This window comes from Salvelinus alpinus, chromosome 9 (genome assembly GCF_045679555.1).
Source record: "Salvelinus alpinus chromosome 9, SLU_Salpinus.1, whole genome shotgun sequence".
NCBI lineage: Eukaryota > Metazoa > Chordata > Actinopteri > Salmoniformes > Salmonidae > Salvelinus > Salvelinus alpinus.
In genome coordinates, this window is record NC_092094.1 from 12493098 (window position 1) to 12637276 (window position 144179).

Here is a 144179-nt window from a genome sequence, read left to right on the forward strand (position 1 = left end):
GGAGTTAGAAAAGCTGACTATCAGAAGTTTGCCATGTAAACGTACTTTTAATTCGTCTATCTGCATATTTCAAGACATGGCGTGTGAGGATGCGGTGAGATACCCAATGGGTTGGACCATTATTTTCTTGGACCATTATTTTACTTAAGAACTGGAATTCAAATGATGCTCTATCGTCAAGACAGTGAATGCATCAAATGCATAATCATTTTAATGTTGAAAAAATCCCGGCTACAGAACAATTTCAAGCCATATGGCATAAAGTATTACAAGCCCTAGAAATGTCCAAAGGATGTAACATTTGAAAAAATGTGAGAACAAACAGGATGGGTATGGATACTGTGGGAACATGTAGCTTTGAACAAGTATGATTTCACTAATTTGTGTTGAAATTCATGTACGTCTGAGTTGGTGTTTTTGTCTTTACTCGTCTTTTTCCTTTATGTTGAAGGTTGGGCATTAAGTCCCAGCCAACATCGTGTCAAGTTTAGTATATCCATGTCTGTGAAATGTTAAATTGTCTGTTGTCTTTGTATATGTCTATTGTCTAATGTCTAAAACACTAAATAAAATCTTACAAAAAAAGAACGAAACAATCAAGTCCATTAAACAATTGTTGGACAATAATTGTAAAAATGAAATGCCTTTTATGGTGTCTGACAGAGTTGACATACTGTCTATCTATGTAACGATGTTCTTCTTCTTCAGATGAGGAATATGAAGGATCGGACCAAAATGCAGCGTGGTACGTGTCCATGTTACTTTAATATAACAGAACACGGAAAAATACAAAAGTAACAAAGTGAATGACAAAGAAAACCGAAACAGTCCTGAATGGTGAAAACAAACACAAAACAGGAAACAACTACCCACAAACACAGGTGGGAACAGGATACCTAAGTATGATTCTCAATCAGAGACAACGATTGACAGCTGCCTCTGATTGGGAACCATACTAGGCCAAACACAGAATTACAACACATAGAACAAAACATAGAATATAGAACATAGAATGCCCACCCCAACTCACGCCCTGACCAAACCAAAATAAAGACATAAAAAGGAACTAAGGTCAGAACGTGACAATCTAGTTTATTGCATTTTATGAAAACAATTAAATAAATGAGGAGTTTGTTCCTTTACATGGTGGGATAGCTGGTAATTTGGTCTATCAAAATATATATTTCAAATTCTGTTAATATTAAGACAAATATTTGTGGGGAAAAAGTTTAGATTGTCCCTGAGCTATGAAACAGCAACATTTTCTCTCAGCCTCATGGTAAAAGGTGTAAAATAGCATGAGATTAGCTATAAAAATGAAAATGTTTCTCTCTGTCCCATGGCAAAAAATGTTTTGCAGAAAACAAATGACCTTGCGAAGGCGAAACTGTGCTATGCCACTGACTATGAGTAGTACAGTTGTTGACCGACGAAGGAGAGTAGACTTCGGTACCGAACTTTGACTTGCCTCAAGAAAAAATATTGTGTGCAGCAGGTTTTTTCAGCAGGTTTTGAAAAACAAAACCTGCTGAAGACCAAAACGAACAAAAACTTCAATTTTTTTTCATGATATATGCACAAACTGTTTAGACTGGGAAGCATACAGTAAGCTTTACCCACCCCAGATACACATGTACTTCCCACATATAAGACACACACACCATGCAGCCTTTTCTATATCGTTGCCCTAGTTTAGAGCTCTGGATGACACAGACAACTACCGGTACCCTTAATTCAAACAGGCACTGCTTTAAAATTTGATATTGATGGTGCTTCAAACGAAATGTAACAATAATACTTTGTCAAACCCTCCATTCTGTCCAACAGGGACGTTTTTCAAATAGAAAACCCTGTATATAGGCTAGACTTTATACTGGTTATATGTGACTGATACCAGTTGTGTGCATAGTCCTGTAACTGAGACCCAACCCATTATACGTTTACAATGGTTCTACTGTCCTTCCTTTCATTAATTTCCTGCCCATTTTTCTCATAGTGTGATGTCTGGTTCTCATTGTTCTACGCTTCCCTTTTATAGATCTGTGCTGAGAGTTTCTCAATCACTGCTCACCAATGTAATTTTAGACTGACCTGTGAAGTGAAGGAAGCAGACCAGAGGCTCACCTTTTCTACGTGTTGTTTTTCAGACAGTCAAGAAACTGACGGAGCACATGAAATCAACTGCCATGGATAGTGTCAGTTAGAGAATCCCTCCAGACGACCTTGACAGTACCAAGTGGAGTGATCCATCCTGTAACCAGAGAATAGCAGTGTGAGAATCTTAAACCACAAAATTCACCACGTATAAAATCATATTTTACCACTGCTACCACCGCCACAGAAATCTGAACCTGTATGGCTGATTTTATTTTTTAACAAAATGTAAACACCCCGAGAGGTCCCTAATCTCAGGGTCCCTCCTTCCCCTAATAACCGTCCAGAAAAACAACAATATGATAGAGAGACTGGGAACACAAGCATTTGACTTAAATCCAGTAAACACGCTACATTGTGTCTCTCCCTCGGTCCAATCTCAGATGAGGCCACAGACACAGTCATAAAGTGCTCCAGCAGCACATAACCTCCCCAGAGCCTCTTCTCCAGACAACCACATCCTTCATCATGGCTGTCTGTCACCTCCACTTCCTCCTTCCTCCAGCCAGACCCCTCCAATCACCACTGAGACACACTAGGCCCAAAAGGCAGTTAGTATTATATCAGCTTGTTTAACACTTGTTTAGCCTATAGGGTTCAGGAGGCAATTAAAAAAATGCTTGGCTGGCATAGGTCTGATATCCATCTGATATTACATGGGTGTTACAGCATACAGTAAAAGCATGCTGGGCCCGGAAATAATCTCTGCAGTCAGGCAGACAGAACCATTGTCAAAATGTAAAACCCAAGGTAGCTTAATGTATGACAAACCCAAGGTAGCTTAATGTATGACAAAGCCAAGGTAACTTAATGTATGACAAAGCCAAGGTAGCTTGATGTATGACAAACCCAAGGTAACTAAATGTATGACAAACACAAGATAGATTAATGTATGACAAACCCAAGATAGATTAATGTATGACAAACCCAAAGTAGCTAAATGTATGACAAACCCAAGGTAGATAAATGTATCACAAACCCAAGGTAGCTTAATGTATGACAAACCCAAGGTAGCTTGATGTATGACAAACCCAAGGTAGCTTAATGTATGACAAACCCAAGGTAGATTGATGTATGACAAACCCAAGGTAGATTAATGTATGACAAACCCAAGGTAGCTTGATGTATGACAAACCCAAGATAGATTAATGTATGACAAACCCAAGATAGATTAATGTATGACAAATCCAAGGTAGCTAAATGTATGACAAACCCAAGGTAGCTAAATGTATCACAAACCCAAGGTAGCTTAATGTATGACAAACCCAAGGTAGCTTGATGTATGACAAACCCAAGGTAGCTTAATGTATGACAAACCCAAGGTAGCTTGATGTATGACAAACCCAAGGTAGATTAATGTATGACAAACCCAAGGTAGCTTGATGTATGACAAACCCAAGGTAGATTAATGTATGACAAACCCAAGATAGATTAATGTATGACAAACCCAAGGTAGCTAATGTATGACAAACCCAAGGTAGCTAAATGTATGACAAACCCAAGGTAGCTAAATGTATGACAAACCCAAGGTAGATTAATGTATGACGAACCCAAGATAGATTAATGTATGACAAACCCAAGGTAGCTAAATGTATGACAAACCCAAGGTAGCTAAATGTATGACAAACCCAAGGTAGCTAAATGTATGACAAACCCAAGGTAGCTAAATGTATGACAAACCCAAGGTAGATAAATGTATGACAAACCCAAGATAGATTAATGTATGACAAACCCAAGATAGATTAATGTATGACAAACCCAAGGTAGCTAAATGTATGACAAACCCAAGGTAGCTAAATGTATCACAAACCCAAGGTAGCTTAATGTATGACAAACCCAAGGTAGCTTGATGTATGACAAACCCAAGGTAGCTTAATGTATGACAAACCCAAGATAGATTAATGTATGACAAACCCAAGGTAGAAAAATGTATGACAAACCCAAGGTAGCTAAATGTATGACAAACCCAAGGTAGCTAAATGTATGACAAACCCAAGGTAGATAAATGTATGACGAACCCAAGATAGATTAATGTATGACAAACCCAAGGTAGCTAAATGTATGACAAACCCAAGGTAGCTAAATGTATGACAAACCCAAGGTAGCTAAATGTATGACAAACCCAAGGTAGCTAAATGTATGACAAACCCAAGGTAGCTTGATGTATGACAAATCCAAGGTAACTTAATGTATGACAAACCCAAGGTAGCTAAATGTATGACAAACCCAATATAGAATAATGTATGACAAAGCCAAGGTAACTTAATGTATGACAAACCCAAGGTAGCTAAATGTATGACAAACCCAAGGTAACTAAATGTATGACAAACCCAAGGTAGCTTAATGTATGACAAACCCAGGGTAGCTTGATGTATGACAAACCCAAGGTAGCTTAATGTATGACAAACCCAAGGTAGCTAAATGTATGACAAACCCAAGGTGACTAAATGTATGACAAACCCAAGGTAGCTTAATGTATGACAAACCCAGGGTAGCTTAATGTATGACAAACCCAGGGTAGATTAATGTATGACAAACCCAAGGTAGCTAAATGTATGACAAACCCAAGGTAGCTTAATGTATGACAAAGCCAAGGTAACTTAATGTATGACAAACCCAAGGTAACTTAATGTATGACAAACCCAAGGTAGCTTAATGTATGACAAACCCAAGGTAGCTAAATATATGACAAGTCTGAGGTAAGAGGATTTCAGCTTTGAAGTGGATTTGGACAGCACCGTAGGCAGACCCTTTATTCTAAATCTCTAACATTCTATTCATGCAGTATGATACGATCACAATGTACTGTACTGTAAGTCATGTGGGCACTATAACCAAACCCTGTACTGTACTGTAAGGCATGTGAGCCCTATAGCCAAACCCTGTACTGTACTGTAAGTCATGTGAGCACTATAACCAAACCCTGTACTGTACTGTAAGTCATGTGAGCACTATAACCAAACCCTGTACTGTACTGTAAGTCATGTGAGCCCTATAACCAAACCATGTACTGTACTGTAAGTCATGTGAGCACTATAACCAAACCATGTACTGTACTGTAAGTCATGTGGACACTATAACCAAACTCTGTACTGTACTGTAAGTCATGTGGACACTATAACCAAACCCTGTACTGTACTGTAAGTCATGTGGGCACTATAACCAAACCCTGTACTGTACTGTAAGTCATGTGGGCACTATAACCAAACCCTGTACTGTACTGTAAGTCATGTGAGCCCTATAACCAAACCCTGTACTGTACTGTAAGTCATGTGGACACTATAACCAAACCCTGTTCTGTACTGTAAGTCACGTGGGCACTATAACCAATCCCTGTTGTCGTGTCTTTGGCATCATTAAAATTGAAAACTGTTATTTTATCAAATCAATTATCTGTAATTATTATTACGTGATTAAACTAATCATGTAAATGTAATTAACTAGGAAGTCGGGGCACCAAGGAAAATCTTCAGATTACAAAGTTATAATTTTCCTAATATAACTCTTCAGATATTTTAATATCTGACCAATTCGTCTTCTTATTAATGAATTATTATTTACCTGACGTCAGTCTCATTCCAAACATCTATCTAACTAAACAATCACAGAAATGCATAAACAAACATACAGTAGATATGGTTACAAGGAAATGATAGGGGAGGTTCCCTAGTGGGCTAAGCCGATATGACGGCTTGGTGGACAAAGGGAAGTGGGTGTGGACTGAGAGAGCAGGAAAGACAAAAGGGATCACTACACACAGTTGATAATTATATTAATTGAAATGCTAATCCTTTGCACATGAACTCTCACTCATTTGGGAATAATCGCAATCGATATATATTTACGCCCAGTGTGTCATCGTGATCTCTGTTGGAATCGTCAGTCCGTCTGTTGGAGAGTTCATCCGAGTCCCTTTCTCTCTCTCTCTGCTTCCCTGAAGATCAAAATATTTCGTGGTTAGAATGGATACTTCAGAGTACCATTCAGAAATGTTCTCATAGAATAGATGTTTTGTCGGTTGTCGGTAATAGCATCCCAGGTTTACATCATTTCTAGCTGCAGACTAGTAATTAGTATCTAAGATTTGCTCTTATTCTGTCGGGATCGATAGTCTCAGAGTTTAACTATTTCCAGCCGTGTAGCCAACGCTCCACGTGGTATGGTTAGGAATTCAACAACCATTGCAACCTTAGCGGACACTGAGGTTTTTGTGGTCTGAAGAGGATTTCCTCAGGAGGGGATTTTATTCGTAACAATATAAAAGGCTGTTCTATGACGCCAGATCATATCTGTGCTCACGGGGGCGGGCCAATGCTTAGTTAAACTTTAAAAGGAATACAATTCTCTCGCATTAAAGGTTTAACATCACATTACATCATCTCACAAATAGTTTTATCTTTACTCATTCATTTTATACAAGAATCAGATGCAAACCCTATAACTGAGAAATGTACACATTCAGAGATATAGTTATGTGTGTTTCCTGTCCTCTCTGAGGTCACCAAATGAAACACACTCGTCACACCCATCCCTTAAGTGTCCACAGACCATTCCCACCTTCTCACAAGTGGACATTTTGTTTCAGTTACAGGTGAAATCCTTTGTTCTTTCTGCATGGCCAGGGGGAGAGAGTCTCCGCCAGGAATTTATGACATGAGATAACAGAACCTGGGTGTAGGAGAGAGTGAGAGAGAGGGGGAAGCCACTATCTATACCCAGAAATGGCCACGTCATGACACTGTACTGTACTGTAAGTCACGTGGACACTATAATCAAACCCTGTACTGTACTGTAAGATACGTGGGCACTAAAACCAAACCCTGTTCTGTACTGTAAGTCATGTGGACACTATAATCAAACCCTGTACTGTACTGTAAGTCATGTGGACACTATAACGAAACCCTGTACTGTACTGTAAGTCATGTGGACACTATAACGAAACCCTGTTCTGTACTGTAAGTCATGTGGGCACTATAACGAAACCCTGTACTGTACTGTAAGTCATGTGGGCACTATAACCAAACCCTGTACTGTAAGTCATGTGGGCACTATAACGAAACCCTGTACTGTACTGTAAGTCTATCCCATTTCCTATGTTCTGAGTTCTAATGAGAACCCTAGTGGATGGGACAGGGATCAGCTGGCAGTCAGTAATTAACTTTGAACCAAAAAGTGTTCTTCAAAGGGTTCTGCTATTGCCGAAGAACCCCTTTAGGTTCAAGACAGCACCTTTTTTTCTAAGAGTGTACCACACACCATGCCTGTTGAATAGCACTGTAACTGCTCTACAACAGTGGACTGTTGTTTCTGCTGTGTCCCTGTTGGTGTCATTAACCTGTGCTCTGGTCGACATTGAGGGACCTCACTGACACACGGGGGTCACATTGTGGCCATGAATGCTCTCTAGGGGCAGGGGCAGGGCCAGGGGCAGGGCCAGAGGGAGAAAATAAATCAAATTAGGGTGAACCAACCTCCAGCAGAAGAACACAATCCAGGGTGGAATTGGGAAGAAACCCATGGGAGTTCCCAATGTGAAATGATTTTGGCATGTCAAAATGTGTAGTTGCTTTTTTTAAGGAGAATTCTACCATTTTGCATTCCCAGATTGACATGTTGTTCAATCAACACCTGAACACAACACCTTGACTCCAGATGATGTGCCATATTGCCTTAGCGTCCAGCGTCCGTCTGCCTGCCTGAATCAGAGCAGAGATGACAAGGACCTCTAACATACTGTAAACGATTCAGTAATTCACATAGGTGGGCGGTATAAAATACATTTTATATCACGGTATATTCCAGATTTATTCACTATTTCACTGAAGAATTTTTTTTAGAAAATTGCAGACATGTGTGGTGCTATCGAGATGCAAATCACCCACCCTTAGGGGATATATGGCCATATAGTAGCACCACGACTAGGACAGCAATGGGTCCAGCCACTGAAACAGTCAAATCAGACAGGAGAATGCTTTCTCACCATGGACCGTTAGCAATAGAGACTGCTGTGATACCAGCACCACTGATTGGACAGTGACATTTGGAGATCCGTCTCTCTTTAACAGCAATAATGCGCCACAGTGTCAGGCCAGGGTTTTGGGGGATTTTATTCTAGAAATCTGTTCCCAAGTATTCCCACACATAAATAGAGAGGCATATGGTGATCGTATCCCAAAGGAAATCGAGGTTAGAAATGATTCCGTTTTTCAGAAATATGTCTGGGATTCTTCGGTCAATTTGAAGTGTACAAATTATTTATAACTATGTTCCGGCCTCCCGACCATCCGCTCAAGGAAAATGTAATTGGGGACCCCCGCGCGGAATGTACTTGGGGACCCCTGGTGAAGACTTATAGCCTGGGCTAATTTTCTAACACGCATCCCTAAAAACTACTGTACAAATATATGTTTTCTTAAACTCAATATTAGCATGGAACAGACATAAATAACAAAGAGGAAATGGGCCTTCAAGGAGTACAACCCCAAATACTGCACCACTTCCCCATGCTCCGTGGTGGCAGGTACAGTAGCCTAGTTGTTAGAGCGTTGGGCCAGTAATTGAAAGATTGCTGGATCGAATCCCTGAGCTGACAAGGTAAAAATCTGTGGATCTGCCCCTGAGCAAGGCAGTTAACCCACTCTTCCCCGGGCGCTGTGGATGTTGATTATGGCAGCCCCCCGAACCTCTCTGATTCAGAGGGGTTGGGTTAAATGCAGAAGACACATGTCAGTTGAACGCTTTCAGTTGTACAACTGACTAGGTATCCCCCTTTCCATAGCAATATTGAGTGGATTTGATCTAGGCCAATTCTGGATGAAGTAGACAGACATATAACATAAGTAACATATGAGGTAATATCAATATGAGGTATTATCAAGAGTAAACAAAACTCTGAAATGTGTAACATGCTGTAAGTTATGGTGTACTGTGGGAAAATTGCTGTATTTCGAATGGTACTCACCCCACAGAATACAATAGCATACCGTATCTTTGGTGCGCCAAAAACCTTTTGACCACTAGTGTGTGCACGGTATTGGCTTGTTATATTTTGAGACGTACCTTGTAAGAGGCCGTATTTGTTGAACCCGTGAGTGAGAATTCTGTACCAATTGAACTCATATGTGGTTATAGTGCCCCATGAAATGCTTCACTTTAGCTAACCAGTCACCACCAGCCTTCTAGTTAGCTATCATTTGCCTGGTTAAGAAACACAAGCTGCTTTACCAAATTAAAAACAATAGCAGAATTGAGTTTAATAGTAAAACAACAGTCTAGCTATATTTTTTTCTCACTTAAAAGCAGGCTCCAGAAAAATAGGCTGTCTTTGAATTTCTAGTCTTGCTCAACCCTACCACTTTTCCCACTGCATTTCATATAAAGGTGCTGTAGCCAACGTAGTCAAGTTTCCCTCTTTTCCTCTGAGAAAACAGCTTTTGTCTTTCTATCGTACATAGGCTGGCCGCCTTTTAAGTTCATTAAGCATATCGATGGCCGTTCTAAAACTAGGCTAGTTGAGCACTTGGACCAGGACTCGAGCACTGGGACTCGGACTTCAGCAATAGGGACTGGTGACTCGAGCACTGGGACTCGGACTTCAGCAATAGGGACTGGTGACTCGATCATTGGTGACTCGGACTTGGACTCGAACTCGAGCACAGGGGACTTGGGACTCGAATCGGACTCGAGGTTTAGTGACTCGACTACATCACTGGGTGAAACCGTCATTAGCTCCCGTTCAACTTGTGGACATTAATGTGTCTGTGGCGTCTGTGGAACTTCGATAACAATAGCAATGACGCGACCGCGTGACAGTGCAACCCATACTACTTTGTCAGTACTTTGAAGCACCATCTGGTGATTGTGCTTCTCTTTCTTTCTTTCTTTCTTTCTTTCTTTCTTTCTTTCTTTCTTTCTTTCTTTCTTTCTTTCGTTCTTACTTTCTTTCTCTCTCTCTCTCTCTCTCTCTCTCTCTCTCTCTCTCTCTCTGTCTTGCTCTCTGCGTGTGCCTGTTCGTTCTGTATGTAATGTGCAGTATCTATGTAGGCTGAATTAGGAATTTACATGGCCAGATAATTCTTATGCAATATAATATTTTTCTCATATGTTTGTCATATTTCTGCTGTTGGGAAGAGAATAGGATGTTATGCAAAAAAACATGTTGGAAGGACAAGACTACGTACAGTGGGGAGAACAAGTATTTGATACACTGCCGATTTTGCAGGTTTTCCTACTTACAAAGCATGTAGAGGTCTGTAATTTTTATCATAGGTACACTTCAACTGTGAGAGACGGAATCTAAAACAAAAATCCAGAAAATCACATTGTATGATTTTTAACTAATTCCTTTGCATTTTATTGCATGACATAAGTATTTGATACATCAGAAAAGCAGAACTTAATATTTGGTACAGAAACCTTTGTTTGCAATTACAGAGATCATACGTTTCCTGTAGTTCTTGACCAGGTTTGCACACACTGCAGCAGGGATTTTGGCCCACTCCTCCATACAGACCTTCTCCAGATCCTTCAGGTTTCGGGGCTGTCGCTGGGCAATACGGAATTTCAGCTCCCTCCAAAGATTTTCTATTGGATTCAGGTCTGGAGACTGGCTAGACCACTCCAGGAACTTGAGATGCTTCTTACGGAGCCACTCCTTAGTTGCCCTGGCTGTGTGTTTCGGGTCGTTGTCATGCTGGAAGACCCAGCCACGACCCATCTTCAATGCTCTTACTGAGGGAAGGAGGTTGTTGGCCAAGATCTCGCGATACATGGCCCCATCCATCCTCCCCTCAATACGGTGCAGTCGTCCTGTCCCCTTTGCAGAAAAGCAGCCCCAAAGAATGATGTTTCCACCTCCATGCTTCACATTTGGGATGGGTTCTTGGGGTTGTACTCATCCTTCTTCTTCCTCCAAACACAGCGAGTGGAGTTTAGACCAAAAAGTTATATTTTTGTCTCATCAGACCACATGACCTTCTCCCATTCCTCCTCTGGATCATCCAGATGGTCATTGGCAAACTTCAGACGGGCCTGGACATGCGCTGGCTTGAGCAGGGGGACCTTGCGTGCGCTGCAGGATTTTAATCCATGACGGCGTAGTGTGTTACTAATGGTTTTCTTTGAGACTGTGGTCCCAGCTCTCTTCAGGTCATTGACCAGGTCCTGCCGTGTAGTTCTGGGCTGATCCCTCACCTTCCTCATGATCATTGATGCCCCACGAGGTGATATCTTGCATGGAGCCCCAGACCGAGGGTGATTGACCGTCATCTGAACTTCTTCCATTTTCTAATAATTGCGCCAACAGTTGTTGCCTTCTCACCAAGCTGCTTGCCTATTGTCCTGTAGCCCATCCCAGCCTTGTGCAGGTCTACAATTTTATCCCTGATGTCCTTACACAGCTCTCTGGTCTTGGCCATTGTGGAGAGGTTGGAGTCTGTTTGATTGAGCGTGTGGACAGGTGTCTTTTATACAGGTAACGAGTTCAAACAGGTGCAGTTAATACAGGTAATGAGTGGAGAACAGGAGGGCTTCTTAAAGAAAAACTAACAGGTCTGTGAGAGCCGGAATTCTTACTGGTTGGTAGGTGATCAAATACTTATGTCATGCAATAAAATGCAAATTAATTACTTAAAAATCATACAATGTGATTTTCTGGATTTTTGTTTTAGATTCCGTCTCTCACAGTTGAAGTGTACCTATGATAAAAACTACAGACCTCTACATGCTTTGTAAGTAGGAAAACCTGCAAAATCGGCAGTGTATCAAATACTTGTTCTCCCCACTGTATGTTTGCAATACATTAATGAGGCAATACAAACCTTATTTGAGTAAAATGAAAGTGCATTTAGTTGACTAAAATGGTCCACTGTTTTTGTCATTTTGAGAATAACGAGACTAAATCATTACTCAAATTACAAACATTAGAGATATTTTTGTCAAAATGACAAAGACTAGACTAAATCAAAAAATGAGAACCAAAATGAACACTGCATTTGGGTTCTCGGTGGATGGATGCCCACTGATCTAGCTTAGTCCAGTTCATCTCCTCTGGGTGAGTTGAAAGCATCGTTAGCTACAACACAGTAAATAGGGCAACAGACATATGACTGGCAGTTAAGCAGGCCAAAAGGTCTTGGTCTCAGATGTGTGTGTAAAATGGAAATACTGTAGGTTTAACAGTTTAACGCATCACTGGCGGAACAAATCAATTATCTTGTGGGCTAGAAAAGGATGTCCATCCCTCAAGTGTAACACCTAGGGCTTATACTGCACAGTGGGCTGCGACACTCAGTAGAGCTGAAACAACACCTTCCACCACATAGGGCGATGGCCAGTCTACACAGAACAACATCTACATCTGAACACTCTTGAGACCTTCTAGCATGGTCCCAAATCTGCTTGTGCTGTCTTGCCATGGCAATGACCATTGGAGTTGGCAAGACAGCACAAACAGATAATGGTACCAGGCTATAGATGTTCCACTCTCCTGAGTAAATCCCTGGTGTCCAGAGAAACACGTTCTCATCTCCATTCCTGTCAATCTCAGGTATCAGATCCAACAGCCTCTTATCTTACTAAACTTAACTGAAATGCGACCCATGTCCATGAGTCAATATTTAGACACAAGTGTCAGAGACAGTCAATATTTAGACAGACGGGTCAGAGACAGTCAATATTTAGACAGACGGGTCAGAGTCAGTCAATATTTAGACACACGGGTCAGAGACAGTCAATATTTAGACACACGGGTCAGAGACAGTCAATATTTAGACACACGGGTCAGAGACAGTCAATATTTAGACAGACGGGTCAGAGTCAGTCAATATTTAGACACACGGGTCAGAGACAGTCAATATTTAGACACACGTGTCAGAGACAGTCAATATTTAGACAGACGGGTCAGAGACAGTCAATATTTAGACAGACGGGTCAGAGTCAGTCAATATTTAGACACACGGGTCAGAGACAGTCAATATTTAGACACACGGGTCAGAGACAGTCAATATTTAGACAGACGGGTCAGAGTCAGTCAATATTTAGACACACTGGTCAGAGACAGTCAATGTTTAGACACACGGGTCAGAGACAGTCAATATTTAGACACACGGGTCAGAGACACCGAGGCACTAAAATTACAAATGAACTTTCCTATGGATACAAAAGGGTAATGAATTCTTTATAAACCTCTCTCAGTGTAAGGGAATTGCCAGAGCCAGGAAGCCAGTGTCTCTTGTGGAGATGAGAGAAATTTCAAACACAGAGTTTCTTGTGCCTCACTGGTTATGCTTCATATTATATACCCTCTATTTATCTGCCTTTAGATTACACTCTCTTCACTATCTTTCAAACTCTGTTATATGCTCTTATCTGAAGCCCAGAACAGACAACAGACTGCTCCCTGTGAACATGGCTTTTATATTGACCACTTTGGAGAAAGTCTGGGTCCAAACACTGTTTGAAACCTTTCAGCGTTTGCATTAGCCTGCCTGGAGTGCCGGATGGGTTGACAGTTACTGCGACTCTTCTATTTGCCCAGATTCCGTTTTTGAAATGATTTCCAATCATATTTGAACTCAGGTCTGCTATGGCGCATGATGAGCAACCTACCCTGCCAGGCCTAGAATCCAGCTGAAAGAGCCAGACCAAGCCTGTACCGCTATGGCCTGGTTCCACATTCTCTGTAGTTGCTGGAACTGTGCTAGAAAGGGCAACATGGAAATAAAACTTCACAGCCAGCACTGCCCATGGGAGGCACAGTTCTATCCAGATGATATATGTATCTGTGAATCTGCCCTGCTATCTTGCATTATTGATAAGGAGTGTGGTGAATGTGATCATTAATATATTTAAATATTGATTTAGCTCTTTCCTTCATTAGTAACATTACAGTACCCTTCTGTGGCAAAGGAAGCCTTGTAGGATGGAAATGATAGTTTAACTGACAGCTCCATTGCATGACTATATTGTTTATATTAAAAGCCTGTTGTCACGATCGTCTTTAGGTGAAAGAGAGGACCAAGGCGCAGCGTGATATAGATACATCTTCTTTTATTTGAGAAGATGAAACGAACACGAAACTAATACAAACTAAACAAAACAACCGTGAAGCTAACAAACGAAAGTGCAGACACAAGCTACTAACGTCAAACATAGACAATTACCCACAACCTACCTAATGCCTATGGCTGCCTTAAATATGGCTCCCAATCAGAGACAACGATAGACAGCTGTCTCTGATTGAGAACCAATCCAGGCAACCATAGACTTACATAAACACCTACACTGAACACAACCCCATGAACTCTACAAACCCCCCTATACAATACAAACACCCTAGACTAGACAAAAAACACACAAACATCCCCCATGTCACACCCTGACCTAACTAAAATAATAAAGAAAAAAAAGATAAATAAGGCCAGGGCGTGACACCTGTCGTGTGTGTGGTGGGTCTGGGAGGGTACTGAACTGTGACAGCAAAAATAACAACATTTCCATTGTCTCTGTATAACGAAGCAACAAAGATGTATTGTATTTGTATGACAGAAAGGAGATATCCAGTTGAGTGCAGGTAAAAACGTATGCTCTCTGAGAACATCTAGGTAAGCTGTGGGGGACCTAGGTCCATGCAGAAGATTAGCGACTGTATAGTAGAAAGCATCCAGTGAGTGAAAAACTGTTAGATGCTCTGTTGTTGTGTAATATTTTTTATTTATTTATTTATTTTTATCTTTATTTATGAAGTTCAAAAAGTTTTTTAAAAAAAGACGTTATCGAACACTATGTGAACCTCGACGTCATGCTCTGTTTTTAGAGGACAAAGGAAAGAGCGCCATAAAAACAAACAAAATAAACATGAAATTAAACATGAAAAAATTAAACATCCCTAAAAGGACCAAAATAAGAAATAACTCTAAGAATTACAGGATTCATTAAATGAAGGGATATATTCCACACACCCCCGCGTACGTCCCTCTTTTTGTTTATACAATTATTGGGCAAGGTACAATCTGATGGGAGTCCATTTGGACAAAAAAGTAGCCATCTTTAATTGCAACCTGGTTGTCATATTTTCCATTGCATACACATTTTTCAGTCGTTGAGTCCATTGACTTACGGCTGTGGTTTGAGCCAATTGATCGCAATAATTTTCTGTGCAATCATTAACAGTACCCGTAACATTTGGTTTTTATCTTCCAGGTTGCAAGTTATGTGTAATACATTCTAAGTGAGCTGTGAGGAGTATAGGAGTGGACTAACTGGCCAACTGACCTGCAGAGGTCACTGGGTGGTGTGACATCCAGCCGTTTGTCACAGTGATGCAGAGCCACCAGGATCTCTTCCAGATTAAAGGTGCCACCGCAAAAACCCTCTCATCTCTGTCTCCGTTGCTATGGAGGCCCTGCTTGGAAACCCCATGGGACCCTCAGCCACCGGTATAACAATGAAGAGGGTAGAGAACAAACTGCTTGCCTGCATAATATTGCATGCTTGAACAATGCTGCTGTCCTAAAAGCTCACTGAAGAAACAAATCAATTAGAGCCGTACTGTAAACTCCTGGTAGGCTGCATAGTCTGCTGGGGATATTGGACTTGGTAAAAAATAATAATAATAAAGAAAATGAAACCAGATCTCAAAGGAGAAACACACCTTCTTGAGGGAGCGTGTCTAACAGAGGAGGAACGTTCATAGAACATCTGCTGCCTGCCAGGGCTTTTACTGCACTGATCCCTACCTGCAGGTCATGATCAAATGTGACAACATTAATGATGTACAGGATATGTACAGTACAAAATAAGTAACCACAATTTTCTTTAAATCCCTCAGGGTTAAGTTGCTGAAGTTAAGGGTGGTGTTGGTAAACAGTTGTCCCTTCTGTACTTAGATAATGAAATGTGGTATTGAATTTCTCAATGATGGTCCTCAGATCCCTTCAGTAGATCTGTACCTGACTGGTGTCTGATAATTCAAACAGATGTCACCATCTACTACTGTAGGTCTACAATGGCACTATTATTATTGGGAAATATACCATTGGGAAATGAACTTCACATCTGCTAATCATTGTAGTCTTGTGAAAATGGGCATAAAATAAATGAAAGTGAATACACAGGGAATTGGCTGATCAGCTTGGAGCCACTGCCCTGGCTATAGCGATACAGTGTTCTATTTAACTCCATGGCTCTGGTGTACAAACAGCTTACAGCCTTGAATCTAGCCCAGTGACTTTGAAAGGACACAGATAAATGTGTCAGAAAGCTTTAAGTCGTGAGTTCCTCATCACCCTGCCTGCTTGCCAGCCAGCCAGCTAGCCACCTCTCTCTCTCTCTCTCTCTCTCTCTCTCTCTCTCTCTCTCTCTCCCTCTCTCCACACACTCTCCCCCACCCCAACTCCCCCCTCTCTTGTAGCCAAGATCGATTATTCATCATCCAGATGGAGTAACAAAACACCTCTCTGTCCTCCTCACCTTCATGTAAGAGTAGCAACGAGTGAGTGAATGAATCGCCAAAATAAAGTTGTGAAAGGGAGTAAAAATGGCCAGCTGTTTTGACCAAAGGTCAAAAAAACAATGTACACAGCGCCTGAGTCCCAAATGGCACCCCATCCCCTATATAGAGCACTTCTTCTGACAATGGCACATAGTGTCCAGGTCAAATATGGGGTGCCAGGTAGCCTAGCGGTTAAGAGTGTTGGTCCAATAACTGAAAGATCGCTGTTTCAAATCCTTGAACTGACAAGGTCAAAAATTCTCTTGATGTGGCCTTCAGTGAGGAACTACTGTAACTCTAGTTTCTCTGGATAAGAGCATCTGCTAAATGACAAAAATGTAAATGGTGCCATTTGGAATGCAAAACAGTATCTCAGGGTGAGCAAGTTTTCTGTCAAGAGAGATTATGTCACAGATGTTTCAGCAGCATTGACTGGATGGTAGGTGGTATTTTTTTACTTTTTTCTTCATTGTAAAAGAATAGTGAGGACATCAAAACTAGTAAACAACACATATGGAATCATTTAGTAACCAAAAAAGTGTTAAACAAATCAAAATATATTTTAGATTCTTCAAAGTAGCCACCCTTTGCCTTGATAACAGCTTTGCACATTCTTATCATTCTCTCTGTTATGCAGATGAATGAGGACCCAAAAGCGACGTAATAGTAACAGAGTCTTTATTCCAGTATAAAACAAATAATGAAACTCCTGGAAATAAATCAATGGAAATCCAAAACAGGAAACTGAAATCCTCTCGTCAATAGAGAGGAACGACTGGAGACGCGACCACAGACTGCAGGTCGCTTCAGGAAGGCACAGGCCGTAGCTGACATAGACACCTGCTCACACGCAGCATCTGAAGAAGGCAAAAGAACACGACAGGGCGGAACAAGACACAGGAACTGCAAACATCAAACAAGAATCCGACAAGGACAGGAGCGGAAAACAGAGGGAGAAATAGGGACTCTAATCAGAGGGCAAAATAGGGGACAGGTGTGAAAGAGTAAATGAGGTCGTAGGGAGAATGAGAAACAGCTGGGAGCATGAACGGAACGATAGAGAGAGAGAAAGAGAAAGAACCTAATAAGACCAGCAGAGGGAAGCACAGGGACAAGACATGATCAAAGACAAAACATGACAGTACCCCCCCACTCACCGAGCGCCTCCTGGCGCACTCGAGGAGGAACCCTGGCGGCAACGAAGGAAATCATCGATCAACGAACGGTCCAGCACGTCCCGAGATGGAACCCAACTCCTCTCCTCAGGACCGTAACCCTCCCAATCCACTAAGTACTGGTGACCACGTCCCCGAGAACGCATGTCCATGATCTTCCGTACCTTGTAAATAGGAGCGCCCTCGACAAGGACGGGGGGGGGGGAGGGAAGACGAACGGGGGCGCGAAGAAAAGGCTTGACACAGGAGACATGGAAGACAGGGTGGACGCGACGAAGATGTTGCGGAAGAAGCAGTCGCACAGCGACAGGATTGACGACCTGAGAGACACGGAACGGACCAATGAACCGCGGAGTCAACTTGCGAGAAGCTGTCGTAAGGGGAAGGTTACGAGTGGAAAGCCACACTCTCTGACCGCGACAATACCTAGGACTCTTAATCCTACGCTTATTGGCGGCTCTCACAGTCTGCGCCCTGTAACGGCAAAGTGCAGACCTGACCCTCCTCCAGGTGCGCTCACAACGTTGGACAAAAGCCTGAGCGGAGGGAACGCTGGACTCGGCGAGCTGGGACGAAAACAGAGGAGGCTGGTAGCCAAGACTACTCTGAAACGGGGACAGCCCGGTAGCAGACGAAGGAAGCGAGTTGTGAGCGTACTCAGCCCAGGGGAGCTGTTCTGCCCAAGACGCAGGGTTTCGAAACGAAAGGCTGCGTAAAATGCGACCAATCGACTGATTGGCCCTTTCTGCTTGACCGTTAGACTGGGGATGAAACCCGGAAGAGAGACTGACGGAAGCACCAATCAAACGACAGAACTCCCTCCAAAACTGTGACGTGAATTGCGGACCTCTGTCTGAAACGGCGTCTAACGGGAGGCCATGAATTCTGAACACATTCTCAATGATGATTTGTGCCGTCTCCTTAGCGGAAGGAAGCTTAGCGAGGGGAATGAAATGTGCCGCCTTAGAGAACCTATCGATAACCGTAAGAATCACAGTCTTCCCCGCAGACGAAGGCAGACCGGTAATAAAGTCTAAGGCGATGTGAGACCATGGTCGAGAAGGAATGGGAAGCGGTCTGAGACGACCGGCAGGAGGAGAGTTACCTGACTTAGTCTGCGCGCAGTCCGAACAAGCAGCCACGAAACGACGCGTGTCCCGCTCCTGAGTAGGCCACCAAAACCGCTGGCGAATAGAAGCAAGCGTACCCCGAACGCCGGGGTGGCCAGCTAACTTGGCAGAGTGAGCCCACTGAAGAACAGCCAGACGAGTAGAGACAGGAACGAACAGAAGGTTACTAGGACAAGCGCGCGGCGACGCAGTGTGAGTGAGTGCTTGCTTTACCTGTCTCTCAATTCCCCAGACAGTCAACCCGACAACACGCCCTTCAGGGAGAATCCCCTCGGGGTCGGTAGAAGCCACAGAAGAACTAAAGAGACGGGATAAGGCATCAGGCTTGGTGTTCTTATTTCCCGGACGATAGGAAATCACGAACTCGAAACGAGCGAAAAACAACGCCCAACGAGCTTGACGTGCATTAAGTCGTTTGGCCGAACGGATGTACTCAAGGTTCTTATGGTCAGTCCAAACGACAAAAGGGACGGTCGCCCCCTCCAACCACTGTCGCCATTCGCCTATGGCTAAGCGGATGGCGAGCAGTTCGCGGTTACCCACATCATAGTTGCGTTCCGATGGCGACAGGCGATGAGAAAAGTAAGCGCAAGGATGGACCTTATCGTCAGACTGGAAGCGCTGAGACAGAATGGCTCCCACGCCCACCTCTGAAGCGTCAACCTCGACAATGAATTGTTTAGTGACGTCAGGAGTAACAAGGATAGGAGCGGATGTAAAACGCTTCTTGAGGAGATCAAAAGCTCCCTGGGCGGAACCGGACCACTTAAAGCAAGTCTTGACAGAAGTCAGAGCGGTGAGAGGGGCAGCCACTTGACCGAAACTACGAATGAAACGCCGATAGAAATTAGCGAAACCGAGAAAACGCTGCAACTCGACACGTGACTTAGGGACGGGCCAATCGCTGACAGCCTGGACCTTAGCGGGATCCATCTGAATGCCTTCAGCGGAAATAACAGAACCGAGAAAAGTGACAGAGGAGACATGAAAGGCGCACTTCTCAGCCTTCACGTAGAGACAATTCTCTAAAAGGCGCTGGAGTACACGTCGAACGTGCTGAACATGAATCTCGAGTGACGGTGAAAAAATCAGGATATCGTCAAGGTAAACGAAAACAAAAATGTTCAGCATGTCTCTCAGTACATCATTAACTAATGCCTGAAAGACAGCTGGAGCATTAGCGAGACCGAACGGCAGAACCCGGTATTCAAAATGCCCTAACGGAGTGTTAAACGCCGTTTTCCACTCGTCCCCCTCTCTGATGCGTACGAGATGGTAAGCGTTACGAAGGTCCAACTTAGTAAAGCACCTGGCTCCCTGCAAAATCTCGAAGGCTGACGACATAAGGGGAAGCGGATAACGATTCTTAACCGTTATGTCATTCAGCCCTCGATAATCCACGCAGGGGCGCAGAGTACCGTCCTTCTTCTTAACAAAGAAAAATCCCGCTCCGGCGGGAGAGGAAGAAGGCACCACGGTACCGGCGTCGAGAGAAACAGACAGATAATCCTCGAGAGCCTTACGTTCGGGAGCCGACAGAGAGTATAGTCTACCCCGAGGGGGAGTGGTCCCCGGAAGGAGATCAATACAACAATCATACGACCGGTGAGGAGGAAGGGAGCTGGCTCTGGACCGACTGAAGACCGAGCGCAGATCATGATATTCCTCCGGCACTCCTGTCAAATCACCAGGTTCCTCCTGAGTAGAGGGGACAGAAGACACAGGAGGGATAGCAGACATTAAACACTTCACATGACAAGAAACGTTCCAGGATAGAATAGAATTACTAGACCAATTAATAGAAGGATTATGACATACTAGCCAGGGATGACCCAAAACAACAGGTGTAAAAGGTGAACGAAAAATCAAAAAGGAAATGGTCTCACTGTGGTTACCAGATACTGTGAGGGTTAAAGGTAGTGTCTCACATCTGATACTGGGGAGAAGACTACCATCTAAGGCGAACATGGGCGTGGGCTTCCCTAACTGTCTGAGAGGAATGTCATGTTTCCGAGCCCATGCTTCGTCCATAAAACAACCCTCAGCCCCTGAGTCTATCAAGGCACTGCAGGAAGCAGCCGAACCGGTCCAGCGTAGATGGACCGACAAGGTAGTACAGGATCTTGATGGAGAGACCTGAGTAGTAGCGCTCACCAGTAGCCCTCCGCTTACTGATGAGCTCTGGCTTTTACTGGACATGACATGACAAAATGTCCAGCAGAACCGCAATAGAGGCAAAGGCGGTTGGTGATTCTCCGTTCCCTCTCCTTAGTCGAGATGCGAATACCTCCCAGCTGCATGGGCTCAGTCTCTGAGCCGGTGGGAGGAGATGGTTGAGATGCGGAGAGGGGAAGCACCGTTAACGCGAGCTCTCTTCCACGAGCTCGATGACGAAGATCTATCCGTCGTTCTATGCGGATGGCGAGTGCAATCAAAGAGTCCACGCTGGAAGGAACCTCCCGGGAGAGAATCTCATCCTTAACCTCAGCGTGAAGTCCCTCCAGAAAACGAGCGAGCAACGCCGGCTCGTTCCAGTCACTGGAGGCAGCAAGAGTGCGAAACTCTATAGAGTAATCCGTTATGGATCGATCACCTTGACATAGGGAAGCCAGGGCCCTGGAAGCCTCCTTCCCAAAAACTGAACGATCAAAAACCCGTATCATCTCCTCTTTAAAGTTCTGATAATCGTTAGAACACTCAGCCCTTGCCTCCCAGATAGCTGTGCCCCACTCCCGAGCCCGACCAGTAAGGAGTGATATGACGTAAGCGATCCGAGCTCTCTCTCTTGAGTACGTGTTGGGCTGGAGAGAGAACACAATATCACACTGGGTGAGAAAGGAGCGACACTCAGTGGGCTGCCCAGAGTAACATGGTGGGTTATTAACCCTAGGTTCCGGAGACTCGGAAGACCAGGAAGTAGCTGGTGGCACGAGACGAAGACTCTGAAACTGTCCAGAGAGATCGGAGACCTGAGCGGCCAGGGTCTCAACGGCATGACGAGCAGCAAACAATTCCTGCTCGTGTCTGCCGAGCATAGCTCCCTGGAACTCGACGGCAGTGTTGAGAGAATCCGTAGTCGCTGGGTCCATTCTTGGTCGGATTCGTCTGTTATGCAGATGAATGAGGACCCAAAAGCGACGTAATAGTAACAGAGTCTTTATTCCAGTATAAAACAAATAATGAAACTCCTGGAAATAAATCAATGGAAATCCAAAACAGGAAACTGAAATCCTCTCGTCAATAGAGAGGAACGACTGGAGACGCGACCACAGACTGCAGGTCGCTTCAGGAAGGCACAGGCCGTAGCTGACATAGACACCTGCTCACACGCAGCATCTGAAGAAGGCAAAAGAACACGACAGGGCGGAACAAGACACAGGAACTGCAAACATCAAACAAGAATCCGACAAGGACAGGAGCGGAAAACAGAGGGAGAAATAGGGACTCTAATCAGAGGGCAAAATAGGGGACAGGTGTGAAAGAGTAAATGAGGTCGTAGGGAGAATGAGAAACAGCTGGGAGCATGAACGGAACGATAGAGAGAGAGAAAGAGAAAGAACCTAATAAGACCAGCAGAGGGAAGCACAGGGACAAGACATGATCAAAGACAAAACATGACACTCTCAACCAGCTTCACCTAGAATGCTTTTCCAACAATCTTGAAGGAGTTTCCACATATGCTGAGCACTTGTTGGATGCTTTCCCTTCACTCTGCATTCCAACTTCTCCCAAACAATATGAGGTCAGGTGACTGTGGAGGCCAGGTCATCTGATGCAGCACTCCATCACTCTCCTTCTTGGTCAAATAGCCCTTACACAGACTGGAGGTGTGTTGGGTCATTATCCTGACGAAAAACAAATGATAGTCCCACTAAGCGCAAACCAGATGGGATGGAGTATCGCTGCAGAACGCTGTGGTAGCCATGCTGGTTAAGTGTGCTTTGAATACTAAATAAATCACAGACAGTGTCACCAGCAAAGCACCCCCACACCATCACACCTCCTCCTCCATGCTTCACGGTGGGAACCACACATGCAGAAATCATCCGTTCACCTACTCTGCGTGTCACAAAAACACGGCAGTTGGAACCAAAATCTCAAATTTGGACTCATCAGACAAAAGGACAGATTTACACTGGTCTAATGTCCATTGCTCGTGTTTCTTGGCCCAAGCAAGTATCCACGAAGTCCTGATTCATGCAGTCTCCGCTGAACAGTTGATGTTGAGATGTGTCTGTTACTTGAACTCTATGAAGCATTTATTTGGGCTGCAATCTGAGGTGCAGTTAACTCTAATGAACTTATCCTCTGCTGCAGAGGTAACTCTGGGTCTTCCTTTCTTGTGGCGGTCCTCATGAGAGCCAGTTTCATCATAGTGCTTGATGGTTTTTGCAACTGCACAGTTCTTCAAATTTTCCGGATTGACTGACCTTCATGTCTTAAAGTAATGATGGACTGTCGTTTCACTTTGCTTATTTGAGCTGTTCTTGCCATAATATGGACTTGGTCTTTTACCAAATAGGGCTGACTTCTGTATACCACCCCTACCTTGTCACAACACAACTGATTGGTTCAAACGCATTAAGAAGGAAAGAAATTCCACAAATTAACTTTTAAAAAGGCACACCTGTTAATTGAAATGCATGGGAGGTGACTACTTCATGAAGCTGGTTAAGATAAGGACAAGAGTGTGCAGAGCTGTCATCAAGGCAAAGGGTGGCTACTTTGAATAATCTCAAAAATCAAATATATTTTGATTTGTTTAACACTTTTTTGGTTACTACATGATTCCATATGTGTTATTTCATATTGTTGATGTCTTCACTATTATTCTATAATGTAGATAATAGTAAAAAAAAATTAAGAAAAATCCTTGAATGAGTAGGTGTGTCCAAACTTTTGACTGGCACTGTATATATAGTATATATATACATATAGATTTCCAAATAGTATATATATATATATATGTGTATATATGTATACAGTGCCAGTATGTATATATATACTGTATATATATATATATATATATACTATATGGAAATCTGTTTCAAAGTATTTCTACACATAATAGGGAGATACTGTATATGTGATCGTATTCAAATGTAAACAAGGTTTGAAATTATTATGTTTTAGTCAAATGCTATACCCATCCTTTTGGGTTCTTGCAGTCAATTTGCATTCTTCAAATTATTTAAATTATGTTCTGGCCCCCTGACCATCCACTTAAGAAAACATCGTCCCGAGGCTGAATCTAGTTTATGATCCCTGTCTTATTGCCTACCCAAATGAAACCACACATTTTAAAAATATCACTGTAGTTTTTCAAGTGACCATGATTTTGAAGTGAGACAGGGAAAACTCAATAGGCTATTCAAATCAGTAATAGGCTAGTCTATAGGCTATACAAAATGTTAATTAATATAAATGTACTTATTCTGTACTTGAACTTCGATTCCATATACCAGACCCGTATTCTTTTTAGTTGTTGTTGTTTTTACATATAGCGATGAGAGAATAAAACAATAGCCTACAGCTTACCTTGAGAGATTGGAGCCGAGGGTTCGCGACTTCTCTCCTCCTCTAGCCTACGTCTTCACCTTCGTTTGGAGTGAAACCAAAAACTGCCAAAACTTCGAAGACTTCGTGGACTGGGTAAACCGATTCTAATGTTATTTTTCTCTCTGTTTTAAGTATCGTTTTCTGAAATGGAACGTGGTGTGCGCGCTACAGCTGCTGAGCTCGCGCGCCCGGGGTATCGCAGGGAATGATGGTGTTTGGAAACAGGCGGCTGATAAACCGAGCAGAATAGAGTGGAGGAGAGGGGGAGCAGAGAGAGAGAGAAAGAGAGAGGGCTTCACGATGGAGGAGGGGTCGTTATTGCACCTGTCTTAACACCACAGCTAAGCTACAGTATGGACCCAGGTGGAAATATTTCCTCCCTAATAATTCTGTTTTGTAATAGTTATATTCCCACATATTTTGTTTTACACACAGACGAATAAAACAACATCATTAGATATTTACCAGGAACCTGCTGGGAATAGTATTAATTAAGTGTAATAAATGGTCATGAATATTACTTGTAACTTTATCTTTTCAACTCAAATCAATACAAATACAGCTTAATTTCTTATTCTAAGCCTATAACATAGTTGTAAACAATGGTCAACATTTAAGAGTGATGCTTGAATTATAGAACCAAAGATATGAAGAGAATTTCCTGTAACCATATTTTTTTTAAACTACAGTATAACATATTTGTAAACAATTCTAAAAATTCAAAACAACATTTTAATCATATACAGCATAGAACGACATACAGTATAATTTTATTTTAATGGGGATCGACCATAGATATGTAGACTACTGTACACCCAACCCGATTGGAACGGTGACATCTTCTGTAGCCTACATCCACCTCTGTGGTCCCTTTCTCTTCCTGTTTGATTCCTTCCTTCCTGTGAGAGAGATGTGGTCGAGGGAAAATAAATCATCCCCCCCATCCCTGATACCTCCACCTTAATTTATCTTTAACTCCTCTACCCAGCCTGGAGAGGAGAGGCGAGACAGAAGTGGGTCAGAGGCTGCTGGGCTGGCTGGCTGCAGAACTAAGTTTGGCATCATAACCTTATGTTACAGTAGCTCGCTCCGTGAGAAATCACAACCACTCACAGAGCAAAAAACTGAGAAGTAAGCCTGGGTTGTATTATAACCAAGCATACAGGTGAAGGAAGTTCATGTCTGTCTAGCTGCTCAAAGAAAGACACACAGCTAAATGTGTTGTTTCCCCATTCTTCTATTGTTCTATTCAGTTGTGCCTATAATCACGACATTGTGGCCCTTGTCAACCACACAAATATATAGAAGTCAATGGATTTGTCTAGAGATATTAGGGTACAGAAGCCCATTCTATACACAACTTAACTGTTATTTATTCAAAAAGTACATGGTACCTCCACAGTAATAACAAATTCATTGCATTTTTGTACTCTGAAATGTGAAATGAGGTGCAGCAATTTACAGCGTGGGATTAGTCTTATTTGTTATTTTCTTTTTCAGACAGCTTGCTAGACCAATCAAACAATTTACATAACAGTCAAATAAAATGTTATTGGTCGCATACACATATTTAGCAGATGTTATTGCGGGTGTAGTAAAATGCTGCTTTCAACACAGAATTGCAAATGTATTCATGTCTATAAATTAAAAATCTCTGTGGAAGATAGTTTTTTCCAAGTGAAGTGCAAATTCACTGTAGTGCACTACTTTTGACTAGGGCGCTGCTCAAAAGTAGTGCACTAAGCTACTGTCGAAAGTGGTGCACTATACAGGAAACAGGATTTCAGAAGTAACCCAAGTCAGATAATCAAGATGCTCTCGTGTTCCCTGGACAGTAGTACTGCAATCTCCCTCTGATTGGTACCACGTGAAGAAGCAGACGTGACACTCCCATTCCCTTTTCAGCAGGAAATATAGCATGTAGCAGTGTCATTAGAAAGAAACGTCCATGGTACATACCGCCTCTGTCCTAGATTGCAATTGCATGTCTTCTTCTCGTGTTGGGAGGATGGAGACGACAGTGCATGTCTACACTGCTACTACATTTGGCTGTGGCTCCAAATATTATCTAACCTGTAGTACAGATGAAATAATATTATCTGTATGTTGATGTATCTGTTGCCTGCAACATATTTGACTGTGTTTGTCATCATATAGCTAGTGTGCAAACAACAACCAAGAGCTTATTGAACGGGTCGTAGCGAGTGACTTCACCGCCCTGAAAAGACTAACTTCTGCCACCCAGTGGGCGTTGCGTCACATTACAGTATATTTCAACTGGGACCTCATCAACATCAAACTAAACATCAAACCCAAACCACTTCATTTGATGTGTAGTTGTAATGTAAATGTATGGAGTCCACTCAGATAATAATGGAAGTATATTAGCATTTTCTTTTTCTACGTTTGAAAAAGCTTTCAACAGAAAATGTCAAATGTCATACGTGTAAATAATATATAAGCATATCCCAGAATGTCTAATTAGTGGAATGGAAATGCAGTTACTCTCCATGCTCTGTGACATCTATTAACACTGTAGACTTGTGCTTGTGCAAAATTGTCCTGGAAGAAGCCATTTTTGTCAAACTACTTTTTATGAACCTGATTATACTACGTTTCATAAGGTCACATAGGCAACTGCACAGGGAAGTCAAAAGGCAGAATTCATTTATTTAGCAATATCAAATCAAATTTTATTGGTCACATACACGTGTTTAGCAGATGTTATTGCGGGTGTAGGGAAATGCTTGTAAATATCCTGATAGTCCGATGACCCATAATACAGATTGCACAAATAGTAAACAAATACAATGGGTCGTTTGTGGGGATTAGAGACACATGAGAAAAACAGAGAGCAATGATTTTAGGGCAGGAAGAGAGTCGAGATAGGAGGAAAGGGTAATTTAGAAGCACTTCCTGTGGACGATTGAGGGCCCGGCCTCCTCATACTCGTCTTTGCTGATCCACATGGCCTGGAAGGTGGACAGGGAGGCCAGGATGGAGCCGCCGATCCAGACAGAGTATTTACGCTCAGGGGGGGCAATCATCTACAGGGAGCGATAGTCAGCGGTTAGGACCGAGTCAAGATGGGTTTTTATGCAAAGTCAAGTGTCGATACTAATCAAACTTTGCTTCACCAAGGGTACTTTGAAACTTTTTCGTCAAAGTACTTTCAGGTTCATCACTGTTAAATAATTGACTCACAGTAATTGGATGGTTACAAGGCATATATTATACATACCTTGATTTTCATAGTGCTGGGGGCCAGGGCTGTGATTTCCTTCTGCATGCGGTCACCAATACCAGGGTACATGGTGGTACCGCCAGACAAGACGTTGTTGGCGTACAGGTCCTTACGGATGTCAATGTCACACTTCATGATGCCGTTGTATGTGGTCTCATGGATACCAGCAGACTCCATACCTATGGGGATAACAAATAACAGTCTTTACACCCATATTCTGAACTGCATACCTATGGGGATAACAGTCTTGGGCAAGAGAATAGAGAAACAGAGCAATGGATTCTGAGCCTTGTCATGTGTAGTGAAGCCTCCGTTGGAAAAGAGAGGATAAAACCAAACCACAAACTTCATAAGTAAGATATAATAGACAATGAAATAATGACACATAGAGTACTCTCGTGAAAATTATATCAATAAATATCCTTCATGAATGATCCATATGGTGACTTGTCCTTCCTCTTATCCTGCATGATCTTAAATACATTACTGTGCTACAGCACAGAATATCTAGCCTGGTCCCAGATCTATTTGTGTTGTCTTGACAACAGCCATATAGGAGTTGACAAGACAAACTGATCTGGGACCAGGCTATAGAACATTGTGTACTGACCGATGAAGGAGGGCTGGAAGAGGGTCTCTGGGCAACGGAACCTCTCGTTACCGATGGTGATGACCTGTCCGTCGGGCAGCTCGTATGACTTCTCCAGGGAGGAGGAGGAGGCAGCGGTGGCCATCTCATTCTCAAAGTCCAGAGCCACGTAGCACAGCTTCTCCTTGATGTCACGCACGATCTCTCTCTCAGCTGTGGGATTCAAATATAGCATTGAGTTTGTGAGATCATGTTGCCAACCGTGGACAGGCATAAAGGAAGAAACGGTAACTGTAGGGGGGGACCTTAACCTATGTGTCAATTCTAACTACACTGATCAGGCAGTTAATGAAGGATTGCAGTTACTCTATTTTGCCAATAGGATACACTGTAAGATAATGAGAGATCAACAAAGGTGACAAGATGCAATTAAACAAAAAAATCAGGTGTTGACACATCCTATAAACTGGGTGAAAGGTGACATTTTTTATGATACTATTAGAAGGTACAAAATAACAATTTCTGTCAATATCGATATAGTTGTAGATGAGTTTGGTTGTATCTAAAAGGTCTCCATGGTTACCGGTGGTAACGAAAGAGTATCCTCTCTCAGTGAGGATCTTCATCAGATAATCAGTCAGGTCTCTGCCAGCCAAGTCCAGTCTCATGATGGCGTGGGGCAAGGCGTAACCCTCATACACTGGCACGTTGTGGGTCACACCATCACCAGCGTCCAGCACAATACCTGCACAGGTGAGACACATTAGTACAAACACACTGACGAGCATCGTAGTGGTCAACGCCAGGGTTGTGGGTTTTTCATTCCTGCTGATATTCTAGAATGTATACATTCGCTGTACCGGAAGTCACTTTTTTACAGTAATCGGTTTTGGGTTAGGAGGCGCACTCACCTGTTGTACGACCAGAGGCATACAGAGACAGCACAGCCTGGATGGCCACATACATAGCTGGCACATTGAAGGTCTCAAACATGATCTGCCAGGAAGAAAACCCCACGGTTTTAGAAAACAGGCTCATAAATCAATTATTTGGCAATGCACCTAATAATAATATAACGCAAATATAATAATATCATCAATCAACATTAGTTATGTTGTAATGCTCAACAGCATAAGATTGCCAGCCAGGTAATTGGATTAATTAAGGCAGGTGACCCACCTGGGTCATCTTCTCCCTGTTGGCCTTGGGGTTGAGGGGGGCCTCAGTGAGCAGGACGGGGTGCTCTTCAGGGGCCACACGCAGCTCATTGTAGAAGGTGTGATGCCAGATCTTCTCCATGTCGTCCCAGTTAGTGATGATGCCATGCTCAATGGGGTACTTGAGGGTCAGGATACCTCTCTTGCTCTGGGCCTCGTCTCCTACATAGGAGTCCTTCTGACCCATACCCACCATCACACCCTGCAGGGGAAGAGAGAAACAGGCAAGGCTCATTCATATGTACAGTAGGTACAGGTCACAGCAGGGAGGACGGGTTTGTGGTAATGACTGGAGTGGAATTAGTGGAATGGTATCAAATACATCAAACACATGGTCTCCAGGTGTTTGACCATTCCATTTACTCCGTTCTAGCCATTATTATGAGCAGTTCTCCCCTCAGCAGCCTCCTGTGGTCCAGATGTGAACGTGAACAGCAACAGACACATATTGATCTGCAAATGAAACACACGGTCTGGTTTCCCAGACCCAGGTTAAACCTACTAAACTAAAAAGCATGCTCAATAGAGAATCTACATTGAAAGTGTTTTTTTTTGTCCAGGTCTAGGCTTCATCTGGGTTCAGGAAACTTGCCCGTACTGTAGTCTGAGTTCCAGTCTGTTTGTGCCATCATGCCAACTCCTTTTCACTCGTCGTCATGCCATGTTTGGCTTGGTAATGACAGCAATGTAGTTGTCAAGAGCACAAACAGATCTGAGCCCAGGTTAGCCATACTGTAGGAGCAATGACCGACTAACAATAGTGTTGCGGCTCTATTTCAGGAATGACCCTCTGATTGACATGGAAGGGTAGTAGAGGAGAGTAAGATGGGGTCTGACCTGATGACGGGGGCGCCCCACAATAGAGGGGAACACTGCCCTGGGGGCATCGTCACCGGCAAAGCCAGCCTTCACCAGTCCTGAGCCGTTGTCGCATACCAAGGCTGTTGTCTCTTCCTCGTCACACATGGTTGAGTCCGGTTACTGTAGGCCTACACACACACGCACACACACACACGCACACACACACACACACAGACACACACACACCAAATAGACCAGTTGTCAGGTGTGTCAGAGTGCAATGTGTTTCACACATGGCATATGGTAGTAACAAAACAAGGTATTACCGCATTAAAGAGTATACTTTTTAGCCAGTAGTTCTAAAAGTAGCGCTCACGAGTGGTCCCTGAAAATTGCATACTACGTCACATATGTGCAGATATGTGCACCATGTCATTGCTCTCTCTCTCTCTGTCTGCTGTGCGTGCATGATGTGACTCTTGCTAGCTGTCACTCAAGTGGCGAGGGACTGAAGCTCATTGGTTTAAATTTAATTACTAGGTTGCTGGCTCACATGGGGGAAAATGTAGGGAAAATGGAGAAGCACAGCTTCCAGAAAAACAGTCGCTTTCAAACTAGGGATTTTGTGGCTAATTGATGTAAAACAGTAATTCTGCTCATAGATTATGCATGTATGAACTATACATTGACACATCCAGCCCAAAGCGGGAGGTTTAAAAAAGGCTTAATAGTTGCCAAAGTTCCGGAACATGTCTTTAACAGTAGCTGCCCTTCCCATTGTGGTCTCATTCTGTAGCAGTGTCTGTCTGTCTGTCTGTCTGTCTGTCTGTCTGTCTGTCTGTCTGTCTGTCTGTCTGTCTGTCTGTCTGTCTGTCTGTCTGTCTGTCTGTCTGTCTGTCTGTCTGTCTGTCTGTCTGTCTGTCTGTCTGTCTGTCTGTCTGTCTGTCTGTCTGTCTGTCTGTCTGTCTGTCTGTCTGTCTGTCTGTCTGTCTGTCTGTTCTTATTGCTGTTCTCATATGCCATGCTGGACACAACTCACTTTTAGTTGACTGACCAAGGATTTGACTGACTAACTGTTATGTTATTGTAATGTACAAAACAGAGGACAGTGTTACATTTTCATCGCTTTAAGTGCTTAAAAGGTATTTCTGTGTTGGTCCTAACCAACAGCCTAAAACACAGTCAAAAGAAGTTCTTAAAAATATATTAAAGCAAGGACTTGTATTGTGTTTCCTATCCACATTAGCAGTGTGGTTGTGAGATCACTTATATATTAACATCATCTGTCAGAAAATGCTTGAATGGCTCTTTTTCTCTTATATTTGGTATTTGGTATTTGATTAATAAGATCCCCAGTAGCTGTTGCAAAATGTGTTTAAGTATAAATGATACGTACAGATTACATAGTCATGTGTGGTAATTATGATAAAGCCACTGATCGTAAGTCGCTATGGATGAGAGAATAGCGTCTCCCAAATGACTAGCGTAAATGTAATACTATGAGATAAATTACTATTACGGTAATCCGATAATCCCATTGAAACAGAGAATTGCATGTGTGCAGGACTTACCCTGGAGAGCTGGACAGGAGGTGAGGTGTTACAGTCCCTTGAAAGAGAGAGAGACGAGAGGAGAGTGCGCCTGACTCACCTGCTCTCTGAATTTAAATAGGAATACGCAGGACCCATGCCATCACATACCTTCAAAACCTCAGGCCTTTTTAGGAGACATTGTCACCCTTACAAACCAATGCGGAACTGAAAAGCACAAACACACGCACACATACATGCACATACACATACACACACACGTGCACACACACTCACTCAAGAGTCTCATTTGGCCTCTGATAATTTATAGCTGGTTGGCGGAGCCCTGGTCTATAGTTGGACAACTGGAAGACAGGTTGATGATGCGTCTGCAGAGAAAGGCATGTTGGAGGCCACTATAAATAAGGTCTGGTGCATCAGTCATAATGGAGATATGGCCTTTGTCTGTCTGTCTGTATGTCTGTCTGTAATTCAGACACAGTGTTACAGCCAACCAACCAGAGACAAGTGACAACGCAAAGCCTTTATGGAACCCCCGCCAGGCCTTCAAAGGACGTTTCAGAGACTCAGTAGCAATGGGAGTGGACAATAGTCATATAAAGACATACAATGACAAGATTGTTTTAACCAATATAAATGTAGGACATACTTTAACAAACCAAAATAAAGATCTATGGTGACTGTGTAACCGATGTGAAATGGCTAGCTAGTTAGTGGTGCGCGTTAGTAGCGTTGAATCGGAGACCTCACTCACTCTGAGACCTTGAAGCGGTTGTATCCCTTGCTTTTATGGAGCGATGGTTGTTGATGTGTTCAGAGGGTTCCTGGTTCGATCCCAGGTTGGGCCAAGAAGAGGGGACGGGATCAACACTGTAATATTAATGTTATTGATCCGGAACACTCAGTTAGGATCTGTCCAGCTGCTAGGATTGCTGCTGTGGAGGAGAAAGTCAAAGGGGGGTGAGTGTAACCTATGTGAAATGCATAGCTAGTTGGCGGTGCACGCTAGTAGTGGTCAAAAGGTGACGTCCCTCACTCTGAGACATTGAAGTGGTTGTTTCCCTTGCTTTTATGGAGCGATGGTTGTTGATGTGTTCAGAGGGTCCCTGTTTCGAGTCCAGGTTGGAACAAGGAGAGGGAAGGAAGCAACACAGTTACAACTGCTCAGTGTTCAATGACCAGAGAATGTGTCCCTCATGCTTGGGCTTGATTCCTTCCAATGAAGTTAATTGAATTATGTCATGTCAATGAGGGAAATTGGAATTTCAATTTACTGTCTGAATTAATCCCAACCCTGATGTTCCTACAGTAAAATGATTGTCCTCATAGCCTGTCAATGAAGTAAGTCTTTACACAGTGGTGAACCACAGTGACAACAGACTCTATTCCATACTGACCCTCGTTGACCACAGCTACTGTAACCTGGTTACCAGGTCTCATATTAACCACAGACCAGAGGAAGTTGTTCAGAAGGAGATTACCAAAAAAGGAAGTGATGGTTTGAATGGTGTTGAAGGAGAGGCGTCCACAGCACTTCTACTGAAGAGGGTGGTTGAAACATCCCTAGATGCCCTCCAGTGGCTATTCAATTACTGACAAGAAGACAAGATTCAGAATCAGATGATAGTCTGTCTTTCCAGCCATACACATGGAACAGTAGCCTATTTCACCCACAGTCGACATGGTTGCTGTTGGAAGAAGAGACTATTCAAATTATAACAAGTAAAGGGAGGAATTCTGATCTTTATCCACTAATTGGTCTTTTGATAGATCAGATCACCTCTTTGCCAATAATTGGGTAAAATATCAGAATTGGGCTGCTTGTGTAAACGCAGCTATTAAGTCACACTAACACACCAACTAATAGGTTGGCATAGGATAAGACTGTTAGCGTAGCAAGGTCATTAAATGATGCTGCAGTTAAGTAGTAAGGTTCATGTTATTTTAGAATTAAATCAAATCAAATGTTATTAGTCAAATGCTTCGTAGACTAACAGTGAAATGCTTATGGGTTGTTTTCAAAAGATGCAGATTTAAAGATACAGATGTTTATTTTATATAATAGAAATAGGGATACGAGGAAAAAATACACAGTGAATAATAAATAACAATAAGGAGTAAACAATAACATGGCTATATACAGGGAGTACCAGTACTGAGTCGTTGTTCAGGGGTACGAGGTAATAACATGGCTATATACAGGGAGTACCAGTACTGAGTCGTTGTTCAGGGGTATGAGGTAATAACATGGCTATATACAGGGAGTACCAGTACTGAGTCGTTGTTCAGGGGTATGAGGTAATAACATGGCTATATACAGGGAGTACCAGTACTGAGTCAATATGCAGAGGTATGAGATAATAACATGGCTATATACAGGGAGTACCAGTACTGAGTCGTTGTTCAGGGGTATGAGGTAATAACATGGCTATATACAGGGAGTACCAGTACTGAGTCGTTGTTCAGGGGTACGAGGTAATAACATGGCTATATACAGGGAGTACCAGTACTGAGTCGTTGTTCAGGGGTATGAGGTAATAACATGGCTATATACAGGGAGTACCAGTACTGAGTCGTTGTTCAGGTGTACGAGGTAATAACATGGCTATATACAGGGAGTACCAGTACTGAGTCGTTGTTCAGGGGTATGAGGTAATAACATGGCTATATACAGGGAGTACCAGTACTGAGTCGTTGTTCAGGGGTATGAGGTAATAACATGGCTATATACAGGGAGTACCAGTACTGAGTCGTTGTTCAGGGGTATGAGGTAATAACATGGCTATATACAGGGAGTACCAGTACTGAGTCAATATGCAGAGGTATGAGGTAATAACATGGCTATATACAGGGAGTACCAGTACTGAGTCGTTGTTCAGGGGTATGAGATAATAACATGGCTATATACAGGGAGTACCAGTACTGAGTCAATGTGCAGAGGTACGAGGTAATAACATGGCTATATACAGGGAGTACCAGTACTGAGTCAATGTGCAGGGGTATGAGGTAATAACATGGCTATATACAGGGAGTACCAGTACTGAGTCAATGTGCAGGGGTATGAGGTAATAACATGGCTATATACAGGGAGTACCAGTACTGAGTCAATGTGCAGAGGTACGAGGTAATAACATGGCTATATACAGGGAGTACCAGTACTGAGTCAATGTGCAGGGGTATGAGGTAATAACATGGCTATATACAGGGAGTACCAGTACTGAGTCAATGTGCAGGGGTATGAGGTAATAACATGGCTATATACAGGGAGTACCAGTACTGAGTCAATGTGCAGAGGTATGAGGTAATAACATGGCTATATACAGGGAGTACCAGTACTGAGTCAATGTGCAGGGGTATGAGGTAATAACATGGCTGTATACAGGGAGTACCAGTACTGAGTCAATATGCAGAGGTATGAGATATTAACATGGCTATATACAGGGACTACCAGTACTGAGTCGTTGTTCAGGGGTACGAGGTAATAACATGGCTATATACAGGGAGTACCAGTACTGAGTTAATGTGCAGGGGTACGAGGTAATAACATGGCTAATTACAGGGAGTACCAGTACTGAGTCAATATGCAGGGGTACGAGGTAATAACATGGCTATATGCAGGGAGTACCAGTATTGAGTCTTGTTTACCAGTCTTGTTTAGCAGTCTTATGGCTTGGGGGTAGAAGCTGTTCAGGTTCCTGTTGGTTACAGACTTGATGCACTGGTACCGCTTGCCTTGCGGTAGCAGAGAGAACAGTCTATGGCTTGAGTGGCTGGAGTCTTTGACAATATTAGGGGGCTTCCTCAGACACCGTCTGCTATAAAGCTCTCATGCTCTCAATGGTGCAGCTGTAAAACATTTTGAGGATCTGAGGGCCCACGCCAAATCTTTTCAGCGTCTTGAGGAGGAAGAGGTGATGTCGTGCCCTCTTCACAACTGTGTAGGTGTATGTGGACCATGTTAATTCCTTAGTGATGTGTACACCGAGGAACCTAAAGCTCTCGACCCACTCCACTACAGACCCATCGATGGGGTTGGGGGCGTGCTCGGCACTCCATTTCTTCTTGTCGTCAGCAAACTTGAAGGCCAGAAAATGTGATCAAGCCAAAGTAATAACACTTTAGGATTATTTGTGTCAGTGTCTTTGGCAGCCAGGGGTGGTGGAGGAGAGGAGGAGGAGAGGAAGAGGAGAGGAGGAGGAGGTTATGTGAGCTTATGGAATGTCTTTTAACTCTGTCCTTCGCTAATCTTACAGCCTCATTGACCCCCTTACTTTAGTTTATATTACATGACTGAACTGCTTTACTGCACAGCTGGTCACAAATCAACTGAACTGCTTTACTGCACAGCTGGTCACAAATCAACTGAACTGCTTTACTGCACAGCTGGTCACAAATCAACTGAACTGCTTTACTGCACAGCTGGTCACAAATCAACTGGATGAACATGAGCTCGAACACTGCTAAACCTGCAGCCCAACAGCAGTTTGCTATGTTAACTGGATAAACCTGCAGCCCAACAGCAGTTTGCTATGTTAACTGGATATACCTGCAGCCCAACAGCAGTTTGCTATGTTAACTGGATAAACCTGCAGCCCAACAGCAGTTTGCTACGTTAACTGGATAAACCTGCAGCCCAACAGCAGTTTGCTATGTTAACTGGATAAACCTGCAGCCCAACAGCAGTTTGCTATGTTAACTGGATAAACCTGCATCAGAGAGGTGCAGAGGGTTGCCTTAATCAACATCCACGTCTTCGGCACCCGGGGAACAGTGGGTTAACTGCCTTGCTCAGGGGCAGAACGACAGTTTTTTACCTTGTCAGCACGGGGATTCGATCCAGCAACCTTACTGTTACTGGCCCAACGCTCTAACCACTAGGCTACCTGCCGCCCCAGAAGTTGGATCAGATAGACAAACGGACAAACTCAGTCTGAGAACCACTTTAAACCCAGAAACCCAGATACAGACACAACGTTTTAACGCCACAAAAGTAGAAGCATAAATGTTTTGCATTGTCTTCCTTACAGAAGCTCTAATATTAGATTATTTTGACCTGGAGGTTGTTAGCCTCATAAACCAGACTAACCTCTAACCTCACCATTGTTTTATATCAGGCTAGGAGATCATTACCTCGTTCATGACTTTCTTACTCAGTGCCCATTGGACATAAAGCATATAAAGAAGTACATAAAGCCTTGACCTCTTGTATTAGAGTGTGACAACTGGCCACATGCGATGCATGGTATTTGTTTATGGTTAGGGGTCTGGGGTGTGTTTTGACCTTGTAAACTGGGCCTTCATGTTGGTGCCCTGCAAAACACACACACACACACACACACACACACACACACACACACACACACACACACACACACACACACACACACACACACACACACACACACACACACACACACACACACACACACACACACACACACACACACACACACACACACACAGTAGCCTATTGTTTTATGAGAAGTCCTGCTGCCATGAGATCATGTGACTAAGGTCCTACTTGTGACCCCCCCAGCATTCTCCCATCACTAGAAATAGCACCACCTCCCCCACATCGATGACCAGGTGGGGGTAGATCTAGTCATTATTTCCTAAAATGCTTTCCCTGGATAGGAGCAGCTCAGTGGTGTGAGCACTGGCCACCATAGTAGGCATATGTAGACGGCCTTTGTTATTGGATTTAATATCTACTTGGTAAAGGCACTATTTTATCCCATAGAAAATAAAGGGAGCATTCATTTCTGGCATCAGGCCAGTATGGGGTGGGCTATTGGGTCTGATTCAAAAGTAGTCCATGTACCAAAAAAATGAACGCAATGCCACAGACAACCTGTCAATCATCATATATCTGTCACTCTGAAATGTTGATTAACTGTGACGACAGCCACAGACACAGTCAAAATACAGTGTGCGTTAAAAACCAGTAAAACCAGACAAAACCAGTCAAAACCAGTAAAACCAGTCAAAACCAGAAATATACATATACTGTACCAGTCAAAAGTTTGGACACACCTACTCATTCAAGGGTTTTTCTTTATTTTTACTATTTTATATTGTAGAATAATAGTGAAGACATCAAAACTATGAAATAACATATATGGAATCATGTAGTAAACAAAAAAAAAATTAACAAATCAAAATGTCTTTTATATTTGTAACGATTGTCGTCTGGAGAAGGAGAAGAGGACCAAGGTGCAGCGTGGTAAGTATTCATAAATACGTTACTTTAATAAATATGAACACTAACAAAACAACAACACGACTGTCACGTTCTGACCTTAGTTCCTTTGTTTTGTCTTTTGTTTTAGTATGGTCAGGGCGTGAGTTGGGTGGGTTGTCTATGTTAGTTTTTCTATGATTTTCTATTTCTGTGTTTGGCCTGATATGGTTCTCAATCAGAGGCAGCTGTCAATCGTTGTCCCTGATTGGGAACCATATTTAGGTAGCCTGTTTTCTGTTGGGTTTTGTGGGTGGTTGTTTTCAGTCTTTGTGTGTCTGCACCAGATAGAACTGTTTCGGTTTTCACTTTGTTGTTTTGTATTTTGAAGTGTTCACTTTCATTAAATAAGATGAACACTTACCACGCTGCACCTTGGTCCTCTCTTTCTCCCGACGACTACCGTTACAGAACCACCCACCAATAAAGGACCAAGCAGCGTGGTAACGGGCAGCAGCAGCAGCAGCGGCCGAAATCTCAGGACTCCTGGACATGGAAGGAGATTTTAAACGGAGAAGGACCCTTGGCACAGGGAGCTGGAGGCAGCGAAAGCTGAGCGGCGGTGATATGAGGAGGCAGCACGGCAGCACGACAGGTACGAGAGGCAGCCCCCAATTTTTTTGGGGGGGGGCACACGGGAGTGTGGCTAAGCCAGGTAGCAGACCTGAGCTCACTCCTCGTGCTTATTATAAGCAGCGCGTTCCTGGTCAGGCACCGTGTTATGCGGTTAAGCGCACGGTGTCGCCAGTACGTGCCCATAGCCCGGTGCGCTATAGGGCAGCCCCCCGAAAGTGTCATGCGAGTGTGGGCATCCAGCCGGGGCGTATTGTGCCTGCTCAGCGTATCTGGTCTCCTGTACGCCGTTTCGGTCCAGGGTATCCTGCGCCGGCTCTGCGTGCTGTGTCTCCGGGGCGCTCGTGCCGGGCAAATGTGGGAGTGGAGCCTAAGGGAGAGGTGCGCGTAGTAGGCACTAGATCTCCAGTGCTCACCCACAGCCCGGTTCAACCTGTGCCTGCACTCTGGAGGGTCCGGGCTAGAGTAGTTATCCAGCCTGGGGGAGTGGTGCCCAGGCTGCGCACCAAAGCTCCAGTGCTCCCCCACAGCCCGGTCCTTCAGGTGCCTCCTCCTAACACCAAGCCTCCTGTAGGTCTCCCCAGCCTGGTGGGTCCTGTGACAGCCCCACGCACCAGGCTGTCTCTCCGTCTCCTCCCTACAGGTGCGCCCATCTGTCCAGCGCCGCCTGAGCTGCCCGTCTGTCCAGCGCCGCCTGAGCTGCCCATCTGTCCAGCGCCGCCTGAGCTGCCCGTCTGTCCAGCGCCGCCTGAGCTGCCCGTCTGTCCAGCGCCGTCAGAGCCGCCCGTCTGTCCTGAGCCGCCAGAGCCGCCCGTCTGTCCTGAGCCGCCAGAGCCGCCCGTCTGTCCTGAGCCGCGAGAGCCGCCCGTCTGTCCTGAGCCGCCAGAGCCGCCCTTCTGTCCTGAGCCGCCAGAGCCGCCCGTCTGTCCTGAGCCGCCAGAGCCGCCCGCGAGTCAGGAGCCGCCAGAGCAGCCCGCCATTCAGGAGCCGCCAGAGCCGCCAGAGCCGCCAGAGCCGCCCGCCAGTCAGGAGCCGCCAGAGCCGTCCGCCAGTCAGGAGCCGCCAGAGCCGTCCGCCAGTCAGGAGCTGCCAGAGCCGTCCTTCAGTCCGGAGCTGCCCCTCAATCCGGAGCTGCCCCTCAGTCCTGAGCTGCCCCTCAGTCCGGAGCTGCCCCTCAGTCCGGAGCTGCCCCTCAGTCCGGAGCTGCCTTTCAGTCCGGAGCTGCCTTTCAGTCCGGAGCTGCCCCTTAGTCCTGAGCTACCCCTCAGTCCTGAGCTGTCCCTCAGTCCGGAGCTGCCCCTCAGTCCGGAGCTGCCCTTCAGCCAGGAGCTGCCCCTCAGTCCGGAGCTGCCCCTCAGTCCGGAGCTGCCATTAGTCCGGAGCTGCCCTTCAGTCCGGAGCTGCCCTTCAGTCCAGAGCTGCCTCTCTGTCCTGAGCTACCTCTCTGTCCTGAGCTACCTCTCTGTCCTGAGCTACCTCTCTGTCCTGAGCTACCTCTTTGTCCTGAGCTGTCTCCTCAATCTAGTGGGGACCTTGGTGAGGATTCCTAGGCCAAGGTCGGGGGCGAGGATCGCCACTCAAAGGATGCTAAGGAGGGGGACAAAGACAATGGTGGAGTGGTGGCCTCGTCCTGCGCCGGAGCCGCCACCGCGGACAGATGCCCACCCAGACCCTCCCCTTGAGTTTTAGGGGGTGCGTTCGGAGTCCGCACCTCAGGAGGGGGGTACTGTCACGTTCTGACCATAGTTCTTGTGTGTTGTGCTTGTTTTAGTGTTGGTCAGGATGTGAGCTGGGTGGGCATTCTATGTTGTGTGTCTAGTTTGTCTGTTTCTATGTTTGGCCTAATATGGTTCTCAATCAGAGGCAGATGTTTTGTGTTGTCTCCGATTGGGAATCATATATAGGTGGCTTGTTTTGTGTTGGGATTTTGTGGGTGGTTGTTTCCTGTCTCTGTGTTTTCTCTGCACCAGATAGGGCTGTATCGGTAAGCCACGTTTGTTATTTTGTTATTTTGTATTTTGTAAGTGTTCACTGTTTAATCGTCATTATTAAATCATGTTGAACACGAGCTACGCTGCGTCTTGGTCCGATCCCTGTTACACCCTCACTTCTCATGAAGAGAGGGAACGCTGCCGTTACACCCTTGTTGTAATTTCAGATGCACATCCAAATTAGTTTCTTGCAACAGGGCAATATCAATATTTTCTTTTTTCAAAAAAGACAGTACCTTCTTCCTTTTAATGGGGTTATGGCTCCCTCTAATGTTCCATGTACATACACACAGTCTGTTACCTGCCATTGCACTTTGACCATTCAATATCCAGAATGAATCCTACTGTAAAAGTGGGGTGGTACCTTTTTCCATGTGTTGAACTCTCTTCTATCTCACCGAGCATAAACAAACGATATGAACCCTGAACTCGAACTATACTAAACACAAAAATTAAACATGTAAAGATCCAAAAGGGGGTTTTCCCACTAGCTAACATGCAGGGGATTTCAACTTTCCAATGTAGAATCTTAAGTCTGCATTGCCAGTCAATAGCCTCATCCTTTATATGGAAATGAAAACCAATAGAAGAAGATTGAAGCTCTTCCACCTAAAACCAAGCCTGGGCACCAATATAGATTCACCCATATCTCAGCCTGAGCTATAGCGGCAGTTACTTTAGCAATAAAAATAATAAAAATATGAATATTACTGAACCGGAGCACGTGAGAACTCACACCACTGTTTCATGATCAGATAAAAAAAATAAAAAAGTTATCCAATGCTGCGGAGGTGCAGCTTAAAGTTATTTACCCGAGAGAGTCAATAAACGCAGCAGCCTCTTCAGGTGTGTAGAGTTTTTTAGGCGATCCGTTGACCATAATCTTCAATGTGGCCGGGTACAGCAGTGTGTAGTCCATCTTCATTCTCTTGAGTCGAGCCTTCGCTTCATCAAACCCTGTGCGTCTTCGTACAACCGCTGTGGAATAATCATTGAAGAATGAGACCTTTGGACCTTTACGTTGACTACCGTCAGAGCCGATGTTTCTAGCCGCATCCATAACGCGCTGCTTGTCGGTGAAGTTGTGGAACTTTATAACCACTGGCCGTGGGCGCTGGTTGGGACCGGGTATCGGTGCTTGAGAGCGATGGGCTCTGTCCAGGTTCACACGACCAGCCTTAGTGTCCATTTGTAGGTAGTCAGGGATCCATTCCTCAAAAAAAATTACTGAACGTGTCCCTTCAGAATTTTCCGGGAGTCCCACAACACGAATATTGCATCTACGTCCTCGATTATCCAAGTCGTCAATGTGCTCCGCCATTTCGCGCACCTGTTTCTCAAGTGCTTTTATCTTAGTGTCCATAGATGTAGTTGAAGTTTCCACTGTAGCAATTCTTCCTTCCGCCTCATCAACACGCTTGACAACCCCCTGTAATTCAGCTGAATGGCCTGCTATTGCTTCCAAGACCGTTCTAATCTTAACATCGATCACTTTAGTAATGTTATCCGTCATCTTTTGAATCACCAGGTCCATTGTGCCTGGATCCGCAATGGTGTTTGCTTCGCTAACGTTAGCTAGCTCCTCCTGCACATCTACAGGGATGGTGGTTTTGGTCGAGTTCTTAGTAGTTCTGTTGGGCATGTTGTCGGAGATTTTTGAGAAATAGCCGTCAAGACTCATTGTAGGGTAACTTATTTAGCCATTCTACCACTTTTTCAAGCTAGGAGATTAATGAAAAAATATAAATTTACGAATGCCACCGGAGCTCGCTGAAACACAGTGTTCTCTCTACGGCGCCATTTTCTTAAATGGAAGAAGATTGGAACCACCAAGACTCATCCTAGAGCTGGCCGCCCGGTCAAACTGAGCAATCGGGGGAGATTGGCCTTGGTCAGGGGAGGTGACCAAGAACCCGATGGTCACTCTGACAGAGCTCTAGAGTTCCTCTGTGGAGATGGGAGAACCTTCCAGAAGGACAACCATCTCTTTAGTACTCCACCATTCAGGCCTTTTTGGTAGAGTGGCCAGACGGAAGCCACTACTCAGTAAAAGGCACAAGACAGCCCGCTTGGAGTTTTCCAAAAAACACCTAAAGACTCTCAGACCATGAGAAACAACATTCTTTGGCCTGAATGCCAAGTGTCAGGTCTGGAGGAAACCTGGCACCATCCCTACTGTGAAGCATGGTGGTGCCAGCATCATAATATAAACATTTTTTTTATTTTTAATACATTTGCAAAAATGTCTAAAAACCTGTTTTTGCTTTGTCATTATGGGGTATTATGTGTAGATTGATGACAAAAAAAGGCAATTTAATACATTTTAGAATAAGGCTGTAACGTAACAAAATGTGAAAAAAGTGAAGGTGTCTGAATACTTTCCGAAGACACTGTATACAGTAGAAAGACAGAAAATGATTATGACTATGAGGGGCTTCAACTACCAATTAGCGTTGTGTGTTAGAGGGGTTACCAGTCGATCAGTCTTTACTTATTGTGGGGGGTTGAGCTTCTCTTAATTAAGCTTGGGGGGCTATAGGTCACGAGAGATTAGGTGCTCAGGTCTTTCTAAGTGTTTATAGAATGATGGGTAAAGAACCATGGGGAAATTCTTATTGTTTCCACGATACACTATTGACAGTAGTCTCGTTCACCCGCTGGCTCACTCTCTCCCCGTCACAATTAGCCTGGGGATGAGGTACCGTTGACAGTGGTAGAAGAAAAAAAATAGTACCCCACTTGTTACTGTTTATATATTTGATATATACATACTGGTATTGAACATGTACACATTCATGAAGATATACATAATGATATTTATCATAAGAGAGATTATATCATTTTAATGTGTAAGAGTGAAAGGATAAGAGGTTACATTTCTGCAAATTCTTTTCGTGACATACACAACTTTCAATGTCACCTCATCATGTATTCATCAATGCAATATGCAGTAAAATAGAAGTGAAGGATGCACTGAATTAGCATAAAACACTGAATACAGTCACAGGTTGAGATGAAATGACTGTTAGATTAAATGGACTGAACATGAAAACCAAGGCTCAGGGGGAAAATCGTAGAATAATCGATTAAATTTGAACTCAAAATTAGTCAACACAATTTGCATATAAATGTACCTCTAGAAATGGAGATATCAAATTGAATCCACTCAAATCCTGGCAGAAAGGCAAGTCATGGCATGCAATATGGCAAGGAAAATATACAGATACTCTTATGTACAGCTTAACATTTGAATACATTATGTTACACATACTTTCTGTAGAATGATCCACCACCTCATCTGTTCATCAGTTGGTTAATTCAGTCTCTTATCTAATCATATGATATGAGTTTTAATTCCAGGAGCTCTTTCATATGGAGAAAGAAGGAATAAGTAGGCCAGGTGAGGTCAACCTTCAAATGCACAATGTGTATTTAAATGTAACTGTGATCTGGACACAAACCACTTCATGAGTATCACAGGTGCGATCTGAACCCTGATCCACCATTGGAGAAACCAACGTCTTAACCAATAGCCCAATAAGAAAGTCCCTCTACTTCAACACGAGACCGGCTCACCTAAATGAGTAAGAATCTAGCCGTGATGTATAGGTCTTTCACAACTTAGGCTGTAGAGGGCTCTGACACCGACCACAGGTAATTACTATTTGCAGTCATCACATCATAGTTGTCAACAAGTGAATGTAGTTTAAAAAAAAATCATATATATACACTGCTCAAAAAAATAAAGGGAACACTTAAACAACACAATGTAACTCCAAGTCAATCACACTTCTGTGAAATCAAACTGTCCACTTAGGAAGCAACACCGATTGACAATAAATTTCACATGCTGTTGTGCAAATGGAATAGACAAAAGGTGGAAATTATAGGCAATTAGCAAGACACCCCCAATAAAGGAGTGGTTCTGCAGGTGGTGACCACAGACCACTTCTCAGTTCCTATGCTTCCTGGCTGATGTTTTGGTCACTTTTGAATGCTGGCGGTGCTTTCACTCTAGTGGTAGCATGAGGCGGAGTCTACAACCCACACAAGTGGCTCAGGTAGTGCAGCTCATCCAGGATGGCACATCAATGCGAGCTGTGGCAAGAAGGTTTGCTGTGTCTGTCAGCGTAGTGTCCAGAGCATGGAGGCGCTACCAGGAGACAGGCCAGTACATCAGGAGACGTGGAGGAGGCCGAAGGAGGGTAACAACCCAGCAGCAGGACCGCTACCTCTGCCTTTGTGCAAGGAGGAGCACTGCCAGAGCCCTGCAAAATGACCTCCAGCAGGCCACAAATGTGCATGGCCCAGTGTTGTACTGGGCCATTCGCACTACCCTCTGTAGTGCCTTGCGGTCGGAGGCCGAGCAGATGACATACCAGGCAGTGATGCAACCTGTCAGGATGCCCTCGATGGTGCAGCTGTAGAACCTTTTAAGGATCTGAGGACCCATGCCAAATCTTTTCAGTCTCCTGAGGGGGAATAGGTTTTGTCGTAACTTAGTGGCAACTTAATGGCCTGCCAATGTATAGAAAAACTAGAAAGATTTATATTTTCCATGACCTTGTTCAGTCACAATTTGGAGAAACATAGGTTATTACAGTTTTCAGATTACGTTGATAGGATAGTCTCAGAGCTCATCCAGTTTATTCTCCAGTGATTGCACGTTCGCCAATAGAACGGAGGGTAGAGGTGGTTTATCCACTTGCCGACGTAGTCTCGTCAGGTATCCCGCACGCCAGTCTCTATACCGCACGCCAGTCTCTATACCGCACGCCAGTCTCTATACCGCACGCCAGTCTCTATACCGCAGCCTCTTCCTTTTTCGAGTGTCAGGGATTTGGGCATGGTCCGGGATGAGCAGTATGTTCTTCCTAGCAGACTCGTTGAAGTAGAAATCCTCATCCACATAGAGGGTAGTGATAGCTGTTCTGATGTCCAGAAGCTCTTTTCGGTCATAGGAAACGATGGTGGAAACATTAAGTACAAAAATGTTTAAGATCAGCGCAAAAAACACAGAAAACAGCACTTGGTCAGGAGTGTGTAAAACGGCTGCTATTCTCTCCAACGCCAATCTACATTGTTTTTAGAATCAGATTGTTTGTTTTGGCTTATAGGCCAAGAAGAACGTACAGTGGCTCTTGATTATCCTATATTGCTTGTATAGGCCTACATAGTACTTTAAAAAAAAGAAAATATTGCATTTCCATTCTACATTCAAGTATTACATTCTGAGAGCATTATATTATCTTCAATATTGAAAGTCACTGAGCGAAAATGATATAGATATTCAACATTTTTATTTCCAAATGAATTCATGGGTTAAAATTACAGGTGATAAAATCATGGCCATGTTACCTGGTATTGGTCAATCTAATGTAAAGTGTAACAATTGCCTCTCTGGTGTGATTATCTCTAACATATATCGAATTCCTTGTTATGGTTTCTGAAGTGTGATGATTATCACTAGCCTATATTGAATACCTTGTAATGGTTGCTGAAGTGTGATTGTGACTAACCTATATCGAATACCTTGTAATGGTTTCTGAAGTGTGATTGTGACTAACCTATATCGAATACCTTGTAATGGTTTCTGAAGTGTGATTGTGACTAACCTATATCGAATACCTTGTAATGGTTTCTGAAGTGTGATTGTGACTAACCTATATCGAATACCTTGTAATGGTTTCTGAAGTGTGATTGTGACTAACCTATATCGAATACCTTGTAATGGTTTCTGAAGTGTGATGATTATCACTAGCCTATATCGAATACCTTGTAATGGTTTCTGAAGTGTGATTGTGACTAACCTATATCGAATACCTTGTAATGGTTTCTGAAGTGTGATGATTATCACTAGCCTATATCGAATACCTTGTAATGGTTTCTGACGTGTGATTGTGACTAACCTATATCGAATACCTTGTAATGGTTTCTGAAGTGTGATTGTGACTAGCCTATATCGAATACCTTGCTATGGTTTCTGTAGTGTGATTGTCCTTTTGGGATGTCCAACCCCAACTCTCGAGAACCCAAGGCGGCCTACAGGTTCCCCCTCTTGGGTTCTCAGATGATGGTAAGGACCACAGACGGCTCCATGTGAACTAAATCAAATCAAATTGTATTAGTCACATTGCGCCGAATACAACAGGTGTAGTAGACCTTACAGTGAAATGCTTAATTACGAGCCCTTAGCCAACAATGCAGTTTAAAAAAATACAGATAAGAATAAGAAATAAAAGTAACAAGTAATTAAAGAGCAGCAGTAAAATAACAATAGCGAGCCTATATACAGGGGGTACCAGTACAGAGTCAATGTGCGGGGGCACCAGTTAGTTGAGGTAATATGTACATGTAGGTAGAGTTATTAAAGTGACTATGCATAGATGATGACAACAGAGAGTAGCAGCGGTGTAAAAGAGGGGGGGCAGTGCAAAAGCACTCCGGTACCGCTTGCCGTGCGGTAGCAGAGAGAACAGTCTATGACTAAGGTGGCTGGAGTCTTTGAAAATGTTTAGGGCCTTCCTCTGACACAGCCTGGTATAGAGGTCCTGGATGGTAGGAAGCTTGGCCCCAGTGATTTACTGGGCCGTTCGCACTACCCTCTTTAGTGCCTTGCAGTCGGAGACCGAGCAGTTGCCATACCAGGCAGTGATGCAACCTGTCAGGATGCCCTCGATGGTGCAGCTGTAGAACCTTTTAAGGATCTGAGGACCCATGCCAAATATTTTCAGTCTCCTGAGGGGGAATAGCTGTTGTCATACTTAATGGCAACTTAATGGCCTGCCGATGTATAGAAAAAACAGCTAGATTTATATTTTCCATGACCTTGTTCCTGACGGGGAATAGGTTTTGGCATGCCTTCTTCACGACTGTCTTGGTGTACTTGGACCATGTTAGTTTGTTGGTGATGTGGACACCAAGGAACTTGAAGCTCTCAACCTGCTCCACTGGAGCCCCATCGATGAGAATGGGGGTGTGCTCGGTGCGCTTTTCCTGTAGTCCACAATCATCTCCTTTGTCTTGATCACGTTGAACTACAATCCGACAATGTTTTAGCATTTACTGTCGAAAGGTTTTGGAAAAATAAAGCCCTCTACTTTCACATCACACAAACGCAAAATAAACAATTACTGTTTAAACGGTTTTAACACAAATTTTAGCCAACAGTATTTTTCAGTTACAACACTATGCTGGGATCCTTCTTCAAGGGGTTAGGAGACGCTCCGGTAGCTAATTAGATCACGTGGTCACCTCTGGCTTCTGTAAACATGTGCTGTTACATGGAAATATGTCCCTGTGATAACTATAACCCTATAAAGGTGTGTAGTAATTTAACCTTTCATTTTTTTCTTGACGATGTGAAAGTTAAGTTCTAAATGTTTCTAAAACCGTATCGCAAGTGACGTGTATTGACATTTAGAGTAAGCTTTGGGACAGCATTGGTGCATTTGCGCCAGGCGGTGGACAGGTTCATGAATAGATGTTATATGTTAAACATTACCGTCTATAAATTGGCAAGTCTGACCCGTGCTCCTTATTCAAGGAGAGCTGCTTTTGAGATAACATGGGCTGTATTTACAAAGGTACCCAATTCTGATATATTGCCCAATTATTAACAAAATAACTGATCTGATTGGCCAAAATACCAATTAGTGGGAAAAGATCAGAATTAGGATGCCTGTGTAAACGCAGCCATGGGGTTACAGAGGTCTAGGCCTACCTTAGGGTGGCTTCCACTGGGAAGTGGAAAGTCATAAGTCCGACATGAATGTGTTGAGGTGCCGTGGAACAATTAAGCTAGCTAAAATTGCTAATAATAAAGTTAGCTAGTTTGCTTAACATTGAAATATGGTCAAATAAATTAACTACATTTTCCATATTGATAAGGTTATAATTGTCAAACATGTATTTGTTGTCATCTTTTGGTTTAAAAGGTTAAAGGTCAGTGGTGAAACGTAGGGCTTTTAAGACAACTGGGAACTCTGGAAAACAATGTGGTCAAATGATGACGTCAGTGATTTTCAGGTCTGTTGGAAAGGTGTCATCCTATGACGATGCCACGTTGAAAATCACTGCGCTCTTCAGAACAGGCCATTCTACTGCCAATGTTTGTCTATGGAGATTGCATGGATGTGTGCCCGATTTTATACACCTTTCAGCAGTGGGTGTGGCTGAAATAGCCAAGTCCACTCATTTGAAGGGGCGTCCACATACTTTTGGCGATATAGTGTATAGGCCAGTAGGCATTTTGTCTTTTGTGCTTGAGAGTATTGCTATATAAAATTTGGCCAAGTAGGCCTACGTTAACATTTGTTTTTCAAGTATTTAACAACTACCAATTTTCGCAATTTCTTAATTGTGTAAATAACCTTCATCTCTGGATCTAGTCTTCTCTATCACCTTCACTGTAAATGGATACCACCTATTTTGCACCTGATACCGATTCCTCATTTCTTTTTATTTATTTGCCTTTTCTAGTCAGTCTCCTAAAAGTGCCTAAAGCTGAACCAATATGTTGCTACTGCTGCTGCGCCTCGTTGAATCATTTGACTCGATGCTATCCCCTTCCGACTGATAATCACCATTACAGCAGGTCACAGAAGAATTCCGTAAACATCTCAAGCGTCACTTCCGGTTACATTTTGACAGCAAAACACTGCACATTTTAGCTAAACGAAACTCTGATCCTCGTTATATGTTAATTTTAAGACGTTTTGTGTTTTATGCTCCGCATTTATTAGTCAATTTTACTTGTGTGGCGGAATTGACAGTGTTCAGAAAGAGATCAGTCTTCTGCTTCTAGCAAAAGATGAAAGTGAGTATATGGTGGGATTTTATTTTTGTTGAAATCGTACAGTTAGCTACGCTTTTGAAATGCACGTCTTTGGTAGCAATCTCACATTTTCGCATTCAAGAAAAGGAAAAAGTGTTTTTATTGCAATTGCATAACAGACGTTGCAGGTAGTGTACAATGCTGGTGTCATACAGGAAAATGAACACCGTGTACATCACTCGAGTTCCTCCCCCTTAATAGCCAGCCCACTGTGATGCTCTTTTAGGAAAATGAAGTTATTGTTTGTTTGCTACGTATGTAGCGACCTCACTGCTGCAGAACATGTTGCTGATTACTTTGTGTACGTGTGTTACAGACACGTGATACACAGCAGCCACTTTGACATGATACTGTAACAGTATTCTTGCTGTCTCTATTTTCGGGCCAGTTATAAGTGTGTCAATGTAATAGGATTAGTTTTGCCTAGTGCCACATGATCACAGTTTATTCTCAATTCTCTATATCAAACATAACGTTTTCATTTTAAGCTTTTTATTTATTTAATTTTTTAAAACTTTTCTTTATTCTCAATGTATTTATTTGATCCTGGCGCTATTGATCAACATAGGCATACTACATGAGATTATTATTATGTTATCATGAATTATTTAAACTGCGAAATGCAACTATATGAGATATAATAGCCCAAAAGGATATTATTTATTCAGTTAGGCCTATGTGGATGCAGTTCTCACACTGACTTGTCCTGTAGGTTCCTAGTGGTGAAAATGAGGTGGTGGAGGAAGCCAGTAGCAGTTCAACATCAGTAGACAACTCCAACAACGAGGAGATTCCTCCTTATCTACGTGAAGAACCTCCTGAAGGTATGATCATGCTCTCTAATTAATCAGATATATCTGAGTTTCGATTCAAACTAACTACTGAAAAGGGCTTTAACATTGAAACATGTATTTTTTGTGTTTGTGTCTGAAGAGTCCATTGCAATGAACATTAATCAACATGGGATACAATTTATATTCAACGTTCTCTGACGTGGATGTCTTGGTTTCCTTGCACCATGCTCTTATAGAAATATAGCTTACATGAATTAATGTCCACTCTGAAACCACTGTAACAGCAGTTTGTATTTGCTCTGAGAGGGCTTGCATCCATAGTTCAGAAATAGTCAAGTCATTTGCCTCATGATCATATCTGATGATGCAGTACATCTGATGATGCAGTACAGCCTAACGGCCTGCAGAGGGGCATATTGGCCAACAGAAGGTTTTGATCATCATTTAACGTGCAACAACATAGAAACAGTAGGTGATAGTGAAGCCATATCCCAAGACCTAGGCTCTATCTGTGATTTGCCGTGCTTATACAGGCTAAAATGTAAGGTTATTGGTCATTACTTCAGAGTAAATGCTACATTTAATTCAACCAATTATTCTGCACTACAACCTTGTATGCCAATTCGCACAAGACAAGGCTGCGCTAAAATAAAATTATATGAGGCGATTGCTATCTGTCTGGTGGGGATAATGAGATAATTCATTTCTTCAAGACACAGGCTGAACATCCCAAATGGCATCCTATTCCCTATATAGTGCACTACATTTGACCAGAGCCCTATGGGCACCAGTCAAAAGTAGTGCACTATGTAGGGAATAGGGTTTTATTTGGGACAAACAGAACTGTATGTAAATGAGTGAAATCATGATCAACTAACTGCCTCATCATTATTACAGATCTTCTGATACAGGCTATTGTTGGGTTCAAATAGTATTTCAAATCAGAAACTATTCCATATCTTTAGAAACTTTTATCATTGGCTTTAGTCTGCCTGGAGTGCCAGATGGGGTTTGCACTTTTTCAACTATTCTATTAGTTCAATTGCGCCAGGATAGCTCATTCAAGCAGGTGAAATATTTTAAATAATCAAATAGTATTTGAACCAAGGTCTGCTGTTAAGATAAAGACATTCATACAGCTGTCTTTCACGCTAATGCCTTCCACTTTCCACACTCTCCTCCCAAAACATTACATTAATCAGATCTAGGTCTAATTGTGCCTGTCAATATCCAACTTCAGTGGAAAGAAATGTAGGCCTAACTCTCCTCATTTAAGTGCGTACGTCCTAGTCCCATGTGTAAAGAAAGCATCAAGTCAAATTTGATTTGTCACATGCGACGAATACAATGACATGCTTACTTACAAGCCCTTAACCAACAATGCAGTTTTCAGAAAATACCTTAAAAAAAAAGGTAAGAGATAAGAATAACAAATAATTTAAAGAGCAGCAGTAAATAACAATAGCGGGGCTATATACAGGGGTACCGGTACAGAGTCAATGTGCGGGGGCACCGGTGTCGAGGTAATTGAGGTCTGTCAGTACATTTTAGGAAGCATGAAACAGAATACAGATAAAAACTCTCTCTTTTTTAATGTCATTTGTGGTAATTCTCTTTCTGGAAACAAACAAACCCGATGTTTGTCAAGGACTGGAAATAGATGCAATCTGATTCACCAAAGTATCACTGCTGTATATTTGAAACAATATGTTGCTATAATTTACAGAGGCATTGCCAGAATGTGAAGTTATTACAGTATCTCTGGTGATCAGGCTATATTAGGGCATTGTACTGCTCTTGGGCTTTTCATCCTATGTTGAAAGTATTGTATTGCATACCACTTGGTATGATGTATATTTGAAACTGATGTCTGGTACAATAACTAGGTTGCATTTCATCCCTATCCCAATAGTTTCCTCTCTGAATAGCCTATGTGAATGTTAAGTGTTTTACGTCCTGTAAAGGTTTTCCAGCATGGAGTCAGTTGTCGTTATCAGTCTACAAGAGTTTAAATTAATATATGTTTCATCACCATCATGTCAGAGAGGTATGTGTAAGTCTTTCATAGGAGGAGAGGAACTTAACGTGATTTTCTACTTTAGTAGTTCTTCATTTTACCCAGCTGCAGTTGAGAGCTAGTCTAAGACCCAGTAGAAATCTGTGTTCTCTGTAACCCAAACAAACAGGATTAAAACAGAAAATGCCCAACAGGATATGCTGTGCCCATGTTCACAGAATCAGCATCAGTCAGCCAGTGTACTGTGCCCCTAGATCCCATCTGTACTACTGGGGCCATGCCTTCTATGCTTTCTTTTCAATCGTAGAAAGACCTTCATAGTAGGTTTGATTAGTTACATAGCTACTTGAATCAGTCATTCTCATGACAGTCACATATCCTCAGTAGAAACCACTACAACACGACCTTCACATCCGTTCCAAACCACTACAACACGTCCTTCACATCCCTTCCAAACCACTACAACACGACCTTCACATCCCTTCCAAACCACTACAATACGTCCTTCACGTCCCTTCCAAACTACTACAACACGCCCTTCACATCCCTTCCAAACCACTACAACACGTCCTTCACATCCCTTCCAAACTACTACAACACGCCCTTCACGTCCTTTCCAAACCACTACAACACGTCCTTCACGTCCCTTCCAAACTACTACAACACGCCCTTCACGTCCCTTCCAAACCACTACAACACGTCCTTCACATCCCTTCCAAACCACTACAACACGACCTTCACGTCCCTTCCAAACCACTACAACACGACCTTCACATCCCTTCCAAACCACTACAACACGTCCTTCACATCCCTTCCAAACCACTACAACACGTCCTTCACATCCCTTCCAAACCACTACAACACGTCCTTCACATCCCTTCCAAACCACTACAACACGTCCTTCACATCCCTTCCAAACCACTACAACACGCCCTTCACATCCCTTCCAAACCACTACAACACGCCCTTCACATCCCTTCCAAACCACTACAACACGTCCTTCACATCCCTTCCAAACCACTACAACACGTCCTTCACGTCCCTTCCAAACCACTACAACACGTCCTTCACATCCCTTCCAAACCACTACAACACGTCCTTCACATCCCTTCCAAACCACTACAACACGTCCTTCACATCCCTTCCAAACCACTACAACACGTCCTTCACATCCCTTCCAAACCACTACTACAACACGTCCTTCACATCCCTTCCAAACCACTACTACAACACGTCCTTCACATCCCTTCCAAACCACTACAACACGTCCTTCACGTCCCTTCCAAACCACTACAACACGTCCTTCACGTCCCTTCCAAACCACTACAACACGTCCTTCACATCCCTTCCAAACTACTACAACACGTCCTTCACATCCCTTCCAAACCACTACAACACGTCCTTCACATCCCTTCCAAACCACTACTACAACACGTCCTTCACATCCCTTCCAAACCACTACTACAACACGTCCTTCACATCCCTTCCAAACCACTACAACACGTCCTTCACATCCCTTCCAAACCACTACAACACGTCCTTCACATCCCTTCCAAACCACTACAACACGTCCTTCACATCCCTTCCAAACCACTACAACACGTCCTTCACATCCCTTCCAAACCACTACAACACGTCCTTCACATCCCTTCCAAACCACTACAACACGTCCTCACATCCCTTCCAAACCACTACAACACGTCCTTCACATCCCTTCCAAACCACTACTACAACACGTCCTTCACATCCCTTCCAAACCACTACAACACGTCCTTCACATCCCTTCCAAACCACTACAACACGTCCTTCACATCCCTTCCAAACCACTACAACACGTCCTTCACATCCCTTCCAAACCACTACAACACGCCCTTCACATCCCTTCCAAACCACTACAACACGTCCTTCACATCCCTTCCAAACCACTACTACAACACGTCCTTCACATCCCTTCCAAACCACTACAACACGACCTTCACATCCCTTCCAAACCACTACAACACGACCTTCACATCCCTTCCAAACCACTACAACACGTCCTTCACATCCCTTCCAAACCACTACAACACGTCCTTCACATCCCTTCCAAACCACTACAACACGTCCTTCACATCCCTTCCAAACCACTACAACACGTCCTTCACATCCCTTCCAAACCACTACAACACGCCCTTCACATCCCTTCCAAACCACTACAACACGTCCTTCACATCCCTTCCAAACCACTACAACACGTCCTTCACGTCCCTTCCAAACCACTACAACACGTCCTTCACGTCCCTTCCAAACCACTACAACACGTCCTTCACGTCCCTTCCAAACCACTACAACACGTCCTTCACATCCCTTCCAAACCACTACTACAACACGTCCTTCACATCCCTTCCAAACCACTACTACAACACGTCCTTCACATCCCTTCCAAACCACTACTACAACACGTCCTTCACATCCCTTCCAAACCACTACAACACGTCCTTCACGTCCCTTCCAAACCACTACAACACGTCCTTCACATCCCTTCCAAACCACTACAACACGTCCTTCACATCCCTTCCAAACCACTACAACACGTCCTTCACATCCCTTCCAAACCACTACAACACGTCCTTCACATCCCTTCCAAACCACTACTACAACACGTCCTTCACATCCCTTCCAAACCACTACTACAACACGTCCTTCACATCCCTTCCAAACCACTACAACACGTCCTTCACATCCCTTCCAAACCACTACAACACGTCCTTCACATCCCTTCCAAACCACTACAACACGTCCTTCACATCCCTTCCAAACCACTACAACACGTCCTTCACATCCCTTCCAAACCACTACAACACGTCCTCACATCCCTTCCAAACCACTACAACACGTCCTTCACATCCCTTCCAAACCACTACTACAACACGTCCTTCACATCCCTTCCAAACCACTACAACACGTCCTTCACATCCCTTCCAAACTACTACAACACGTCCTTCACATCCCTTCCAAACCACTACAACACGTCCTTCACATCCCTTCCAAACCACTACAACACGCCCTTCACATCCCTTCCAAACCACTACAACACGCCCTTCACATCCCTTCCAAACCACTACAACACGTCCTTCACATCCCTTCCAAACCACTACAACACGTCCTTCACATCCCTTCCAAACCACTACAACACGTCCTTCACATCCCTTCCAAACCACTACAACACGTCCTTCACATCCCTTCCAAACCACTACAACACGTCCTTCACGTCCCTTCCAAACCACTACAACATCAGAACAGCCTAAAAGACAGGGCTTGTTTGTTCTTTGTCATAACTTCTTACCAAAGTTTCTCCAGCGGGTATCGGCTAGATTTCCATCTGTTGCGAGTTATAAATAGAACCAAATGAAGTTTGATTGACTTTTCCTCCCTGTTTGTCCTGTCGTGTTTTGTGGCGCGGTGTAGGCTGCTCCATCATACTGACAGGTCCAGTACACATCAGGGGAAGATGGTGATGTGCAGAGTAACTGTGATGGATGGACTATCACACAGCTGAACTCTCAGCCAGACACTGTGTGCGTGCGTGCGTGCGTGTGTGCGTGCGTGCGTGCGTGCGTGCATACTACTCCCCCCAAGTCCTATCCCAACAGCCTGTCCACCTGTGTCTCTGCCTAGCTTTTCATTAGAAGGAGAACACCGCCCAGCTCCAGTCTTCTGTGTGACCCGATCCCAGACTCATGTAAGATCTTCATTTGAGCTAGTTTGCTACAGCAGGAAAATAATCCTGCAGAAACAGGAAAAGGGAATTATTATGTAGATGATGATTATTAAGGGACATTTCTGTAGGGTTTGATACATCATGTCTGACATTTCAAAGTGGAAATTATAAACTTCAGAAGCCTTTTTAAAACTAAAATATTCTACATTGCAGTAAAGTTATCCTGCTACAGGGTGATCAAATTGTGTGGCTCTGTGAGGTTACACTGTATTAATCAGGGCAGCAGGGTGCTTTAAACGAGATCATGCTTTCCATGATTGTCATCAGTATTTTTAAACGATAAAGCCATTCGAGTTTTATCCTAATAATATAATCAAACAGAAGCCTATCACTGTGGCTTGTAATTGAGAGGCTATGGGTTATGTTGTTGTTCATACTTTACAGCCCTCAGGCTGCTGTAAATGTATCCATCTCCAACACCGTGAAGTGTGTGTGTGTGTGTGTGTGTGTGTGTGTGTGTGTGTGTGTGTGTGTGTGTGTGTGTGTGTGTGTGTGTGTGTGTGTGTGTGTGTGTGTGTGTGTGTGTGTGTGTGTGTGTGTGTGTGTGTGTGTGTGTCCGTCCATCTCCAGCACAGCCCTCCTGTGAGGAGTCGGGGGGAAGATGACCCTTCTGTGTTTAATGAGCAGGAAACACACACACACACCCTATTACCTACACTGTATGTAGTGCCTGTGTAGGGCCTAGGTAGTGCACTACATACAGTGTAGGGAATAGGGTGCCATTTCAAATTCAGCCCGTGTCTGCCTGCTTCCAGGAAGACCTCGCTTCAAATTTGTGTCACCTCGATGCGTTGTCGGCTCAGTGGAAATGGTCATTTGTCCACAAAATGCACCGTGATTCTGAGGTACCAAACTGTTGGTTGAGGACAAAGCTTCACAGTCTATCACAGTCCATCTGTCACGATTAACATCACTGGTCTGAATGGGAGAAAGCTCCACAGTCTATCACAGTCCATCAGTCACGATCAACATCACTGGTCTGAATGGGAGAAAGCTCCACAGTCTATCACAGTCCATCAGTCACGATCAACATCACTGGTCTGAATGGGAGAAAGCTCCACAGTCTATCACAGTCCATCAGTCACGATCAACATCACTGGTCTGAATGGGAGAAAGCTCCACAGTCTATCACAGTCCATCAGTCACGATCAACATCACTGGTCTGAATGGGAGAAAGCTCCACAGTCTATCACAGTCCATCAGTCACGATCAACATCACTGGTCTGAATGGGAGAAAGCTCCACAGTCTATCACAGTCCATCAGTCACGATCAACATCACTGGTCTGAACGGGAGAAAGCTCCACAGTCTATCACAGTCCATCAGTCACGATCAACATCACTGGTCTGAATGGGAGAAAGCTCCACAGTCTATCACAGTCCATCAGTCACAATCAACATCACTGGTCTGAATGGGAGAAAGCTCCACAGTCTATCACAGTCCATCAGTCACGATCAACATCACTGGTCTGACTGGGAGTTTATTTACGGGCTGCTCTGAGATCTGTCAGTAAAGCTACTCTTTTTTTTGCTGATCTCCATAACCATAGGAAAGTGAGGAGAGAGGACCCAATGCACGCAACACACACACGGTCAGTGGTCAACATTCTGTTTGGTCATCTGTCTTATAACAATATCACTCACCCATTTAAGTGTGGATCACACCATTGGCATACAAGCGTATATGGTAGGCCTACTAAAGATTTGAGAATATAGATAGTATTATCCCAGGGATGGAAAGCAACTACTCCATGGTTTGTCATGAAACAGAAATACAGGAACATATTTGATCACTGTTCATTGTGTTTATATCCCATTTGACTGCATAGATGTATTTTTATTAAAGACATCCCCTGAATGGTTGTTCACATCTCTGTGTTACTGTAAACGAAATTCTCCTCTGGGAGGCTTGCTAGAGGATAAATGCAGACAGGAGCAAGCGAGGAGGCATTTGAACAAAATGATGAAAACAACATTTGCTGTCTCAGAGAGAGACAGGGAGAGAGAGACAGAGCGAGAGAGAGACAGAACGAGAGAGAGAGAGGCAAAGCGAGAGACAGAGAGAGAGACATAGACAGATAGAGAGACATAGAGAGAGAATGTCTACTTGTCAAATATGAGCAATTTAGATGAAGAAAAGTGAACTGTTTGTGTTGTGGATGTTCATATCCAATTATTTTCCACAGCGTGTTATTTTGTCTTATCAGCACGTTTCTGTCAGAAGGCATACATTGATAATGTGGTAGGGCTGACAGGTTGAGAGAACAGCTCTCCTTCCTCACTGCTGCTGTGTTCAAAGGACTGACAGTCTCTCTATAGCAGACTTTCTGCAAGAACAATGAAAATCAGCAAGGCGCCAAGTCTGCCATCTGTGCTGGCAAATTATGACACTTCATTACTTTATTGGCCCATGTCTGTCCCATCTCTCTCCCACCTCTCTCCCATCTCTCTCTCTTGTCTCTTTCTCTCAACCTTATCTCTCTCTGAAACCCACAGTAGTTAGCCTACCTTTTGTAGCATAAGGAATCAGGGGTTAATCTAGCCAAATCTAGATGTAATATTTCCCTTCTGTTGCTGGTCTAACACAATGTTTATGACGATACGAGCATCTGCGAGTATTTCCTGTGTTGGGTGGAGAAATGACCGAAACTGGCCTAACTCATCTGTCTGGTCCTAAGCTGGCTCAGCTACTCAGGAATTAAAGTCACATTCCTCGTCTGCCCCGGGTGCATGGATATTGAATAAATGAATTGATGGTTGCAGAGGAAAATGGAACTCAGAGCTTTGGCCCTCTTTGGTTTTCTGGGGACACAAGGGGACGCTAGTCTTCAGAGATACTACAAGCATTACCACCAACCAACGTGTACCAAGTAACTGTTCTGTAGTTGACAATGCCTTCACTTCTGAATCCTGCTGTATCTCCTGCCATCTGGCCAGATCACAAGGACAACCATTGTAGGAGAGATAGCCTTGGCTGAGATGAGAGCGGAGCACTGCTTTCACTTTGGTCCTCTTTGGTATCCAGGGACACAAGGGTTTGGTCAGAGAGACACACTACAAACATAGTCATCAACCAACCTGTCAAAAGCTGATTTACTGCTTCACAGTTCACCTTTCCTTTTCAATACTTCCTGTGTCTTCTGTTCTGCCATATGGCCGTAGCACAAGGACAGAGTAGATAGAGGATAGAGAACCTTGGCTCACATTAAAGCACAGCTTTCGCTGTAAGCTCCCAGGGCTCCAAGACAACCCAACACCACATGCCTTTGTGTGTTGAAGTATTGAAAATAATCTTTACCTGTAACCTCTGACCTCTCACCTTCCCATTGAAACCTCCAGGTGTACCTTCCTGCATTATGCAGTGTGGTGCACGTAGTGATTACTTATTGATCATAATAATTATTGATCAGTTAAATCACGATACCGCCCAAGTGTGTCCAAAAACATAAAAACCTGTCGCCGAAACGACATAACCTGTTTCAGAGCCGGGTGTTTGAAACGACATAACCTGTTTCAGAGCCGGGTGTTTGAAACGACATAACCGGCTCTGAAACAGGTTATGTAGCTTCAAACACCCCGCGTTGAAATAGGTTATGTCGTTTTGGCGACAGGTGTTTATGTTTTTGGACTCTGGAGCACACTTGGGCGTTATCGTTTAAAGTCAAGTATGACAACAGACTGTATATGGCTTATGCTAGTACAGGCAGTCAACGGTGTTTTGAGTGTGGAGATGTTGGCCATAAATGACATGCTTGCCTGAAAAGGGAGAAGGCGGAGGGAGGGGCGCAGGTGGTCCTTGTAACGCCTGGGCCCACTGATGTAGGGAGAGGTGGGCCGACAGTGGTAGAGCAGCCACAAGCACCTGTTGCTGAGGAACAAGTTGTACGTGTTGAGGGTACTGAGTTGCAGCTTGTACCAGAGGGGACATAGCGTCTGATGTGCAGCAGAAAAATATTCTTGGAGGAACTCAGGATGGATTTGGGGAGCCACTTCCCAAGGCTGGTGAGGAGATGTGCAGCACGAGTGATGGGGTACAGGAGGGGCTTTCCTCCCAGGTAGTGGAGGAGATGCCCGGTATGAGTGATGGGGTGCAAGTGGGGAGTGTTGAGAGGGATGTGGCTGAGGGGAGTCAGGGGTCTGTGGCCTCTGTTGAGGAGGATCAGAAGGATATGGACATCTCTGTTGATATGATAGCATCTGGTGACGACTCAATTTACAATCTAGAGGAGGTAAATGGGTTCCTGGATCAGACTTTTGGGAAATCTGTCAAATTGGCAGATTTTTTTTTATGTTGATAAGTTTGTGATGTCAGCTATGGTGTTACAGAAGATGGTGGGTTTTTTTTTTTTTTTTTTTTACCGTTATTTTACCACACCGGGGTTAACACCCCTACTCTTACGATAAGTGCCATGGGATCTTTAATGACCTCAGAGAGTCAGGACACCCGTTTAACGTCCCATCCGAAAGACGGCACCCTACACAGAGCAGTGTCCCCAATCACTGCCCTGGGGCATTGGGATCTTTGTTTAGACCAGAGGAAAGAGTGCCTCCTACTGGCCCTCCAACACCACTTCCAGCAGCACCTGGTCTCCCATCCAGGGACTGACCAGGACCAACCCTGCTTAGCTTCAGAAGCAAGCCAGCAGTGGTATGCAGGGTGGTATGCTGCTGTCTCTTTCTCTCAACCTTATCTCTCTCTGAAACCCACAGTAGTTAGACCAGTTGAGTGTGAAGAAGCGTTTCCGCTTGAGGAAATTTGTTACTGCTGTCACTGCAACCAAAGGTAGTGGGAAACGTGGTAAGGTTAAGAGAAAATTAAAACAATGATGATGTTCATGCCTTATAGGGTGTGTTTTTTCTCTTTGTCTGGTTTCTCTGTGGTTTCTTCTGCTTTTCCTTTCTCTTCTCTATATGGCAATCAATTTCAAGGATCCTCAATCAACTTAGACAAACTGAGTGTGATATATAATCATATAGTACATAACAAACTCACTTGGGTTATCATGGCTTTGAAGTGAGCCTTGCAGTTAGTTTTCAAAGTGGGTGACAGAAGCAAAACAGCCACCTTTTACCGAGATGTGCTCGGCATGAAGATTTCAAAGAGTTTGAAGAGGGATGTAAAGCAACTTGTAAGGGCCCTTATCATGGAAAATGGAGCAAGGCAATGGTTGACTTTGGGCCAGAGGATGGTCGCTTTGTGGCTGAACTGATCTACAATTATGTAGGCAATTATGTAGGCTGTCAGCAATGCTAAGCAGCTTGGTTGGCCCTTAGTTATCCCCTCACTGAGGTTGAAAAGGCCTTTTTCTGGCTGAGGCCCCATGAGGTTATCACTTCTACCTAGTGGACAAAGAACAGCCTCCCAATGAACCCATACAGAAGGTGAGTCCGGCAGGGTCTGACTTGCAGGAATCAATACACTGCTGCTCCTCCCTTCTGGGGATGAAGGTGAAAGAGAACAATGAGGAGAAGAAGGCTGTGCTGATGGGATTCACAGACACTCAGTGTAAACTACAGCTTCACAACATTGTTGGGACAGTAGATCATGGGAAAGCCTTTGGACGTATAGCATTCTCTTGTCCACGTGAGCAGTTGGCAGATCTTGAAGCACTGATGACAAAAGAAAACCGTAAAATCCTTACTATCTTGGTTAGCCTGGACACCCCATGAGATCTGCGTTGTTGTTTGAGCCTTTATTGGGCTGTTGGTTCCCAGACCCAATAAAGGTTCTTTAAAACTCAAACTCTCTTTCTCTCTCTCTGTCTCTTTTTCTCTCTCTCTGTCTCTCTTTCTCTCTCTCTGTCTCTCTTTCTCTCTCTGTCTCTCTTTCTCTCTCTCTGTCTCTCTTTCTCTCTCTCTGTCTCTCTTTCTCTCTCTCTGTCTCTCTTTCTCTCTCTCTGTCTCGTCCCCGCTTTTACACACGCACTCTGCTACCGTCCAAATGTGGCCATACATCCCATAAACAGACCCTGTCTGCCTGCCGTGGAAATGGCTCAGGTGATGGATGGATGTCTCTGTTAGATCCTTCAGAGCACAAACACTGACACGAAATGCTGTGTGTGTGTGTGTGTGTGTGTGTGTGTGTGTGTGTGTGTGTGTGTGTGTGTGTGTGTGTGTGTGTGTCTGTGTCTGTGTCTGTGTCTGTGTCTGTGTGTGTGTGTGTGTGTGTGTGTGTGAGATGTAGGAGCTGAACAACTTTGATTTTCTTCCATAAATCCCAGCAGATGAGGGATTGGGTCCTGTCAGGGCCAGCAGAAATTCAGCCTTATTTCTCATCCAGCCTCCCAGTCAGAGTGGGCTGAGGGGAGAGTCTCAGAGAAGGGAGAGCTGGACCTAAAGCGGGCAGTCTGGGATTTGGGAAGCTGTTTAATGGTCATTTCAATGATTGATGTATATCCAGCCTCCCAGTCAGAGTGGGCTGAGGGGAGAGTCTCAGAGAAGGGAGAGCTGGACCTAAAGCGGGCAGTCTGGGATTTGGGAAGCTGTTTAATGGTCATTTCAATGATTGATGTATACCCATTGATTCCTGAAGAATATAATGAGTTTAGCACCACTGTCTGTCTTTATTATGACCCAAAATATATGGTTTTATTACTCTGTTGTTTACAAACGACAAGAAGTTTAGTCGCAGTCTGTACCTTTTAAAGCAGGCAGTATGGATGTGGGAATTAAATCACATGGAAACACACCATACAACAAGGGATATTACAAAAAGAAACAGGACGAATCACACATTTGATGTATCAATAAGATACTGTGCTTAAAGGCTGCTGTTGACAAGATATATTGCATGTTCAACCTTTTTCTCATCATGAATCTGGAGGCTTCCCTGCATAGTTGTCACTAGCTGGCACAGCCACAAAGTCCTAAAATCTGATTTTAAACATAACCCTAATCTTAACCCTAACCTTAATGCTTAACCCAAATCTTAACCCTAACCTTAACCACACTGCTGACCCTAATTCCTAACCCTAACCTTAACCACACTGCTGACTCTAATTCCTAACCCTAACCTTAAATTAAGACCAAAAAGCATATATTCAATGAAAAGGGTGGCTATTTCAAGAATCTCAAATATAAAATATATTTTGATTTGTTTACTAAATGATTCCATATGTGTTTTGATGTCTTCACTGATGTATTCATGATTATTAGAAAATAGTAAAATATAAAGAAAAACCCTGGAATGAGAAGGTGTTTTAAAACATTTGACCGGTAGTGTGTGTGTGTGTGTGTGTGTGTGTATGTATGTATATGTGTATATATATATATTTGGTTTGTTTTTTTGTTTTTTTTGCAGCTGGCCCATCTAGTGGAATTTTTTTTGCCCCAAGGACAAGATTCATGACTATAGGCTAGATTGTAGTTTCAGACCACTCAAAAGAGTAGTTGACAGGAAGCATGGAAATGGCTTATTGTAGTTTCACACCACTCACTTGTATTTTCAGCCATGCAATAGGACAATTATTCAGACTTTTTTTCCACTACACTACATGTTAATGTTGGAAATGTATGTCAATTGTAAAGATTTTGTCTGTAATGTCTTTCTTGTCATGTGTCGGACAGAGTAGTGGACAGGAGGCATAGGAATTGCTTATAGGACAATACTAGTTTTGTTTACCAGACCATGCTATTTCATATCAAGGAAATCATGTATTCTTTTCTTGAAAAGCTTCTGTGCTGTACAAACTGGCCTGCTATATGTTGTATTGTATAGTGGTTCTATGGGTCTATTATTAGCATACATTTCCTCAGGTCTTTTACCAGCCCAATAGTGAGAATAGTGTTTTGTTGAGCAGTGTAGCTAGCTAGGCTTATATGTAGAAGTATTTTCACCAGCAAACTGAATCCTTGCTGCCTACTCAGCCTCTACTAAAGGTTGAGTGCTTGGGACGGGACATGTTTAATGTCTATTATCTGACTTGGAATCTGGTGATTGTTCGTCAAGCTGTTTTTAGAAGCATTCTAGTTATGTTTCTTTACAGGAGCCTACAACCATTCATCATCAGGGACATGGTTTCTATTGTCCTACTGTAGAACAAGCCTTGTACTACGCAGTATTATATTCTCTCAGTGTAGGCTAGTTTTCGTTCCCACCACGTTTGGTTTCAGCATGACTACACCTTCTATACGAGCACAATGGTTTATTCCTGTCTTCTCTCCTCTTTTTGCAACTTTTTTTATTCATATTTTTCCCCCATTATGATTGTTTTTGTTTGAGTATGCAGTTGTGCTAATGATATATCCCAGTCAGAGATGATATACCAAAGAGTCAGAGAGTCAGAGTAAGAGAGGATGATATACCCCAGAGTCAGAGCTGACGATGTACCCCAGAGTCAGAGCTGACGATGTACCCCAGAGTCAGAGCTGACGATGTACCCCAGAGTCAGAGCTGACGATGTACCCCAGAGTCAGAGCTGACGATGTACCCCAGAGTCAGAGCTGACGATGTACCCCAGAGTCAGAGCTGACGATGTACCCCAGAGTCAGAGCTGACGGTGTACCCCAGAGTCAGAGCTGACGGTGTACCCCAGAGTCAGAGCTGACGATGTACCCCAGAGTCAGAGCTGACGGTGTACCCCAGAGTCAGAGCTGACGGTGTACCCCAGAGTCAGAGCTGACGGTGTACCCCAGACTCAGAGAGGACGGTGTACCCCAGAGTCAGCGCGGACGGTGAACCCCAGAGTCAGCGCGGACGGTGAACCCCAGAGTCAGAGCTGACGGTGAACCCCAGAGTCAGCGCTGACGCTGTACCCCAGAGTCAGAGCGTATGATATACCCCAGAGTCAGAGCGTATGATATACCCCAGAGTCAGAGCGTATGATATACCCCAGAGTCAGAGCGTATGATATACCCCAGAGTCAGAGCGTATGATATACCCCAGAGTCAGAGCGTATGATATACCCCAGAGTCAGAGCGTATGATATACCCCCGAGTCAGAGCGTATGATATACCCCCGAGTCAGAGCGTATGATATACCCCCGAGTCAGAGCGTATGATATACCCCCGAGTCAGAGCGTATGATTTACCCCAGCGTCAGAGCGTATGATTTACCCCAGCGTCAGAGCGTATGATTTACCCCAGCGTCAGAGCGTATGATATACCCCAGCGTCAGAGCGTATGATATACCCCAGAGTCAGAGCGTATGATATACCCCAGAGTCAGAGCGTATGATATACCCCAGAGTCAGAGCGTATGATATACCCCAGAGTCAGAGCGTATGATATACCCCAGAGTCAGAGCGTATGATATACCCCAGAGTCAGAGCGTATGATATACCCCAGAGTCAGAGCGTATGCTATACCCCAGAGTCAGAGCGTATGCTATACCCCAGAGTCAGAGCGTATGCTATACCCCAGAGTCAGAGCGTATGCTTTACCCCAGCGTCAGAGCGTATGATTTACCCCAGCGTCAGAGCGTATGATTTACCCCAGCGTCAGAGCGTATGATTTACCCCAGAGTCAGAGCGTATGATTTACCCCAGAGTCAGAGCGTATGATATACCCCAGAGTCAGAGCGTATGATATACCCCAGAGTCAGAGCGTATGATATACCCCAGAGTCAGAGCGTATGATATACCCCAGAGTCAGAGCGTATGATATACCCCAGAGTCAGAGCGTATGATATACCCCAGAGTCAGAGCGTATGATTTACCCCAGAGTCAGAGCGTATGATTTACCCCAGAGTCAGAGCGTATGATTTACCCCAGAGTCAGAGCGTATGATATACCCCAGAGTCAGAGCGTATGATATACCCCAGAGTCAGAGCGTATGATATACCCCAGAGTCAGAGAGGATTATACCTCCCAAGGTCAGAGATGTTCTGATGATATACCCCAGAGTCAGAGCTGATGCTATACCCCAGAGTCAGAGCTGATGCTATACCCCAGAGTCAGAGCTGATGCTATACCCCAGAGTCAGAGCTGATGCTATACCCCAGAGTCAGAGCGTATGATATACCCCAGAGTCAGAGCGTATGATATACCCCCGAGTCAGAGCGTATGATTTACCCCAGCGTCAGAGCGTATGATTTACCCCAGCGTCAGAGCGTATGATTTACCCCAGCGTCAGAGCGTATGATTTACCCTAGAGTCAGAGGGTATGATTTACCCCAGAGTCAGAGCGTATGATTTACCCCAGAGTCAGAGCGTATGATTTACCCCAGAGTCAGAGCGTATGATTTACCCCAGAGTCAGAGCGTATGATTTACCCCAGAGTCAGAGCGTATGATTTACCCCAGAGTCAGGGCGTATGATTTACCCCAGAGTCAGGGCGTATGATTTACCCCAGAGTCAGGGCGTATGATATACCCCAGAGTCAGGGCGTATGATATACCCCAGAGTCAGAGCGTATGATATACCCCAGAGTCAGAGCGTATGATATACCCCAGAGTCAGAGCGTATGATATACCCCAGAGTCAGAGCGTATGATATACCCCAGAGTCAGAGCGTATGATATACCCCAGAGTCAGAGCGTATGATATACCCCAGAGTCAGAGCGTATGATATATCCCAAGGTCAGAGATGTTCTGATGATATACCCCAGAGTCAGAGCTGATGCTATACCCCAGAGTCAGAGCTGATGCTATACCCTAGCGTCAGAGCTGATGCTATACCCTAGCGTCAGAGCGGATTATATATCCCAAGGTCAGAGATGTTCTGATGATATACCCCAGAGTCAGAGCTGATGATATACCCCAGAGTCAGAGCTGATGATATACCCCAGAGTCAGAGCTGATGATATACCCCAGAGTCAGAGCTGATGATATACCCCAGAGTCAGACAGGATGATATACCCCAGAGTCAGACAGGATGATATACCCCAGAGTCAGACAGGATGATATACCCCAGAGTCAGACAGGATGATATAGCCCAGAGTCAGACAGGATGATATACCCCAGAGTCAGAGGGGATGATATACCACAGAGTCAGAGCGTATGATTTACCCCAGAGTCAGGGCGTATGATTTACCCCAGAGTCAGGGCGTATGATTTACCCCAGAGTCAGGGCGTATGATTTACCCCAGAGTCAGGGCGTATGATTTACCCCAGAGTCAGGGCGTATGATTTACCCCAGAGTCAGGGCGTATGATTTACCCCAGAGTCAGGGCGTATGATTTACCCCAGAGTCAGGGCGTATGATTTACCCCAGAGTCAGGGCGTATGATTTACCCCAGAGTCAGGGCGTATGATTTACCCCAGAGTCAGGGCGTATGATTTACCCCAGAGTCAGGGCGTATGATTTACCCCAGAGTCAGGGCGTATGATTTACCCCAGAGTCAGAGCGTATGATATACCCCAGAGTCAGAGCGTATGATATACCCCAGAGTCAGAGCGTATGATATACCCCAGAGTCAGAGCGTATGATATACCCCAGAGTCAGAGCGTATGATATACCCCAGAGTCAGAGCGTATGATATACCCCAGAGTCAGAGCGTATGATATACCCCAGAGTCAGAGCGTATGATATACCCCAGAGTCAGAGCGTATGATATACCCCAGAGTCAGAGCGTATGATTATCCCCAGAGTCAGAGCGTATGATTTACCCCAGAGTCAGAGCGTATGATTTACCCCAGAGTCAGAGCGTATGATATACCCCCGAGTCAGAGCGTATGATTTACTCCAGCGTCAGAGCGTATGATTTACCCCAGCGTCAGAGCGTATGATTTACCCCAGCGTCAGAGCGTATGATTTACCCCAGCGTCAGAGCGTATGATTTACCCCAGAGTCAGAGCGTATGATATACCCCAGAGTCAGAGCGTATGATATACCCCAGATTCAGAGCGTATGATATACCCCAGAGTCAGAGCGTATGATATACCCCAGAGTCAGAGCGTATGATATACCCCAGAGTCAGAGCGTATGATATACCCCAGAGTCAGAGCGTATGATATACCCCAGAGTCAGAGCGTATGATTTACCCCAGAGTCAGAGCGTATGATATACCCCAGAATCAGAGCGTATGATGTACCCCAGAGTCAGAGCGTATGATATACCCCAGAGTCAGAGCGTATGATATACCCCAGAGTCAGAGCGTATGATTTACCCCAGAGTCAGAGCGTATGATATACCCCAGAGTCAGAGCGTATGATATACCCCAGAGTCAGAGCGTATGATATACCCCAGAGTCAGAGCGTATGATATACCCCAGAGTCAGAGCGTATGATATACCCCAGAGTCAGAGCGTATGATATACCCCAGAGTCAGAGCGTATGATATACCCCAGAGTCAGAGCGTATGATATACCCCAGAGTCAGAGAGGATTATACATCCCAAGGTCAGAGATGTTCTGATGCTATACCCCAGAGTCAGAGCTGATGCTATACCCCAGAGTCAGAGCTGATGCTATACCCCAGAGTCAGAGCTGATGCTATACCCCAGAGTCAGAGCTGATGCTATACCCCAGAGTCAGAGCTGATGCTATACCCCAGAGTCAGAGCTGATGCTATACCCCAGAGTCAGAGCTGATGCTATACCCCAGAGTCAGAGCTGATGCTCTACCCCAGAGTCAGAGCGTATGATTTACCCCAGAGTCAGAGCGTATGATTTACCCCAGAGTCAGAGCGTATGATTTACCCCAGAGTCAGAGCGTATGATTTACCCCAGAGTCAGAGCGTATGATATACCCCAGAATCAGAGCGTATGATATACCCCAGAGTCAGAGCGTATGATATACCCCAGAGTCAGAGCGTATGATATACCCCAGAGTCAGAGCGTATGATTTACCCCAGATTCAGAGCGTATGATTTACCCCAGAGTCAGAGCGTATGATATACCCCAGAGTCAGAGCGTATGATATACCCCAGCGTCAGAGCGTATGATTTACCCCAGCGTCAGAGCGTATGATTTACCCCAGCGTCAGAGCGTATGATATACCCCAGAGTCAGAGCGTATGATATACCCCAGAGTCAGAGCGTATGATATACCCCAGAGTCAGAGCGTATGATATACCCCAGAGTCAGAGCGTATGATATACCCCAGAGTCAGAGCGTATGCTATACCCCAGAGTCAGAGCGTATGCTATACCCCAGAGTCAGAGCGTATGCTATACCCCAGAGTCAGAGCGTATGCTTTACCCCAGCGTCAGAGCGTATGATTTACCCCAGCGTCAGAGCGTATGATTTACCCCAGCGTCAGAGCGTATGATTTACCCCAGAGTCAGAGCGTATGATTTACCCCAGAGTCAGAGCGTATGATTTACCCCAGAGTCAGAGCGTATGATATCCCCCAGAGTCAGAGCGTATGATATACCCCAGAGTCAGAGCGTATGATATACCCCAGAGTCAGAGCGTATGATATACCCCAGAGTCAGAGCGTATGATATACCCCAGAGTCAGAGCGTATGATATACCCCAGAGTCAGAGCGTATGATTTACCCCAGAGTCAGAGCGTATGATTTACCCCAGAGTCAGAGCGTATGATTTACCCCAGAGTCAGAGCGTATGATTTACCCCAGAGTCAGAGCGTATGATATACCCCAGAGTCAGAGCGTATGATATACCCCAGAGTCAGAGAGGATTATACATCCCAAGGTCAGAGATGTTCTGATGATATACCCCAGAGTCAGAGCTGATGCTATACCCCAGAGTCAGAGCTGATGCTATACCCCAGAGTCAGAGCTGATGCTATACCCCAGAGTCAGAGCTGATGCTATACCCCAGAGTCAGAGCGTATGATATACCCCAGAGTCAGAGCGTATGATATACCCCCGAGTCAGAGCGTATGATTTACCCCAGCGTCAGAGCGTATGATTTACCCCAGCGTCAGAGCGTATGATTTACCCCAGCGTCAGAGCGTATGATTTACCCTAGAGTCAGAGCGTATGATTTACCCCAGAGTCAGAGCGTATGATTTACCCCAGAGTCAGAGCGTATGATTTACCCCAGAGTCAGAGCGTATGATTTACCCCAGAGTCAGAGCGTATGATTTACCCCAGAGTCAGAGCGTATGATTTACCCCAGAGTCAGAGCGTATGATTTACCCCAGAGTCAGGGCGTATGATTTACCCCAGAGTCAGGGCGTATGATTTACCCCAGAGTCAGGGCGTATGATATACCCCAGAGTCAGAGCGTATGATATACCCCAGAGTCAGAGCGTATGATATACCCCAGAGTCAGAGCGTATGATATACCCCAGAGTCAGAGCGTATGATATACCCCAGAGTCAGAGCGTATGATATACCCCAGAGTCAGAGCGTATGATATACCCCAGAGTCAGAGCGTATGATATATCCCAAGATCAGAGATGTTCTGATGATATACCCCAGAGTCAGAGCTGATGCTATACCCCAGAGTCAGAGCTGATGCTATACCCTAGCGTCAGAGCTGATGCTATACCCTAGCGTCAGAGCGGATTATATATCCCAAGGTCAGAGATGTTCTGATGATATACCCCAGAGTCAGAGCTGATGATATACCCCAGAGTCAGAGCTGATGATATACCCCAGAGTCAGAGCTGATGATATACCCCAGAGTCAGAGCTGATGATATACCCCAGAGTCAGACAGGATGATATACCCCAGAGTCAGACAGGATGATATACCCCAGAGTCAGACAGGATGATATACCCCAGAGTCAGACAGGATGATATACCCCAGAGTCAGAGGGGATGATATACCCCAGAGTCAGAGGGTATGATATACCACAGAGTCAGAGCGTATGATTTACCCCAGAGTCAGGGCGTATGATTTACCCCAGAGTCAGGGCGTATGATTTACCCCAGAGTCAGGGCGTATGATTTACCCCAGAGTCAGGGCGTATGATTTACCCCAGAGTCAGGGCGTATGATTTACCCCAGAGTCAGGGCGTATGATTTACCCCAGAGTCAGGGCGTATGATTTACCCCAGAGTCAGGGCGTATGATTTACCCCAGAGTCAGGGCGTATGATTTACCCCAGAGTCAGGGCGTATGATTTACCCCAGAGTCAGGGCGTATGATTTACCCCAGAGTCAGGGCGTATGATTTACCCCAGAGTCAGGGCGTATGATTTACCCCAGAGTCAGAGCGTATGATATACCCCAGAGTCAGAGCGTATGATATACCCCAGAGTCAGAGCGTATGATATACCCCAGAGTCAGAGCGTATGATATACCCCAGAGTCAGAGCGTATGATATACCCCAGAGTCAGAGCGTATGATATACCCCAGAGTCAGAGCGTATGATATACCCCAGAGTCAGAGCGTATGATATACCCCAGAGTCAGAGCGTATGATATACCCCAGAGTCAGAGCGTATGATATACCCCAGAGTCAGAGCGTATGATATACCCCAGAGTCAGAGCGTATGATATACCCCAGAGTCAGAGCGTATGATATATCCCCAGAGTCAGAGCGTATGATTATCCCCAGAGTCAGAGCGTATGATTATCCCCAGAGTCAGAGCGTATGATATACCCCAGAGTCAGAGCGTATGATATACCCCAGAGTCAGAGCGTATGATATACCCCCGAGTCAGAGCGTATGATATACCCCCGAGTCAGAGCGTATGATTTACTCCAGCGTCAGAGCGTATGATTTACCCCAGCGTCAGAGCGTATGATTTACCCCAGCGTCAGAGCGTATGATTTACCCCAGCGTCAGAGCGTATGATATACCCCAGAGTCAGAGCGTATGATATACCCCAGAGTCAGAGCGTATGATATACCCCAGATTCAGAGCGTATGATATACCCCAGAGTCAGAGCGTATGATATACCCCAGAGTCAGAGCGTATGATATACCCCAGAGTCAGAGCGTATGATTTACCCCAGAGTCAGAGCGTATGATATACCCCAGAGTCAGAGCGTATGATATACCCCAGAATCAGAGCGTATGATATACCCCAGAGTCAGAGCGTATGATATACCCCAGAGTCAGAGCGTATGATATACCCCAGAGTCAGAGCGTATGATTTACCCCAGAGTCAGAGCGTATGATATACCCCAGAGTCAGAGCGTATGATATACCCCAGAGTCAGAGCGTATGATATACCCCAGAGTCAGAGCGTATGATATACCCCAGAGTCAGAGCGTATGATATACCCCAGAGTCAGAGCGTATGATATACCCCAGAGTCAGAGCGTATGATATACCCCAGAGTCAGAGAGGATTATACATCCCAAGGTCAGAGATGTTCTGATGCTATACCCCAGAGTCAGAGCTGATGCTATACCCCAGAGTCAGAGCTGATGCTATACCCCAGAGTCAGAGCTGATGCTATACCCCAGAGTCAGAGCTGATGCTATACCCCAGAGTCAGAGCTGATGCTATACCCCAGAGTCAGAGCTGATGCTATACCCCAGAGTCAGAGCTGATGCTATACCCCAGAGTCAGAGCTGATGCTATACCCCAGAGTCAGAGCTGATGCTATACCCCAGAGTCAGAGCGTATGATTTACCCCAGAGTCAGAGCGTATGATTTACCCCAGAGTCAGAGCGTATGATTTACCCCAGAGTCAGAGCGTATGATATACCCCAGAGTCAGAGCGTATGATTTACCCCAGAGTCAGAGCGTATGATTTACCCCAGAGTCAGAGCGTATGATTTACCCCAGAGTCAGAGCGTATGATATACCCCAGAGTCAGAGCGTATGATATACCCCAGAGTCAGAGCGTATGATATACCCCAGAGTCAGAGCGTATGATATACCCCAGAGTCAGAGCGTATGATATACCCCAGAGTCAGAGCGTATGATATACCCCAGAGTCAGAGCGTATGATATACCCCAGAGTCAGAGAGGATTATACATCCCAAGGTCAGAGATGTTCTGATGCTATACCCCAGAGTCAGAGCTGATGCTATACCCCAGAGTCAGAGCTGATGCTATACCCCAGAGTCAGAGCTGATGCTATACCCCAGAGTCAGAGCTGATGCTATACCCCAGAGTCAGAGCGTATGATATACCCCAGAGTCAGAGCGTATGATATACCCCCGAGTCAGAGCTGATGCAATACCCCCGAGTCAGAGCGTATGATATACCCCCGAGTCAGAGCGTATGATATACCCCCGAGTCAGAGCTGATGCTATACCCTAGCGTCAGAGCGGATTATATATCCCAAGGTCAGAGATGTTCTGATGATATACCCCGTAGTCAGAGCTGATGATATACCCCGTAGTCAGAGCTGATGATATACCCCAGAGTCAGAGCTGATGATATACCCCAGAGTCAGAGCTGATGATATACCCCAGAGTCAGAGCTGATGATATACCCCAGAGTCAGAGGGTATGATATACCCCAGAGTCAGAGGGTATGATATACCCCAGAGTCAGAGGGTATGATATACTCCAGAGTCAGAGGGTATGATATACCCCAGAGTCAGAGGGTATGATATACCCCAGAGTCAGAGGGTATGATATACCCCAGAGTCAGAGGGTATGATATACCCCAGAGTCAGAGCTGATGCTATACCCCAGAGTCAGAGAGAATTATATATCCCAAGGTCAGAGATGTTCTGATGATATACCCCAGAGTCAGAGAGGATGATATATCCCAGAGTCAGAGAGGATGTTATGATGATATATCCCAGAGTCAGAGCTGCTGCCGCATCTGGCAACGATAGATGATGATATATTCCATCAGGTCAGAGAGAGTGAAGACACTGTTGGATGTAATAATGGAAGTAAACTATGCCTATATATGGTAATTTACTCTGTTCATGCGAGTATGTGTCTCAAATATCACCCTATTCTCTATTCCAATTACATTCAGCCGCGGGGCGATTTTTTTTTTCTTGAGCGGATGGTCGAGGGACCAGAACAAAGTTATAAATAATTTTTCCGAATTTTACTTTGGGGACCGATGATATGGGATCTTTTTCTGGGTGAAAATAGTTAGACTAATTACTTTTAACACAGTTTACTATGTAGCTTAGTTTCTCATTCAGGCTTTTGTTTATTCACCAGTCTTTAGGATACATGTTGTTTCCACACACACCACAACGGTACAATCAACCAGGCTGCTAAGATGCATAAACATTTGCAAAAGAAACATCTAAAATGAGAAAAGAACTATTACGCTCTTAGTATCAGTGACTGAGAACTACTTACACTCATTGGAAGAGAAGAACCCCCCCTCCTGGTCCCTAGAAAGAGGAATATCTTAATTTAACCTTTTTGGCAGACCCTTGAAATGTCATAGTTCTGTATCAAAAGACAAAGTGACATTTTATTCATGACTGTGGAATTGGATTGATCTTTAGCACTCTTGTTGGAAAGTACAAAGAGCTCTTTTCCCAGAAGAGGGTGAGAGGAAATGGAGAGAAAGTCAGTGCTAGACGAAAGTATTATTATTTTGCGTTTTCTTCTCAGGATGACAAACGGAAGGGTTCTTTTGAGGTTTGCGCTGAAGAGAAAAAAGAATTCAGACTTTCAGGCTTGAATAAGAGGGAAATAACACTGGCAGTATCATTTTAAGTCTAACATCTTCTGAAAAATGGATGGAAATTCAGCGATGGAATGAGTGATGTTTTGTTGTTGTTTTTTGACACAAGTGGTAGTTGCCTGGTAACGGGGCGATGAAGTGTTGGTCGACGTGATATTTGAAGAAATAAGGTGCTGCATGAAATCAACAACCCACAAGACCAATACTGATTCAGATGTCTGACACACACACACACACACACACACACACACACACACACACACACACACACACACACACACACACACACACACACACACACACACACACACACACACATATATATTCGTGAGCTAATTTACCATTGAGCACAGACACTCGATTTTGTGACAGACTGATCTATTGTTTAACTGCCTGCCTGGTTTCCCCACTGCTATAGCCTGCTAATTGTTCAACAGAACTCTGTCTTAGACACTTACTTCTACCCAACAACAGCAACTAACAGTGCAATGACAAATTCCTAGAAGGAACATATCATAGCAGACAGTCTGACAGGTGGGAGATGGGAGGGAAAGGGTGGTCAGGTCATATATAGCCAGAAGCTGAGTAGATCATAGTGATATTATTCTAGGGAAGGTTGTGTTGTTGGGAGTTAGGTTGAGTTATGCAGCCTTGAGGAGAGGAATGTGTGGGAGGATAATCAGCTTTAGTCAATGGGTCGTATGCAGAGTCATGAGGGAAAATACAAAGCTGAGACATGATTGGTTTGCCTGATGTTTGTACATGTCTCCATCACCCTGCTCTGGTTATCCTTAGGACTGACTGGCCTTTACTGACTGGCCTGCTGTCTGTAGGGACCATGTTCATGCGTTAGCAGTGTAGGCACGGACACCGCCTGTCAGCGAAGCTAGTTGAAGAGCCTCTGCCTGTAGATATTGCAGTTGACTTATGGACTGTGTATGTGTTGGGGGGGTATGTGTTTGTTCGTCCGTGTGTGTTTGCGTGACTAACTGTACGTGTACTTGTATGAAGGCTATGTGACTTGTGTATAATGTCTTAGTGCTGGGTAGCTGGGAGAGGTCTCTATTTCACTATCTTACGTAAGGAGCGTACGACCTCAAACCTATTGCTCAGCCTATGACGAGAGTTTGTTTTTATAATACTGAGTGTGCAGGTAGCAAGTCAAATTTGACTGAAGTATAAATAAAGAATGCAACCCGATATAAACACCGCCAGTAGCAGAAATACAGGATCTGGCCTTGCTGCGAACATCTGAGTCGAGATGATTCAGTGTCCTATTTGAGACCACTGTAGGAAGGTTAAAGCTAAGCAAAACGGAGCTCGGTTTTAATGTTTTAGACTGCTTCTCATATGGCACCCTATTCCCTTTGAAGTGCACTACTTTTGACCAGGGCCCATAGGATGCAGACTTAATGTGTTAATTGAGTGACAAAGACATAATAACTAGTCGTCAGGTCTAGATACTTGCGACTATCTTTTAATTGCATTGCAGATATGTGTGCTGTGCTGTGGAGGAGGTTGGAGTTTACTGAGACTTGAGTCGTCATCACCTCAGTTAACAGCACTGCTGAGCTCAGCATCGCCTTGCCTTGTCTTCCTGGAGACAACACTAGTTAAGAAGCACTGAGACAGAAGCTTAGGCTGAGTGAGAGACGGATAAAGACAGAGACGGGCGGGTGGCTGCTGGGCTGTTAGGGTGAAGTATTTTCTTCCGCTAATGTGGGGTGACGTGGAGGAGGCTGCATGGTGTCAAACACAGTCGGTAAACAGACATTTTCTTTTCAGGTAGTTGAGGAACAGTGTGAAATCAGTCTACAATGTGTGACCAAATGTGTAATTTGGGGTGTAAAATGCCCAGACCCTGTGAATCAAACTCTGTCTGATATGTAAATAACAGGTTTATTTATTGTCAATTTTTGCCACCATTGCCTTTAGATGAGGTCAATAGTTAAATAAAAGTAATCCTTAAATAATACATGTTTTTTTTCTACAACAGTTGTTATCTTACAAAGCATTCAATCTGGAAAAGTGTTGGCTATCTAAATTATTGTGTTTGGTGTATACTTACCAACTATTTCCAGGGTGTGAACAATAACGGGCGATTCCACACCAAGAAGGCCCAAATATATTTTTGGTATCTCAGATTATTCTGTCAATTCTCTCATTGAAACTTCAATGCTTTTTGCATTTTTATCAGACATGTTTTTTTTGATGAAAGTGCTCATTTTAGGCCCTTTTTAGACCTACATGTATATATGCCTTTTGTAAGACCCTATGATCCGTGAACAACACATGATACAGACAGCATTTTGGTGCCATTGTACTCCTTGTAGTGTGCTCTAAAATATGGAGTGTCCATTAATTGATTCAACATTAAAACTATTAATATGAATACCTAAAAACTACCCTTTTCAATGTTGCTTATTTTTCGACATATTGTTTGGAAGAATATATTCAGTGTGTTTTCTGCTAATTTTGAAGACATTACCCATTTTATACATAGAAAATGACATTACAGGTCATTAGCTAGTCACATCACTCCTTTAGGATTCCACATTCAGCAAATCACCAACAGAGGGAGTTCCCTTTGAATCCATTTTCCCATTCACTTTGTTGGTGGTGCTCATAAAATGGATCAGAACTTAAAAAGTAGAAGAGTACCCACTCTGGAAATGTGATGTAGGCCAACTTGTAGAGTATATTGTTTAAAACAATATGTTTAAAAATGAACAAAATCCAAAGTTCATATTAGTAATTTTAATGTTGAATTAATGTAATTTTTGTTTTCAGAATCTAGACATTCTCCATGTTTGAGAGAACAATGACACCAAGATGTTGTCTGTGTCATGTACCTTCACGGATCATAGGTGACTCACCACCTGGATTCGGTCTTATGTAGCAGCAACATTTTAATTTCTGTTTTTTACATTGGATAGAAGTAGAGACTCAAAGCTACAAAATGGTAAATCATACACTACATTTGAGGAACAATGGAAAAGTAATTCTGCTATGAAAGTTGATCAACTTGTAAACTAAGTTTTGAGAAAATGCCATTTTAGTGTTTCGGTGAGAGAGCTCTTCTTTGTCTACACCCACTCAGCATCATTTTACCCCCTCTTAAGCTTTAGCCCCACCCATCTCCTTGCATTCAGAGCGCACACTTGACACTCTGGCCAATGATTTGTTTACCTCTGGATAACATGAAAACAGCCTAACCAGCTCTGCTGGCAACAATTTCATAATTTTTTGCCGAAGTTTACTGACACCAGCCATATTCAACGGGTGTTGTACACTTTAGCTTAAGACATGTAGCTAGCTACCTAGGTAAAGAATTAACCTAGCTGGGTAAAAAACATGTAAGATCACACACATCACATTAGCTAACAAGCCAGCCACCTAACGTTAGCTAGGGATAGCTAACAGTACACTTTAGCTTGAAATGAAACCACTTTCTGTAAAAACGTGTAATATCTGAAAATGTAGCTAGCTAACGCTAGACTATCTTACCCTTATACATCATCATGCATGATGGATGCGTCTCCCTGTCATGGATGCATGCCACAAATAATAATGAATAATGAAATGATAATAAAAATGGCGCCGGAAGAAATGGCAGCAGTTTTACGGGCTCCCAACCAATTCTGCTATTATGTGGGGGGGTTTTCGCGTTATTTGTAACTTATTTTGTACATAATGTTTCTGCAACCCATCTTACGGCAAAAAAAAGAGCTTCTGGATATCAGGACAGCGATCACTCACCTCGGATTAGACAAGATTGTTTCTTCAACAAGCAGGACGCACAGGACATTCTCCTAACACCCGCCAAGGCTAAGAGGAAGGAAGGAGGAAGGATCAGTAGAAGGCGATTGGGAAATCTGCTGTTACCGTCTATTACTCACCAACGTGCAATCATTGGACAATAAATTAGACGAGGTACGATCACAAATATCCTACCAACGGGACATCAAAAACTGTAACATCCTGTTTCACGGAATCGTGGCTGAATGATGACATGGATATTCAGCAAGAGGGATATACGCTGCACCGGCAAGATAGAACAGTACACTCCGGTAAGACGAGGGGGGCGGTCTGTGCATATTTGTAAACAAAAGCTGGTGCACGAAATCTAAGGAAGTCTCTCGATTTTGCTCGCCTGAAGTAGAGTATATTGTGATAAATTGCAGGCCACACTACTTGCTAGAGAGTTTTCAGCTATACTCTTCGTGGCTGTTTATTTACCACCACAGACAGATGCTGGCACTAAGTCAGCTGTATAAGGAAATAAACAAACAGGAAACCACTCACCCAGAGGCGGCGCTCCTAGTGGCCAGAGACTTTAATACAGGGAAACTTAAATCAGTTCTACCAAATTTCTATCAACATGTTAAATGTGCCAACAGAGGGAAAAAAATTCTAGATCAACTGTACTCCACACACAGAGACGCGTACAAAGCTCTTCCTCGCCCTCCATTTGGTAAATCCGACCACAACTCTATCCCCCTGATTCCTGCTTACAAGCAAAAATTAAAGCAGGAAGCACCAGTGACTCGGTCTATAAAAAAGTGGTCAGATGAAGCAGATGCTAAACTACAGGACTGTTTTGCTATCACAGACTGGAACATGTTTTGGGATTCTCCGATGGCATTAAGGAGTACACCACATCAGTCACTGGCTTTATCAATAAGTGCATTGAGGACGTCGTCCCCACAGTGACTGTACGTACATACCCCAACCAGAAGCCATGGATTACAGGCAACATTCGCACTGAGCTAAAGGGTGGAGCTGCCACTTTCGAGGGGCGGGACTCTAACCCGGAAGCTTATAAGAAATCCTGCTATGCCCTGCGACGAACCATCAAACAGGCAAAGCGTCAATACAGGGCTAAGATTGAATCATATTACACCGGCTCCGACGCTCATCTTATGTGGCAGGGCTTGCAAACTATTACAGACTACAAAGGGAAGCACAGCCGACAGCTGCCCAGTGACACAATCCTACCAGACGAGCTAAATCACTTCTATGCTCGCTTCAAGGCAAGCAACACCGAGGCATGCATGAGAGCATCAGCTGTTCCAGACGACTGTGTGATCACGCTCTCCGTAGCCGACGTGAGTAGATCTTTAAACAGGTCAACATTCACAAGGCTGCGGGGCCAGACGGATTACCAGGACGTGTGCTCTGTGCATGTGCTGACCAACTGGCAGGTGTCTTCACTGACATTTTCAACATGTCCCTGATTGAGTCTGTAATGCCAACATGTTTCAAGCAGACCACCATAGTCCCTGTGCCCAAGAACACAAAGGCAACCTGCCTAAGTGACTACAGACACGTAGCACTCACCTCCGTAGCCATGAAGTGCTTTGAAAGGCTGGTAATGGCTCACATCAACACCATTATCCCAGAAACCCTAGACCCACTCCAATTTGCATACCGCCCAAACAGATCCACAGATGATGCAATCTCAATTGCACTCCACACTGCCCTTTCTCACCTGGACAAAAGGAACACATATGTGAGAATGCTATTCATTGACTACAGCTCAGCGTTCAACACCATAGTACCCTCAAAGCTCATCACTAAGCTAAGGATCCTGGGACTAAACATCTCCCTCTGCAACTGGATCCTGGACTTCCTGATGGGCCGTCCCCAGGTGGTGAGGGAAGATAGCAACACATCTGCCACGCTGATCTTCAACATTGGGGCCCCCCGGGGGTGCGTGCTCATTCCCCTCCTCTACTCCCTGTTCACCCACGACTGCATGGCCAGGCACGACTCCAACACCATCATTAAATTTGCAGACGACACAACAGTGGTAGGCCGGATCACCGACAACGACGAGACAGCCTATAGGGAGGAGGTCAGAGACCTGGCCGGGTGGTGCCAGAATAACAACCTATCCCTCAACGTAACCAAGACTAAGGAGATGATTGTGGACTACAGAAAAAGGAGGACCGAGCACGAGCACGCCCCCATTCTCATCGACGGGGCTGTAGTGGAATAGGTTGAGAGCTTCAAGTTCCTTGGTGTCCACATCACCAACAAACTAGAATGGTCCAAACACACCAAGACAGTCGTGAAGAGTGCACGACAAAGCCTATTCCCACTCAGGAAACTATAAAGATTTGTCATGGGTCCTGAGATCCTCAAAAGGTTCTACAGCTATAACATTAAGAGCATCCTGACTGGTTGCATCACTGCCTGGTACGGCAATTGCTTGGCCTCCGACGCAAGGCGCTGCAGAGCGTAGTGCGTACGGCCCAGTACATCACTGGGGCTAAGCAGCCTGCCATCCAGGACCTCTACACCAGGCTGTGTCAGAGAAAGGCCCTAAAAGTTGTCAAAGACCCCAGCCACCCCAGTCAAGCGGTACCGGAGTGCCAAGTCTAGGACAAAAAGTATTCTCAACAGTTTTTACCCCCAAGCCATAAGACTCCTGAACAGGTAATCAAATGGCTACCCGGACTATCTGCATTGTGTGCCCCCCCAACCCCTCTTTTATGCTGCTGCTACTCTCTGTTTATCATATATGCCCAGTCACTTTAACTATACATTCATGTACATAATACCTCAATTGGCCCGACCAACCAGTGCTCCCACACATTGGCTAACCGGGCTATCTACATTGTGTCCCGTCACCCACCACCCGCCAACCCCTCTTTTACGCTACTGCTACTCTCTGTTCATCATATATGCATAGTCAGTTTAACCATATCTACATGTACATACTACCTCAATCAGCCCGACTAACCGGTGTCTGTAAGTAGCCTCGCTACTGTATATAGCCTCGCCACTTATTTTTCACTTTCTTTTTACTGTTGTTTTTATTTCTTTACTTACCTATTGTTTACCTAATACCTTTTTTGCACTGTTGGTTAGAGCCTGTAAGTAAGCATTTCACTGTAAGGTCTACACCTGTTGTATTCGGCGCACGTGACAAATAAACTTTGATTTCATTTTTGATTTGAAATACCCTTAGTTTGAAGATGTGATAAGGGAACAGGTGTTTTCCCATCTCTTTGGGTATCATACTCTAATTCCACTGATTTCAAAACTCGATTCCCCAGAAAGTGGAGAGCAATAATTATGCAGCTCCACTACACGATACATTAAAAAAAGCCGCGTTCGACAGGATTACCAACACAGACTGACCAGCTCAAATGGACAAAAGCCTTTTATATGGCAGACCAATCCGAACTCATCTCTCGGCATGTCCAGCCCACTCATCTCAGCCAATCATGGCTAGTGGGAAGGTTGCTGTCTCTTCATGTGGCTTAACAAACAAGGCTCGCAATTTAATAATTTTATTCATATTTATAGATGGTATACAAGTTTGTTATTAAGGCACATGCAAGTTCACATGTTCAAGAAGGCATTTGTTCCAAAAAAAACAAATTTTGATAAAAAATAAATCTTTACGTTCAAACTGCTCTCCTGTAATGTCGTGAATTGTGACATATGCCTAGTTTCCTGAATCGGGTCAGGGGTCTTACAGGAGGCATGTATAGGTCTACAAATGGCCTAAAATGGCCACCTTCATCATGATTTTGTCAAAAATTGTTTATGATACAAATGTAAAAAGCATATCAAACGTCCTTCCTCTCAATTAGCTTTCTATGTGAGAATTGCCAGAACAATCTGACATACCAAAAATATTTTCAGGCTACGCTATATCAGATGGCATGTTGTTTATCTTTGTTTCCTGTTTTCTCCCTCCACTAAGACACTGAGGTGGTGGTAGTCTCGACTGCTCTCCTTGTTTACATAGACCTGTGGTTTGTCTTTACCCTGAGGCCTTCCTGCCTGTCTCCGTTCCATCTGAGGGAGGGGTTCAGCTCTTATTCCCCTCTTTGCACCTTGTCCCAAATACTCTGAGGTATCGATTGAGAGAACGGTATGGTATTGATATCATTCTCTAGTTCCCAACCTGTGTGTAATGCAGAATAGTTTGATCACTAAACTGTGTTGGAGAAATAGGAAAAATCTAATCTAACAAAAGACTGTGTGGTGTGTGTGTATGTGTGCTCGTGTGTGTGTGTGGAGGACTCTGGCTGATCTGGTGATTTTATTATGGACCAGTCAAGTGTGAAGTCATACTTGCCTAAACACAAGGATATTAAAGGTTTAGAGAGGCTAGCCGTGTTTCGCACAAAGCTCTCAAATAAATAAACACAGAAAAGTCCTGATTTAAATTTAGAATCCTTAGTTGAAACAATAACAAAGCGGACACCCCGCCCCTGTTTAGGTAAAAAGCTGAGGGATGAGCCTGGAGAAATTCAACCACTTTCAAATGCATAAACTATGGATGCGAGGACTGACCATCCACGATATCCAAATTATAGTTGTAATCATGTTTTGAGGCTATGCCGTGATTGTTTACATTGACATTGTTTACAAACAAGTAAAACAAGCTTATATTTGGGGTTCTGATGGGGTGCGACTGTTGAACTAAGCTCATGAGGCATTTATAAGTTATATTCATCAACAATCAATGGGTATATATCATTAATTTATAAGTCCAAAAAAAATGTATGTAGCAACTAAGGATTCTAGCTATATTTAACTTGTTAAGCTACAATGCAGGCCTAAGATGAATACCATCTGCTGTCGGTATATTGCCAAAAACATAGTTGGCAAGACGACACTAAAGATCTGCTAGAGATATGGTACAGTAGGTAGATCTTGTCTGTTATAGCAGCGTGGAGCTCTTGGTTGTGTAATCAGTATTCCCATTCAGATGTTATGAGGTAGTTACTATGCAGGAGGAGAAGGAATGGTCTAAGTGAGGATCTGTATATTGTACAGGAGAGGTATCCTGGGTTTCTGATTCACCAGGGTCCACTGTAAAACACACAGATGCATGCAGACACACACAGAGTAGAGGAGAGAGCCATGATGCCATGGCAGCAGCAGCAGCTCCCAGCTCCCTGTAGGCTCATTGGTTCACATTAAAGCTAGTCTCTAATTGTCTTGTGTGTGTGTGTGTGTGTGTGTGTGTGTGTGTGTGTGTGTGTGTGTGTGTGTGTGTGTGTGTGTGTGTGTGTGTGTGTGTGTGTGTGTGTGTGTGTGTGTGTGTGTGTGTGTGTGTGTGTGTGTGTGTGTGTGTGTGTGTGTGTGTCAGTCTCTAATAGACCGTCTGGGACTCAGTGAGTCGCCACACTGCAGTATCCGGATTCTCTTCCTCCTTGGGTCGCATCCCAAATGGTACCCTATTTTCTATATAGTGGACTACTTTTGAGCAGAGCCTATGAGGCCTATGGTCAATAGTAGTACACTGTATAGGGAATAGGGTTTCATTTGGGACGTAACCTCATCCCCTCAGACTCAGCAGATGCTGAATTAGCCTGCAGGCTGCTAAAGCTTCCTCCCCTGGTAGAATTGAACTAGCCTACCATACAGGTATGATACCCTCAACAGGTTGATTGGCTGGTCCCTAATATCAGGAAATTCCCTATGTAGTGCACTACTTTTGAGTAGAGCCCTGGTCAAAAGCAGTGCACTACATAGGGAATAGGGTGCGATTTTGGACACAGACATTATCTTTGTTTTATGGGGTTATTATTTATGGCAAGCATTACGGCAGGCATACCTTACCTCTGCAATTTACTGGCCTCCTGAGAGAGGTTCTTCACTAAGAAGAGACAAGGGTTTCATCCCAAATGGCACCTTATTCCCTATATAGTGCACTACCTTAGACAAAAGTAGTACATTAAATAGGGAATAGAGAATCATTTGGGACGCAGACAAGGATGGTTTTAAAGGTTGTTCCAGAACACAGACGGTGAGGGAATATTTGTCTCCATCAGCATCTGGGTTTATTATCGGCCCGTGACATTAGGTTGTATGGACATGATATTTATGGTGTTTCACATGCTCACTCCAGAGGATGCAAAGAAAGGCTGCTGTTTAGAGACTAAATGAATGTCAAAACGTAGTTTTCTTTCCCCTATGTCATTTATAAATGACATATAATGAATCATTTGATTTGTTTTCTACATTATTATAGCCTTAATAGACTTGTATTTGACAGTGTTGATGAAATAAGAAGGTTCATTTGCTGTGACCGTAAAGGCCTGAATAGTGGAGTGCTGCAGAGATGGTTTTCCTTCTGGAAGGTTCTCCATCTCCACAGAGGAACTCTAGAGCTCTGTCAGAGTGACCGTCGGGTTCTTGGTCACCTCCCTGACCAAGGCCCTTCTCCCCCGATTGCTCAGTTTGCTCTAGGAAGAGTCTTGGTGGTTCCAAACTTCTTCCATTTAAGAATGATGGAGGCCACTGTGTTCTTGGGGACCTTCAATGCTGCAGACATTTTTTGGTACCCTTCCCCATATCTGTGCCTCGACACAATCCTGTCTCTGAGCTCTACGGACAATTCCTTCGACCTTGTGGCTTTGTTTTTGCTCTGACATGCACTGTCAACTGTGGGACCTTATATAGACAGGTGTGTGCCTTTTCAAATCTTGTCCAATCAATTAAATTGACCACAGGTGAACTCCAATCAAGTTGCAGAAACATATCAAGGATGATCAATGGAAACAGGATGCACCTGAGCTCAATTTCGAGTCTCATAGCAAAGGGTCTGAATATTTATGTAAATAAGGTATTTCTGTTTTTTATTTTTTAATACATTTGTAAAAAATTCTAAAAACCTGTTTTCGCGTTGTCATTATTGGGTATTATGTGTTTTTATCCATTTTAGAATAAGGCTGTAACGTAACAAAATGTGGGAAAAGTCAAGGGGTCTGAATACTCCCTTCGTAAAACCTTTAGGTCCCAAATCACTGATGCGTGTTCCTACAGACCAACATCAGGCTATTGTTTTGGGAGTTTGTTTCTACTTCTTACAGACCAACATCAAGCTAATGTTTTGGGAGTTTGTTCTCAACAATGTTTTGGGAGTTTGTTCTCAACAATGTTTTGGGAGTTTGTCGTACATACGAAGACGTTTCAGAATGTGTAATCTGTGTTGTCTGAAGCCCTGTTTAGAGCCATAGTCATATTAGATATTAATAGACATGAGTGTTGTTGACTCACAGTGGGTTCATGTTTTGTGTTTGATGGCAACATGATGTACGTCTCCAGAGAATTCATACAGAATTCCTTGTACTCTGTAACGATGTAGCACGTTATGGTGTTGCTTAGGAGGTGTAAGGTTGTGACATTCTACTATTTGTATTTGTATTTATTATGGATCCCCATTAGTTCCTGCCAAGGCAGCAGCAACTCTTCCTGGGGTTTATTATGGATCCCCATTCGTTCCTGCCAAGGCAGCAGCAACTCTTCTTGGGGTTTATTATGGATCCATATTAGTTCCTGTCAAGGCATCAGATACACTTCCTGGGGTCCATTAACATTAAGGCAGTTATATACAATTTAACTTATTACATTTCATAACACTTTTCACAACACTTTGTTTTCCCTCAGGCCACTACTCTACTACCACGTATTTGCAATGCAAAATCCATGTGTGTGTGTGTGTGTGTGTGTGTGTGTGTGTGTGTCTGTGTGTCTGTGTTTGTGTGTCTGTGTGTCTGTGTGTCTGTGTGTCTGTGCCTGAGTGTGTGTCTCTTCACGGTTCCCGCTGTTCCATAAGGTGTATTTTGATCAGTTATACACTATAGCTCACAGCTCAGGGATGAGATGGTACTGAGTGTTAGTGACAGCTGCTGTTGGTGTCTTGGCCTCCAGTATTGTTCATGAGAAGCCTCTGTTTGAGGGTTCACAGCAAAAAAAGAGATCTAGGGCACACTTCCCAAATGGCACCCTATTTCTTATATAGTGTGCTACTTTTAACCAGGGCCCTTTGCGGTGCAGACCTACCCTCTGCTGTGGCTATGAATACAGGTCTACTACAGATCTACCACCATTCAGAGCCGCAGGTTGACGTGGTAAAGATGGTGACAGCGTGTAGGAGGTGCTGTATGGATGTGATTCTTTCAGCCACAGATAAAGATGTCTAAAATAGCATAATGGTAACAGCCCTGCCAACACACTTGTATTTGTATATTTGTATTATTGTTTTTACCTTGACAGGGAGTCATACTGAGACCAAGGTCTCTTTTATAGAAGAGCCCTGTATCAAACATACACATCAATATACACTATATGGGTGGCATGTGGCCTAGTGGTTAAGAGCTTTGGGCCAGTAACCGAAAGCTCACTGGTTTGAATCCCCGAGCCGGCAAGTTGGAACAATCTGCCGTTCTGCCCTTAAGCAAGGCAGTTAACCCCGGAACAACAACTGCTCCCCGGGCGCCGATGCCGTGGACGTGGATATCGGCAGCCCCCTGCACCTCTCTGATAAAGAGGTTAAATGCGGAAGACACATTTCAGTTGAATGTGTTCAGTTGTGCAACCGACAAGGTATCTCCCTTCCCTACACACATCAATTTACAACTCAATATACACAGACACATCAATACACGAAAAGCAACACAATCATATAAAACAAACACATTCTTTAGTAAAAAGGTCCTCAATCAGCCATCTGAATTGCCCTAGAGGCACCAACTCTTCCAATTTTAGAGAGCATTGGAGATTATTCCACAAGTAAGGTGCAAAAAAACAAAAAGCAGATTTAACTAACTCAGTGGAGATCGAAGGAATCTCCAGATTTAGCCATCCCTGAAACCGAGTCTGGTAGCTCATACATCTGCAGGTTAACAATGAAGTAAGGTATGGTGGAAGTGTACTGTAAGCTGGAGGGCTTTATAAAGAAAAAGAGTGCAATGCATCGATCTAGGAGACTTCAAGGAGGGATGATGTGTAAAGAACCTATCACCCGTAATAAAGCGTTGTGTGCTATGATAAACTGCGTCCAGTGCCTTCAATACAGTGGCACCTGTATTCATATAAACAATATCACCATAGTCAATAACCGTAGTGAATGTTTACTGAATGATTTGTTTTCTGCTGTTTCACAATAGGCCCTATTCCTATAAAGGAAGCCCATTTCATTCTTAACTAACTCATCAATATGTTTTCTGAAAGATAGCTTCTAGTCAATCCAGAAACCCATATATTTAAAGAGACAGAATTTGTTGTCGTGCCTACAAATTAATACGCAGTTGGTTTTATATATATATAATTTTTAAATGTAACCTTTATTTAAATAGGCAAGTCAGTTAAGAACAAATTCTTGGCCTACCCCGGCCAAACCCTAACCTGGACGACGCTGGGCCAATTGTGCACCGCCCTATGGGACTCCCAATCCCGGCCGGTTGTGATACAACCTGGAATCGAACCAGGGTCTGTAGTGGCGCCTCTAGCACTGAGATGCAGTGTCTTAGACCGCTGCTCCACTCAGGAGCTGTCACGACTTCCGCCAAAGTCGGTTCCTCTCCTTGTTCGGGCGGCACTCGGCGGGCGGCACTCGGCGGTCTTCTAGCCATCATCGATCCACTTTTCATTTTCCATTTGTTTTGTCTTGTCTTCTCACACACCTGGTCTCAATTTCCCTCATTACATGTTGTGTATTTAACCCTCTGTTCCCCCCCATGTCTTTGTGCGGAATTGTTTATTGTAAGTGCATGTGCACGTTTTCTCTGGTGCGCGATGGGTTTTGTACCCATTTGTTTATTGTTCTGGTTCCGGTGGTTTTATGAATAAAACTGCTCCGTTGATGACCCAGTTTTGCTCTCCTGCACCTGACTTCCCTGCCGCCAGTTACGCACCCCTTACAGGAGCCCATTATATCTGTACCTCATGTGGATAGGAAGCTATTGAACATTTGGCCTATATGCTATTGTAGTAGGCTTATTCCAGGTGGCTATTGAATAGAAGGCCTATTGAATATTATTTTTTAAGGAGGGAGGAGGAGGAGCAGGAGGGAGCAGGAGCAGGGTCTTAGTTTTTTATTTATAAAGACATTATCAGTGTAAAAAGGGATGACATGAACAGCTCACTCTGGCTGAGTGTCTCTCTCCCACTCACCCCTCGCTAGTTACCACAGTACATTAGTTAATGCATGTTTTGTCAAGCCAAAATGGGGTGGGGGGGGGGGGGGGGTGGAGCTGGAAGACATACAGAACTGTCACCTCCAATGTTCTGCTAGGATTGAGAGGGGGAAATAAACAGAACTGTGTCAAATCATGCAAAGATGTGACAGGGACTACTTTATCTGCTAGGGTGGAGTGGTATATGATTTCTGGGCTATGGTGAGATTGGGTGATGTGGCCGTAAAGGCCTTTTTACTGCACAGTGCAGTCAATGGACTAGATTCACCCAAAAATGATGATGCATTAATCAGGGAATGATAATGACTTCACTAGACATTTATTAGTGTGGTACACTTTGGAGAGTACCATTACAAATTCAAGGACCTCTCTCTCTCTCTCTCTCTCTCTCGCTCGCTCTCGCTCTCTCTCTGTCTCTCTCTCTCTCTCTGTTCCTCTCACAAAGTTTCTTTTAAAAGCTTTTTCTGTCCATATTTTATGCCACATTTTAAAGCCTTGGCCTATGACTCAGACAACCACTTTAGTGCCATTCACTTTGAAAGTCTGTCAGCTGTAAGCAGTGAAAACAACCATGGACATGCGTTGTGGTTCACTACAGCCACACACCATACATAGACCATAAACACCATAACCCATTTTATAGGTGCCTTTATTTTCCCCAAGCTGTAGAGCGAAGTTTCCACTAATAAGCTTTTTATATAAACAGGCTTGTATTCCACTGTGAAGGAAAACTGTCCCTATTATCAGTGACCAGGTGGTAAACCCTAGCAATTATATTGGGACTGAAATAGGAGATGTTAACAGAATGAGAGATAATAATGTGAACTCTTGAGTCATCAGCTAGGTCATGTAGATCTGAGGCTTTAGAGCAGACAAGAACGTTCTCCTCCATCCCTAGGTACATTTCACATTTGAGTCATTTAGCAGAAGCTCTTATGCAAAGCAGGAGCCCTTGCTTACAGGAGCCCTTGCCCTTGCTCAAGGGCACATCGACAGATTTTTCACTTAGCGTGGGGCTTGGGGATTTGAACCAGTAACCTTTCGGTTACTGGCCCAATGCTCAAACCGCTAGGCTACATGTAGATATAAATATCAGATATGTGACATTAATCTTCGTATTGAGATGTTGTACTTTAGGGAGGACCACTGACTACAATACCTCCAATACATCAATCTTACATTTCGCAGCGTCCCTTTGCATCCCAAATGGCACCCTATTCCCTACATAGTGCACTACTTTTGACCAGAGCCTCATTAGGCCCAGGTCAAAAGTTGTCCACTATGTAGGGAATAAAAAGCTTTTTGGGATTGATGGATTGGCGTTATTGTAGTCAGTGGTCCTGTTTGTTCCTCTGAGGGAATGTTAATCTACTTTGTTTTCCTCTGTTTAACGTCTACCGCTATAAACACCATTGAGAAAACTCATGGAAAGCTTTCATCTGGAACTTTCTTTCAGGCACCTAGACACAAATGATGAATCTATAAAAATAAATAAAAATACGCTCTCTTTGTCTTTCTCTCTCCCTCTTCCTTTCCCTGCCTCTCTCTTTCTCTCTCCCACCCCTCCCCCCTGCAGACAGAGAGAAGGACCACCCTAAGACCGAGGCGGGGGTAATCTGGAGGGTGACCGGCGGTCTCTTCAACATGACCAGAGGGGCGGTCGGAGCGACATGGGGAGGCGTGGCCTGGGTGGGCTGTAAGAGCTATGACATCACCAAGACGGTGGTGACCAGCGTGCCGGCCGCCGGCGTGGGATTGGTCAAGGGCAGCGTTTCCATGGTGACGGGAGGAGTGGGGGCGGTAGGGTATGCTGTAGCCAGTAAAGTTACACCAAAGAAAAAGGACAAGTCTGATTAGACCTAGACCCAACTACCACCCCATTGCTACAGTATAGTTTATAAATGTCTCCCTGTCTCTCTGCTGTGTTTAGGTTCCATCTGGTTACTATGGGGAACCATTCAGAGTTGAAAAAGGCACAAGTAACTCGGATTTCCGTGTAAATCATTCGTTGACGTCATTGGGCGATTTGCACGGAAATCTGAGGTAAGGTTGCGGATCTCAAGTCAGAATACTGCCCTAAGGAAGCATTACAGAGGGGGATTATGGGAACGTTGATTTGTTAGGATATAGGAATTGACCAGAATGTGGAACTTACTGCCGAGGTACTCTTGAGAGGGATCTCATGTCTTTTTGATTGATCTGGGTCTGGGTGGGGAAGGGCATGATAATATGAAGACAATCCACAACAATTTGGTAGCGATTCAGCAAGGGCACATCTTCTCATTTCTCAAAGGCTTGAGATTATTTAAATTCTTCCAGTTTTACTATGAAAAGGTATCTTTACATTGACAAGTATTAAAACTAAGTGAAAGGTACTTTACACAACTTAATTTCATCAGTTTGACATCAGTGATTGGGGAATACACACCAAACAATGTGTGTATGTGAATATGCTACAATAGTCATTTACAACATTAACCATGTCTACACTGTATTTCTGAACAATTTGATGTTATTTTAATGGACAAAAAAATTGCTTTTCTTTCAAAAACAAGGCCATTTCTAAGTGACCCCAAACTTTTGAACGGTAGTGTATGTGTTATAAAATATATATGTGAAAAATAGGCATATGATTCCTATTGATGCAGACAAAGAAGGTTAGAGGAACCTAGCAGTCTTGCAGTAAATATTTTCATTGTACTGCAGGTGTTTTTTTCAATGCTTGATGAGTTGGAGATGTGGTCAACAAAGTGTGTAATTGCATAGAAACGGACAGAACAAGTCATGGAAATGACATTTTTACGTACATGTTACATATACCAGCAGATGTCCTGAGCTGTTTAAATAAATAAAGCACCATTTCACCAACAAAGAAACACACATTTAAAAATATATATATATTTATATAGATATATATATATATTTAACCTGGCAATTCAGTTAAGAACAAATTCTTATTTACAATGACGGCCTGCCCCCGGCCAAACCCGGACGACGCTGGGCCAATTGTGCGCCGCCCTATGGTACTCCCATTCACGGCCGGTTGTGATACTGGCTGGAATCGAACCAGGGTCTGTAGTGACGCCTCTAGCCACTCGGGAAGCCTTAAAGTTAAGAGATGGCTGAGTTATTGATAAATCAGGAAATCCGTGTCCATTTAAATATTTTGTAAATCCGCTTCACAATGGCCTATCAAAGACATTACCAGGATGAACCTTGTTAAGTTTCAAGCATCATAGTTCATGCCTACGTCTCAAATGGCACCCTATTCCCTTTATAGTGCACTACTTTTGACCAGGGCTCTGGTCCCTATTCCCTTTATAGTGCACTACTTTTGACCAGCACCCATAAGGCTGTAATCCAAAGTAGTGCACTGTTCAGTATAGGGAGTGACGTGCTATTTGGGACATAACCCATTTTATTCACGTGTATGTACTTTACTCAAATGTATGTTTATGTCCCTACATTTGCATTCGATCAGGGACCGCGCCCCCCCTTTTGTAGGCCCGGGGATTCATTTCCAAAAACTGAAAAAGTTATAAATAATAACACATTTCAAAAATGTGAACTCAGTCGGGGTCTCAACTTACTGTTGAGAGTAAGAATAGTAGAATACACAAGGTGCCGTTTTTAAATGTGGTTGTGCATCAGCAGTTTTTGTCTTATGTCAGTCACTGACAGTCACTCAATTAGCTCATGTCAATTTACATTTTTTAGATTGGTAAATTAGTCTATCCAGCTATCTAAACTTGTAATAATCGTGGTGAAATTACAGACTGAGGGTGCCCATGGATATTAACAAAATGTGTAGAATTGCAGGAAATTAGCTTAAAAACTGCAAATCTTTCTCTCCGCACCACAGCAAAATGAGTAGAATTGCATGGAATTAGTTATAAAATTGCTAAATGTTCTCTACTCCACATGGCAAGAAGTGTAGAATTGCATCAAACTTGCTTTAAAAGTGCAACATTTTCTCTATGCCTCATGGCAAAATGTGTATAATTGCAGGAATTTAACACTAAAAAAAGATCTATATAGATTATCTCCACTGTCAAGAGGGGGGCCACGAACAACAAAATGTAGCTCTGACTACATGTGTGGGTACGCAGACCCGCTAGCCACTGCAGCCTCTCATGATGATTTCAGATTTGTTGTGGCACCCACCCCCATCAAAGGTGCCCGTCCCTGCATTACATTTATAAATACTGATAGATAGTTGACACCGACATTCCCAGAGTAGGAGGGACAGTTGAAAACAAACATGCTTTTTATTTATATGCATTCCAATCACTTCTAGCCTTCTAGCTAGTCCCCGATCCATATAAACGGATCGGGGACTAGCTAATTCACTTCCACATTGTTACGTGTAATCCTGAATTACTGTCCATTCTGATCAGAGAATAAAAGTAGATGACCAATTTCTTCCCACTGGACAAATACTGGTTGAATCAACGTTGTTTCCACATCATTTCAAGCCAATAATTCAATGTGATGACGTTATCAACACAGAAAACTGATTGGATTTGAAAAAAGTCAACACATAAGGCAATTTCGTATTTTTTTCCCCACCCAACTTTTAACCTAAATCAAATGACATGGTGAAATGTTTTGTTAATTTCACGTTGAATTCACATTATTTGACAACTTGACCACATGTAAATCGAAACTAGATGTCTGTTCCCAGTGTCCTGTTTGTTCTCCTTTTCGGTTTGGTTTCTTACATTTTTATTTGAACATTCACTTTGAGGACATTTTTATTTGAAAATAAATAAAGAGAAAACACTTGGCATGGTATTTCCACACCCTCACATTATGCATCGCATGTTTCAATAGGTCGTTTTTCCTTCTTCCTGAACACAATATGCTGTTTATTATTATGACAAGTCTCGCCTATTTCATTTTCACGCTGTTTCATCTTGTCCTGTCTTTACTGTTTTCATCGGGACACTTCTGCTAGTTAATATATGTCTTGGAGACTCTGTTACTATAAACTGGGATGGGGCCCTGGTCAAATATAGTGCACTATACACTAAATGTACAAAACATTAAGAACACCTGCCTAATTTTGAGTTGCGCCCCCTTTTGCCCTCAGAACAGCCTCAATTCGTCGGGGCATGGACACTCCAAGGTATCAAAAGCGTTCCACAGGGATGCTGGCCCATGTTGACTCCAATTCTTCCCACAGTTTTTAATCCTCTCAAACCGGTGTGCCTGGCACCTCCACCCATACCGCGCTCAAAGGCACTTCAATCTTTTGTCTTGTCCATTCATCCTCTGAATGGCACAGATAAATAATTCATGTCTCAGTTGTCTCAAGGCTTAAAACTCCTTCTTTAACCTGACTCCTCCCTTTCATATACACTGATTGACGTGGATTTAACAAGTGACATCAATAAGGGATCATAGCTTTCACCTGGATTCACCTGGTCAGTCTATGTTATGGAAAGAGCTGGTGTTCCTAATGTTTTGTACACTCAGTGTATAGTGAATAGTGTGTCATTGGGGTTGCAGTTTTTTTGTCTATGATAGAACTATTTTTGCAAAAACTGATGCTGTATTCTATAAATAAAGCTACTCTGTATTTTAATTGCAATTTGTTGCATTTTATTCGGTCGCTCAAAAAGTGAATACTCCTTTATGTTTCAGTCATTTAGCAGATGCTCTTATCCAGAGTGGTTACATTTCTGTACTTTTTCCCCATACTGGTCCCTCGTGGGAATCTAACCCACAACCCATGCTCTGCTAACCCATGCTCTGTCAACTGAGCCACACGAGACCCCTCTGCCCTCAGAGGAAGTTATGGGTCCAGCTGATGGGAAGGTCATTCATGGTATCATGTATTGGAATAACAGGACACATTTGTGAGAATATTCCAATATTAGTCTGCTTTTGCATTATGTGTTAATAGTAATGCTGGTGATGCTGCCTCCTTGACTTCTCCCTCTACTCACCTACCTTCTCCTGTGGAGTCAGTCTGTGGTGTCTGTCTGCTGTGGTGTCTGTCTGCTGTGGTGTCTGTCTGCTGTGGTGTCGGTCTGCTGTGGTGTCTGTCTGTCTGCTGTGGTGTCTGTCTGTCTGCTGTGGTGTATGTCTGCTGTGGTGTCTGTCTGTCTGCTGTGGTGTCTGTCTGTCTGCTGTGGTGTCTGTCTGTCTGCTGTGGTGTCTGTCTGTCTGCTGTGGTGTCTGTCTGTCTGCTGTGGTGTCTGTCTGCTGTGGTGTCTGTCCGTCTGCTGTGGTGTCTGTCCGTCTGCTGTGGTGTCTGTCTGTTTGCTGTGGTGTCTGTCTGTCTGCTGTGGTGTCTGTCTTACTCATGTGATGTATGTCTGTCTGCTGTGCTGTCTGTCTGCTGTGCTGTCTGTCTGCTGTGGTGTCTGTCTGTCTGTCTGTCTGCTGTGGTGTCTGTCTCCTGTGGTGGTGGATGTCTCCTGTTGTGGCTTTCTCCAGTGGTGGCAGTCTGCTCTGGTGGCAGTATGTTGTGGTTGCTGTCTGTCTTCTGTGATTGCTGTCTGTCTGCTGTGGTTGCTGTCTGTCTGCTGTGGTGTCTGTCTGTCTGCTGTTAGTTGCTGTCTGTCTGCTGTGGTTGCTGTCTGTCTGCTCTGGTGTCTGTCTGTCTGCTCTGGTGTCCGTCTCCCGTGGCGTCCGTCTCCCGTGGCGTCCGTCTCCCGTGGAGTCCGTTTCCCGTGGCGTCTGTCTGCTGTGCTGTCTGTCTGTCTGCTGTGCTGTCTGTCTGCTGTGGTGGCTGTCTGTCTGCTGTGGTGGGGTGTCTGTCTGCTGTCGTAGGGTTTCTCTCTGCTGTGGTGGGGTGGCTGTCTCCTGTGGTGGCTGTCTCCTGTGGTGTTTGTCTCCTGTGGAGTCTGTCTGCTGTGGTGTCTGTCTGCTGTGGTGGCTGTCTCCTGTGGTGTTTGTCTCCTGTGGAGTCTGTCTGCTGTGGTGGGGTATCTATCTGCTGTGGTGGCTGTCTGCTGTGGTGGCTGTCTGCTGTGGTGGCTGTCTGCTGTGGTGGCTGTCTCCTGTGGTGGCTGTCTTCTGTGGTGGCTGTCTCCTGTGCTGTCTGTCTCCTGTGCTGTCTGTCTCCTGTGCTGTCTGTCTCCTGTGCTGTCTGTCTCCTGTGGTGGCTGTCTTCTGTGGTGGCTGTCTCCTGTGCTGTCTGTCTCCTGTGCTGTCTGTCTCCTGTGCTGTCTGTCTCCTGTGCTGTCTGTCTCCTGTGGTGGCTGTCTGCTGTGCTGTCTGTCTCCTGTGGTGGCTGTCTCCTGTGGTGTCTGTCTCCTGTGGTGGCTGTCTGCTGTGGTGTCTGTCTCCTGTGGTGGCTGTCTCCTGTGGTGGCTGTCTCCTGTGGTGGCTGTCTCCTGTGGTGGCTGTCTCTTGTGGTGGCTGTCTCTTGTGGTGGCTGTCTGCTGTGTACTAAGAAGAGTGATAGTAGAGGAGATGAGATGAGAATAGAGGTTCAGGGTGGGTTGTTTTCAACTACTCCAATGGTGTGAAATAATGTACTTTCCAGTTTCTATTCCATCCGGCTGTGGATGTGTGGTTGACTTTAGCTTCGGTCATGCCTCTATAATCTGTTCAGTGACACATTGCAACACAGTCAGCACCACACCTTCTATCACTGAGGATGAAACCCAGATGGCGCCCTATTACCTATACAGAGGGCCTATTACCTATGGCACCCTATCACCTATGGCATCCTATTACCTATACAGAGGCCCTATTACCTATAGCGCACTATTACCTATGCAGAGACCATATTGCCTATGGCACCCTATTACCTATGGCGCCCTATTACCTATACAGAGGCCCCATGGGCTCTGGTCAAAAATAGGGCGCTCTAAAGGGAATAGGGTGTCATTTGGGACTCTACCTGAATGTGAATTCCTCCAGCATCTCTCTCCTCTCTCCTGTGTTGTGCTGTGCACTGTACCAAATCACCACGTCAGCCAGACGACAGGTGGAGTTGGATCTCCTGGTGTTACTGCCAGCCCTCGTCTAGCAGCTGTGTCTCTTACTGACATGGTCTCCGTTCCTGTCCGTGGTGACGTACTCGTTACGAGATATCCCGTGTAATGGACAACATGAAATGGGCATAATCGGATCTTGCAGATATGCATACAGAACCACAGTATTCAATGCTTGCTGTCGCCCCCTCACAGCCAATCACGTTGACTTGATAGGTCTTATCAGTGCAGAAGCATTGCATAAGGTGACACTGTATCCCTATAGGTGTCAATTATGCCAATTTATAAAATGGGTGGGTCTAATCCTGATTGCTGATTGGTTATTTTAAATAAGGGAAGTGTAAGTAAACCTTGGTTTGAGATCAGTGTTCAGTTTATAAAAGACCAGTGCTACTCTATACTTAGCTTTTGTTGAAGTATCAGACGTTCTTGACAATGACTTCTGTACCAGCTAGGTATGATAAGCTCCTTTTGGGCATCTCGTTATCCTCAGGAGTCTAACAGTGACACAAAACTAAGAACAGAACTGTACTCCTGTACCTAACAACTGTACCTCTGCCAACCTACAAAGAACTGCAATAAAATCATTGTGAGAACAGATTGTTCTCCTCCATTCATATTGTAGTACAGTTCTCTCGCTCTCTCCCTCTCTCTCACTCGCTCTCCCTCCCTCGCTCTGCTGCTCTCGCTCCCTCTCTTTCTCCCTCTCTCCCCCTCTCTCTCGCTCTCACCCTCTCTTTGTCGCTCTCTCCCTCCCTCTCCCCCTCGCTGTCTCTCCCTTTCCCCCTCCCTCGCTCTGCTGCTCACTCTCCCTCTCTTTCTACCTCTCCCCCTCTCTCTCCCTCTCTCTGTCGCTCTCTCCCTCCCTCTCCCCCTCGCTGTCTCTCTCCCTCTCTCCCTCTCCTCCTCTCTCTCTCTGCCTCTCTCGCTCTCCCCCTCTCTCTGCCTCTCTCTCTCTCTGCCTCTCTGCCTCTCTCTCTCACCCTCTCTCTCTCTCTCTCTCTCTCTCTCCGCCTCTCTCTCTCTCTCTCTCTCTCCCTGCCTCTCTCTCTCTCTCTCTACCTGTCTCTTTCTCTGTCTCCCCCCTCTCTCTCTCCCTCTCTCTCTCTCTGCTGTCTCTTTCTCTGCCTCTCTCTCTCTCTCTGCCTCTTAGTCATCTTGAGGAGTGGGTTTTGGTGTTTTGGCAGGAATATACACAGATAATTAGAGACATGTCTGCTTTGTATCACATTCCAATGATAAAACTGGGGGCGACAAAAATGCAATTTCAGAATGTGGGGGGACATGTACCCATCCCCAGTGGAAGTTGTTCCCCTGCTCAGTATTCATATCCCCAAATAAATAAATGATCTCACAACAATACATTTTCATAGAAAGTTATCAAAAATAGATAAGATCTTTGAAAATATCTGTCTATTTGTGAAAAAATCTCCCTGATAAACTCTTTATTCATGTCACAGTTGACCTATTTGCTCATGGCCTTGCCTACACCTAGCGACTAGTTTTTTTAATTGTACGAGCAAAAAATATAACATTTTATTTGGAAAGGCAAGTCAGACAAAATTAAACTGGCTTAGTTATATAATTAATATGAATTCGGAGGGCAGAAATGATTAACTATTAAAACATTGGACCTCTCACTAAAGGCTTCAGTCATACAAATGTTATACTTAAATCCGAACTGGTTCTCTAGCAGATTATTAATCATGTCTGTCCCCATGTTCAAGAATGGCCTTTTTCCCTTTATTCAGATTACAACCGCTCACTTTCATTTTTTTAATGAAATCAACTCCAAAATATTGCTATTTTTAAAACAAGCCATAGAAAGTTGGTTGCAATTTCACTTTAATCCACCAGAAAAGACAGAACAAATATTACCACAAATATTATGGGTAAACCCAAATATACTAATTGATAATAAAATAAAAATGGTATAATCTTTGTAAATTATATCATAAATAGGACTGGTGGAGTTATGTCACACATGCAGTTAACAAAAACAAATGGGATTGTCTGCTCTATCCAAAATTACAACTAACTAATTGTAGCATTACCGCAAAAATGGAAGGGGGAGAACGTAAAGAACTCGTCTGTCGGCCCTGCATTAAAGACCAAAATTGGTTATAGAAAATTGTGATGAATAAAAAACACATACCACTTTAATTTAAAGAAAAAGAAAAAAGACAGCTGTGCCGTGTAGATTGCAAAATAGTTGGGAAGAGATTTTCTATGTACCAATTCCATGGCACATGGTTTATGAACTGATACACAAAACGAGGCTGGATTCAAAACTTTTTTCATTTAAATGATTATACAAAATTATTGCAACCAACAGAATGTTATATATATGGGGATACAACCATCCCAGCTCTGCAGATTTTGCTGTGAAGAGACAGAATCATTAGATAATTTGTTTTGGTACTGTCCATATGTAGCTTTGGTTGCAGGTTCAGGAATGGCTGAAGAATTGCAACATTTACCTGGAGCTAAATCTGCAAAGAGCACTGCTGGGTGATTTAAAAAGTCATAGTCAATCGATCAATAATATAATAATACTCTTGGCCAAAAAATGTAGCTTTAATTTACAATCTGTAGAAACTATGAGAATAGAAAAGTTCAGAACTTTTGTGAAACATCACAGCCCAGTGGGAAAATATATGGCAGCTAGAAATGAAAACTGGATGGTGTTAAGAGATAGATGGGAGGGGTTGAGTGGAGCTGAAGGGTGGGACTAATAACAACAAGATAACTAATGTAAAATATACTGTGTCCGTAAAATGTACGCTACCGTTCAAAAGTTTGGGGTCACTTAGAAATGCCCTTGTTTTTGAAAGAAAAGCAATTTTTTTGTCCATTAAAATAACATGAAATTGATCAGAAATACAGTGTAGACATTGTTAATGTTGTAAATGACTATTGTAGCTGGAAATGGCTGATTTTGTCATGTTTTGTCTTTGATCATGTCTTGTCCCTGTGCTTCCCTCTGCTGGTCTTATTAGGTTCTTTCTCTTTCTCTCTCTCTATCGTTCCGTTCATGCTCCCAGCTGTTTCTCATTCTCCCTACGACCTCATTTACTCTTTCACACCTGTCCCCTATTTTGCCCTCTGATTAGAGTCCCTATTTCTCCCTCTGTTTTCCGCTCCTGTCCTTGTCGGATTCTTGTTTGATGTTTGCAGTTCCTGTGTCTTGTTCCGCCCTGTCGTGTTCTTTTACCTTCTTCAGATGCTGCGTGTGAGCAGGTGTCTATGTCAGCTACGGCCTGTGCCTTCCTGAAGCGACCTGCAGTCTGTGGTCGCGTCTCCAGTCGTTCCTCTCTATTGACGAGAGGATTTCAGTTTCCTGTTTTGGATTTCCATTGATTTATATCCAGGAGTATCATTATTTGTTTTATACTGGAATAAAGACTCTGTTACTATTACGTCGCTTTTGGGTCCTCATTCATCTGCATAACAGAAGAATCCGACCAAGAATGGACCCAGCGACTACGGATTCTCTCAACACTGCCGTCGAGTTCCAGGGAGCTATGCTCGGCAGACACGAGCAGGAATTGTTTGCTGCTCGTCATGCCGTTGAGACCCTGGCCGCTCAGGTCTCCGATCTCTCTGGACAGTTTCAGAGTCTTCGTCTCGTGCCACCAGCTACTTCCTGGTCTTCCGAGTCTCCGGAACCTAGGGTTAATAACCCACCATGTTACTCTGGGCAGCCCACTGAGTGTCGCTCCTTTCTCACCCAGTGTGATATTGTGTTCTCTCTCCAGCCCAACACGTACTCAAGAGAGAGAGCTCGGATCGCTTACGTCATATCACTCCTTACTGGTCGGGCTCGGGAGTGGGGCACAGCTATCTGGGAGGCAAGGGCTGAGTGTTCTAACGATTATCAGAACTTTAAAGAGGAGATGATACGGGTTTTTGATCGTTCAGTTTTTGGGAAGGAGGCTTCCAGGGCCCTGGCTTCCCTATGTCAAGGTGATCGATCCATAACGGATTACTCTATAGAGTTTCGCACTCTTGCTGCCTCCAGTGACTGGAACGAGCCGGCGTTGCTCGCTCGTTTTCTGGAGGGACTTCACGCTGAGGTTAAGGATGAGATTCTCTCCCGGGAGGTTCCTTCCAGCGTGGACTCTTTGATTGCACTCGCCATCCGCATAGAACGACGGATAGATCTTCGTCATCGAGCTCGTGGAAGAGAGCTCGCGTTAACGGTGCTTCCCCTCTCCGCATCTCAACCATCTCCTCCCACCGGCTCAGAGACTGAGCCCATGCAGCTGGGAGGTATTCGCATCTCGACTAAGGAGAGGGAACGGAGAATCACCAACCGCCTTTGCCTCTATTGCGGTTCTGCTGGACATTTTGTCATGTCATGTCCAGTAAAAGCCAGAGCTCATCAGTAAGCGGAGGGCTACTGGTGAGCGCTACTACTCAGGTCTCTCCATCAAGATCCTGTACTACCTTGTCGGTCCATCTACGCTGGACCGGTTCGGCTGCTTCCTGCAGTGCCTTGATAGACTCAGGGGCTGAGGGTTGTTTTATGGACGAAGCATGGGCTCGGAAACATGACATTCCTCTCAGACAGTTAGGGAAGCCCACGCCCATGTTCGCCTTAGATGGTAGTCCTCTCCCCAGTATCAGATGTGAGACACTACCTTTAACCCTCACAGTATCTGGTAACCACAGTGAGACCATTTCCTTTTTGATTTTTCGTTCACCTTTTACACCTGTTGTTTTGGGTCATCCCTGGCTAGTATGTCATAATCCTTCTATTAATTGGTCTAGTAATTCTATTCTATCCTGGAACGTTTCTTGTCATGTGAAGTGTTTAATGTCTGCTATCCCTCCTGTGTCTTCTGTCCCCTCTACTCAGGAGGAACCTGGTGATTTGACAGGAGTGCCGGAGGAATATCATGATCTGCGCACGGTCTTCAGTCGGTCCAGAGCCAGCTCCCTTCCTCCTCACCGGTCGTATGATTGTTGTATTGATCTCCTTCCGGGGACCACTCCCCCTCGGGGTAGACTATACTCTCTGTCGGCTCCCGAACGTAAGGCTCTCGAGGATTATCTGTCTGTTTCTCTCGACGCCGGTACCGTGGTGCCTTCTTCCTCTCCCGCCGGAGCGGGATTTTTCTTTGTTAAGAAGAAGGACGGTACTCTGCGCCCCTGCGTGGATTATCGAGGGCTGAATGACATAACGGTTAAGAATCGTTATCCGCTTCCCCTTATGTCGTCAGCCTTCGAGATTTTGCAGGGAGCCAGGTGCTTTACTAAGTTGGACCTTCGTAACGCTTACCATCTCGTACGCATCAGAGAGGGGGACGAGTGGAAAACGGCGTTTAACACTCCGTTAGGGCATTTTGAATACCGGGTTCTGCCGTTCGGTCTCGCTAATGCTCCAGCTGTCTTTCAGGCATTAGTTAATGATGTACTGAGAGACATGCTGAACATTTTTGTTTTCGTTTACCTTGACGATATCCTGATTTTTTTCACCGTCACTCGAGATTCATGTTCAGCACGTTCGACGTGTACTCCAGCGCCTTTTAGAGAATTGTCTCTACGTGAAGGCTGAGAAGTGCGCCTTTCATGTCTCCTCTGTCACTTTTCTCGGTTCTGTTATTTCCGCTGAAGGCATTCAGATGGATCCCGCTAAGGTCCAGACTGTCAGCGATTGGCCCGTCCCTAAGTCACGTGTCGAGTTGCAGCGTTTTCTCGGTTTCGCTAATTTCTATCGGCGTTTCATTCGTAATTTCGGTCAAGTGGCTGCCCCTCTCACCGCTCTGACTTCTGTCAAGACTTGCTTTAAGTGGTCCGGTTCCGCCCAGGGAGCTTTTGATCTCCTCAAGAAGCGTTTTACATCCGCTCCTATCCTTGTTACTCCTGACGTCACTAAACAATTCATTGTCGAGGTTGACGCTTCAGAGGTGGGCGTGGGAGCCATTCTGTCTCAGCGCTTCCAGTCTGACGATAAGGTCCATCCTTGCGCTTACTTTTCTCATCGCCTGTCGCCATCGGAACGCAACTATGATGTGGGTAACCGCGAACTGCTCGCCATCCGCTTAGCCATAGGCGAATGGCGACAGTGGTTGGAGGGGGCGACCGTCCCTTTTGTCGTTTGGACTGACCATAAGAACCTTGAGTACATCCGTTCGGCCAAACGACTTAATGCACGTCAAGCTCGTTGGGCGTTGTTTTTCGCTCGTTTCGAGTTCGTGATTTCCTATCGTCCGGGAAATAAGAACACCAAGCCTGATGCCTTATCCCGTCTCTTTAGTTCTTCTGTGGCTTCTACCGACCCCGAGGGGATTCTCCCTGAAGGGCGTGTTGTCGGGTTGACTGTCTGGGGAATTGAGAGACAGGTAAAGCAAGCACTCACTCACACTGCGTCGCCGCGCGCTTGTCCTAGTAACCTTCTGTTCGTTCCTGTCTCTACTCGTCTGGCTGTTCTTCAGTGGGCTCACTCTGCCAAGTTAGCTGGCCACCCCGGCGTTCGGGGTACGCTTGCTTCTATTCGCCAGCGGTTTTGGTGGCCTACTCAGGAGCGGGACACGCGTCGTTTCGTGGCTGCTTGTTCGGACTGCGCGCAGACTAAGTCAGGTAACTCTCCTCCTGCCGGTCGTCTCAGACCGCTTCCCATTCCTTCTCGACCATGGTCTCACATCGCCTTAGACTTTATTACCGGTCTGCCTTCGTCTGCGGGGAAGACTGTGATTCTTACGGTTATCGATAGGTTCTCTAAGGCGGCACATTTCATTCCCCTCGCTAAGCTTCCTTCCGCTAAGGAGACGGCACAAATCATCATTGAGAATGTGTTCAGAATTCATGGCCTCCCGTTAGACGCCGTTTCAGACAGAGGTCCGCAATTCACGTCACAGTTTTGGAGGGAGTTCTGTCGTTTGATTGGTGCTTCCGTCAGTCTCTCTTCCGGGTTTCATCCCCAGTCTAACGGTCAAGCAGAAAGGGCCAATCAGTCGATTGGTCGCATTTTACGCAGCCTTTCGTTTCGAAACCCTGCGTCTTGGGCAGAACAGCTCCCCTGGGCTGAGTACGCTCACAACTCGCTTCCTTCGTCTGCTACCGGGCTGTCCCCGTTTCAGAGTAGTCTTGGCTACCAGCCTCCTCTGTTTTCGTCCCAGCTCGCCGAGTCCAGCGTTCCCTCCGCTCAGGCTTTTGTCCAACGTTGTGAGCGCACCTGGAGGAGGGTCAGGTCTGCACTTTGCCGTTACAGGGCGCAGACTGTGAGAGCCGCCAATAAGCGTAGGATTAAGAGTCCTAGGTATTGTCGCGGTCAGAGAGTGTGGCTTTCCACTCGTAACCTTCCCCTTACGACAGCTTCTCGCAAGTTGACTCCGCGGTTCATTGGTCCGTTCCGTGTCTCTCAGGTCGTCAATCCTGTCGCTGTGCGACTGCTTCTTCCGCAACATCTTCGTCGCGTCCACCCTGTCTTCCATGTCTCCTGTGTCAAGCCTTTTCTTCGCGCCCCCGTTCGTCTTCCCTCCCCCCCCCCCCGTCCTTGTCGAGGGCGCTCCTATTTACAAGGTACGGAAGATCATGGACATGCGTTCTCGGGGACGTGGTCACCAGTACTTAGTGGATTGGGAGGGTTACGGTCCTGAGGAGAGGAGTTGGGTTCCATCTCGGGACGTGCTGGACCGTTCGTTGATCGATGATTTCCTTCGTTGCCGCCAGGGTTCCTCCTCGAGTGCGCCAGGAGGCGCTCGGTGAGTGGGGGGGTACTGTCATGTTTTGTCTTTGATCATGTCTTGTCCCTGTGCTTCCCTCTGCTGGTCTTATTAGGTTCTTTCTCTTTCTCTCTCTCTATCGTTCCGTTCATGCTCCCAGCTGTTTCTCATTCTCCCTACGACCTCATTTACTCTTTCACACCTGTCCCCTATTTTGCCCTCTGATTAGAGTCCCTATTTCTCCCTCTGTTTTCCGCTCCTGTCCTTGTCGGATTCTTGTTTGATGTTTGCAGTTCCTGTGTCTTGTTCCGCCCTGTCGTGTTCTTTTACCTTCTTCAGATGCTGCGTGTGAGCAGGTGTCTATGTCAGCTACGGCCTGTGCCTTCCTGAAGCGACCTGCAGTCTGTGGTCGCGTCTCCAGTCGTTCCTCTCTATTGACGAGAGGATTTCAGTTTCCTGTTTTGGATTTCCATTGATTTATATCCAGGAGTATCATTATTTGTTTTATACTGGAATAAAGACTCTGTTACTATTACGTCGCTTTTGGGTCCTCATTCATCTGCATAACAGATTTTGAATGGAATATCTACATAGGCGTACAGAGGCCCATTATCAACAACCATCACTCCAACCATCACTCCTTGTTTTTGAATAGAAAGAGGAGTGGGAGGCCCCGATGCACAACTGAGCAAGAGGACAAGTACATTAGAGCGTGTGCTAACATAATTGCAAAAGGGTTTTCTAATGATCAATTAGTCTTTTGAAATGATAAACTTGAATTAGCCAACACAACGTGCCATTGGAACACAGGAGTGATGGTTGCTGATAATGGGCCTCTGTACGCCTATGTAGATATTCCTTTAAAAATCAGCCGTTTCCAGCTACAATAGTCATTTACAACATTAACAATGTCTACACTGTATTTCTGATCAATTTTATGTTATTTTAATGGACAAAAAAATTGCTTTTCTTTCAAAAACAAGGGCATTTCTAAGTGACCCCAAACTTTTGAAAGTTGGTGTATATAGGTTCAGAACTTTTGTGAAACAGCACAGTTGAAAAATATATGGCAAATAGAAATCAAAACTGGATGGTGTTCAGAGATAGATGGGAGGGGTTGAGGGTAGCTGAAGGATGGGACAAAAAACAAACAATAGATAACTATTGTAATATACTGTGTCTGTAAGATGTATATAGTATGTATAAGCGAGAAGTAGAAGCCTAAGTGTTGTTGTCCATTCATTTACTCCAATAAGGGGAGGGACGGTAGGGTTAGGGGAAAATAATAAAGGAAAATATGTTTTAAAACAGTGTCTTTGACGAGTAAAGAACTCAACTTTATGAACATCACCCCCTCAATATTTCAGAGGATTCCAAGGGGATTGGGTAAGGTCATTTCCCAGCCTGTCACTGTTTCATGTAAGTTATTTTAGTACATGTTTGTAAAGTAATAACTCAAAATAAATAAATAAATAGATAATAACAAAGGCCTTCCTCACTTATTGTGACAGCATAATGGTCAGTTTCTGTATTCTACTGTATTCTATTCAATTCAATTCTATTCCTTCCAGAGATTGAAAACTCCACTACCCTGATACTGTTGTGAAGACCAGAGCTAGCTTACCTGTATAAGACTAATCAGCTACTGCAGCTGTCTCCGATTGCTTGCCTGCTCCACATCGTCAGTAGTTGGCCGGGAAGTCGAACTAAACATTTCCAACACCTCGCTGTCACTTGGATGATCAGGGTAAACTATGTTTGCGTCTGCAATGGCACCCTATTCCCTACACAGTGCACTACTTTTGACCAAATCCCAATGGAACCTGATCAAAAGTAGTGCACTAGATAGGGAATAGGGTGCCATTTGGGATGAAGCCTCTGTAAAATCACTGTTGTCCGGCACTCATTACCCTTTGGTGAGGGTGGATTTGACAACCCTCAGTTAAACTATATCAACACGATTAAAGCGCCACTCCTTAATTCTTACCCTCTGTAACATTTAAACAACACCATTTAAATTGACTGCAACATTCAAATGTATATTGCATGGTTTTGTCATAGGCCTACACCTCAGCATGTATCAGTTATGGGTATGATTAGGTACATTCCCTAACAACATTGTACAGTAGGTCCAGTTTTCTTGATGTACAAATATTAACATTCACTTTTGTCAATGCAACTGTCAGCATTCAGGGATCTTAAGTAGGATGGTGCTTCACTGTAGGTTGTTCATGTCAATTAACCTGACATTAGTGTCCCTTCAGTATCGATAAAACATTGATACTAAAATCTCTAAAACAGCATTCCCAAATGATGTTTCTTGTGCTGTTCTGAATGTCTTAAATCTTACCACAGGAGTCGTCAAGGTTTCTGAGGTTTAGTGCAAATCTGAGAGGAAATGAAGGCAACAATGTAAATATAACAAAAATAGTTGTGCGTTGTGATTGGCCCTTGCTTTTCTACAAAAAAGGTACAAAAGTTTTGTCCTCGATGAGAGTGAGAGACAGATTTTTCAGCTCCTCGGGCGAACTGACAGTCTTATAACCCAGCTCCTGTAGAACTTGCTGACACACAGTCTGTGTGTAATCAACCATGTCATAAGACAATTTGAGCCTCCAGCTTTCTGCGTTGGCCGCTGAGTCCCGAACAGTGCCGTATTTATGCTTGGCTGACAGATCATTGCTTCCCCTAGTGTTGTTCTGGATCCAGTCTCCTACGTTCTTGTCCATGACCAGACCCAAGTAATCATAGATCTTCTTGGTCTTCTGGAGAGGGTTCTTGGCCAGGTCCTCATACCTGACCAGCATATACCTCCCTTTGAGCCAGGGGGGCTTGCTGAGCCCAGTGGTTACAGATCCCAGGAAGTCCTCACAGACCATGGTAAGCTGGGTGAGGTCCAGGTTGTAGGGCCTCCTCCCAGTGGCCCTCCAGATCCTCCAGAGGCGGTAGGTGTCCCTGAAGGTCTCAATGCGTGAGGCCAGGATCCCTCGGGGGTCCCTAACCAGCTGGATCACCTTGAGGTTGAGCCTAGGGTCCTCCACCAGAGCCCTGAGGTCACTCACCTCCGGTATCCTCACCGTCTTGATGGCCACATGGCGCCGCTCCCGGCAAGCGTCCGACGCCAGCGTCATGTTGAGACCGCCACACCTCTTGACGCACTCTCCTTCATCGATGTTCAACTCTCCAGGACTGAAGGCGTCGCAGACGGGCAGGGAGCACAGAGCCTTGCTGGCTCCCCTCCGGAACAGCTTGTCTGTACTGTGATTGGCCGGCTGGGGTTTGATGTAGCTCTCCAGGAAGTAAAGGTCACAGTCGTAGAGGCTCCGGAGCAGGTCCCTGCTAGCCCCCAGCATCACCCTGGTGTCGCCTGCCGTCCTGCTGTGGGACAGGCGGGGGAGCAGGGTGGTCTGGACGTGGTAGAGCGGCTCAAACAGATAAAACACATCCTGGTGCTGGTTAAACAGCTGACCCACAAAGGAGCTGCCGCTGCGGGTCGTGGCCAGGATGAGAACATGGGTCTTCCTGGAGACATTGGAGGAGAAGTAAAGAAAGTCGTCACAGATCCGCTTGTCAAAAGACAAGTCCACCACATCCTGCCCCAGCATGCCACAGTTCAGAGGGTTGGAGATTGTCACTGGACACATCTGGAATGGCTTGGCTGTGAACGTCCTGATGGCTGTGTACTGGATCGCTATGGACGCTAAGGCTAGCAGAATCACAGCCTTCCAGGAACATTGCATGGCTGAATTCATTCATTTAGATAGATGATGCAGTCTGTTCAGATCCTGGTGGAGCAAAAAATCCAAATAATTGGGATACACTCATGCTGTATAGAATCCACAAACACCGACAGAAAGAAGCAGCAAAACAGCTTATACAGCTGTCTCACTATGAAACAAAAAAGTTAGTGTTTTGAATCCAATACTTTTTCTTCCTAGATAGTTACTTTGTTGATCTTACAATTTGTTTTATTACTGTTGTTTTATTGAACTGTAATAAAGGCCGTACCCTCATATAATACCGTCAAACACAATAAAACAGACCCAGTTTGGATGTTTAGTTGTTATTGTTTTTTTTGTTCCATAGCATTTCTGTACTTTGAGCTGTAGGCAACCCCAAATTACAGAACGCAATTAAATACTACATCAAAGACTATAGGATTCCTAGGACCTAAGATTCCATAATGTAGATTCTAATTTCGATAATGGATATATTTATGTAGATACCATTTATATAAAATAGCTTCACCATGTTCAGATCTCCAGTGGCAGTAATACAATCAATAAAACATAATTGATAAAAATACAATCAATTGTTTATGTCAAGGATACATTTGAGCCTATATTTTACATCTATATACTTATACTGTATGGTATTCTCTATTCGACTAATATTATCTATACTCCACAGATAAGAAAAATGGCTTTCAAGTTAAAAATGTTGTTATCTAAAACACAAATTAACGTAGCTAGCAGTTGTTCGTCAATACTGGTGGCTTTCTTCTGATGAGAATATAAGATACACAACATCTAAAATCCTAAAATGTGTCCAAAATAAACATGTTATGCTACTTTGTAAATGTTTGGTATTTTCTTTTCCCCTTGAATAAAAACTAAGGAAATCAGTGATTGAAATCAGACTAATGCAAAAACCTGTCTGAATTTCTTTCAGTCACTCATCGTGACAAAAGGCTGGCGGCACCTGTAGAAAAGCGTCTTGTAATTTCTCTGGCAACGCTACATCTGGCAAGGGATAGATGTGACAACGAACAATTGACGACAGACAGCGCGATGAAATCTGTGATTTACCGCAGTGCAACAGAATACGCTTTCATTCGAAGATGATTAGCCTACACAAATGGTCTAGGCATAGCCTCAATAACACTTTTCATATTTGAAATGACCAAATAACGGTCATGTTATTCTTCTTAATACACACAAAACACATTTTAAACATAAATAAAATGCATAAACCCAAAAGATTCCAATAAACGACTTTCTTACCACATACATTCATAGTGGGTAAATAAAAGGTGTCCGTGAAAAACAATAGAAAAGCAATGTGACGGTTCAAAACGTGTCGTCACAAAAATCTGATCTTTTCGGACTAAACATTATCGAACGGCAGCTGTCCCGTCTTCTTCCCTCGTGCGTCGGAATAGCAAAACGACAGGAACTGCTCCCACATGTAGAATAATCAGAATCAGTCCGTGTTTTACAAGGATGAGATCGTGATAAGATAAATAAGTCAAAGTTGCAAGGCAGAAGAACATGAAACTCCAAGACACAGGGCAGAACAGATTAGAGAATGATGCTGCAGCCGCAGCCTTCGCAAAACCCGCCGCCACCGCACCGACGTGTAGGCTATTCCAGATTGCCTTGACTAATGCGCATGTTGTAGTTTAGGCTATAGGTTGGTGGTTTGGCTGTGTGTGAGGTGTGCCAATAAGTGCCCGCGCGTTCTGGACCACCCTAAACCTCATCTACATCCCTCTATCAACCCTCCCACCCACAGCCCCTGGCAAGCACATGTTGCAGTCTGAGATACTCACAGTCACATGGATTAAGTGAACAGACCTGGGTTCAAATACATGCCTATTTAAGTATTTGTATTTTCTTTAAAAATATTTTGAGTATTTTCTATAAATGCTAGGCTATTTGAAACTTTTCTAATACATTTGTAAAATACTGAGAGTTACAATCTCTATGAAGACAGGTATTTTATGCAAGGCATTGGTAAGGTCTAATGAGAGAGAGAGAAATAAATTAAATTACTATCCTATATAGCAGAGACTAAAGGGCCAGAATAATAATTCATGTTCCATCTACATCACCAGTCAGTTGGATTTGAATTCATATTCTGTTCTTCTGGCTGCCTTTCTGTACAAAAAAATGAACATCTGATTGATATTTACTCTGCAAAGAATGTTCGTGCTTTAGTGACAACTGAGTGAATACCACAAGGTATAAATACAATATCTTCTGTAACCTCTGCCTTTTTTCTATCTGTCACTCTCTCTTTCTCTCTCTCTCCCCCTCTCTCTCTTTTTTTTCTCTCTCACACACTGTCTCTCTACTTTCTCTTGCTCGCTCTCTCTCAATAACAAACAACAACGCAAAACTGAAACTTAGTATGCCTAAGTAAGTATTGGATTAGATGAGCATGGTCTGGCTGGCAACATCACTGAGCTAATGCAGCCTGAATGAGAAGAGACATTATCAGCATCACTCCATCAGTCTGGCTGCATTTTAAAAAAACAGAGATGTCAAAATTTGTCCCAACAGTTGAGGTTAGATCTGATCTCAGAGCTCAATGCGTCCTAAATGGCACCCCCTTAAATAGTGCACTACATAAGGCATGTGGTTCCATTTAGGATCCAGTCCTAGACTGCAGCTGAATGGCTGCGAGCCAGAACAGACAGACAGTTCAGAACACAAAGCCAGTTGTCATAGAGAACAGAAAAATAATGTAATAGTGCCTACTGTATAGCTAATAAATGTGTATGCTCATAGGTCAAAACTCATAGCTCATGGGTCAAAACTCATAGCTCAAAACTCAAAACGCATAGCTCAAAGCTCATAGGTCAAAACTCATAGCTCATAAAACTCTTAGTTCAAACTCATAGCTCAAAACTCATAGCTCATGGGTCAAAACTCATAGCTCATAAAACTCAAAGCTCAAACTCAAAACGCATAGCTCAAACTCAAAACTCATGGCTGAAGTTCAAAACTCATTGCTCAAACTAAAAACTCGTAGCTCAAACTCAAAACACATAGCAACTAATAGCTGAAGAAAGTGTACCTATTCTAGTATCTTCTTATTATTCTAGTACCTTCACCCATGGTCTCTCATGGCCTCTCTACCTGTACCTCTCTACTTGTACCTCTCTACCTGTACCTCTCTACCTGTACCTCCCTACCTGTACCTCCCTACCTGTACATCTCTACCTGTACCTCTCTACCTGTACCTCCCTACTTGTACCTCTCTACCTGTACCTCTCTACTTGTACCTCTCTACCTGTACCTCTCTACCTGTACCTCTCTACCTGTACCTCTCTTCCTGTACCTCTCTTCCTGTACCTCTCTACCTGTACCTCCCTACTTGTACCTCTCTACCTGTACCTCTCTACTTGTACCTCTCTACCTGTACCTCTCTACCTGTACCTCCCTACTTGTACCTCCCTACTTGTACCTCTCTACCTGTACCTCTCTACCTGTACCTCTCTACCTGTACCTCTCTACCTGTACCTCTCTACTTGTACCTCTCTACCTGTACCTCTCTACCTGTACCTCTCTACCTGTACCTCTCTACCTGTACCTCTCTACCTGTACCTCTCAACCTGTACCTCTCTACTTGTACCTCTCTACCTGTACCTAACTACTTGTACCTCTCTACTTGTACCTCTCTACTTGTACCTCTCTACCTGTACCTCTCAACCTGTACCTCTCAACCTGTACCTCTCAACCTGTACCTCTCTACCTGTACCTTTTTCCTATTCTCATCCCCCTCTTCTCTCTCCTCTCCTCCCCCTTTCCTCTCTCCTCTGATCCCCTCTCCTCCCTCGCCTCAACGCTTCTGTTTTTTCTCTCTTGCTCAATTTGCTTGAACCCAGACATCTGCATTTGAAATAGGATTTTCTCTCGCTCGTCCCCTCCAAGCAATTTCATCCTAACTCCTATACTGCCAAAAGTGAGATTATGGTTGGCTTTAGCTAAATCAGTTTCATCTTTGTGTGTTCAACGCAACTTCGGTTTCAATCAGCATGTGTGCTCAAGCCTTGGAAAATGTCTGCGGGGTGAGTGTGTGGTTGAGCGGAGATGGGCCTGTGCTCTTCAATCCACCCTGGTGAGCATTAGTAATAAGCTCTCCATATGTGTCGAGGAGACACACATACAGGACTGTCCAGTCTCCTCTATGCTAAATCACTCTTTGTCTTCAGTAATGCAGAGTGACTCCACAACTGACTATTTCTGAAATTGACTAGCTAAGCCTAGGAACCTGAGTAGTGCCTTGGCTCAGCTATATGCAAAGACTACAAATTATTAAGCAGAGATGGACGAAGACATGGTGTTTTTGTCTATGGCACCCTATTCCCTATAGAGTGCACCACATTTGACCATGGCCCATAGGGTGCCCTTTGGGAGGCAGCCCAAGGCTAAAGGTCCGTTATCAATCCAGCAAGTTTGAGAGGGAGGCTTACTGATAGCCCAAGGTATGACATTGAGTATAAACATTTCACATCTGCACACGCGTGCCAATTCACATTTTAGTAGACAGTGTTATCTAGAGCGACTTACAGGAGCAATTAGAGTTAAGTGCCTTGCTCAAGGGCACATCAATAGATGTTTCATCTTGTCAACTCAGGGATTTGAACCAGCAACCATTTGGTTAACCACCCAATGCTCTTAACCGCTAGGCTACCTGCTGCCCTGCGAAAGACTGAATCATTAAACGGAAGCCTAGGCAGTAAGCATTGCTGCAGAGCACATACCGTCTAGCTGTTCATAATTGAATGTAAACACAAGTTCTAGCTACAATAACATGCGGGGGAAAACATCAACATCTGTGTCTGCATAGTCAATAAGTCACACCGGCTAGAGAGGATACAGTTGGAATAGGATCAAGACAATCTCCCTGGGGAATTATTGGGAATTGCTGGGAATTGCTGGGTATTGCTGGGAATTGCTGAGAATTGATGGGGATTGCTGTGAATTGCCGGGAATTACTGTGAATTCCTGTGATAATTAACCTTTCAAATGGTTTACACCTCCACACCCCACAGACATTGTGAGAGTGAAATATGAATAAGTGAGACATGAATAGCTCACCTTGTGCGCATGTGTGGGTGGGTGGGTGGGTGGGCAGGCTAGCGAGCGTGTGCGGGCAGGTGTGTTTGCGTGCGTGCGTACGGGTGTGGGTGTGTGTGCGTGCGTGCGGGTGGTTGTATGCCTCCCATAGCTGATCATTTGAATGGAACAGGAGCCAAGAACATGCCACACAGTTGGCCAAGGTTGTTCCCCCAGCTGTCTGCGGATGCTTCCAGGGGCAGACTGGGACCAGAAATTAGCCGAGGCATTTCTAACACACTGGTCCATTTTTATTTATTTATTTATTTATCATTATTTTTTCTGGTCCATTGTTAGTAGTAGCCAAATAATGGTCATTCTGTACACAACACATATCAATTTAGATGGGTTCACAGGGCTAAAGATGGAGCAGCCCATCTGGCATTTGCCCAAACTTCCGGGTCCCTCCATTCCTCCAGTCGAGACAGATGACTCGATTTGGAATAATTGGAATGAGTTAGTCTAGAGGAGAGAAGAGTGAAGTTCTTGGAAAACAGTCTGCTGTCAGGTTCAACTCTAATTAAGACAAGCACAGGCCACGGCAGTCTGGGGATGCATCCCAAATGGAATCCTATTAAATACATAGTGTACTACCTTTGACCAGGGGGCTCTGGTCAAAAGTAGTGCACTATATAGGAAATAGTGTGTCATTTACGACTCAACCTGTGTTTTCCATTATTCAGAGAAGCTGTTGACAGAGGCCACCTCTATTAGCAGGAAGGGAATGAGCTTTTTTGGCACCAGCTCAGTTTTACTGAAAGTTGTACTCTGTAGTAGGCTGTCTGATCAAAACAGTCTAAATAGTTTTGAGAGGTTAGCCTACATTTTCCTATGCATTGTGGATTAGCCAGCAGTGGGATGCAGGGTGGTATGCTGCTGGCTAATCCACAATGCATAGGAAAATGTAGGCTAACCTCTTGCCTCTGAAGCTAAGCAGGATTGATCCTGGATGGGAGACCAGATAATGCTGGAAGTGGTGCTGGAGGGTCAGTAAGAGGCACTTTTTCGGCCTCCCGGGTGGCGCAGTGGTCTAAGGCACTGGGAGGACCGGGAGGCCCATGGGGCGGTGCACAATTGGCCCAGCGTCGTCCGGGTTAGGGAGTGTTTGGCCGGCAGAGATATCCTTGTCTCATCGTGCACTAGCAACTCCTGTGTTGTGACGGGTGCAGTGCATGCCAGGTCGCCAGGTGTACGGTGTTTCCTCCTACACATTGATGCGGCTGGCTTCTGGGTCGGATGTACATTGTGTCAAGAAGCAGTTGGGTTGTGTTTCGGAGGACGCACGGCTCTCGACCTTCGCCTCTCCCGAGTCCGTACAGGAGTTGCAGCGATGAGACAAGACTGTAACTACTACCAATTGGATACCATGAAATTGGGGAGAAAAAAGTGGGTAAAAAAGAGGCACTCTTTCCTCTGGTCTAAAAAAAAAACATCCCAGGACAGTGATTGGGGACATTGCCTCCTCTCCCCTGTAACTATTCCCCAGGTCATTGCTGTAAATGAGAATGTGTTCTCAGTCAACTTATATTTTGTAAAGAAAGTTCATACTATTATCACATTGCCAATCTTATTTCCAAGCACTTCTGGACACCAGATCGACAGTTACTAACCTCGATTTTGACTTAAAATCCATCGTCAACTCCGACGAAGCTGTTCCCTTGTTCACACCGGACGCTATTCCTTCGTTTCATGGGCTAGCAAAACACAGCAGTCTGAGACGTAAGAGAACATCGAGATCTTCGTTCGAGAGTCTCCTATCAGAGGGACTTGAAAAACTGCATTAGTACAGTGCATTCGGAATCTATTTAGACCCCTTGACTTTTTCCACATTTTGTTATGTTACCGTCTTATTCTAAAATTGATTATATTCTTTTTTTTCTCATAAAAATGCACACAATACCCCATAATCACTAAGCATAAAGAGGTTTTTAGAAATGTTTGCAAATTTATTACAAATAAAAACTGAAATATCACATTTACATAAGCATTCAGACCCTTTAATCAGGACTTTGTTGAAGCACCTTTGGCAGTGATTACAGCATCGAGTATTCTTGGCTATGACGCTACAAGCTTGGCACACCTATATTTGTGGAGTTTCTCCCATTCTTCTCTGCAGATCCTCTCAAGCTCTGTCATGTCTCCCCAGAGATGTTCGATCGGGCTCTGGTTGGGCCACTCAAGGAGTCAAGGAGACTTGTCCTGAAGCCACTCCTGCGTTGTCTTGGCTGTGTGCTTAGGGTCGTTGTTATGTTGGAAGGTGAACCTTCACCCCAGTCTGAGGTCCTGAGCGCTCTGGGGCAGGTTTTCATCAAGGTTCTCTCTGTACTTTGCTCCGTTCATCTTTGCCACAATCCTGACTTCCCTGCCACAGAAAAATATCCCCACAGTATGATGCTGCCACAACCATGCTTCACCGTAGGGATGGTGCCAGGTTTCCACCCGACGCGACGCTTGACATTCAGGCCAAAGAATTTAATCTTCGTTTCATCAGACCAGAGAATCTTGTTTCTCATGGTCTGAGAGTCTTTAGGTGCCTTTTAGGTGCAAACTCCAAGTCGGTTGTCTCTTGGCTTTTACTGAGGAATGGCTTCCGTCTGACAGACTCTACCATAAAGGCCTGATGGGTGGAGTACCGCAGAGATGCTTGTCCTACTGGAAGGTTTCTCCATCTCCACAGAAGAACTCTAGAGCTCTAACAGAGTGACCATCGGGTTCTTGGTCACCTCCCTGACCAAGGCCCTTCGATTGCTCAGTTTGGCCGGGCGGCCAGCTCTAAGAAAAGCCTTGGTGGTTCCAAACTTCTTCCATTTAAGAATGATAGAGGCCACTGTGTTCTTGGGGACCTTCAATGCTGCAGAAATGTTTTGATACCGTTCCCCAGATCTGTGCCTCGACACATTCCTGTCTCTGAGCTCTACGGACAATTCCTTCGACCTCATGGCTTGGTTTTTGCTCTTACATGCACTGTCAACTGTGGGACCTTATGTAGACAGGTGTGTGCCTTTCCAAATCATGTCCAATCAATTGAATTTACCACAGGTGGACTCCAATCAAGTTGTATAACCATCTCAAGGATGATCAATGGAAACAGGATGCACTTGAGCTCAATTTCGAGTCTCATAGCAAAGCGTCTTAAAACTGATGGTTTTAAGGTTTTTATGTTTTTTATGTTTAATACATTTGCAAAAATGTGTAAAGACCTGTCATTATGGGGTATTGTGTGTAGATTGCTGAGGATTTTTATTAATTTAATACATTTTAGAATAAGGCTGTAACGTAATAAAATGTGGGAAAAGTCAAGGGGTCTGAATACTTTCCAAAGGGACTGTATATACAAAAGTATGAGGACACCCCTTCAAATTAGGGGATTCAGCTATTTCTGCCACACCCGTAGCTAACAGGTGTATAAAATCGAGCACACAACCATGCAATCTCCATAGACAAACATTGGCAGTAGAATGGCCTTACTAAAGAGCTCATTGACTTTCAACGTTGCACCGCCATAGGATGCCATCTTTCCAACAAGTCAGTTTGTCAAATTTCTGCCCTGCTAGAGCTGCCCCGGTCAATTGTAAGTGCTGTTATTGTGAAGTGGAAACATCTAGGAGCAACAATGGCTCAGCTGCGAAGTGGTTGGCCACGCAAGCTCACAGAACGGGACCGCTGAGTGCTGAAACGCAGCACGTAAAAATAGTCTCTCCTCGGGTTCAACACTCACTACCAAGTTCCAAACTGCTTCGTCAGGAGTGTAATAAAATGGGGTTCCATGGCCGAGCAGCCCAATGCCAAGCGTCAGCTGGAGTGGTGTAAAGCTCACCGCAATTGGACACTGAAGCAGTGGAAACACTTTCTCTGGAATGAGGAATCATGCTTCACCATCTGGCAGTCTTACAGACAAATCTGGGTTTGGCGGATGCCAAGAAAACGCTACATGCCCCAATGCATAGTGCCAACTGTAAAGTTTGGTGGAGGAGGAATAATGGTCTGGGGCTGTTTTTCATTGTTCGGGCTAGGCCCCTTAGTTCCAGTAAAGGGAAATCTTAACCCTACAGCATACAATGACATTCTAGATGATTCTATGCTTCCAACTTTGTGGCAACAGTTTGAGAAAGGCCCGTTCCTGTTTCAGCATGACAATGCACCCGTGCACAATGCAAGGTCCATACAGAAATGGTTTGTCGAGATCGGTGTAGAGGAACCTGACTAGCTTGCACAGAGCCCTGACCTCAACCCCATCGAACACCTTTGGAATGAATTGGAACGCCGACTGTGAGCCAGGCATTATCGTCCAACCTCACTGGTGCTCTTGGTTGAATGGAAGCAAGTCCCCTCAGCAATGTTCCAACATCTAGTGGAAATATACAAGAGACTATAGTTGAGCAGTGAGGAAGGCTCATCATAATGGCTAGAACTAGTTAATGGAATGGCATCAAACAAGAAGGAGACAATGAATCTGAGACTGCTTTACAACATCTGAGTTGTTGACCTATACAATTACTGTAAAGTTAACCTGCAATCAAATATCATACCTACAGACCTATCAAGACAACAGAACCGCTGCTATATAGCCTCATTATTGTTATTTTATTGTGTTACTTTTTATGTTATTTTTTACTTTAGTTTATTTAGTAAATAAATATAACTCTATTTCTTGAACTGCATTGTTGGTTAAGTAAAATAAGCATTTCATGGTAAGATCTACACCTGTTGTATTCAGCGCGTGTAACAAATAAAATGTGATTTGATTTGATTTTACCCAGAGGTGTAAGTCGCTCTGGATAAGAGCGTCTGCTAAATGACTTAAATGTAATGTAAATGTGTAACAATGGGGGTTGGCAAAAGCAACACAGTGAATGCTGAAGTCCTGAGAAGACAATAAAACCTTTTGCATAGGGTGTTGATAAGAGTCAATTCAGGGGCTGCCCTACATATGCACAAACACACATAACACACAAATGCATACACACACACATACACACGCATACGCACGCATACACACACACTTTCACACTCATCATATGCTGCTGCTACTGTTCTTTATTGTCTATCCTGATGCCTAGTCACTTTACCCTGCCTTCATGTACATATATACAGTTCCTCAAATACTGTGTACCAGCGCACATTGATCTGGTACTAGTACTGCCTGTATATAGCTCCACATTGATTTGGTACTGGTACCGCCTGTACATAGCTCCACATTGATCTGGTACTGCCTGTACATAGCTCCACAATGATCTGGTACTGGTACTCCCTGTATATAGCTCCACATTGATCTGGTACTGCCAGTATATAGCTCCACATTGATCTGGTACTGCCTGTATATAGCTCCACATTGATCTGGTACTGGTACTCCCTGTATATAGCTCCACATTGATCTGGTACTCCCTGTATATAGCTCCACATTGATCTGGTACTCCCTGTATATAGCTCCACATTGATCTGGTACTCCCTGTATATAGCTCCAGATTGATCTGGTACTCCCTGTATATAGCTCCAGATTGATCTGGTACTCTCTGTATATAGCTCCAGATTGATCTGGTACTCCCTGTACATAGCTCCACATTGATCTGGTACTGGTACCCCCTGTATATAGCTCCACATTGATCTGGTACTGGTACTGCCTGTATATAGCTCCATATTGATCTGGTACTCCCTGTATATAGCTCCATATTGATCTGGTACTCCCTGTATATAGCTCCACATTGATCTGGTACTGGTACTCCCTGTATATAGCTCCACATTGATCTGGTACTGCCTGTACATAGCTCCACATTGATCTGGTACTGGTACTCCCTGTATATAGCTCCACATTGATCTGGTACTGGTACTGCCTGTATATAGCTCCATATTGATCTGGTACTCCCTGTATATAGCTCCATATTGATCTGGTACTGGTACTTGTACTGCCTGTACATAGCTCCACATTGATCTGGTACTGGTACTCCCTGTATATAGCTCCACATTGTTCTGGTACTGGTACTCCCTGTATATAGCTCCACATAGATCTGGTAGTGGTACTCCCTGTATATAGCTCCACATTGATCTGGTATTGGTACTGCCTGTATATAGCTCCACATTGATCTGGTACTGGTACTCCCTGTATATAGCTCCACATTGATCTGGTACTCCCTGTATATAGCTCCACATTGATCTGGTAGTCCCTGCATATAGCTCCACATTGATCTGGTACTGGTACTCCCTGTATATAGCTTAACATTGATCTGGTACTCCCTGTATATAGCTCCACATTGATCTGGTACTGGTACTCCCTGTATATACCGCCACATTGATCTGGTACTGGTACTGCCTGTATATAGCTCCACATTGATCTGGTACTGGTACTCTGTGTATATAGCTCCACATTGATCTGGTACTGGTACTCCCTGTATATAGCTCCACATTGATCCAATACAATATGCACTAAATGTGTGAGGTAATAATTGGATTCGATATAATTAATTTCTCCTTAATACACAGTAGGTAAGGATTTAATAATTTCTCACGTTTTATTTGAGGTTTGGATGATGATGATTGCTTGATACACAAACAGCAACACCTTAAGTTGTGTATGAGGGAATAAAAGAAAAGGCATTAGTTGTAAGGAGATTACATTGACATTTGCACTTTGTGGAGAGGTTTAATTAAACATCTCGGTGGAATTAAAACAAAAGATCCATTCTTGTTGCTAATTAACCTTGCCGAATCACTGAGCCGCTCTTTCCTCACCGTAAATTGCAGAGGGAAATAATATTTAAACCCAAACATGACCAGGCCTAGTAATGTGAGAGGAAAGGATTTTTATGGCCACTAACAGTGATGTATGCTGCTAAAATCTCTTTCTAGTGAGAGCTAAATACCTTCATCGTTCACTGCTGTTGTGCTTTCTCTAATTGAAAGGGGGGCATTTTGTAACATTATATCACTGTTATCACCTCAATAAGTGAACATAATAGACCTTCATTTTTACGGCATCCATGATGTTGTGTGGAATTAGAGAGGTTTTTGGTGCATGTATCACCATACTATGTGCACCGCACAAGGCCTACTGTAACATGAGGCCTACTGTAACATGAGGCCTACTGTAACATGAGGCTTACTGTAACATGAGCCCTGACTGTAACATGAGGCTTGACTGTAACATGAGGCCTACTGTAACATGAGGCCTGACTGTAACATCAGGCTTGACTGTAACTTGAGGCCAACTATAACATATGGCCTGACTGTTACATGAGGCCTACTGTAACATGAGGCCTACTGTAACATGAGGTCTACTGTAACATGAGGTCTACTGTAACACGAGGCCTACTGTAACATGAGGCCTGACTGTAACATGAGGCCTGGCTGTAACACGAGGCCTGACCTTAACATAAGACCTACTGTAACATGAGGCCTACTGTAACACGAGGCCTGACTGTACCAAAAGACCTGCTGTAACATGGGGGCTGACTGTAACATGAGGTCTGACTGTAACATGAGGCCAACTGTAACATGAGACCTGACTGTAACATGAGGCCTACTGTAAAATGAGGCCTAAATGTAACATGAGGCCTACTGTAAAGGGAGGACTACTGTAACATGAGGCCTGCTGTAACATGAGGCCTGAATGTAACATGAGGCCTTCTGTAACATGAGGCCTACTGTAACATGAGGCCTGACTGTAACATGAGGCCTACTGTAACATAAGGCCTACTGTAACATGAGAACTGACTGTAACATGAGGCCTACTGTAACATAAGGCCTACTGTAACATGAGACCTACTGTTAACATGAGGCCTGACTGTAACATGAGGCCTGCTGTAACATGAGGCCTACTGTAACATGAGGCCTACAGTAACATGGGGCATGCTGTAACACGAGGCCTACTGTAACATAAGACCTACTGTAACATGAGGCCTGACTGTAACATGAGGCCTGGTGTAACATAAGGCCTACTGTAACATGAGACCTACTGTAACATGAGGCCTGGTGTAACATGAGGCCTACTGTAACATGAGCCCTGACTGTAACATGAGGCCTGCTATAACATGAGGCCTGCTGTAAAATGAGGCCTGACGGTAACATGAGGCCTGACTGTAACATGAGGCCTGACTGTAAGTTGCTCTGGATAACAACGTCTGCTAAATTACCAAAATGTAAACGTAAAAAACAAATTATGAGCAGAAGGTTTGAAAAGAAATTGCCGATACGATTTTCAGTTTCTCTAGGAGGGAAAATATTCCTTTTCAAAGTTTTCTGAAGTAGTAAAGTTCTACTCTTGGTAGCCAGTCTGTTTGTGCTAGTATTCCACTCCTGGTAAAGCCAAACATTATTTGGAGTAGCAAGGAGTGAAATGTTAGCACAAACGTCCTGGTACCCAGGCTATACTCTTGGCTCTAATCTAACCTCTGTGACAAGATACTGGGTTCCTGGGACCATCCATACGTAAAAAATGTTGCACGCATGACTGTTAGTGGCTTTCGATAAAAGTGTCTGCTAAACAGCATATTTATTATTATTATTATAAATTAATATATATTATCTCTAGTTATCCTCTATCTATCCCTGAGGTGGAATGCAGTTTTAAATATATGTCTGTTTCACACAGTACACTTCACCCTAGTTGTTTCATATACCCTCTTACACCCCCAGCTCCTTTGGTATACCAGCTCCTTCATTAAAAACGTATCTGACATAATGAATAATAAATGACAGAAATTCCCCTGCCTTTGTAAACCCTGATATAGCCTACCTCTGCTATGAGGATCCTCAACGTATCAGAGAAAACCTCTGATATTAATGTGGAATAATGTGACACTTTACTTAAAGCCTCTGTGTGCATTAATACTTGTTATAAGCGTGTAAAGGGCCTTGCAAAAGTATTCATCCCCCTTGGCATTTTTCCTATTTTGTTGCATTACATCCTGTAATTTCATGTCATGGACATACACAAAATAGTCCAAATTGGTGAAGTGAAATGAAAATAATTACTTGGTAAAAAAAATAAAAAAAATAAAAAAAATAATGAAAATTGCCGTGTGCATATGTATTCACCCCCTTTGCTATGAGGCCCCTAAATAAGATCTGGTGCAACCAATTACCTTCAAAAGTCACATAATTAGTTAAATAAAGTCCACCTGTGTGCAATCAAAGTGTCACATGGTCTGTCACATGATCTCAGTATATATACACCTGTTCTGAAAGGCCCCAGAGTCTGCAACACCGCTAAGCAAGGGGCACCACCAAGCAAGGGGCAAAATGAAGACCAAGGAGCTCTCCAAACTGGTCAGGTACGAAGTTGTGGAGAAGCACAGATCAGGGTTGGGTTATAAAAAAAAAATATCAGAAACTTTGAACATCCCACGGAGCACCATTCAATCTATTATTAAAAAATTGAAAGAATATGGTACCACAATAAACCTGCCAAGAGAGGGCTGCCCACCAAAACCCACGCACCAGGCAAGGAGGTCATTAATCAGAGAGGCAACAAAGAGACCAAAGATAACCCTGAAGGAGCTTCAAAGCTCCACAGCGGAGATTGGAGTATCTGTCCATAGGACCACTTTAAGCCGTACACTCCACAGAGCTGGAAAAAAAGCCATTGCTTAAAGAAAAAAATAAGCAAACACTTTTGGTGTTCGCCGAAAGGCATTTGGGAGACTCCCCAAACATATGGGAGAAGGTACTCTGGTCAGATGAGTCTAAAATTTAGCTTTTTGGCCATCAAGCGAAACGCTATGTCTGGCGCAAACCCAACACCTCTCATCACCCTGAGAACACCATCCCCACAGGGAAGCATGGTGGTGGCAGCATCATGCTGTGGGGATGTTTTTCATTGACAGGGACTGGTCAGAATTGAGGGAATGATGGATGGCGCTAAATACAGGGAAATTATTGAGTCTTCCAGAGATTTGAGACTGTGGCGGAGGTTCACCTTCCAGCAGGACAATGGCCCTAAGCATACTGCTAAAGCAACACTCGAGTGGTTTAAGGGGAAACATTTAAATGTCTTGGAATGGCCTAGTCAAACCCCAGACCTCAATCCAATTGAGAATCTGTGGTAGGACTTAACATTGCTGTACATCAGTGGAACCCATCCAAATGAAGGAGCTGTAGCAGTTTTGCCTTGAAGAATGGGCAAAAATCTCAGTGGCTTGATGTGCCAAGCTTATAGAGACATATCCCACGTGACTTGCAGCTGTAATTGCTGCAAAAGGTGGCTCTACAAAGTATTGACTTTGGTGGGTGAATAGTTTTGCACGTTCAAGTTTTCTGTTTTTTTGTCTTATTTCTTGTTTGTTTCACAATAAAAAAAAACATTTTGCATCTTCAAAGTGGTAGGCATGTTGTGTAAATTAAATTATGCAAACCCCACAAAAATCTATTTTAATTCCAGGTTGTAAGGCAACAAAATAAGAAAAATGCCAAAGGGGTTGAATACTTTCGCAAGCCTCTGTATGAGCCTTTATAATGTCTTATGAATCTCCTCCTTCAGCAGTGTAGGCTAGCCTAGTAGGCTACAGTAGACTATGTCAGTTAGCAAGTACAGGTAAGGCATAGCTCTTGTCCAGGGCGTCACACTGGACCAGAGCTAGGTTTTGACCTTCTGATTCCATGATTCTCATACCCTGGTTGGCTTCAATGCTTCACAGAGAGTTATATGACCTGGGAAGTAAAACAAAGTACTGTAGTGTTGTCCCTGTTCCACACAGCCCTTTCCATCCCCACAGTATTCTGTTGAGCTTCATTGAAAGCCACTTATTTGCCCTAAACACTCTATTGTGTTTGTTTCTACCACTGTGACCGCTGGGCTACAGTATTGCATGAAGAGGCTCAACTCTGCTGCTTACAGATTACTTTTTCTTAATCATTAAAGTGGAATGTGAAATGTTCCAATTGTGATTTCTCTTTGTGACAGGACGCAGGCTACTTTAGTCTTGATTCAATTGCCTACAATAATGGATTTTGTGAGAAGTGACTCTGAATGGTTAAGATGATTTGGTGTTCTTTGACATTGTTATTGTAACATCAAGCCATTAAATGGAGAGTTGGCTTCATATACAGTATTGTGTGGAAGACATCATGTTGGGTGAATGTTTTATTGCCTGTTTCGATGTGGGCTGATTGGATGTTGTTATTTTGGCCTTATGTAGACTAAGGTCACAAGTCATTTGCCTCAGGAAATATAAAAATATCGACCTTTCACACAAACATTTTTTTAACCCAGAAAGCTGTAAGAGGTTTTGTCTGTTTCTCCCCCCGGCACAATGCTGCTGATGAGACTTATATTGGCAGCTGCCTCCTGAGAGATACGCCTAAAAAAACACATTTTCCAATAAAGCAAAGATTTGTTATTTCCCATTTTGCTTCAATAAGCATCCAGTTTGTCAGAGTTTGTCAAACCCATCACAATTTCAGTCAATACAGTAAATTGAATTTCAAATGCTGTTTATATTTTGATCCTCATTTGACATGGGCAATCATGCTTTTCACTTCTCAGTTAATTTTCCTAAAATGACTGTCGGAATTATTCAGATAAGATTTTGCTTTTCACCCTGTTGTATGTGTTGGAAATTTTTCTCAGTTGATCATCATAGAATAACACAAATGCTCAATCAATCTTTCAAATGCATTTACATTTATAAAGGGCTTTTAGAGTTTTTTCTCTCTCCAGTTTTCCAGTTAGAAATTAAGCATGTACAGTACTTACTTATTTACAATAATGTAATGAAACAGGAGGGAACAAATCAAAGACATTGGATATGATCTTAATTAGCACTGTACTGGCGAATAAAGATAACTTCCTGGAGTCGAGGTAAGATATGCCAAAATAATGATTAAATGGCCCGCTATTCCCTATATTGTGCATTACTTTTGACTGGGGCCTTGGTCAAAAGTAGTGCACTACTGTATACAGGGAATAGGGCACCTTTTGGAATGCAAACTGAAGTTCCATTTCTATCTGGACAGCATCCCAGAGCCTTTCTTATCAGCCTGCTGTCTGTCTGGGCTACAGACAGGCCATTGTCCTGTCCTTTCACAGTCATAATATCTTCTCATAGATTCAATGGCATGTCTGGACAGATAGGTGGCTAGGTGCACAGGGAGGCTTATTTTTGGGGCCTGTGTCCCACAGAGCACCCCAAACACTATATAGTGCACTACTTTTGACCAGGACCATAGGGTGCCATTTGGGACACAGACTTAAGGTATTCCGAGAGGCTAAAGGAGACCTTGGACAGTAAAACTAATCACAAAAGGTATCCTATAGTGAGATCCATTCGCTTGGAGAGAGGTGTTTGATAGCAGTGTAAATTGAGCTGTTCTTTTTCTCACAGGTCAGAGGTGTTGTCATGGACAAAGAAAAAGTTACAAAGTTTTTATGGTGCTTTGTAAAGGTAACCGGTTTGCAGTTAAAAACACGGACAGATATTTACAGACAGTGTTCTGAAACCACCTCCATTCCCAATGTGTTCGTATCTTGGAGGTCCTGCCGTATGTGTCTTGGAGCCTCGTCACTGGTCCAACTCAGAAATTGAGTTGGCGTTTTACCCCTAGAGCTAGATCCCATCATCGTCATAGGGGGTCTTCTTTGAGTTCCCCATCCTCTAAAGGCCTAATGAAGGCGACACAGGGCGGCTTAGAGCCAAGTTGTCAGTAGGGGCCATTAAAATCTGTGGGGGTTCAAACATGAAGAACAACCAGAGTTATATGTCAACAACATGAAACATGTTACTTTATTCTCAGGAAAAGACTGCATTGTGTCTGGTTACTGGTCAAATGTGAGGTCTCATGTGTTTTTAGTCATTAAGCATGGATAGTAATAATAATGATGCTGGTACTGTATGCTCTTCAGACCTGGGTTCAAATACTATTTGAAATCATATAAAATCATTTAGCTCTGCTTGAACAAGCTTGTCTGTTGCATTTGAAAAGTACAGGGCAAACCCCGCCCACTTGGCACTCCAGGAAGGCTAGAGGAAACGCTCAAAGTATTTGAAAGATTTCAAATAGTATTTGAACCCAGGTCTGATGCTGTTCAGAGAGAGACCACTGGTTATGAAATAGCAGCCTGTAAGTGAGAGGTTTGAACGTTCCAAATGACACCCTATTCTGTTTATAGTGCACTTCTTTGCTAGTATATGTACACTACATGACCAAAAGTACGTGGACACCTGCTCGTCGAACATCTCATTCCAAAATCATGGGCATTAATATGGAGGGGTCCCCCCTTTGCTGCCATAACAGCCTCCACTCTCCTGGGAAAGCTTTCCTCTAAATGTTGGAACATCGCTGAGGGGACTCGCTTACGTTCAGCCACAAGAGCATTAGTGTGGTCGCGCACTGATGTTGTGCGATTAGGCCTGACTCGCAGTCAGTGTTACAATTCATCCCAAACGTGTTCGATGGGGTTGAGGTCAGGGCTATCTGCAGGCCAGTCAAGTTCTTCCACACTGATGTCAACAAACCATTTCTGCATGGACCTCGCTTTGTACACGGGGCATTGTCATGCTGAAACAGGAAAGGGCCTTCCCCAAACTGTTGTCACAAACTTGGAAGAACAGAATAGTCTGTATGCTGTAGCGTGAAGATTTCCCTTCACTGGAACTAAGGGACATAGCCCAAACCATGAAAAACAGCCCCAGTCCATTATTCCTCCTCCACCAAACTTTTTTAGTTGGCACTGTGCATTGGGGCAGCTAGCGTCCCAAACCCCGATTTTTCCATTGGACTGTAGGACTGCCAGATAGTGAAGCCTGATTCATCACTCCAGAGAACACGTTTCCACTGCTCCAAAGTCCGATGGCAGTGAGCTTTATACCACTCCAATCGACGCTTGGCATTGTGCATGGGGATCTTAGGCTTGTGTGCGGCTGCTTGGCCATGGAAACCCATTTCATGACACTCCCGACGAGGCAGTTTGGAACTTGGTAGTGAGTGTTTCATCCGAGGACAAACAAGTTTTATGCTCTATGCACTCGGCGGTCCCATTCTGTGAACTTGTGTGGCCAACCACTTTGCAGCTGAGCCGTTGTTGCTCCTAGACATTTCCACTTCACAATAACAGTACTTACAGTTGACCGGGGAAGCTCTAGCAGGGCAGTCCTATGACGGTGCCACATTGAAAGTCACTGAGCTCTTCAGTAAGGCCATTCTACTGCCAGTGTTTTAACCTAGGGAGATTGCATGGCTGTGTGGTCGATTTTATACACCTGTCAGCAACCGGTGTGGCTGAGATAGCCAAATCCACAAATTTGAAGGGGTGTCCACATACTGCTGTATATATAGTGTATATATAGTGTATATATAGTGTATATATAGTGTATATATAGGGAATAGTTAGCCATTTGAGACATAACTGTTCAACAAAAACTCTCAGCAAGTGCAAAAGGAGACACATTGTATAATCTAGTACTTAAAACCCCAGTTTTCTAAGTCCAATAACTGTTCCTTTCATGTCCTGTAGGTCAGCTGGGTAGTTTTATCCAAAACGGTGTCAGACAACAATGTCCCAGACAGTAGTCCCAATACAAAAGGCCTCCTGTGTTTTATGAAATTTGCTTTTGAATCCGGCAGAGTTTGTGTACGGTTAATAAATTAACATCTTAGTGAACAATATGTTCCCATCCATCTGGATATAAAAAAAAAAAATCTAAAACAATGTCAGACAATGTATGTGCTTTATGAGATATGCTAGTATACCTCCCTTTCTTTGTCTATGCTTATTAAATAAATATCTAAGTGAACAATATTTTCCTCTATAAGATTTATAAGATATGAATTATTCAACACAGAAGAAGAATCTCCCGTTGTCTCAATGGCTGCATCCTAAGTGGCCTCATGGGTGAATTTAGGATAATTCTTGTTCATTTGTTCTCATTGTGGGAATTGGATAGTGTGGTGAGGTGTGCCTCAGGGGGCGAGACCAGAGGGAAGGGAGTAAATCAATGCTCATTGTGCAAGCCCAATCTATTGATGCATGTCTGCATCAGGCCCTGTGTGTATCCCAAATAGCACGCTATTCCCCATATAGTGCACTACTTTTGACCAGGGCCCATAGGGAAGAGGGTGCCATTTAGGACTCAGGCAGACCCTGTTTGTTTTCTTTCTGCTTAGAGCTGGGAGAACTGAGATTCAGCAGGGATGAATGTTAACAATGTTAAAACAAAGCAGGAAATGAGTGAGACAAGTAGCAAATAACAGTTTAGGGATGTGAACACTCAAAGGTTTGGCAGAAGGATTACTCATAACCCAATCATGGAAATCTCTGTAATTCCCAGGTTTAGTTAGTTACTCTACTGATCACAGCAGTGGTTCAATTAGGACTAAACTGATGGGAAATAAATGATGGAGCACATTAATCCAAGACGATCAAATGGTAAAGGGGTATGATGGGAATTGTCAGCATTATAAAAAAAAATCTACATTTACTTCTAAAGTCAGGAACAATGCCTGATTACTTTCTTACATTCATTAATTCATTCATTTGACACAAGCATTCACAGATTTACTCATTGATTCATTCTCTGCTTTCTCTCCCTCTGTGACTGTGCACTCTTTCTCACACATTTCTCACTAGAATGGGATTGGTAACATTTTACCTGAAATATGGCTAATATTTTCTCAAGATATTATATGGTGCCACAGCCTGCCCTTTACTAATGATCAAATCATTGTGTCGCCCCACACTGTATTGGATTTCTATGTATACTGCATGAGGCTGTGGAGCCACGGGCAGCATCCAAAATGGCACCCTATTCCCTATATAGTGCACTACATTTTACCAGGAAACGTAGGCACTATGTAAGGAATGAATGTGCCATTTGGAATGTAGAGAGAAAGACTTTGTTCCATTCCTCCTCCGTTCTCTACCTCCATTCCCCAGGCCTCTTCCTGGTAAGGATCTTCTCTGACGTGTAATTTCTCCTCGGCAGCGACAGTCTCCTAGCAGAGCAGAGAGGAGAAAATGATGCTCCTCCATGCCTATCAGACCTATTTTCTGCTCTTGTCCACACTGCCACAGACTTGTAGTCTTACCCTAATGGAAAATAAATCCCCTGTTAGGAGGCTACACCTTTGAACCGTAAACTGCAGGCTACAGTGTCTTCCTAATAGAATACAAAAGTTAGACACAAAGGAATAAGATATTGAAGTTTGAAAAGTTGACTACTGTTTAGACCCATTGTTTATGTTTAGAATATCTTATTTTGACATTCCCCGACAGGCAAAACTATGACAATATCCTGCAGTGTAATATAATTGTAATCAAGTCTAAGGCCTTGATGTGATGTCTGACTAGCAGACAACAGTTAGCCATCTTTCCCTCACTTTGCTCCTCTCCCCTCCCCTCTCCTTTCTCCTCTATTCACCTCTCTCCTATCTCCTTTCTCCTCTCTCCTCCTCTCATTTCCTCTCTCTTTTCTCCTCTATTCAGCACTCCCCTCCTCTCTCTCTTCTCTCCTCCTCTCCCCTTCTCTCTCCTTTATCCTATAGTAAGCTCTCCCCTCCTCTCTCTCCTCTCCCCTGCTCTCCCCTCCTCTCTCTTTCTCCTCTATGCAGCTCTCCCCTCCTCTCCCCTCCTCTCTCTCCTCTTTCCTCCTCTCCCCTTCTCTCTCCTTTATGCTATATTCAGCTCTCCCCTCCTCTCTCTTTCTCCTCTTTCCTCTCCCCTCCTCTCATCTCCTCTCTCTTTTCTCCTATATTCAGCTCTCCCCTCCTCTCCCCTCCTCTCTCTCATCCTCTCCCCTTCTCTCTCATTTATCCTATATTCAGCTCTCCCCTCCTCTCTCTTTCTCCTCTCTCCTCCTCTCCCCTCATCTCCTCTCTCTTTTCTCCTATATTCAGCTCTCCCCTCCTCTCCCCTCCTCTCTCTCCTCTCTCCTCCTCTCCCCTTCTCTCTCCTTTATCCTATATTCAGCTCTCCCCTCCTCTCCCCTCCTCTCTCTCCTCTCTCCTCCTCTCCCCTTCTCTCTCCTCTCTCCTCCTCTCCCCTTCTCTCCTCTCTCCTCCTCTCCCCTCCTCTCTCTCCTCTCTCCTCCTCTCCCCTCCTCTCTCTCCTCTCTCCTCCTCTCCCCTTCTCTCTCCTCTCTCCTCCTCTCCCCTCCTCTCTCTCCTCTCTCCTCCTCTCCCCTCCTCTCTCTCCTCTCTCCTCCTCTCCCCTCCTCTCTCTCCTCTCTCCTCCTCTCCCCTCCTCTCTCTTTCTCCTCTCTCCTCCTCTCCCCTCATCTCCTCTCTCTTTTCTCCTATATTCAGCTCTCCCCTCCTCTCCCCTCCTCTCTCTCCTCTCCCCTCCTCTCCCCTTCTCTCTCCTTTATCCTATATTCACCTCTCTCCTCCTCTCCCCTCCTCTCTCTCCTCTCTCCTCCTCTCCCCTTCTCTCTCCTTTCTCCTATATTCAGCTCTCCCCTCCTCTCCCCTCCTCTCTCTCCTCTCTCCTCCTCTCCCCTTCTCTCTCCTTTATCCTATATTCAGCTCTCCCCTCCTCTCCCCTCCTCTCTCTCCTCTCTCCTCCTCTCCCCTTCTCTCTCCTTTATCCTATATTCAGCTCTCCCCTCCTCTCTCCTCCTCTCCCCTCCTCTCCCCTCCTCTCCCCTTCTCTCTCCTTTATCCTATATTCACCTCTCTCCTCCTCTCTCATTTTTCCTCTTTCCTCCTCTCTTTGGTCTCATCTCCTCTCAATTGTTTCTTCTGCCAGGATGATGAATGTGAAGACAGAGGCAGGAATACATGGCCTTGCTCTAATTACACATACATTCTCCTCATCCTCCCATTAATAATGCACTTGAGTAAACTTCAATTTGACTTTAACTGGGCTACATTCCTTCCCTTCTGCCCTTCGTTAATTCTCTTCATCTGTTTTTCCATTTCCCTTGTTCCATCGTTCATCTGTCCTTTCATCCTTCCTACCAACCATTTGTCCTTCCTCTTCCCTCCACCCATCCGTCCACCAATCTGTCCTCTTTCCTTCCTTCCTTCCTTCCTTCCTTCCTTCCTTCCTTCCTTCCTTCCTTCCTTCCTTCCTTCCTTCCTTCCTTCCTTCCTTCCTTCCTTCCTTCCGTCCGTCCGTCCGTCCTTCCTTCCTTCCTTCCTTCCTTCCTTCCTTCCCTCCCTCCCTCCCTCCCTCCCTCCCTCCCTCCCTCGTTCCTTCCTTCCTTCTTGACTGATCTAGAGTTGCAGGATGAATAAGGATAGTGTTAGGTTCTAAACAAACAGAGTAAAAACTCAAACGAATGACTAGGAAAAACTCTAACCAAGTTTATTCCCCCACTGGGTCAAACAGCTGCAAAGACAAAGACATGTTTACACAAGCACATATATTTATACCCTCCGACTAGGCGGAATAAACTCCTTGCACATCTAGACAGCCAATACATCTCTGTTGCTAGTCAGGACCTTAATTGGTTCCTCTCACAGGTGTAGTCATGGCTCCGCCTCCTGCTTGAACCTTTGTGTGCATGTAAGTATACATTGCCTTCGGAAAGTATTCAGACCTCTTGACCTTTTCCACATTATGTTGTGTTACAAAAGAAGCTGTTCAGGGTGTGGTTGGTTCCAGACTTGGTGCATCAGTACCGCTTGCAGGGCGGTAGAAGATAGAACAGTCAGTGACTTGGGTGGCTGGAGTCTTTATGGCAGATGGATGGGGACACATGGGACTGAGTGAGGGGGTGGTCTAGGAATGGGGACATATAGGACTGACTAACTGAGTGACTGAGTAACTGAATAACTGAGTGACTGACTGACTAACTGAGTGACTGACTGACTAACTGAGTGACTTAGTGGCTGACTGAGTGACTGACTGAGTAACTGACTAACTGATTGAGTGACTGAGTGAGGGGTTGGTCTAGGGATGGGGACATATAGGACTGACTAACTGAGTGACTGAGTGACTGACTAACTGAGTGAGAGACTAACTGAGTGAGAGACTAACTGAGTGAGAGACTAACTGAGTGACTGAGTGACTGACTAACTGAGTGATTGTCTAACTGAGTGACTGAGTGACTGACTAACTGAGTGACTGAGTAACTGACTAACTGAGCGAGTGGCCCATGAACATGCAGTATAGAGGGTTGGGACTCACTGACCCTGAGGATTGTGGGTTGACTGGTTGATCCAGCTTCCCGAAGGCTAGCATTAATGATGATTAATCATGCCAGGCTAAGAGAACTAATGAAGATACTGTCTGAATCTTCAATTCCTAAATCCCTGGCTACGGAGACTGGCTACGGAGACTGGCTACGGAGACTGGCTACGGAGACTGGCTACGGAGACTGGCTACGGAGACTGGCTACGGAGACTGGCTACGGAGACTGGCTACGGAGACTGGCTACGGAGACTGGCTACGGAGACTGGCTACGGAGACTCCTAGCCTGATGTATTATTATTTGACCCTGCTGGTCATCTATGAACATTTGAACATCTTGGCCATGTTCTGTTATAATCTCCACCCGGCACAGCCAGAAGAGGACTGGCCACCCCTCATAGCCTGGTTCCTCTCTAGGTTTCTTCCTATGTTTTTGCCTTTCTAAGGAGTTTTTCCTAGCCACCGTGCTTCTACACCTGCATTGCTTGCTGTTTGGGGTTTTAGGCTGGGTTTCTGTACAGCACTTTGTGACATCAGCTGATGTTAGAAGGGCTTTATAAATACATGTGATTAGATTTGATGTATGGCCTCTCCAAGCCTCTCATTCCAACCCTCTCATTCCAACCCTCTCATTCCAAGCCTCTCATTCCAACCCTCTCATTCCAACCCTCTCATTCCAAGCCTCTCATTCCAACTCTCTCATTCCAACACTCTCATTCCAACCCTCTCATTCCAACCCTCTCATTCCAACCCTCTCATTCCAAGCCTCTCATTACAATCCTCTCATTCCAAGCCTCTCATTCCAACCCTCTCATTCCAACCCTCTCATTCCAACCCTCTCATTCCAACCCTCTCATCCAGACTTGGGTTGAAATGGTATTTGTTTTCTTTCAAATAATTTTGCGTTTGATTGAGACTGCCTGGACTGGAGTGTCCGGTATGCTAGGTTTATATTAGATGATTTATTAGGTTGTTTCCTTTGCACCAGGCAGGCTCTCAATCAAGTGCAGATTAGGTATTTGAAAGAAAACAAATACTATTTCAACCCATGTGTGCTCTGATCCAGGAGGACAGGACAGAAGAGGACAGAGACGTGTCTCCACTAGACTCCCCTCTTCATTCAGTTGTCCTTGAAAAACGGTGACAGATGTGTTAATTATCCCTCTCCCAGGCAGATGGACAAAGGAAAGGTGTGCGCGTGTGTGTGCGAGTGTGCGCGCGCGCGTGTGTGTGTGTGTGTGTGTGCGTGCGTGCGTGCGTGCGTGCGTGCGTGCGTGTGTGTGAGAGAGAGAGATGCGGACCAGGCTACCCAGAAGCAACTCCATAATTAAAATCTTGTTCAGAAAGGAAATATGGAATAATTATCTTTAGAACTCTGTATGCATCCCAAATCACCTTTGGCAAACTAGCTGCCCTCCAGGACACCTACAGCACACGATGTCACAGGAAGGGCAAGAAGATCATCAAGGACAACAACCACCTGATCCACTGCCTGTTCACCCCTCTATCATCCAGAAGGCGAGGTCAGTACAGGTGCATCAAAGCTGGGACCGAGAGACTGAAAAACAGCTTCTATCTCAAGGCCATCAGATTGTTAAATAGCCATCACTAAACACAGAGAGGCTGCTGCCTACATACAGACTTGAAATCATTGGCCACTTTAATAAATGGATCACTAGTCACTTTAATAATGCCACTTTAATAATATTTACATATCTTGCATTACTCATCTCATATGTATATACTGTATTTTATACCATCTATTGCATCTTGCCTATGCCGCTCTGTCATTGCTCATCCATATATTTATATGTACATATTCTTATTCCACCCCTTTACTTAGATTTGTGTGTATTAGGTAGTTGTTGTGGAATTGTTAGATTACTTGTTAGATATTACTGCATGGTCGGAACTAGAAGCGCAAGCATTTCGCTACACTTGCAATAACATCTGCTAACAATGTGTATGTAACCAATAACATTTGATTTGATTTGAAATGGCCCCCTATGTAGTGCAATAGTTTCGACCAGGGCCCATAGGGCATAGGGTGCCATTTGGGACACAACATACATTTTTACTAGAAATATGTGAGCAGCCTTGCAACAGGGAAGGCTTGCGATGGGCATTTGTGGCTACTTTCACGGTCCACCTTTGTTTAGATATCGGATAAGTAATTAATGGGGAAAAAAATTCCCCATTATAAAAAACAATTATTGAAACAAAAATATGTTGATTCTTTCACGTTTTTGTGGTGCTGGACTGAAATATTTCCACAAGACGCTTTTGGTCAGGGAAATATTCCATGTGCAATCCAAAGTTTAAAATGTATTGAAACGAACATGGGGATTCTTGTAGATAGTGGATAGTGTATACTAGTACACTAATAATGCACTGTATACTGAAATTAATATATGAAAAGAAGAAAATATATTTAAATTAATATCTGAAAAGAAGAAAACACATTTAAATGAATATCTGAAAAGAAAACAGATTTGGGTGCAGCTGGAGGAAGTAGTTTGACCATATGCAGCACTTTCTAATTACCTCTTACTCAACAGTTTAACGGGATACATTAATCACAGACACACTGCGATAATTCACGCTGTATCCTTTCAATGCCACACTGCCCAACAACACCGCCTGGGCCGCCCAACAACAGCTGCAATAAACACAAGAAAAATGAAGCATAAAGCAAATTGCTGCTGGAATTTACACTGAATAAAAACATAAATGAAACAACTTCAAAGATTTTACTGAGTTGCAGTTCATATCAGTCAATTGGAAATCAGTCAATTTAAATCAATTCATTAGGCCCTAATCTACAGTATGGATTTCACATGACTGGTAATGTCTGGTGGACATTCCTGCAGTCAGCATGCCAATTGCACTCTCCCTCATATCTTGAGACATCTGTGTCACAGTGTTGTGTGACAAAAACTGCATAATTTAGAGTGGCCTTTTATTGTCCCCAGCACAAGGAGCACCTGTGTAATGATGCTGTTTAATCAGCTTCTTGATATGCCACACCCATCAGGTGGAGGAATTATGTTGGAAAAGGAGAAATGCTCACTAACAGGGATGTAAACTAATTTGTGCACAACATTTGAGAGAAATAAGCTTTTCGTGCATATGGAACATTTTTGGGATCTTTTATTTCATCTCGTGAAGCATTTGTCCAAAACTTTACATGTTGTGTTTATATTTTTGTTCAGAGTACTTTACCAAATGACCGAGTACATGATTACATATGCAAATCATGACGCATTTAAGTGCCAAAGGAAGGGAATAGGATACAATTGCATCTGCCAGGGATAATTAAATACAGAGGAAGTGGAAGTCGGAGAAAAAGCAACACACACACACACACACACACACACACACACACACACACACACACACACACACACACACACACACACACACACACACACACACACACACACACACACACACACACACACACACACACACACACACACACACACAGGAGAGTGAGGAAATGTACTTATCAGCAAAGCTAGAGAAACTGTAGTACTGGTGTAGTCATGCCAGTCTATAGAAAAACCATTACTGAGTGAAAGTGCTGTGATTTATGTACTCATGTAAATCTAGTTAAAACATGTTTGTTAAAACTTTACATTCATTTGTCATTTTTATCTGAGGTCCGCCCCAGGACAAATAACTTCGAGACTGAGAGACTTTGAGCAGAAGATATCCTGAGTCTGTCTGTCTGTCTGCACACCCGCCCGTCCTCCCGTCCGTCCGTCTGTCTGTCTGTGTCCTGGACTCTTCGTGTCCTTTCATCCATACAAACTCCACATTCCATTTGCCATCTGTTGCTCTGTGAATAGTGCCCGGACAAACATTCAGTTGGGAGACATCTTGATTTCACAGAGAACATTGTTAGTCTGACACCTCTCTCACATTCTTCACAAAGTCTCTTCACATCTCTCTTCTCGCACTCTTTTCTATTCAAACTCTTATCGTACATAGACAGAGCTGTCAACACCTTCCGTTTCTTTTGAAAGTAAACTTTTTGTTGTGTTTTATATTTTTTGGGGGGAACAAAATCCACAACATATTCTGTTCTCAAACTAATGAACTTACTTCTCTTTTATTCATTGTTGTTTAATGGCGTATTAAAGCATCATTTGGTCAAGGCAGGTGGATTTATGTGAGCTGTCTGTCAGGCCTGATATCAACTGACACTGAGAGTAATGGAATTCTGATGCATTCACACTGGGGCTTCAAACACTGGGGCTTCAAACACTGGGGCTTCAAACACTGGGGCTTAAACACTGGGGCTTAAACACTGGGGCTTAAACACTGGGGCTTAAACACTGGGGCTTAAACACTGGGGCTTAAACACTGGGGCTTAAACACTGGGGCTTAAACACTGGGGCTTCAACACTGGGGCTTCAACACTGGGGCTTCAACACTGGGGCTTCAACACTGGGGCTTAAACACTGGGGCTTCAAACACTGGGGCTTCAAACACTGGGGCTTAAAACACTGGGGCTTCAAACACTGGGGCTTAAACACTGGGGCTTAAACACTGGGGCTTAAACACTGGGGCTTAAACACTGGGGCTTAAACACTGGGGCTTAAACACTGGGGCTACTTTTAATCAAACAGGAGAGTGTGTGTAATTGTGTTGAGGCTTGCAACACGGCTGGTGTGTACGTGTGCGTGTGTCTGTACGTGCGTTGTGGCTTTGTCAGAGTCAGAATGTGCGTGCTGTGGCTCTGACAGAGAGGGCATTTGGTTTCCGCTGCAGTCTTCCACAGTCGGGGAAACTGGAAGGCTGGGTGGGATGCCGTTCAAATACACACCAACGTGTTATTTTCTCTTCTGTTTCAGACCAGTATTTGTCAGATTGTCCTCACAGGAAAAAGGACAGTGTCCCACTCTAGCTATGGGTTAGGCTGGTTGGCAGATCTATGAAATAAAATAAAATAAAATGTTATTTGTCACATGCGCTGAATACAACAGGTGTAGACCTTACAGTGAAATGCTTACTTCCATCTCTCAATTTGGTCTGGAGTAGACTAGATTTCTCTGTGACTATTTAGAGATAATTATATGGACCCTAATATTAAGTCAACTATCTTTCTAAAGGGTATTTGATGATATGTTCTGGATCAATGGCCCAATTTCATTTTCTGACACTTGCTTTGTCTAATTCAAGCAGATGGACAGGACTACTTTCACCCCATGTGGTTTCCCAAAAAAGCTCTGGTTACATAATACAGGATCTGTATCTCAAATAGCACCCTATTTACTGATCAGAGGCTCCGGTCGAAGGTAGTGCACTATAATGAGAATATGGTGCTGTTTGGGACACGAACAGACTTTAATGCTCAATGCTTGCATGGACTACCAAGTACCTCTCCTCTGCAGTGGACTTCTTCAGCCTGTGAGAATTCATTGTTTTGTAAAAGAGTTGGATGCAGGAGGGAGAAAGGAGCACCATTGATTTTCACTGATTGCTGAGCGTCTCTGATCCGTGAGAAAGTGCTTTGTAATCATGTTCTGGGAGAGCCGTAACTAAGCTGTAGTGTAGACCCCAGTCTTAATGACACACAGTGTTTTAAAAGGGGCTCTATAAAAACAAACCTGAAGTAATGCAACAATACACATGATGAGGCAGGTGAGTAGAATGGAGTAGAGAGTGGTATTATTAATGGAGTAGAGAGTTCTATTATTAATGGAGTAGAGAGTTCTATTATTAATGGAGTAGAGATTGGTATTATTAATGGAGTAGAGAGTTCTATTATTAATGGAGTAGAGATTGGTATTATTAATGGAGTAGAGAGTTCTATTATTAATGGAGTAGAGCGTTCTATTATAAATGGAGTAGAGCGTTCTATTATTGATGGAGTAGAGAGTTCTATTATTAATAGAGTAGAGAGTTCTATTATGCATGAAGTAGAGATTGGTATTATTAATGGAGTAGAGCGTTCTATTATTAATGGAGTAGAGCGTTCTATTATTAATGGAGTAGAGCGTTATATTATTAATGGAGTAGAGCGTTCTATTATTAATGGAGTAGAGCGTTCTATTATTAATGGAGTAGAGAGTTCTATTATTAATGGAGTAGAGAGTTCTATTATTAATGGAGTAGAGAGTGGTATTATTAATGGAGTAGGGAGTGGTATTATTAATGGAGTAGAGTGTTCTATTATTTATGGAGTAGAGAGTTCTATTATTAATGGAGTAGAGAGTTATGTTATTCATGGATTAGTGTTATTATTAATGGAGTAGAGAGTGGTATTATTAAACCATTCACTATCTGTTCTTACATTTCTGAGGAGTGATGTACTGTAACTTACACACGTTAATTTTCATGTTAAAATTCAAATGAGTGGTTGTTTAAGGCAGTTTGTGGTCTGGTGTGGGTACTTTGTGGTATTTTATGGTAGTTTGGGGTAAACTCTCCCCTGACCCGTTCCTCAGCTAGGTGGAGGAATGTTGTCTGGAGATTGGGGGATGAGGTCTGGAGACCGGGGGATTAGGTAGCCTAGTGGTTAAGAGCATTGGGCCAGTAACCGAAAAGTCGCTGATTTGAATCCCCGAACGACGAGGTGAAAAATCTCTTCATATGCCCTTGAGCAAGGCACTTAACCCTAATTGCTCCTGTATACTGGATAAGAGTTTTGGCTAAATTACTAAAATGTCAAATTAGTTATTGGGGACCAGCTTGGAGCTCTCCTCTCTCTCCGACAAGGTGCCCATGCCTGTATGTCATCCATGCCTGTCTATCATCCACGGCTGTCCATCATCCATGGCTGTCTGTCATTCATGCCTGTCTGCCTTCTGCTGTGTGTGTGACTCAGTGGTGGAAAAAGTACTCAATTGTCACACTTGAGTAAAAGTAAAGTTACCTTAATAGAAAATGTTAAAAGTAAAAGTCACCCAGTAAAATACTACTAAATAATACTATCAAATCAAACTTTATTTGCCACATGCGCCGAATACAACAAGTTTAGACTTTACCGTGAAATGCTTACTTACAAGCCCTTAACCAACAGTGCAGTTCAAGAAAAATAAAATATTTATTAAGTAGGCTAAAATAAAAAGTAATAATAAAAAGTAACACAATAAGAATAACGAGGCTATATACAGGGGGCACCGGTACCGAGTCAGTGTGCAGGAGTACAGGCTAGTTGAGGTAATCTGTACATGAAGGTGGGGGCGAAGTGACTATACATAGGTAACAAACCGGTGGCGGTTTTTATTAATTGTTCAGCAGTCTAATGGCTTGGGGGTAGAAGCTGATGATGAGCCTTTTGGTCATAGACTTGGCACTCCGGTACCGCTTGCCGTTCGGTAGCAGAGAAACTGGACTGGAGTCTGGCAATTTGATGGGCTTTCCTCTGACACCGCCTATTATATAGGTCCTGGATGGCAGGAAGCTTGGCCCCAGTGATGTACTGGGCTGTTCGCACTACCCTCTGTAGCGCCTTATGGTCTGATGCCGACAGTTGCCATACCAGGCTGTGATGCAACCGGAAACTCTCGATGGTGCAGCTGTAGTACCTTTTGAGGATCTGGGGGCCCATGCCAAATCCTTTCAGTCTCCTGAGGGGGAAAAGGTTTTGTCGTGCCCTCTTCACAACTGTCTTGGTATGTTTGGACCATGATAGTTTGTTGGTGATGTGGACACCTAGGAACTTGAAACTCTTGACCCGCTCCACTACAGCCCCGTTGATGTTAATGGGGGCCTGTTCGGCCCGCCTTTTCCTGTAGTCCACGATCAGCTCCTTTGTCTTGCTCACGTTGAGGGAGAGGTTGTTGTCCTGGCACCACACTGCCAGTTCTCTGACCTCCCTATAGGCCGTCTCATCGTTGTCGGTGATCAGGCCTACCACTGTTGTGTCGTCAGCAAACTTATGATGGTGTTGGAGTCATGTTTGGCCACGCAGTCGTGGGTGAACAGGGAATACAGGAGGGGAACAAGTACACACCCCTGAGGGGCCACAGTGTTAATGGCTGGGGGGCAGTATTGAGTAGCTTGGATGAATAAGTTGCCCAAAGTAAACAGCCTGCTCCTCAGTCTCAGTTGCTAATATATGCATATTATTATTAGTATTGGATAGAAAACACTGAGAAATCTGAGCTTTGTATGTATTCACCAGAGTCCCCAATGAAATCCCCTTGAGATATTAATGATGTTGCACTGCCTAGGGGTTTCACTAGATGTCAACCATCAATAGAAATTATAATGAGACTTCTATGGTGTTGTGGGAGTGAATGATAGCAGAATCTTTCAGGTGTCTGGCAGTCAGCCATTTTCTGATCACGCTTATTCCTCATGGTACCCACTTGCGTTCCATTTCTCATGAAGACAAGAAGGAATACTCCGGTTGGAACTTTATTGAAGCTATATGTTAAAAACATCCTAATGATTGATTATGTACTTAGTTTGAAATGTTTCTTCGACCTGTAATATAACTTTTTGAAGTTCTTGTCCAATGTAACGCTGACCAGAATGAGCGTTTGGATATGTATACCAAACGCGCTAACAAAAGAAGGTATTTGGACATAAATAACGGACATTATTGAACAAAACAAACATTTATTGTGGACCTGGGATTCCTGGAGTGCTTTCTGATGTAGATCATCAAAGGTAAGGGAATATTTATCATGTAATTTCTTGGTTATGTTGACGTCAACAGGGCGGCTAATTGTGACTAATTTGTCTGAGCGCCGTCTCAGATTATTGCATGGCTGGCTTATTCCGTAAAGTTTTTTTGAAATCAGACACTGCGGTTGCATTAAGGAGAGGTATATCTATAATTCCATGTGTATAACTTGTATTATCATCTACATTTATGATGAGTATTTCTGTTGAATGATGTGGCTATGCAAAATCACTGGATGTTTTTGGAACTAGTGAATGTAACGCGCCAATGTAAACTCATATTTTCATAAATATGAACTTTATCAAACAAAACATACATGTATTGTGTAACATGAAGTCCTATTAGTGTCATCTGATGAAGATCATCAAAGGTTAGTGATTAATTTTATCTCTATTTGTGCTTTTTGAAACTCCTCTCTTTCACTGGAAAAAATGGCTGTGTTTTTCTGTGGCTATATGAGGTGACCTAACATAATCGTTTGTGGTGCTTTTGCTGTAAAGCATATTTGAAATCGGACACTGTGGTGGGATTAACAACAAGAATAGCTTTAAAATGGTATGAGATATATGTATGTTTGAGGAATTTTAAATATGAGATTTTTGATGTTTTGAAAATGGCGCCCTGTACGTTCACTGGCTGTTGTCATATCGATCCTGTTACCGGGATTGCAGCCATAAGAAGGATCAGCGTGGCAGACGTATTATTGCCTACTCTTACCACCTGGGGGCGGCCCATCAGGAAGTCCAGGATCCAGTTGCAGAGGGAGGTGTTTAGTCTCAGAGTCCTTAGCTTAGTGATGAGCTTCGTGGGCACTATGGTGTTGAACGCTGAGCTGTAGTCAATGAACAGCATTCTCACATAGGTGTTCCTTTTGTCCAGGTGAGAAAGGGTGGTGTGGAATGCGATTGAGATTCCGTCATCTGTGGATCTGTTGGGGCGGTATGCGAATTGGAGTGGGTCTAGTGTGTCCGGGAGGATGCTGTTGATGTGAGCCATGATCAGCCTTTCAAAGCACTTCAAGGCTACCGACGTGAATGCCACGGGGCGGTAATCATTTAGGCAGGTTACCTTCGCTTCCTTGGGCAGAGGGACTATGGTGGTCTGCTTGAAACATGTAGGTATTACAGATTCGGTCATGGAGAAGTTGAAAATGTCAGTGAAGACACTTGACAGTTGGTCCGCGCATGCTTTGAGTACACATCCTGGTAATCCATCTGGCCCAGCGGCTTTGTGAATGTTGACTTGTTTAATTAAAGGTTTTGTTCACATGGGCTACCGAGAGCGTTATCGCATAGTCAACCAGAACAGCTGGTGCTCTTGTGCATGTTTCAGTGCTGCTTGCCTTGAAGCGAGCATAAAAGGCATTTAGCTCGTGTCTGTGTTTCCCTTCATACTCCGTAATAGTTTTCAAGCCCTGCCACATTTCACGAGCGTCAGAGCCGGTGTAGTAGGATTCAATCTTAATCCTGTATTGACGCTTTGCTTGTTTGATGGTTTGTCTGAGGGCATAGCGGGATTTATTATAAGCATCCGGATTAGTCTCCCGCTCCTTGAAAGCGGCAGCTGTTGCCTTTAGCTCGATGCGGATGTTGTCTGTAATCCATGGCTTCTGGTTGGGATATGTACGTACAGTCACTGTGGGGACGACGTTGTCGATGCACTCATTGATGAAGCCAATGAATGAGGTGGTGTATTCCTCAATTATTTGTAAATTTGTATTTAACCTTTATTTAACTAGGCAAGTCAGTTAAGAACAAATTCTTATTTACAATGACGGCCTACACCGGCCAAGCTCAGGCGACGCTGGGCCAATTGTGCGCCGCCCTATGGGACTCCCAATCACGGCCGGTTATGATACAGTCTGGATTCGAACCAAGATTTCTGTAGTGACGCCTCTAGCTGAGATGCAGTGCCTTAGACCACTGCGCCACTTGGGAGCCCAAGCTCAATGCCATTGGATGAATCCCGGAACATATTCCAGTCTGTACTAGCAAAACAGACCTGTAGTGTAGCATCCGCGTCACCTGACCAGTTCCGTATTGAGCGTACTTCCTGGTACTTCCTGCTTTAGTTTTTGATTGTAAGCAGGAATCAGGAGGATATAATTGTGGTCTGATTTGCCAAATGGAGGGCGAGGGAGAGCTTTGTATGCATCTCTGTGTGTGGAGTAAAGGTGGTCTAGGATTTTTTCCCCCCTGCTTGCACATGTGACATGCTGGTAAAAATTTGGTAAAACTCATTTAAGTTTGCCTCCATTAAAGTTCCCGGCCACTAGGAGCGCCGCTTCTGGGTGAGCATTTTCTTCTTTGCTTATGGCCTTATAGAGTTGGTTGAGAGAGGTCTTAGTGCCAGCTTCGCTTTGTGGTGGTAAATAGACGTCTATGAATAATACAGATGAGAACTCTCTTGGTAGATAGTGTGGTCTACAGCTTATCATAAGGTACTCTACCTCAGGCGAGCAATACCTCGAGACTTCTTTGATGTTAGACACCGCGCACCAGCCGTTATTGACAAAAAGGAAAATCCCGCCAGAAGTATCTGGTTTTAAATGTACTTTAAGTACAGTGGTGGAAAAAGTACTCAATTGTCATACTTCAGTAAAAGTAAATGCTGTACAGTGGGGCAAAAAAGTATTTAGTCAGCCACCAATTGTGCAAGTTCTCCCACTTAAAAAGATGAGAGAGGCCTGTAATTTTCATCATAGGTACACTTCAACTATGACAGACAAAATGAGGAAAAACAATCCAGAAAATCACATTGTAGGATTTTTTATGAATTTATTTGCAAATTATGGTGGAAAATAAGTTTTGCAACTTGCAAAACATGCGGGAAGAAAATTACAGACGGAGGAACAACAATTTCCAACTTTGTTCGACATTTGAAGCTGCACAAAGAACAGTAAGTCGTGGCTAATATAGCTGACAGCTATATATTTTATTACGTTACTGGTGTATTATGTAGGCTAACGTAACGTTAAATCAATGAGCCTCCACACAGTCAGTCAGTGCGGGAACGTGATCATTGCACCCAGATTGAGCTACAACTGGCTAGGCAGTTGGTAGCCTAAATCCTGCCTGATGTTACTGCTGTTCCTAAAACCATTGACATACGTTAGTCTACTGTGAGTGAGTGAGTGAGTGAGTGAGTGAGTGAGTGAGTGAGTGAGTGAGTGAGTGAGTGAGTGAGTGAGTGAGTGAGTGAGTGAGTGAGTGAGTGAGTGAGTGAGTGAGTGAGTGCGCGCGTTTTAAAACCTCTACTTAATCACCCTCCGGGATCCTCCTCATCAGAAACGCTGACTAGCCTAGCCTAGCCTTGCGCCACAGGGATATAATATAATTTCATGAAATCACAAGTCCAATACATACATACAGCAAATGAAAGATAAACATCTTGTGAATCCAGCCAACATGTCCGATTTTTTAAATGTTTTACAGCGAAAACACAACATATATTTATGTTAGCTCACCACCATATCCAAAAAAACAGCCATTTTTTCACAGCAAAGATAGCTTTCACAAAACCCACAAATAGAGATAAAAATAATCACTAACCTTTGAACAACTTCATCAGATGACAGTCTTATAAC

The 144179-nt window shown here is 44.0% G+C and overlaps 4 protein-coding genes and 1 pseudogene across 5 annotated transcripts in view; 2 read left to right on the forward strand and 3 right to left on the reverse strand.

Annotated features, from left to right (window-relative positions):
• The window catches only part of LOC139584323 (SH3 and multiple ankyrin repeat domains protein 2-like), a 190660-nt gene extending 165964 nt beyond the window's left edge, over window positions 1–24696 (reverse strand). The window contains exons 1-2 of the mRNA XM_071416020.1: window positions 24489–24696; window positions 2125–2251 (exon numbers count right to left, since the gene is read on the reverse strand). The gene's annotated coding sequence lies outside the window, so the exon portion shown is untranslated. The remainder of the gene's footprint in view (window positions 1–2124; window positions 2252–24488) is intronic.
• Window positions 24697–27159: 2463 nt separating this feature from the next.
• Window positions 27160–32020, reverse strand: LOC139584324 (actin, alpha cardiac muscle 1-like). The gene is made up of 8 exons (XM_071416021.1): window positions 31932–32020; window positions 30397–30548; window positions 29522–29761; window positions 29254–29338; window positions 28926–29087; window positions 28364–28555; window positions 27751–27932; window positions 27160–27556 (listed from the first exon to the last, which is right to left on the reverse strand). Exons 2-8 carry the CDS (start codon window positions 30523–30525, stop codon window positions 27413–27415), a joined length of 1134 nt encoding a protein of 377 aa, XP_071272122.1. The 5' UTR covers window positions 30526–30548; window positions 31932–32020; the 3' UTR covers window positions 27160–27412.
• A 17300-nt stretch (window positions 32021–49320) lies between these two features.
• LOC139584327 (transmembrane protein 263-like) lies at window positions 49321–94008 on the forward strand. The gene is made up of 3 exons (XM_071416024.1): window positions 49321–49530; window positions 50261–50372; window positions 89998–94008. The coding sequence occupies exons 1-3, from the start codon at window positions 49525–49527 to the stop codon at window positions 90276–90278; spliced, it is 399 nt and encodes a 132-aa protein (XP_071272125.1). The 5' UTR covers window positions 49321–49524; the 3' UTR covers window positions 90279–94008.
• LOC139584326 (glyoxalase domain-containing protein 4 pseudogene) lies at window positions 61121–62443 on the forward strand (annotated as a pseudogene).
• A 10951-nt stretch (window positions 94009–104959) lies between the features above and the next one.
• On the reverse strand, window positions 104960–109509 carry LOC139584325 (carbohydrate sulfotransferase 1-like). 2 transcript variants are annotated; one of them, XM_071416023.1, is made up of 2 exons: window positions 109054–109509; window positions 104960–107828 (listed from the first exon to the last, which is right to left on the reverse strand). In XM_071416023.1, exon 2 carries the CDS (start codon window positions 107793–107795, stop codon window positions 106503–106505), a length of 1293 nt encoding a protein of 430 aa, XP_071272124.1. In that variant the 5' UTR covers window positions 107796–107828; window positions 109054–109509; the 3' UTR covers window positions 104960–106502. The 2 variants fall into 2 exon arrangements, with proteins under 2 accessions (XP_071272124.1, XP_071272123.1); XM_071416022.1 differs by having other exon boundaries at window positions 109047–109509.
• Between the last annotated feature and the right edge of the window lie 34670 nt (window positions 109510–144179).

Coding starts and splice junctions, on each gene's coding strand:
- LOC139584324 (XM_071416021.1), bottom strand. CDS start 30,525: ATGTGTGACGAGGAAGAGACAACAGCCTTGGTATGCGACAACGGCTCA. Junction 29,088..29,253: donor TGCCTCTGGTCGTACAACAG/GTGAGTGCGCCT, acceptor TCACCTGTGCAG/GTATTGTGCTGGACGCTGGT. Junction 27,933..28,363: donor CTTCCAGCCCTCCTTCATCG/GTCAGTACACAA, acceptor TTATCCCCATAG/GTATGGAGTCTGCTGGTATC.
- LOC139584327 (XM_071416024.1), top strand. Junction 50,373..89,997: donor ACGTGAAGAACCTCCTGAAG/GTATGATCATGC, acceptor TCCCCCCTGCAG/ACAGAGAGAAGGACCACCCT.
- LOC139584325 (XM_071416023.1), bottom strand. CDS start 107,795: ATGAATTCAGCCATGCAATGTTCCTGGAAGGCTGTGATTCTGCTAGCC.